This window comes from Labeo rohita, chromosome 23 (genome assembly GCF_022985175.1).
Source record: "Labeo rohita strain BAU-BD-2019 chromosome 23, IGBB_LRoh.1.0, whole genome shotgun sequence".
In the NCBI taxonomy this organism is placed as follows: Eukaryota; Metazoa; Chordata; class Actinopteri; order Cypriniformes; family Cyprinidae; genus Labeo; species Labeo rohita.
In genome coordinates this window covers 27,135,688-27,236,731 of record NC_066891.1, presented here as the reverse complement: position 1 = coordinate 27,236,731, position 101,044 = coordinate 27,135,688, and the positions used below count along the sequence as shown (strand labels likewise).

At 35.6% G+C, this 101,044-nt stretch overlaps 5 protein-coding genes across 6 annotated transcripts; 4 read left to right on the top strand and 1 right to left on the bottom strand.

The window, feature by feature from the left end:
• Positions 1-2,671: 2,671 nt before the first annotated feature.
• Positions 2,672-52,904, bottom strand: bltp3a (bridge-like lipid transfer protein family member 3A). Its single transcript, XM_051096471.1, has 21 exons — positions 52,739-52,904; positions 38,205-38,367; positions 36,289-36,327; positions 34,452-34,543; positions 33,065-33,254; positions 30,457-30,597; positions 29,055-29,225; positions 28,279-28,459; positions 25,665-25,751; positions 24,767-24,937; positions 24,286-24,431; positions 20,426-20,567; positions 20,103-20,296; positions 17,314-18,596; positions 11,810-11,994; positions 11,587-11,729; positions 11,248-11,404; positions 8,389-8,663; positions 8,185-8,293; positions 7,991-8,076; positions 2,672-4,512 (listed from the first exon to the last, which is right to left on the bottom strand). Exons 1-21 carry the CDS (start codon positions 52,780-52,782, stop codon positions 4,402-4,404), a joined length of 4,110 nt encoding a protein of 1,369 aa, XP_050952428.1. The 5' UTR covers positions 52,783-52,904; the 3' UTR covers positions 2,672-4,401.
• Positions 52,905-54,023: 1,119 nt separating this feature from the next.
• On the top strand, positions 54,024-73,768 carry ap4b1 (adaptor related protein complex 4 subunit beta 1). The gene is made up of 11 exons (XM_051096472.1): positions 54,024-54,143; positions 54,610-54,740; positions 55,185-55,409; positions 58,296-58,426; positions 59,662-59,809; positions 62,104-62,600; positions 65,480-65,563; positions 65,796-65,899; positions 70,486-70,693; positions 70,904-71,176; positions 72,648-73,768. Exons 2-11 carry the CDS (start codon positions 54,628-54,630, stop codon positions 73,076-73,078), a joined length of 2,214 nt encoding a protein of 737 aa, XP_050952429.1. The 5' UTR covers positions 54,024-54,143; positions 54,610-54,627; the 3' UTR covers positions 73,079-73,768.
• Positions 73,769-75,494: 1,726 nt separating this feature from the next.
• Positions 75,495-85,244, top strand: zgc:101663 (alpha-1,3-mannosyl-glycoprotein 4-beta-N-acetylglucosaminyltransferase C). The gene is made up of 4 exons (XM_051096481.1): positions 75,495-75,737; positions 77,515-77,629; positions 78,429-78,543; positions 81,545-85,244. Exons 2-4 carry the CDS (start codon positions 77,528-77,530, stop codon positions 82,690-82,692), a joined length of 1,365 nt encoding a protein of 454 aa, XP_050952438.1. The 5' UTR covers positions 75,495-75,737; positions 77,515-77,527; the 3' UTR covers positions 82,693-85,244.
• Positions 85,245-89,677: 4,433 nt separating this feature from the next.
• LOC127154740 (thyrotropin subunit beta) lies at positions 89,678-92,194 on the top strand. 2 transcript variants are annotated; one of them, XM_051096491.1, is made up of 3 exons: positions 89,678-89,764; positions 89,849-90,097; positions 91,636-92,194. In XM_051096491.1, exons 2-3 carry the CDS (start codon positions 89,936-89,938, stop codon positions 91,873-91,875), a joined length of 402 nt encoding a protein of 133 aa, XP_050952448.1. In that variant the 5' UTR covers positions 89,678-89,764; positions 89,849-89,935; the 3' UTR covers positions 91,876-92,194. The 2 variants fall into 2 exon arrangements, with proteins under 2 accessions (XP_050952448.1, XP_050952447.1); XM_051096490.1 differs by lacking the exon at positions 89,678-89,764 and having other exon boundaries at positions 89,810-90,097.
• Positions 92,195-94,929: 2,735 nt separating this feature from the next.
• slc25a55b (solute carrier family 25 member 55b) lies at positions 94,930-99,904 on the top strand. Its single transcript, XM_051096485.1, has 9 exons — positions 94,930-95,063; positions 95,368-95,493; positions 95,812-95,867; positions 96,246-96,336; positions 96,425-96,543; positions 96,849-97,041; positions 98,243-98,397; positions 98,485-98,560; positions 98,668-99,904. The coding sequence occupies exons 1-9, from the start codon at positions 95,044-95,046 to the stop codon at positions 98,825-98,827; spliced, it is 996 nt and encodes a 331-aa protein (XP_050952442.1). The 5' UTR covers positions 94,930-95,043; the 3' UTR covers positions 98,828-99,904.
• Positions 99,905-101,044: the final 1,140 nt, after the last annotated feature.

Here is a 101,044-nt window from a genome sequence, read left to right as displayed (position 1 = left end):
TCGCATAAAGACCTAGAGGAGCCACATTCATTTAGCGGTTTCCTATAAACCCACAAACCATCTTAGAGGCAGGATTTATCTGCCACATAATACTGATTTATCACAAAAATGAGTCTTGTGATAGTCCTAAACGTTACAGTACACACCAGAAATGTGGATAAAAGGCTCCAGCACCTGTATTTCAATTAATTTTTTGTACAGGACATCATACAGAAACACTTTTCATGTTATCCTTTCATCACAACTCCTGGTTAAACATTTTAAAAAGGAATTAGACACGACAATTTGCAAATAACAACAATACTAATATTATATTATTATTATTATTATTATTATTATAACTGAAATTTATCATCCTCAAAAAACAAAACAAAACAAAACAAACAAAAAACTAAGCAAAAAATTACTAAAATCAAAATTGTCCATTTCACTGATGAAACAATGAAATTAATTTCAACAAGAATTCTTGAATTTCACAAGTATAATGGCGTTTTAGTGCCACGTAAAACAAACAAAAAAAAAAATCTAAGATTACGAGATTAAAGTCATAATATTTCAAGAACAAAGTCAAAATCATGAGAATAAAGTCGAAATTATGAGAATAAAATCTAAATATTTTGAGAAAAAAGTCATAATATTTCAATAATGAAGTCGAAATTACGAAAAGAAAATCTAAATATTTCAAGAATTATGCCGAAATTATGAGAATAAAGTCAAATGTTTCTGATTACAACTAAATTGTTTAAGTAAATCAGGCTATACTGTCTTTTTTCATTCTTTCTGATGTTTCTTCACTTTTACATTTTGCCTTATTTATTTATATTTTTGCCTAACTTAGGCCGCTTGGACGCAACAATATTCAAATAAATTTTGGTGGCCTGGCAACTTCTCCCAGAGCTCTCAATCTGGGCTATTTGCATGCGCAGTGTAGGCTATACTCTCAAAATATTGTAAGTAATTTCTACGATTTAAAATTCTTAAAACATTTCGACTTTTTTCTCAAAATATTATGACTTTAATCTAGTAATCTTATTTTTTTTTAAACATGGCACTAAAACTCTGTCATACACAACAAACCATCCCCTCATACAAATAAAGTTCAAATAAATATGCATAAACATTAATATTTTTTCTCTGAACTCTACAGAGTAGTGAAATGTCTCAAAATGACTTAGTGTAACAGACTATGATCAAAAGCAAATGTTTTTCATTAAATAAACCAGTTTACAATGTAACAAATCTAGACAAAATGTATGCAACATTGACACAAGCGAGCATTGTAATACTGAACAAAAGTGACTTCACATCTGAAGTACCTGTGCACTTGACCACCAGCATTGGCACTAATGTTTCTCTATGATCATGAGACCCATGATCCTACACTAGAGGAAATGGACGGCATCTCTGATTCAGTGACTCTGAGGATGTGTTGGTTAATAGAAGTACCATCTTCTGTACACTGAACCTTAGATAAAAAGGTGATATATACAGTGCATTTACGTCAAAGTGCTTATGTTTCAGCTCCTTTCGTGAATAACACACATCAGCTGTAGTTTACACACTGAATAGCAGCCGATAAGAAACTTACAACACAGTACTCTAGTCAGATCCACAGCTCTGTTCCTAAACCTAGAAAATCTAGCCTTGCTGTCTACACTTACTAGTTACCTTCAAAGGCAAAACCCTAACCCAAACCCTAACAGTCAGGAAACCTCACAAGAGACTGATTTGAAATGGTAAGTGAACAACTCGAATCCTTTAATTCATGAGTTGGCCTGACCATCCAGTCCTGATGGTTTATGGTAAACAAACTTAGCTTGGTTTCCCCAATGGAGGCTCAAACCCAAGGGTCAGCTTGAGCTCTGAGTTCAACCCCTTCATTGTGGTACTACCTAGAGAAAGAGTAACAAAAATAGAGGAGATGGGGAGGTGGAGGGATGCTGGAACGGCCCAGTGAGTGCTGCTTATATGTGACCCTGGACCACAAAACCAGACACAAGGGTACATTTGTAGCAATAACCAACAATACAGTGTATGGGTCAAAATGATCGATTTTTCTTTTATGACAAAAATCCTTCGGATATTAGGTAAAGATCATGTTCCATGAAGATATTTTGTAAATTTTCTATTGTAAATATATCAAATCTTAAATTTTGACTAGTAATATGCATTGCTAAAAACTTCATTTTGACAACTTTAAAGGCGATTTTCTCAATATTTAGATTTTTTTGCACCCTCAGATTCCAGATTTTTAAATGGAACAAATATTGTCCTGTCCTAACAAACCATACATCAATGAAAAGCTTATTTCCTCATCATCTCTTTTCAGATGATGTATAAATTAACCCTTATGAACCAGGGTCACATATAGGCCCAAAATGATGATTGACAGGACTGAATGATTAGGCTCCTCCCGAACCTATGCTTGAAACTTCATTAAGCACAAAAATTCTAATTGTGCATAAAATGAGTGAAACAGTCCATTTAATGATCTAAAAGTCTCTCATCTCCATCTGCCATCTTACTAAACTTATTCCTGCTAAATGCATTCTGGGATTGCTTATGAGCAAATAAAACCTGCTTCTGACCAAAACAAAGTATCTTCGAGAGCAACATTATTCGTAGAGTACCTGTTGTAGGGCCCTATGAAATCTATTTTATTTTTCCCAAATTTCTTTAAATTCATTTTTTTTTTCTGAAAAATTAGTTTTAAGGCCCTGATATCCTTTTTTAATTTTACTAAACAATTAGTTTTAAAGGAGAAGTCCACTTCCTGGACAACAATTCACAAATAATTTACTCACCCCCTTGTCATCCAAGATGTTCATGTCTTTCTGTCTTTAGTTTTTTGAAATTATGGTTTTTGAGGAAAACATTTTAGGATTTTTCTCCATATAATTCATTGGTGCCCCGATTTTGAACTTCCAAAAAGTAGTTTAAATGCAGCTTCAAAGGGCTCTAAAAATAATAATTTGTATACTTTAAGCACAAAAGCTCATGTAGCACAGGCTCTGGGATGCGCGTCCATGATGCTATGAATCACATCTAAGTTCATCGTCTATGTACTCAAAAAGGTTGAGTATGGTGAAAAACTCCATCTCATTTTCTCCTACAACTTCAGAATCGTTGTACCTTTTTGTTTGTAAACAGCATTTGACTTATTTGTGCTTCCTTAGTCTTTGCGCGTTTGCTTTGTAAACACTGGGTCTGTAGTTCCGCCCTTGAGCGTGACCTTTCGACATGATTCAATAGTACGTAGTGTTACGGACGTGCATCCCAGAGCCTGTGCTACACGAGCTTTTGTGGTTAGAAAGTATACACATTTTTATTTTCAAAAAAAAAAACAAAAAAAAAAACAGATCGTTTCGCTAGATATGACTCTTCTACCTCGGCTGCGATCGTTTAGAGCCCTTTGAAGCTGCATTTAAACTGCATTTTTGAAAGTTCAAAATCGGGGCACCAATGAAGTCTATTATGTGGAGAAAAATCCGGAAATGCATTCTGCGTTATGCAGTAAATTCCGTTTTTATGACTGGATTCTGTGATTCTGTCCATGTTTTCCACATGTAAATAATAGGGCCCTACTGTTGTACTGCTTCTTTCAACCTTCTGATGTTCGTTCATCTTCATTTCATGCTATAACTAGTAGTAAAGAGAAAGAGATGATCGGTTCATGTGCTGCTTGAACTGAGATATCAATAAAATTAAAGTGCGTCAAACACCATTGAATTTTGTGTTAAAATTGATCGAATTTGTAAGTTGAGACTTCTCCATAATAAAAGCAACAGCACAAAGCGATTATTGGAGGCGCACAACAAGTAATATGTAGTAAAGTTGTGTTAATGCATTAACAGAAATTAGTTTAGATTTAAAGATAAATTCCTGGTAAAAAAAATTGATTGATAATATCAACCCAGGCTTGTTGTCTAGAGATCTCTCTAGGTTGTGGAACAGAGCTTGTGTCTACCAGCGCTACACAGCTGAGGTACCAAACTACACTCAGACATGTCTATAAAATCTAAAAGCTTTATACACTCCTGTCGTGAAACTAAAAATGACTAATGTGCAAGAACCATGCTGACCAGAAGTGAAGAGATGATCCAATGTGCCTTAAAAAGGGTCTGTAGAAGTGAAAGTGTGTGTTTTATCTATTTCACCGCTGTCGTGGTGAACCGGTTTAGTGCAGTCACGTACAGAGAAACATCACTATACAGGAAGACTCATGGAGGATGCTCAAAGCGACTGAAGAGAACTGGATGACAGGATTTCACATTCAGACATTAGATTAAAGGTACAGAAAGGGATGGATGAGAACTTTAGGTCAGCAGAGGCAAACCTCTTGTTCTTCTGGTTTATCTACAAGATGTTTTCTCTTGTGCCTGGTGTCTTTCCCTTTGTACATCATAAGGTGAAGGAGGGGTTGTGTTTCCTGACTTCCTGTAGCAGGCGCTCTCGTTCAGACAGAGCTTTCTCTAGAGCTGACTGGACATCAGCAAGTTTGGACTCCAGAGACTGAACCAACAGAGAAACGGACACAGATGAGATTCTTCGATCTGAACTAAACTAAACATCAGTCATGATCAGCTGAAGCACAAAACACTTATCTGAAACATGCTAACAGAAATAAGAGACTAATTTAGAGAGCAGCTGTAGCAATACACCTTCATTCATAAATAATAACTGACATTTAGACTTCAGACATGTAATTAAGATATCAAATGCCACTGTTGACATCTGAGAGACTTCTCTTGTCCTCGAAAGGAATCGTAGCCAAGCACTGGAAAATTGCAATTACTAGTATCCTGTAGGCTTGAAACTGTATTAACCAAATCATTTTTTATTTCTCCAAAAAGGATACACATACACACAAATTGCTCTTAAAATTTATGGAAGCCCATTTTGACCACAAAAAAAAATTCACAATTATGACATAAAAGCACAATTATGACATACAATTTAAAATTATGAGATACTATGTCAATTATGAGATAAAAACTGAAAACTGAGATACAAAGTCTTAATTATGAGATAATGCTAAAAAGAGAACTGGCAAGTCAAAGTCAAAAGTCAAAATTGCAAGAGAAGTCAATTATGTACTGTACGACATTGAAAATGATACAGAAAATGAAAAAAAAAAAACAAAACAATGAAAAGTCAAAATGGATATAAAAAGGTAAAAAATGACAAAGTTGATATAAAAAAAGCTGAATTTATGAAATACAAAAGTTAATCATTACAAAAGCTCGTAATGATAAAAATATCAATTTTATTTGTCATAATTACCTTTTATTTATTATTTTTTTTATCTTAGTTTCAACTATTTCATAATTATGGCTTGGTATCTCATAATTTATATTTGTATCTATATTTAAATTTTTTTATTTCTGAATTTTGACTTTATTATATCATATCATAATTATGATTTACCAAAGCAAAATTTGTTATGTGGTGGACATGGGCTACCATACAGAGTGAATTTTGTGCTTGTGTATAAATAAAATATTGTGTGTCAAGATGCATCACACTAGGTTTCATGTCAACAACATCAAAAGCCAATCATTTCTTAATTGTTTTATATCCAAACTGACATCATACATCTTAAAATGCCATGTTTAAATTGAATGTGAGTGAAAATGGGATTTGAAAACTACAATAGGGGCAGATTGTCTGTTCAACATTTCAAAACAAACTCAAACAAGCCAAACACATTAAATAATGCAACATTACATTGTGTACAGTTGTCAGCGAAATTATTCAACCCCCCCTAAAGACTGTAGCACTTTACAAATACAGGTTTTTCTGAAAATCCAGGACTTTATTATTTAAAATTGCATCTATAACAAATTACCGGCATATTAAAAGTGATAATGTCAATATATAATGTAATATTTTTGAGTTCTAGGATTTTTTTAATAACAGCTATGTCATAATTATTCAACCCCCATTTTTTTTTTCACTTATTTTTATGGTGGGAAAAAAACTGTCTTAAAACAAAATTAAAACTTTAGAAAGTCCATTAGAAAACAGAATTAGCTTGAGCTGTTACACATGCAGTACATACAGTTAGATTCTGCATGTGGTAAAGCTGAGTAGCTAATACGACAAGGTCAACAGAGATCTCACAAAAGCTATAGAGAAGAAATAATTTTATTACTTTAGAAATTCTTTAGAAGTTTACATTAAAAGTTCCTAGAGACACAGCTGGCAGCCTTATTCCTTAGCTTAAAATGTGTTGCACCAGAAAACACATTTGATCAGAACAACTGAGTAAAAACCTGAAATACAGGTACAGCCAAAGACTTTCAAGACGACGTGATGAAAGATGGAAAAACATTTCAATGCAGACTTTAAGAAGAAAACAAGACAAGTATGGATTTCATGTTGGGCCATCTTGCCAAATGTCACTCTTGACCAAGAAGAACATAAAACGCTGGCTTCAATTAGGGCTGTCAAATGGTACCGGGATCGGTACTTTCGGTTCTGAAATTTTAAAAACGTCCATTCCCGCTCACATTTGAGAGCTGTCGAGCCGATTTTTAAACATCGCTGATTGGCCATAGTGTTCACGCGCTCAACAGACATGACTGTGATTGGCTACAATGATTGGCACAAATAAGCACAACGGGAGCGTTTGAAAGCCACGCGTGTCATTGGATCCCTAATACATCTGCACATAGACGGATCCGCTGATAGACGCGGCTTTCAAACGCTCCCGTTGTGCTTATTTGTGAGCTGAAGCGCTTATCATTGTAGCCAATCACAGTCATGTCTGTTGAGCGCGTGAACACTATGGCCAATCAGCGATGTTTAAAAATCGGCTCGACAGCGCTCAAATGTGAGCGGGAAATGGACGTTTTTAAAATTTCAGAACCGAAAGTACCGAACCGGTACCATTTGACAGCCCTAACTTGAATATTATAAAAATAATTTATATAGACCTGTGGAGTTCTGGAAGAATGTTTTATGGAGTGATGTGACCAAACTGGAACTTCTTGGACTTGTGGATCAGCAGTATGTCTGGTGCAAAAAAGGCAAAATTTACGAGCAGAACACCATCGCCATGGCCAAACACTGAGGTGGACTAGACCTGTTATGGGGTTGTTTTACTGTAGCTGGAAGTGGAAATCATGACTGTATGAAGGACATCATGGATTCTTTGAAGTATCAGGCCATTTTGGCAAGAATTGTGATGCCTTTGGTGCAAAGACTAAAGCTGATGATCAATGGAGATTCCTGCAGGACAATCATCCCAAAGTCTACATCCAAATCTACTCATGCTTGGTTCAGGGATCAGTCATACAACGTTCTTGAGTGGCCTGTTCAGCCTCCAGATTTAATTTTCATTAAAAATATTTGGTTGAATGTGAAAAAAACAGTGGCAAAGTGAAAACCAAAAATTATCACTGATCTAAAAGCTTTTTCAGGCAAGGAATGGGCCGTGTTTCACGAGTTTGCCTTACAGACAATAGTGAGGAATAAATGTATGCCTACGTGGCGTGCTGTCCGGGGAGAGGGCTCTGAGCTCAGCTCCTTAGCCCGGACCCCACGCTTACACCCCTGGAAGGGTTAATGGTGAGGAGTCGGGGTGGAGGAGGGATGCTGACGACTAGAGATGAGGAAGGTAAGGCTGCTTAGTTTATTTATGGGCGTCCTCCTGGGCCGAGTTAAATTATCTGTGCGTGCTTCTCCCGAAATTTGTTACTAAAACATCACTTATTGGTGGCTTTAAAGAATAAAAGATTCTGCACCAAATTTTACTTTTGGGGGTTGAATAATTGTGAACAAGAACGTTTAGAGCCAATTAGATTTTTTTTTATTATTATTATTCATCAACTTTATTCTCAGAATTACTCAAATGTGTATTAATAAACTTTCTCTAATAGTGTACTGATGCCCTTGTTAAATTGTTTTCACAAAATTTTGTTCTCTGCAGCAAAATGTCTTGCACATTTCGACTGCAACTGTTTATTGATTTGCTAATATAACATACCTCGTTCTTCTCCTCAGCTCTAAAGCAAGATTGGCCAGCTCGGTCTTTGTCCCCTTCTGTCTCAGTCCCTGATTGGCTCTTTGCAGCTGCATGCGTAAAAGTGAAACAGAGGAAGCAAACATTAGTTTAACAGGTGACAGCACAGATATCATGTAATCTGAGCAGCTGCTGTAACACAAACCCAAAGGACTCACGTCTCAAGCTGAGGATTCCATCATCTAAACGTTCCAACACAATGCCGTCCAGAGAGAAGAGCACAGGGACTGGTTGAGGAGCAGTCGGGTAAACACGAGGACCATCATCCTGTCAGAAAGAGATAAAGCAGAACAGAAAACTTTGTATTGCTCCTAAAGCATTTCACAACTGATAATCTATCTTCCATTGACCCTGATTCTCACTTTTAGTGTAATAGCAGTGTCCCGGAACCACAGTCTCATTGGCTGGGGGTCTGCGCTGAGCTCATCCTCCAGGAACGGTCCTAGCGTGTTTAAGGTAGAAGCCAGGAGCTCTGCTTTGCATCCTGTCAAGCACATTTCCATGAAGCCCACGCTCTCAGACAGAGGTGAGTGTCTGCCCGCTCGCGGCCCCATCTCTAACCTGAGGGCCGCAGCTGGTGGACAGGAGAGGGACCGGGGGCCGGGAGACAGAGGAGCACTTGGAGAAGAAGCAGCAGCTGTGGAGAGAAAAAAAATAAAGATGTTTTGAGAGAACATTACGGTAAATCATAAATAAGTGCCATTCTGCATGTATACACAACAGACTGATAAAACAGTTACCATAGAAATGAGGAGCGTGAGAGAGGTAATTATATGGGGTGGTTGCTAAGACAGATTAACACATGGTTAGAGGAGCAGATTGCATGCTTTGAGTCGTAAATAATTAGTGCTTGGTGATGCACAAGTTCCTGACTTCATAACAAAGGAGTGAAAAGAGACATACCATGAGTACTATGGGTGTATCACCTGATCTGCACCTAAACACAAATATCCAATTTCCCCAGCATTCAGTAGCATGGACAATGTGCATAGGGATTGTTTTTCTTAAAGGAATAGTTCACTCAAAAATGAAAAAATACTGTAAATGTACTTACTCTCAGGCCATCCAAGATGTAGAGGAGTTTCTTCATGGGATTTAGAGAAATTTAGCACTGAATCACTTGCTCAACAACGAATCCTCTGCAGTGAATGGGTGCCGTCAGAATGAGAGTCCAAACAGCTGATAAAAAAATATCACAACAATCCACAAGTAATCCACACCACTCCAGTCCATCAGTAAACATCCTGTGAAGTAAAAATCTGTATGTTTGTACTAAATAAATCCACCATTAAGGTGTTTTATCTTTAAACTGTAATTAAAATAGTTAAAAAGTCCATCCTCTGTTGTCCTCTCACATCAAAATCCACTTACGTATTTGTTTTTGGACTCATTTTGGACTCTGTTTTCACTTGTAAACAATGCTTGAACCCGCATATTTCTCACCTAATTCATACTATATGAATTTTTCACTGGAGGAAGCAATATTATGAACAGATGACTCATTTTAATTGAGGTTAATTGACAGACTGGAGTGGTGTGGATTACTTATGGATTACTGTGATGTTTTGATCAGCTGTTTGATCAGACTCTCATTCTGACGGCACCCATTCACTGCATCCATTGGTAAGCAAGTAATGTAATGCGATTTCTCCAAATCTGATGAAGAAACAAACTCATCTACATCTTTGATGTTGTGAGGGTGATCACCAGTGTAATCTTTGGAACATTTGAATGGGAGATGAATGTAAACACAAAGTTGTGTTCTAAATTATTGTAAACAGACAGGACAAAAAAAAAAGGTTAAATAATCAAAAGACAGCTTAAATCAGTGGTTCTCAAAGCGTAGTACAAGTACCACTAGTGCAGTGGTTCCTAACCACGCTCCAGGAGGCCCCTCCAACACTGCACATTTTGCATCTCTCCTTTGTCTGACACACCCATTTCAAGTCTTGAAGCAAAGCCAATAGATGGCAAGCCTACAACTATTAGTCAAAAAGCGTAATGGCTAAAGCTAATGCTTCTGGTCTGGCAGTATATGGGAAAGGAGACCAGAGGCCATTTTATTTGAATGGATGTCAATGGAAAGAGGCTTCACTATGCTGAATAAACAGCTTTTTAGAGGAAACAGCTTATCATTTAATGAATCAACAGCCTATCTGCTAATCTTCAGCATGTTTTACACTAAACAATACTTCTGGATTGAACTATATTCAACTATATTCGAGAAAAATGCAGTTTTACAAGAAAAGTCACTGACTTTTTGTGACAAATAGGATTTAGCTTAGGGCATTTCTCATTCATTCCTGGTATCCGTAAACGGCGATTGAGTGTCGCACAACTCTGAATGAAATTCAGTGACGTCAAGGCTGTAATGTGATTGGTTATTAAGGGACATGTGATCCAAGTTAGCCGTTACGCTTTCTACAATAGTAAGTAATACCCACTCATCTCCCTGTAGTAAGAAAATCTCTGCCTTGGAGTCTCTACTAATAAGCTGATGATCTGAATCAGGTGTGTTTGATTAAGGAGACATTTTCTCAATATGCTTTTTATGCGATCTTGCGTCCTCGTGTTCTCGCTCTACGTCATCACTAACCATCGAAGTTCAATTCCAATACTCAAGAATGCAAGTACAGAGGACACATGAAAGTGCCCAGATGTGTTCTTGAAATCGAGGATGCATCGAATGCAGACTTGAGAGAATCGAACCGTTAGAAATCCCAGAAGACGCTGTGGGCGGACGACGTACGGAAGCCTGTAAGCTTTAAACTTCATGTTCTCGCTTAAGACATTCCCGCTGCAAGCGCGCAAATACGTGAAATAAACATTTGTCATTTTGTTTTGCTTTATTTTAATGAAGTGAGAAAGTTTGTGGTACTTTTTATTGGCATATTAAAAAGAATGTGTAACACTATACTTAACCTAATCATTTTCACAAAAACATGCGGTAAAAAGCTATAAAATAATAGGAAAACAACCATTGAGAATTTTTGACTAAAGTATATTATAGACTTTTCATTAAGACCCTAAAGAATCATATCAACTTGTGGAAAATGGGCATCCGATGACCCCTTTAAAGTGCACTGCATTTTAATGTTGGTCATTATGGTGGTACTTGGAGAGCCAAATATTTTCTGAGGTGGCACTTGGTATAAAAAGTTTGAGAACCACTGGCCTAACTGTTCTGCATTCACAATTATGGACAGATTCAGCATCCTAACCCTGTGTCAGTGCCAGTCCCGCCAGCAGATCTGTGATTTTATGGTTGCCATGTTGTTTAGGCACAAGCTCCTTGGCTTCCAGCGCCACCACGATATCTTCACCACGCATCTCCGTCAGGCACCCCATTCGACTCAGACACAGAACTAACACAGACACCTGAAATAAAATCAGAGCATTCATTAAAAATCACATTATTTTTAAGATAAATTGTTCTCAACCAGGAGGTCCCTCAGAAAACATCCAGTTATATAAATTAATAAATTATATTGTTATTCAAAATATTATACAAGTGGCAAGAGTTCAGCCATCTAGATATGCTACAGATAGACAAAACTCACCATATCTTGGGTAATGTCTTCAGTGCTCTGGGACAGAGAGCTGCTGAGGTCTGCTGATGACCCGCCTTCTGTTCCAGGAGCTGGACTAGCACAGCTGCCGGAGACACCTGTACCATTAGGACGCAAAGACTCCACACCAGACTCTGAATCACAACACAAATACACATACCTCAGACACAGAGTTCTAGTTTTTAAAATAAAAGTGCAATGAGTGCTGCTGTACCAGAGTCCATGAGGATGACAAAGTTTTCACTGATGTCACTATCAATGGACAAACCATCGTCCGCCAGACTACTCTCTAAAATGGCACTGTCACAGGAATTTTGGGAAGGCGACTGTTTCATGGTCTGAAGCCGCAGGTTACCCATGAAGGAGGGACTGGACTCTTCTGGCCGTGCACTTTGCTCCCTACAGAAGTCACAACATGATACTTGAGTTGAATTAAGTGTCATTAACCACACTGGCAGGAAGAGTTGAGCATAACTGATTAAACATATTAAAGGATTAGTTCACATCCAAGATGTTCATGTCTGTCCTTCTTCAGTCAAAAAGAAATTAAGGTTTTTAATGAAAACATTCAAGTATTTTTTTCTCCATATTAGTGGTCCAAATTACAGTTTCAGCGCAGCTTCAAGGAGCTCTACACGATCCCAGACAAGGAATAAGGGTATTATCTAGCGAAACAATCAGTCATTTTCTTAAAAAAAAAAAATAAATAAAAATAAATAATAAAAATGTATATACTTTTTAACCACAAATGCTTGTCTTGCACTAGATCGACCTCATGCATTACGCAGTTTTGTTGGAAAGGTCACGCGGAAACACAGACCTAGTGCTTACAAAGTGAACATGCAAAGAAAGTCAACCACCCTTTACCAAAAAAGGTAAAAACGATTTTGGACGATTTTGAAGTTGGAGGAGAAAAGTTTTTCACCCTACCCTACCTTTTTGAACCAAAGTACACAGATGAAGAACGAACCACATGTGACCTTTCCAATGTGATTATGTAATACGTGAAGATGCAGACACGCATCATAGAGCTAGTGCAAGATGAGCATTTCATTTTTTTTTTTAGAAAATGATTGATCGTTTCGCTAGATAAGACCTTATTCCTCGGCTGGGATTGTGAAAAATCCCTTGAAGCTGCATTGAAACTGCAATTTGGACCTTCAACCCATTGCCTCCCACTGAAGTCCACTATATGGAGAAAAATCCTGTAATGTTTTCCTCAGAAACCTTAATTTCTTTGCAACTGTAGAAAGACAGACATGAACATCTTGGATGACATGGGGGTGAGTAAATTTTCAGGAAATTTTAATCCAGGAGTGAACTAATTATTTAAAGGGACAGTTAATTAAAGCTATAACCAATTAATTAATTAATTAATTAATTAATTATCTTCAAGTCATTCCAAACCCATTAAACCTTAATTTATTTTCTAAACACAAATGAAGATATTTTTAATGAAACCTGAGAGAGTTCTGTTCCTCCATTGAAAGTCAAATAATTTAATTTAGGTTATTTATATTTATACAACAGTTCTTTCTGGTCCTCGAATCTGACTGGCTAATAAGAGTGTGATATTAGAGTCCAACAGAACTCCAACAACCGTTTCACAGTTTGTAATCGTATCACTCCACTTGCGGTAATTCTCACAGTAAGTGTCATGGCATATGCCCAAATCCACTATAATTTTAAAATTATTACTGTTTTTGAGGTTTTCAGGTCAGAATATGCTTGTTTACAGTTCAAATATGCAGTTCGTTAGTGAAAATTACGTCTATTTGAAAATTTGTGTTGACGTTTTTGGACATGTAAGCTCCAATGCGCCAATGGCCATTCAGCGCTCATGAACCTGCCCGAGAGCGTCTCACCTCAGCCAGATCTTCTGGAATTTGCTGCTGGCTCTGATGTCTGTAGTGGTTAAACATGGGTTAAAATTCATTTTGGGTAAATCTAATGGGTAGCCTTTGGTCCCATTAATCTATTATTTATTCCAGAGCAACTAGTTTTGGCAAAATCTTATCATGTTTATGTAAATTCAGTGCTGTATATCAGAGCACTGTCTGTGTACATTTCACTGAATTGCCTAGCAACTTTTATTAGAGATGCACGATATTGGATTTTTGCCGATATCCGATATGCCGATATTTTTTCATCTCATTTTGGCCGATACCGATACCGATACCGATATATATCATTTTATTTGGAAAGTTAGTTTTTAACAATAACTTATTCGTTAGGATTAAATAAATAGTAATGAGTGGTTTACATTCAATCCCTTCTTTTTCATCAGTAGACTAGCATTATTTATGATCTGAATTTTGTAAATTAAGTTCACTTTTGCTATGTTATAAGCCGAACTTCGGATGCTTTCACTTTCGAATTCGCAATCTGAATACAACATTTCAAAACGAAAACAGAAAAGTAGAACTAAACTGGGTGACAGTGAGGGTGCTTTGCGGGACATGAACAGGACATAATTCATTGCTACAATTTCTTAATTCGTTCCTATGATTTATTAATTTATTAATTTGTAAAATGAGGGAACGAATTAATATGTAGTATTAATGAATTGTTAATTTATTCCCACGAAATATTTTATTTCCCACCCGCAATTTATCACAGTAAGAGATACGAAAACATGGATTAAAAGTGAATGACAAGAAAATAAACCTAAGAAATTAAAGGGTGAGACGGTGAGGATTTGGGAAAATAAAAATATTAAGTTATGTGGCAATTCGTGACCAACTGGCAAAACAGTACACTTTTTTTGCACAAGAATACCAACATGTTTACCTTCTCTGGTTTAACAAGCGGTCTTTTACCCTACTCGAAAACCAAATCCTCCGTCCGCCATCGTTTCCAGAATAGTCGCGTCCTTTTTGCCGTCACCACCTGGCTCGTGCTGACACTACAAATACAAACCAGGCTCTACACCCGAAGCGCTCACAACGAAAACTACTCTTTGCGTGATCAGTGAAATCCTGAATATGCCACGGCTTTGTAACTCTGTAACCCGCGCTGTATGGAGCAGTGCGACCACGTCAAATTTTAACTTGCACATTTAAAAAAAAAAAAAAAAAAAGTGACAGTTTTGATCATTCTAGAGCCCTGCAATACAAAGGCATTCAACATGGAAAGAAAGTAATAGAAATGTAGTCACTAAGTCATGTTTAATTATAATTTCTAATTATTTTATACGGTGCACTGCGCTCTGACAGGGCTGCGGGACACGAACATAATTATTTCCTACAACTTGTTAATTCGTTCCTACGTTTTATTAATTTATTAATTTGTAAAATAAGGGAACGAATTAAAAAGTCGTATTAACGAATTCTTAATTTATTGCCACGAAATCTTTTATTTCCCACACGCAGTTTACCCGCATAAATGATCCGACAACATGGATTAAAAGTAAATGACAAGAAAACAAACCTGCGAAATTAAAGGGTGAGACGGTGATGATTTGTGAAAAGAAACTATAAATATTATTAAGTTTGTGGCAATTCGTGACCAACCGGGAAAACAGGACACACAGCCGCTTATGGCTTTAAATGTATTGGCTCGAACGGCATGAATCCAAAAGTATGGTCGCTACTAACATTTGCCTGCTAACCAATTATTTAACTTATAAAGAATGCTTTGTACCTCACTTGTGTCATATTCACAAAAAATGTTTCATATGAGCAACAGTGTGTTTTGCCGTTGCGCCGCCGAAGAAAGAGAATTCACTGACCGCGCGCCGTAATTACTTTTTATTTTAAATGCAGATCATGTCATGTGCAAACACAGCCATTGGGTTTCAAAATACAACAAAGAGCACCATAAAACCATTTAAAATGTGCATTTAGCGATCTAGTGACTGGATATGAAACAGGCAACAGTAAATTATCCCAAATGGAACAACGGCGCGCTTTCTCCTATAGCCGCTGCTGCCACTGCACGTGCTATTGCTATGCATCATTCTGTATGTGTATTCTCAGTTTAAATGCAGCGATACAAAACAGTGAATCTACTCCTCATTCAGTCAAAACTTTGCTTCAAGAATGAGCCACACTGCTGACGTGATCTAATCCCTAGCACACCCTTAGCACATGTGAGTTAACATATTCATCTTATCGGCAAAACATATCGGCATAATTTTTCATATCGGGCCGATGCCGATATTTACATTTGAAGTCATTATCGGCCGATTCCGATATCAGTCCGATAATATCGTGCATCCCTAACTTTTGTGATGGATGTTGTTGCTGTCTATTAAATATTATTAATCAATAAATAATATTTTATATAAATAATAGTAGTATTTAATAATAGTGTTCAGTATTGAGAAATTGTGCATGCGTTCGTGATGATGATTTTACTTACATTGTTCTGCCATTAGATGGTGAAAAGAGAGTCAGCAGTAAAGACTTTTAAATTGAAAAATAAATGCTGTTTAAACGGAAGTTATTTTCACTTTCAATAACAGCTTGGCACTGCTAATAAATGCACTGAGCAGTGCTGTCATCAGAAATTACCCTTAACAGATGAAAGGATATTAACGTCACAACAAAGATACTAAGCGGACATTCAAACTAATATTTTATTGTGAATATAAAATTGAGATGAAGAATGTATTCTGTATCAGATGCAAGTAATCACACTCTCTCTTTCATAATACTCTACATAATGCAGTGAGCTTTTAATGCAGTAATACAATAAGCTTTCAAAGAAGCAACTCAGTGTTCCTTTGTTATCAGTTCTAAACTGATGTTTTTGAATTAGTAACAGAGGCTTGGGCTTCAGCCATATCTCACGTCTACGAATGGGTTATTGCTCATATAACACTGCACATATCAATGCACATACACAGAGCACATCAAATATGATAAAGGGAAACTCAATGAAAGTTGCCTCATACGCAAGAACAAACCTCATGGGTTATTATATGTCAAGCAAGTACGGTGAAGTTTACAATATTTTGCGTGTTCTAAATATTTGTTTTGATCAATGTTTATTTGTTTAAAAAATAATTACATCTGTTTATCACATAAAATGATCAGGTCTCTTCAGAAGATTAACCTGCTTGATTCATATGGATTACTTTTATGCTGTCTTTGTGAACTTTTTGAAGCATCAAAATTGTGGTCAATAGAGGGACAGAATTCTTTCATTTTAAAGGTTTCATTAAAAATATATTCATTCATGTTTTGAAGATGAATTAAAGTTGTATAGATTCATAACAACATATGAGTGAGTAAACAATAAAAGCATTTTCAATTTTGGGTGAACTATGCTTTTAAGACTACAGGCTGATGTACCAACAATGAGCAAATTTACTGTAATTAAATGCCTAATGTAACGCTTAAACTGGTTCAAATACAGCCCAATGTGTCTTCCTCACACAGAATACAGACATTCACTAAAACAGCCACAAGCAGTATCAGCTCTTTTCAATTATGTACTGTGTGCACTGCATGTGAGCTCATCTAAAAGATGGCCAGATATTCAGAAACAAAAAATACATTGTTTCAAGCTGAACCACAAATTAAACGGCTCTGTTCAGGCAATAATTTCAAGGATGGAGTCAACAATGGCCAAGTGATAGAACAGCAGTTCAAGGAGATAAAATGCGAACAGTAAAATGATCAGTTTAAGTCACCGTAAGATATCTCAGATTTTCCATGTCAATACAATCCTAAAATCTAGACCAAAACAATGTAGATGGCTCAAAGGTCTTACTTGTTTTGAGGAGCGAAGAGTTTAGTCATGCCAGATCCTCGGCTCAGGATGCTGAAGGCATCTTTCGTGATGGACAGGGCACCCTTGGTGAGATCCAACGAGGCGCTGAGTGCGTCTTTGGTGACACCTTTGGTGGCATTCAGGGCACTGGACAACTCCCCTTCTAAGCTGAAAGTGGAGCTATGACGGGACAGCAATGCAGTGTTCCCTGGAGAAAGCGGAGGAGATGTGGACGCAACGGCGGCCTGAGCTTCAACATCTTGCCCGGTTGATCCATCAATTCCTTCTTCAACAGCTTCGCAAGCCTCCTCTACCGATCCCTCCTGTTCTGCATCATCCTCTTGATCCTCATTTCCTCCCGTCCCACTGTCCTCCAGCAGGCCAGGCTCGCGGGCATGGTGGGATGGCGAGATATCAGAGTCGGTCAAGCTAGGACTGTCCGTTTCCTCAGGAGAACGGGCTTCTTCTTCTGGCTCGCATGTTGCAGGAGGAAGCAGCAGAGCAAGTTCTATCGCCTCCATTAGGATTGAGACACAAACCGAAGGGGGATCTGAGGGTTTATGTTCAGGTTGTCCTAAACCTTGGACGTCCTTGGTCAAATCTCCAGCTAGTCGGGCAAGGTAGTCCTTCATGCGCAAAAGAGCTACGAACTGGTAATGGTTAAGCCACATTTTGACAGGAGTGATAGACTGGGCTAAGATATGGATTGAGGCCAAGGGAGAGTTTACTAGACCTTCGGTTTGGTCAACTTTATTTACATCATTTACACTCTGCGATGAGTCTAGGAGGGGTTGTTTGCTAAAACTGTTAGGGGATTTTGATTCGCCATCTATACTCGAACAACGACAGCCTTTCTTGAAGGCAGAAGGGTGACACATCCACAAAGACATGGCAAAGGGCTCAACAAATGGAAGGGCTTTGCCTCTTAGCCCTCGACGAGCCCCCTCAAAGCAAAGAGTCACTCGGGACAGACTGACAGACCAGACGTCTTGAGAACGAGAGGGACGTTTGTGCATTAAAGACAAGGACTCATTTTCTAGACAGTGCTGAAGGAATGCAGACGGCAGGGGATGCAAGACGCTCTGATCTCGAGGGAAAGATTGGCACACCGTGGGATGGAAGAAAGGACGGACGGAGAAGCTGTTGTAGGTGCTGTTGAGGTCCGAATGGGAACCGTGAGGAGCGTGGCGTGTGTTGCTAAAGACTATCTGAGGAAGACTGATGCTCAATGACTGAGGGCGGTCTGGGTGATCCAAAATGGAGGATTCCAGAGGAATGATCAGCTGAAGAGAAAGAAGTTTAAGCTAAAACATTTGCAAAATGTTATCGAAAGCAAAAAGATATCTTTTAGAGTGGAAGTAGGGCCCTATGATTTGCAGGATACGAAAAACACAGACAGAATTGCGGAATCCAGTCATAAAAATGGAATTGACTGTATAACACGGAATGTCACCAATTTTTGGAATTTTCCAAATTTTAGATGAATAAATTAAAATTTGGTCAGTACATTTAAATCAAAATGCAATATGGACTAGTGTCGATGAATTCTGTATGCGTCTATGTGAATGAATGGCGCAGACGCGCATTTTTGTTTACTACACACATACTGAAGTGTGCATGATGCTTGTGGTGTTTTTATCCTCTGCCGCATCAATATATGAATAAATAAACACTTAAACAATCTCTAGAACTGCTCTGAGAGTCACTTCATGAACATTTTATCGTTTCTTTTGAGAAAAATCATATACAACAGAAACTTAAAGGTCTTTACAGCAACCTGTCAAAATAAAAGTTTGGTTTAACTTGAAGAAACTGTGACAGATATATATTACTTAATGTAATGACAGTACTACTACTACTAATAATAAAAAAATGATTGTTACAACATTATTTTTAAGAAATATTCACCAGAAAAATTATTTACCAGAATTTATTTACCAGAAAAATGTATATACAACACAGTATATCTGAAAAAGAAAGAAAATATTTTATTTAAAATAAAATCAGCTAATTATCAACTAATTAGAGATGCTTTTGATTATTAAAATAAACCATTAAAATGGAATCCAGAAAATTAATGGAAAACACAGAATTTGTTAAAAATAAACATAAAAATAAAACAGATTTCATAGGGCCTTATTAATGTAATTTTTGTAAAACTTGTAAAGCTTTCGTGTGTTTTAAGTATAAATCATGTTACTGAACCATATTTTAAAGGCACAACATGTATGTTTTCGCCACTAGAGGGCACATATTTAAAACAAACAAAGAACCAAAGGCATAGTTTGATGATGCTGTGATTGTGTGTGGAATCATGGGAGTTGCAGTCTTCATCCCCACAGGGGATGCAATCTGTTGGGACTCGGGCAGAAATCCAGAAATCACCTGAGAAATGTCCATGGATGAGCTAACGTACTAAAGACTTATTAAAGTCACTGTAGTATGAAACAGGGTGGGGGTTAAAGTTGTGAAAGCAAACCGAGGACGCTGGAGCGATTGGAACGGTCTGTTACACTAGTTAAAATTGTTTATTTTTCTGGATTTAAACATTCTTGGAAATATTTGGGATAATGCAAATACACAAGTCAGTAAAATATATAACACTGTTCTAGTGGTTTTTGGATATTTTAATAAAAAAAATCTTACATATTGTGCCTTTAAAGGGTCAATGAAAAATAGGAATGTCTATGATAAAGATTAAAACTGCAGCAGTGCTTCTTAAACATTGGAAATCCATACTGTTTTTGACATGACATTCCTTTCAAAGGACATCAGATCTGTCGGTTTACCTTCAGTTGTGTTGCATCCAGGCGGACATCGATGTGTTCATCCGTCTTGCTGCTGTCTTGAAGGTGGTAGAAGGCTTTGACCTGATCTAGTGTCCTGTGTAGACCCCGTGTGAACAGAGTCATCCACAAGACACTTGGAGCATCCAGACATAGCTGTAGACCATTCAGCTGGGCATAAAGATTAGAGCAGGGTACTAAAGAGAGGGAGCAAAATAATAATTATAAGATCACACTGGGGTCCAACAAGAATGTGAGTTTGTTAACATGAATGGTATGCATTAACCATAGTAATCAATGAATGTGAAAAATCATAGCAAACACACCAGGAAGTCCAGGGTTATCAGGGAAGTAGTATTCAGTGAACTGAAGGTGAATTGCAGGAGTGTTGTCTGGGAGATGTAAGGATTTGCGGTTGCAGGAGAGGAGAGACTGCGTTCTCTTGCTGTGACGGCCTCCAGTGGACACCTAAAGCAACAGATGGGGTTTTAATAATAGATTTTTTTTTTTTTTTGACTTTAGCTTCACAACTTGATCTGTACAAGACTGTCATTGATGGCCAAATGCAAAAGTTGGCTAAGAACTGGGACTTCCGAGATGAGATGGGGACCAGTTGTTGTCTTACAGAGTGTCTTGGGCTTTAATTACATTTAAATTATTTTGAAAAGCAGAACTCCTAGCTAGATACACTATCATGAAAAAGACTGGGGTTGGAAAGATCTTAAAAAATGTATATATATTTTTGTCTCTTACGCTCACCAAGGTTGCATTTATTTGATCAAAAATGCAGTAAAAACAGTTAAATTGTGAAATATTATGACAATTTAAAATAAATGTTTTCTATTTGAATATATTTGAATTTTCAATATCATTACTCCAGTCTTCAGAGTCACATGACCCTTCAGAAATCATTATAATATGCTGACTCGATTATTATGAAATGCACATTTGCTGCTCAAGAAACATTATCAGCATTTAAAACAGTTGTGCTGCTTCACATTTGTGGAAACAGTGATACATTGTTCAGGACTGTATATGAATAAAAAGCTTGTAAGAACTGCATTTATTAAAAATATCAATTTGTAGCAATGTATTGGTTCTTTTGATCAACTTACACCGCGTTCCAAATTATTATGCAAAAGATATGTTTCTCTGATTTTCCTAAATTGACGATGCAAATGACAGTCAGCATAATTTTCAAGTCATCAGTCATTAGAGTATAATTTGAATGTTACTGAACAAACCTCCTAATGATAACAGTATTTTTTCCAAAAATAAAAAACTTAAAATGCACTGTTCCAAATTATTACGCAAAACAGAGTTTCAAAACATTTTATAGGTTGTAAAGAACTGAAAATGGTCATTTGTTGAATTTGCAGCATTAGGAGGTCATATTTACTGAAATCAAAAGCTATTTCAATCAAAAACATCTTAACAGGCCAAGTTACATTTTAACATAGGACCCCTTATTTGATAGCAGCTTCACAATTCTTGCATCCATTGAACTTGTGAGTTTCTGGACAGTTTCTGCTTGAATTTCTTTGCAAGTTGTCAGAATAGCCTCCCAGAGTTGCTGTTTGGATGTGAACTGCCTCCCACCCTCATAGATCTTTTGCTTGAGGATACTCCAAAGGTTCTCAATAGGATTGAGGTCAGGGGAGGATGGGGGCCACACCATGAGTTTCCCTCCTTTTATGCCCATAGCAGCCAATGATGCAGAGGTATTCCTTGCAGCATGAGATGGTGCATTGTCATGCATGAAGATGATTTTGTTACGGAAAGCACGGTTCTTCTTTTTGTACCATGGAAGAAAGTGGTCAGTCAGAAACTCCACATACTTTTTAGAGGTCATTTTCACACCTTCAGGAACCCTAAAGGGGCCGACCAGCTCTCTCCCCATGATTCCGGCCCAAAACATGACTCCGCCACCTCCTTGCTGACGTCGCAGCCTTGTGGGGACATGGTGGCCGTCCACCAACCATCCACCACTCCATCCATCTGGACCATCCAGGGTTGCACGGCACTCATCGGTGAACAAGACTGTTTGAAAATTAGTCTTCATGTATTTCTGGGCCCACTGCAGCCGTTTCTGCTTGTGAGCATTGGTTAGGGGTGGCCGAATAGAAGGTTTATGCATAACTGCAAGCCTCTGGAGGATCCTACACCTTGACGTTCTCAGGACTCCAGAGGCACCAGCAGCTTCAAATACCTGTTTGCTGCTTTGTAATGGTTTTTTAGCAGCTGCTCTCTTAATCCGATGTATTTGTCTGGCAGAAACCTTCCTCATTTTGCCTTTATCTGCACGAACCCGTGTGTGCTCTGAATCAGCCACAAATCTCTAACAGTACGATGATCACGCTTAAGTTTTCGTGATATATCTAAGGTTTTCATACCTTGTCCAAGGCATTCAACTATTTCACGCTTTTCGGCAGCAGAGAGATCCTTTTTCTTTCCCATATTGCTTGAAAATGGTGGTCTGCTTAATAATGTGGAACATCCTTCTTCAGTAGTTTTTACTTTATTGGGCTCACCTGGCAAACTAATTATCACAGGTGTCTGAGATTGATTTCAGTGATCCAAAGAGCCCTGAGACACAATATCATCCATGATTTTATTTGAAAAACAAAAAAAATGTATCTTTATGACACTTAAATACAATTTGCATAATAATTTGGAACACGGTGTAATGTGTCCTTGCTGAATAAAAGTATTATTATTATTATTTTATTTATTTTTTTTTTTTTTAAGTACTGACCCCAAACAATTAAACTCAGAACATTTAGCAATGGGACTTTCAGTTCTAAAAGTAAGCGGTTAAACAATTTCTTATACTTTAGGGTAACATTTATATAGTGACATTTTATTTAAACATTTTATGTGTTTATTCATCCTTGATAACTTTGAGAACTGTAGCTTTAAGAGTACACACTTATGTCTCTTCTGAGCCAACTGTAAACATGAAAAAAAAAGCATTATATCACAAGTGACAGTGCTAATGACATGTTCAAGCCCTAAAGATGCATCACATTAAAAATTAAAGTCTCACATTTTCATTAGTGATGGGAAGTTCAGATCAATTTACCGACTCGGACCTTTGAGTCTCGTTCAGCAAAATGAACAAATCTTTTTGAGTCATTTTGTTCATTTTAGCAAAATATAACAAAAAAATAAGTGTTATATCCCTAACACATCTACTGCTTACACAAACGTTGATCACACTACAAACAAGACAAAACTATAATAGTATAAGAAACAGAAAAGATTAATTCATTGTTTACCTGGGTCTTTAGTCTATGATTAGCTCACCTCACCTCTTATCTGACAAGATTTCGGGTTTGAGTCATTCGTTGATCACGTGACAGCCCAATAAGCTTAACCAATGCAGTCTGAGCTGGATAGAGAATTGATTAGTTCATCTCTAAGATGAACGAACAACTCCAAAAACCCAAAGACTCAAAACAGGTGAATTAATTCCAGAACAGAACCTAATAGGTTGTTGCGCATGCGACACTGAAAGAATCACTCCTCGAGACGACTCGTTCAAGAACGACCCATCACTAGTTTTCATTATTCTCATTGAAAAAACACTTGCTGATCAACGTTACACATAAATGCATCAAAGATTTTTTTTAAAAAATCTGAATTAGTGTGTCATGTTCATTTTATCTCAATGAAACTCATCAAAATTGACATCTTGCCCTTCAACTTCTCATTTCTGTTCTTAATTTGTGAACTACCTCATAACCAAAGCATAACATCAGCACCATATCACATGCTGCTTTATCCTTGTGATGAAAAAGGATGACATACGCAGATTTCTTTTACCAGGCAAGTGTAACTTTAGACAGAACTGACTTGTGTCACATAAAAAGTATAAATGTACAAACTTGTGGTAAAAGAGTAAAAACAAATACAAAACAAGTACTTCCTCTTTAGCACTTTCTGTGTGTCATTGCACAACAGAAGTAAATGATTACAGAATCTGTAATCAAAATTCTATGAATTTTGCTGTAATATGCTTCTACATCTAAAGTGTTGTTCACATTACCACATATGGGATTCAAAAACAAACAAACAAAAATTTTAACTAGATAGACTTTTAATCTGCATAGTAGCCTATATGAAGAATATAAAGGTTGTTGTTTTCAAGTGCATTTCAATGACCTCAAGTAGATATGTCTCAGACCTGATGAATGTCCAGGTCGTCCACACGGATCACCATACAGCTGGAGCAAAGTCTCTTCAGCGATGTTCCTGAGGACGGGGCGGCTGCTGAAGTCCGCCGTGAGGTCTGAGACCTCTCAGGACTGAAATTAGACTGCGATTCTCCATCTGCATAACATGAAATAAGACCAATTCATTTTTTTAAATACAAAAAGCTTAACACAAAGCAATCTATCAACAGGAAACAGAACCAGACACGTTCATGTCAAATACAACCATTTTTTGAGGAACTGATACTTTAATATTACATATATTTTAGTGTTTAGGCTAAGAAATTGTAACTGTGCAGAACTTAGTAACTTTGGCATAAGGATAAAGTTCTTAGACAATGAAGAATGATTAAAATAAAACTCTTTTCAAATATGTTCACTAATGAATCAACCACAACAACGCCAACAGTTCCTGTAGGATCTGAAATGGGTAGACATTCAAAAACCATTTACCCTTGATTTTTTTGGCTGGAGAGTCTTTAGCAGATACATTTGGCTCTGAAAGAGGTCCAGGGATGCCCACATCATCCATCCTCCTCTGAAACTCCTGCAGCAGTTTGGCCGCCCACTGAGCTCGAGACTCCATCGCCCCGCAGTGACGCTCCCAGTGTCGACAGCCGTCACCTGTACAGCACAGGATATGTCACTAATCAACACATCACTCAACGACACATCTGGCTGCTATCCTACAGTCAACCATTCATACAGTACACTGACTTCACACAGTAATAACCTAAACATGAAAGCTCGACTTAAAAGTTTAGCTCCAAACATTTGGAAAAAATGAATACTTCTATTCAACAAGGATGCATTATAGCGTTATACTGATCTGAAGTGACAGTAAAGTCATTTATAATGTTACAAAAGATTTCCATTTTAAATATATGCAGTTCTTTTTAACTTTCTATCCATCAAAGAATCTTGAAATAAAAAAGGAAAGAGTTTCCACAAAAATATGAAGCAGCTTTACTGTTGTCAACGTTTATAATAATAAACTAATCCGCATATTAGAATGATTTCTGAAGGATCATGTGACACTAAAGACTGGAGTAACGATGCTGAAAATTCAGCTTTGCATCACAGGAATAAATTAGATTTTAAAATATATAAGAATAGAAAACAGTCATTTTAAACTGTAATAATATTTCACAATTTTACCGTAGTTTTGACCAAATAAATCCAGCCCTGATCAGCATAAGAGACTTATGAGCCTTATGAAACTAACGAATGGTCGTGTGTGTTTTGAAAGGTAATGAATTTTGTCTGAGACAAAACTACAATGAAAACCTCTGAAGCACAAAGCAGTAGCCTGTGTTTAATTTTAATCTCATATGAATGGCAGTAGAGTCACCTGGCCTGTGAAACGGGTAATAGTCACAGCCCAGCTTCCGGAAGGTCAGCTGCATTGCACCCTGTGAGCCTGGAGGTGGAGCTTCATCTATGTGTACAGGACAGCATAGGTTAGCCATTGTTAGGATGAAATATCTAGCTGGTGACTAGATAAGTTAGTTTAGTTCATTCAAAAATTCATGCAGTTCCAAACTTGTATGAGTTTCTTTCTTCCAAGGAACACTAAAGACTATATTTAACTGAATGCCCAAACTGCTCTTTTCCATAATAGAACAAAAATGCAAGTAAGTCGAAAGAGGTTCAAATTCATCCTGTTTTTCACATTAAAGGAGTTTACTTCCAAAACAAAAATTTACAGAATTTACTCACTCCCTTGTCATCCAAGATGTTCATGTGTTTCTTTCTTCACTCATTTCAAAACATTTCAGGATTTCTGTCCATATAGTGGACTTCTATGGTGCCCGCGAGTTTTGTACTTCCAAATGCAGTTTAAATGCTTCAAAGGGCTCTAAACGATCCTAGCTGAGAAAGAAGGGTCTTATCTAGCGAAACGACTGATTATTTCTTTAAAAAAAGAATTACAATTTATATACTTTTTAACCTCAAATGCTTGTCTTGTCTAGCTCTGCGTGTGCTCTGTGCGTTTTGGTTCAAGACAGTTAGGGTAGGTCGAAAAACTCCCATCTCATTTTCTCCTCCAACTGCAAAATCGTCCTACATCTAGGGCTGTGACGGTGGCAGATACGCAATGGTAATGGACCAACTACCTTCAGTGGCGCAGTGTTGATATATCCACAAGTTTCCTACGCCCCATGAGACCTTGCGTCAAAAGTGGGAGCGTCTTCCGGTTTGGAGTAAACAAGCGGGACGTGACTCTCATTCATTCAACAGTGCATACAAGGCAAATGAAGCCTTGTATGCACTGACATTTCATCTGACTGTTTTGGGAAAAGATTTAAAGCTTCTAGTGTGTCGAAAACAGCGCGATCAGGTGGTTAGTAAAAATAAAGCAGACAGAAGCATGTGAAAGAAACACCGTCGGACGAAACACTCACCACACATTCCACAGATCGACTCATGTTACATGCACAATATAAGTCTAACAGTGTGTGTTTGTTTGTTGAACTTCTGTCTCAGATAAATTAAATTTACCCATTAAAGTGTGGCATTAAATGCTAGATAGAAGAATATTTTACACATGAAGTGCATATGGCAAATTTAATTTTCCTGAAATAATTTGTATTTTTCATATTACGTATATGACTGGGTATTTAAAAATATAAATGAATAAACAAGATCTGGGGGTTCGATCCAATACAAAGTGAATCTCACACGGGACTGGAGAGAAAGCGAGGCTTTGTTTGTCACTAGTTTCTTGACTTCTACATTAACAACACAAGCCTCGAATAGAGGCTTCATCTGGCACACCCCTTAACACAAGCTCTGATGCCTCTGTTCAAATGTCACATCATTTTGAAACATAACATTTTGAAACACAACAAACATGCATGTTAATTTCAGCTCACAAAACACTAAAGTAAATATCAAAGAAATTATAGATAAATAAGAAAGTAGCCAAAATAAGAACGGTAAATGTTAAACAAACATTTGTTGCATAAATTCATAACAACCTCGCCCAACCCTAGTTCGACTGGAGCTCGAGTCTTTTCTCTCTCTTTCCCATTTCTCTCTAAAGGCGCGTCCAATGAGCAGATGGTGAGTCAGGATTGTCATCTTTCTGACACTGGCTCAGAAAACACTAGTTTCATTCATTCAAGTATGTCCTTAGTTTCATTCATTCAAGTATGTCCTTAGTTTCATTCATTCAAGAATGTCCTTATTTCCCTCCTACACACTCATGGTAATTACTTTTACAAACCTATTGTGTGCATATGAACGTGGATCTCTTCCAGCAGCTGCGAAGGCACTTGTGCTTTTTTACCTTTTTTTGTAAAGGGCGTTTGATGATCTTTGCACTTTGATTTTGTAAACACTGGGTCGGTACTTCTGTAGCGATGTAGGATGATTTTGAAGTTGGATGAGAAAATTAGATGGGAGTTTTACGACATACCCTAACTGTGTCGACCCAGATTACACAAGACTGCACATGCACATTGCAGAGCTAGACAAAATGAGCATTTGAGGTTAAAAAGCATTTAATTGTAGATTTTTTTTTTTAGAAAATAACCAATCATTTTGCTAGATAAGACCCTTCTTCCTTGGCTGGGATCGTTTAGAGCCCTTTGAAGCTGCATTTAAACTACATTTTGGAAGTTCAAAATCGGGGCACCATATCAGTCCATTATATGGAGAAAAATCCATATTTCCCTCAAAAAACAATTTCTTTACAACTGAAGAAAGAAAGACATGAACATCTTGGATGACAAGGGGGCGAGTACATTATCTGTCAATTCTCCTTTAACAGCCCCACTGACTTTCATGATTTGGAATGGAGCAGCACGAACATTTTGTTTAATATCCCCTTTTGTTTTCCACAAGAAGAAGAAAAAACTTGGGCATGGAACGACATAAGCCTGAGTAAATGAGTCAATTTTAACTTTCAACGACTATTCTTTTAATGTCTCTCAGTGGTAACAATGATCGCAGTTCATTACCGGAATCTGAAGAGCTGTCGTTGCAGATATGCAGGTCAAGTCGGGAGATGAAAGTGTGGTAGGATGATTCTTTGACATCGTGGAGGTCAAAATACTCGGCAAGTGTGCCAGGGGTCCCGACCGCTTCGGTTGGAGGAGGCTCAGTCCACAGAGAGTGGATCCCAGGAGAGGGAGGCGCAGTCTGATGCACAAATACAATAAGACATAAATAAACACTAAAGCACTGAGTCATTCACAGGAAGCGGCTGACGCAGAATAGCCTGTCCCTGGGTAGACTTGGGATTTAATATTATAGAGGGCTGAGCTGTTTTGTAAAGACAACTGTTGAAGTCTGAGCCAGCTACAGCATAAAGTAATAAGGTTTTGTTTTCGTTTTTGATCTCAAAACACAAAGTGCCGATAAGAAGATCTAATGAATCACTAATGTGTTTATCAAGCTTATTTTTTCTCCAAGAGCAGGCACGGCCATTTGTAAATGTTATGGGTTTGGCTTCCGGTCTCATCTGCGTCTAGTTATTTTTAGCTGTACAAAACAGCTTGTTTTGCTGTTTTATATTGCAAATTGGTGTGTTATGTTATTTTAATGTGTTATCTTAATTATGAGCACACTGGTTCGTAGTGCAAACCATTTCACCGTTCACTGCACGTCGTTATTCTTCTCGTTATTTTCTTGAATTGACTAATGAACTAGAAGTCTCACCCATAAGCTTACCTCTGCGATGAAGAATAAGGTGGATAACATTATTGCGAGTGATTTAAAGGACACATTGTGGCACCTGTAGTGTTTCAGCAGCCATGCTCTTCCTCTGCTGGGCAGACTTCTCCATGGCTTCACTCAGAGACTTTGCGTAGTGGATGATGGCCTTGAGCTGAGAGTCTGTCAGCACCCATAGCAGATCATCCAGTATGAACAGCAGCTTAGAGGCCAAGACATTACAGTCCTTCACCTGAGATGAGGAAGGGGAAGAAACATCAGCACAGAATACACATGATTTCATTCTGATCAGGGCCGCATGATGTGTTGAAATAAAACTGGAACTGCTATATAAATAGTGCAATTATTGTGAATGCTGTGATTTCATTAAATATATGCACTGCATGTTTCAAAGCAAAGCGGTACTGTGATCATTTACATGCATATACCTTTTTTTTTTTTTTTTTTTTTAAAGCCAAACGTTTGAAGGTGAAGAAAAAAAAACAAAAAAAACATAAATATTAGTTATTAACATGTGACCCTGGACCACAAAACAAGGGTCAATTTTTCGAAACTGACATTTATACATCTTCTGAAAGCTGAATAAATAAGTTTTCCATTGATGTTAGGATAGGACAATATTTGGCTGAGATACACCTATTTGAATGTATGGAATCTGAGGGTGCAAAAAAAACAAAAAAAACAAAACAAAAAAAAAATATTGAGAAAAATCGCCTTTAAAGACATGCATTAAGTTTTGATATATTTACAGTAGGAATACTACAAAATATCTTCATAAAAACATGATCTTTACTTAATTTCCTAATGATTTTTGGCATAAAAGAAAAATTAATAATTTTAACCCATACAGTGTATTTTTGGCTATTGCTTCAAATATACCCACGCTACTTAAGACTTAAGTTTTGTGGTCCAGGGTCACATATTAGTATATTACACTATATTTTGTATTTTACAGTACAATTATTACAATATATGTGAATTTATTTAATAGTTTTATTAAATAATATATCAAGTTGAAAATCATAATAATATTTATTATTTTTACAGTAATAATGAATGGGTCAAAATCATTGGGAATGTGGCCCATGATAAAGCATGCAGATTTATTCCCCTAAATCATCCTATATTTATAAATTCTTTGTAAATGGAGCTATTCAAGTAATCTGCTAAAGATTCCTGGATTTTTTTATACCACAGTAAATGTCAGTTTTCCCCCCAATATCATGAAGCCCTAATTCTGATGAAAACACTGATGTGACCTTAGTTCAATAAAATCAGCGACAACACATGATGTCCTATCACACAACCACATATGTCACTACATTAAATTTTTGATGTGAAATGATTTTAACAGCACTACAAACTTGTCTGTAGTAAGGTGGAACAAGATGGAACAAGATGGAAAACCATGCAAAATATAAGGACTACTTTGGAAACTTTCAAAACAAATATCAAAACTGTACCCTGCGTTTGAGAGCGATGCGTATACGTCCTTGATTGGTAATGAGGCGCAGTGGCGTGCTGCCCAGATCCTGCTCGTCACTCTCAATGGCATCCGCCTCTATGCGCAGACTCTGCCAGTTGATCTCTTTGAACGTTAGGACCTGCAGGACATCAGAGACGGTATGAGCATGAGACATTCCACTCAAAGAAAAACATCTTAAGTTTAAATCTTAAAGGGATAGTTCAGCCAAAAATGAAAAATCTGTCTTTAATTACTCTCATGTTGTTCCAAACCTGTAAAACCTTCATTCATCTTTGGAACATAAATTAAGATATTTTTAATAAAATCCGAGAGCTTTCTGACCCTCCATAGACAGCAATCCTATCATGTTCAAGGCCAGAAAGGCACCAAGAACAGACAAAATAGTCCATGTGACATTAGTGGTTAAACTGTAATTCTGTGAAGCAAAAAACTCTAAAATAACAACTATTCAACAATTCTTTGTCACCCTAGCGCCATTTTGAAGAGTACCATGACGCATGCGCGTGCTTTGATCTGCACATAAACGACGCATGCGCATGGCGCTATTGATGTAGAACATGCAAGCACTGTGCCTTGTTTACATTCAGAAGAAAGACTGCACGTTTTGTTGAAATAAATTTGTTTAAAATTTATTGAGTACTGCCCTTCAGAAGCAACAGAAGATACTTGCATGTTTCCTGGAAGACAAATTAAAGACAATTTACCTTTAAAAGTTTTCACCCCGGCTCTTAATGCATCGCGTTTCCTTCTGGAGCATCAGTGAACGTTTGAACCTTTTTTAATAGTTGTGTTTGAGTCCCTCAATTGTCCTCAATGTGAAAAGATGGATCGCAAAATCATACAGTCACTGCTGAAAGGGTTCAAATATGCAAAAGATGCTGGAAAACCGAAAAATCTGCAGGATCTGGAGGATTTTTCTGAAGAACAGTGCACAGTTTAATTGTTAAGAGCAAAAAAGGGACTCACAACCAACAAACTAAACAAAATAACAATCGTAGATCATCCAGGTAACTACACACAGTATTAAGAACCTTTTGAAGGGGGTTATTTTAATAATTTCAGCTATTTTTTGTCTTGTGGACAAAATATGTAAACATCTTTTATGTAAAATATTTTACTCAGGACAGTACTAAATAAAAAATAACATGCATTTTGAATGATCTCTCTTATTTTGTTAAAATTATTAACATTTTCACAGATTCTTGCAAGTCATCCTCTCTGTCGAAATCTTCAGACATGTTAACGAAGTTTTATGTACAGTGTGTCTCTTCTGATTGTAAACAAGGCGCAGCATATTCGGGTTCTACATCAGAAGGGTGGCTCCTGCATTAGCAGCACCACTCGTATGCGTGTGAATGTGCATAGAAGACTGACATGGGAGAGAAGAAATTGCTGAATAAAGTAATTATTTTTGTTTTCTTTGCACACAAAAAGCATTCTCACAGCTTCATAAAATTACAGCTGAACTGATGTCAAACACTGATGTCACATGGACTATTTTATCGATGTCCTTACTACCTTTCTAGGCCTTGAAAGTGTCAGTTGTGTTGCTCTCTATGCAGGGTCAAAAGCACTAGGATTTTAAGCTTTTATTCTGGTGGAAAACCACAGGGACTCCTTAAAGCTACTCCTCTGATGGTAACAGGTTTATAAATGCCTCTCGTTTCAAACCAGGTGAAATTAGAGATGCACATCACATCGGATAAATGCAGTCCAATCACAGTTTTGATTTTTAAAAATGTATTTATAAATACCTATTTTATCATGCAGCACTAAACAGTATGTGAGAAAAATGCCAGAAGAAAATAGTGTCAGTATGATTTAATGTTAACTGCAGAAAGACACACATTACAATATGAGCGTTCTGCTTTGAACTCCTCTGACTTCATCTCGCCTACCAACATCAGTGGGCGGCGTAACCCTGATGGCCACGGGCGAGCAGAAGCAGAGCTCTATACTGAGAGCGCATGAGAGGTCATCCTCGAGAATAACATCCATCTTACATGTAACTGCATTACTGCTTAGGACGGGCTCGTCTAGAGGATCTGGCAATCTGGCCCGAACACTCTCTTCATATATCAAAACGACTGGCCTGATTTCATTACCTAATGGCGGTCTGGAAGAGTAATTAAGAGGGGACTTTTCATGAGCATGTGCTTCTGTGAGAGAAGAAAAGCAAGCGAAAGAGGAACAAGAGGAGGAGAAGTGAAGTGTAGAAACACTTTGATCTGACAGCTGTTGATTTCTGCACTATGACGGCGCTGCTCTTTGTCCCCTTTTGGATTATGTAACCACTGCTATTTTTCTCCATAATGATTCATTTGCTTTTTAAAATGAAGAAATGGAGAGTTAATACTGAAAGCTGTTTCACCCTGGGTTTCACCTCTGGGTAATCCCTTGTAATGCCACGAAGCCACATTTTTGCACTTCTTCAAGCTAAATGTGGCTTCTGCCAGCAGGTGTCAGATGCTTCAAATTGAGCAGTCGGTGATCCAGGACGGCCCACACCATGTACACTGAAGCATAAACATGCTTCTACTGTTGTATAGCACTTTCAAAACAGCTACTTGTATCATGTGCCATACCTCTCCTCTCTTAGGATGTGTAATGCGGGTGTAGCGCAAGTCGCTCTTCTGCCATTTGGGATTGAGGCTGCAGCCCTGGAGCTGCCAGAGCTCAAAGGAGGCGTGAAACGCCCGGGCCTGAACTTTAATTGTGATGGAGTTGATGATCACAGACATTCCCTCCACGACCTTCTCAGCAAAGCCATATTCACTGGAGAGACAAGAATCAAACCGCAAACATCCATTACAAAGACTAATGAATAACTGGATCTGACGTTCAACCCAGTGTTGTTGCTAAATTAAAATCAGAAAATTTGCTTTGAAATGATTTTTAAGCTGAAATAAAAACTGCTAAAACTAAACCTGAAATAAAAATAAAAATAAAAATATTAAAACAAACACATATAAAAAATAAAAAATAAAAATAAAAATATTAAAACAAACACATATAAAATGATATAAAATGGGGGGAAAAGCTAACATTAAAACAAAACTGGAAAATATAAAAATGACCCTTGCCCTAATAATAAATACTATAAGAGTATAGAAATAATGAAGTTTTTGACAAAAACAAATGTTTTATGAAATGATAAACCTCAAAATTTAGCCTTTAAACCAGTAAAAAGGATAAATTAAATATATTCTTTTAAAATTAAGTTCAAAAATAGTAGTTCATGAGCAATTGCTTGGCATTACACTATCAGTCACTGTCAGATTTTTAATGTTGAAAAAAGCTGAGTAGAGTTTTTTCAGGTTTCTTTGATGAATAGAAAATTCAGAAGAACAACATTTATCCAAAATAGAAAGGTGAAAAAAAAAGATCTTTGAATTTATCAAAGAATCCTGAAAAATGTATTCTTTTTAATATTAATAACTATAATAATAATAATAATAATTTCTTGAACAGTAAATCAGCATATTAGAATGATTTCTGAAAGATCATGTGACACTGAAGACTGGAGTAATTAAGACCTAAAGTAGAAATGAACTATTTCTAACACCATTTATGATGTTTAAGAATTTTCATGACCTTAATTGTAATAAAACTAAATGTAAGACTTTTTAAGGACCCACAGGGACATTCAATATTCAAATAATATCCTGTTCTCTAGCTATGGCTTATATTTCCCTTTCACAGCCTACAGATTTAATTTATGGTCACCATTTGACCACCATAATTTGTTTGTAGTACGAATGTCACAATATGTTGTGCTCTGCCGATACTTGGCATTAAGTGTTTGAACAAATAACAGTATTGATGCTTGACTTACAAGTACCACTAATGAATCTAAATGTCAGTGTTCATAATGGAGAGGACATCATAGAGAGGTTTTACCACTTTCTGTATGCATTTGTACAAACACTGTGGATCTGGTTTGCTGCAAGGAAAACAGCAGGTCATTCTGACCTTTGGCCTGCAGTAATGGCAATTGGAGAGGGGCCATTTGGGGGCCGGGGTTCTTCACAGGTCCTCATTTCGACTTCTACTTTATCCAGGAACTGCAAAAGGAGAGGAAACGGAGTTCAGGCAGAATTCAGTAGGCCAGAGTCTCTAATTTATGCTCAAGCGGAATATGGAAATATGAATCTCCAGAGTGGCAAGTTTAGGGAAACTAGTTAACTAATCTAATGTTACTTAATATGGGATTTTGTAATCATAGAGCATTAATCCTCAAAATGCATTATAAATCTCTAGGGCTGCCCTCAACTAAAGATTTTTCTGATTGACTAGTAGTTGTTCATTTTAAGCATTAGTTTATTAATAAACCATTCAAATCATAAAAATGAGCCTTTAATTGCCTACATAGCCTAATAAGTGCTCAAGCACACACACAAAGCTTACCACAGCACATCCGCAGGAATAATGATTATGAACGTGTCAAGGACAAACAGTAAGGAGGCTGCATTACATTTGAATAATTTATTGATAAACTAGTGCTTTCTTTGTTTTCAGTTTAAGAGATGAAGCTGGCAACACTGACTCCGCAGTAGTATGACTGTCTCATACGGATTACATAATCTGTTTTCCATTTGAATTGGTTCATTTGAACACTCTCTATACATAGGCTATATTTTTATGTTTGTAAGGAAAGTATACACAGAGTTTCGGAGTTTCGCACATAAGTTCACAGAGACAGAGACGGCAGAAAGTGCATCCTGTTTGCTTTCATTATTTTACAAAAGCGCAACGTTTCGTTGTTATTCTGAGTGCACACAAATAAACCTAGAGTCTTTCAAAGATGTATTACTTTTACCTGTATGACCAAAAATGACGGAGTATTTTAAGAGCAGGTGTAAGCGCATCTGTGTAAGCGCAGTGAGTGCGTTACTGTTCAGCTTCCACACTTCAATAGTGCACATTTTCTAGGTTAACATTAGATTTAGCAGCCATGTAAATTTGATGCCAACATATTTCAGATAAGCCATATTTAAGGTTGATGAACGATAGGTGAGCGTTTGGGTGTCCTGCCCACAGTGTGACCTCACCACTTTCTGTGGATTTTTTTCTGAGACTAAGCGACTAAAAAAAATTTTGGTCGACCAAGCCTCTTATAATTGACTAACGGTTAGTCGACTATTAGGGGGCAGCACAATAAATTGCCATTCTATCTGGCATATATATATATAAAACATACTGTATCTGATTAATAAATTCTCATCTCAAATGTTGTTATTACTACATTTTCACACTTTTTATTAGTTACAAATTAAGAAATTTTACATGGACTACAGAAACATCACTGAGATTATATATATTTTTTTAATATTCCTGAGATTATTAACTGAATCTTATTTATTAAATATTTGTGTACTTCAAGATGTAAAATGTATCAATTTTCCATAATGCACTAGCATTTGCATAACGTGGTTCCCCTACTAAAACTTTGTATTTTTAGAGTATTTTTATGTATCTCATACAGTTCAAAATAGACCTATAGACATATTTTTGCTTTAGATCAATTGATATGATTTTGTGTTTCAGTTCTAAAACTCCTGAAATGTCTACGAAGAAATGAGCTGTAGACCAGGTCACTGAAAAAGCCTGCAGTCTCAGTTGAACTCTATTGAACCCTCCTTATCAGACGCTGTAGTATTTGAGTGAAAAGCACAAAATGAAAACAGGGGTATTTTTGCAGAAGTGAAAAAGGACAGAAGATCATGTGATAAACAGGGAAATGACAAAATATGACAGACAGAAGAAACATGATGCAAGAAGGGAAACACACTGATGGGGAGATTCTTACCAAACATATAGGACTGGTCTTCAGCTTTGTCCATTGTATCTGGGAAAAAAAAAAAAAAAACACACACACGTACGTTTGTTTTTGTGAATTGTGGGGACTTTCCATAGACTTCTATAGTTTTTATACTGACTAAACGATATTGTCTATCCCCTAACCCAACCCTAACCCTAAACCTAGCCCTCACAGAAAACATGTTTGCATCGTTACACTTTCAGATAAACATCATTTACTATTTTGAATCATTTTTTAACATTGTTAAAACCATGTCAAAACTTTCAGGTTTTACTATCCTTGTGGGGACATTTGGTCCCCACAATGAAGCAAAAACAAGTACACACACACACACACACACACACACACACACACACACATCTAAATAACAATGAATTTGTTTAAATATATTTGTGATAATTTCGATTATCGGGGTTCAAGCGCTTTAGGGCATTTAAGCACATATGAAAAAAGACATTATTTAGAAAGCTTGTAACCACCTAAAGTAATGATTTAAAAAAGCATTTTAGGGAAATCCAGGTAATTTTCCAGAAATATTATGTATTTTTAATGGTAATGACTGTTACATCGGCAGCTGTGATCCGATCTCTTTAAAACTTTGCATGCTTGTTTAGAATCACCTGTCACATGTGCTCACCAGGTTTCCTTCAGGCTTTATAGGATTTTGGGTTAATTTGGACAGGCTCCTTTTCTAAACGACCCTGTTATAGCCTCCCAAAAGGGTAAATTTCAACACTGTTTTGATCATTTTTGACCTAGAGAGTCCAGAGAAGTGTATTGCAGTGCTTTTTTCCTACAGTAGGACTAGTTCGCAAAAGTAGGTTTTTGACATCTTCTCAATCATTTAACAAACGACTGAATTGGCAGCAGTGGTTCTAGAGGCAAAGTTGTCCAGAATGAGGAGTTCTATCGTATGATATGAATATCGTGTGCATGTGTGAAAAACCACGCTGTGTACGATCATTTACAATTGAAAAATGCAATAACTCCCCCAGTGGCCGATTCCTTTCCAATTTCTCTCAGGGCTTTCTTTGGGACCATGAATCGAACAGGCCCACCGAGTTTGGTTCTGATCGCCCTCCGTTATCCTTGTCTAACAGGTGCTTAAAATTTGTCAGCCAATGGTGGCCATGTTTTTTGAGATACGCAAATGTCCTTGTAGACAGTTGTGGCACACTGGACCAAGACCGTGCACACCAAGTTTCATGTTGAAAGGAATGTCGGTCGTGAAGTTATAGCCATTTGCATGCCTCTAACATTATCACCAAGTGGCAAAGCTCCACATTTTTTTTTTCTTGTGATCTCAGATTGAGCTCTTACACAAGTGTTCTGAGTTTAGAAGTTTAGAAGTCTGAGTTTAGAAGACATTTTATTAAAAGTGGCCCTGCCCCTTTCTAACATTTTTGTGTCCTTTTGCGAAGGTGAGTCGAAACTTTTTTTTTTGATAATTATCGATATTTACTCTCCAGAGAATCTTTTTGAACTGGTTTGGTTCCGATCGGGCCAAAAACCTAGGACTAGTTCGCAAAAGTAGGTTTTTCAAAAAATGTAAAATACTCTAAATTTTCGCTAGGGTCACAAGTCTGAGGCTGAGTTTTGTCCGCCATGAGCCACGGATTTCAACAACATAGGACACCTGAGCCTGCGACTGATGGTTTAGGAGTTATGAGTGATTTCGTACTTTTGATCAATCAAGCCATCAAGCCGACTGGGGTAACCCTTGGTCTCATTGTAGGCGGTGTGTACTACCATCCCTCCAAGTTTCAAGTCTCAGTGACTTACCGTTTGGTCTGCACGATTAGTTTTACGTGGAGCTCGCTGATCCGTGACCATTCTAACAATTACAATAGGGTTTCAACGCTACATGCTTGAACCCCCAATTCCTCCAGGTTCTCTCATCTCACCCGTATAGCAGCTTTGTTGCAGTAGACGCGGGTGACGGCCAGCCAGGTGGGCAGATCCAGCATATTCTGCAGGACCTCCTCATCCAGCTCCAGGTTGGACAGCTGCCCCTCTCCCTTCAGTGTGCTCAGGTTGATCTTATCCGGGGAGAGGTTCTTAGTGAACCTACACAAGACAAACAAACATTGCTTGGTTAGAAAGTTTGAGTTGTGAGTAGGCCAATGAGTGTCCATGACAAAGAAAACCGGGGAAAAAAAAAAAAAAAAAAAAAAAAAAAAAAAAAAACCAGTTAAAAACGTGCCAAATTCTTAGAAATGTACTTGTCGTATTTTTGCCAGTTTTATTTTGAATACATTTTTGAACTATTTTCAAAAAGAGATTACATTTAAATACATGTAAAACACATCTTAACAGTTAAAAATAAAAAAAATATAGGATATTACAGAGGTTGCACTAGACTTCAACATTGTCCGTCATTTTGAAGGACAAGGTCGTAAAATTTCCGTCATAATCTATTATTACCTGTCATTTTAATTTTCATATTTTAATTAGAATAACACATTTAATTGCTTTTATTTTTCTTCACATTTTCGTTTTTAATCATGTACATACATTACGCTAGTTGTTGTTGTTTAAAAACAACAAAACACGGTAGGGCTGGGTAAAAAAAAATAAATAAAAAATAAATAAATAAATAAATAAATAAATAATAAAAAAAAACAAAAACAAACGATTTCTCGATTTTAATGAACCAATATCGATTCGTAGTGCGTACATAGTGTGTCTTAATTCCAATAAATAGCAATAGGCTAAGCTTTTCGTTACTTTTGATATGAAACAAAGTCTCCAATTTCAAATTCTGTCAATTTCCTTAAGAAATTCAAGCAATAAATTCCGTTTTGGCGCACTTCAATGTAGCGTAATAGATCGCTGTAGCTTCTGTGTACTCGTCTGTGCGCAATCAAATGCACAGGAAAACATTCGTGACAGTTTCGTTTTTGTTCTGGATCCCCTGCTCTGTTTCTACATTGGAGCGCACTCGCCACCAACTGGACAGGGGTGCGAATTACAGATACAGTTTTACAATAGATCATCTCAGCGTAATCTGTCAAAATGACGGAGAATTTTCGGTTAACACGACCTCCGTATTAAATCAAATAAGTATTAAATTAAGTACTAAAGTTTTGAAGTAAGTATTAAATAGAATTAAAGCTTTAAAGTATTTATGTATTTGAATTTTTTTTTAAACAACATAATTTATAAAATATCATTAGTTGCACCACATGACATTTTACATAACTCACACTTTTAGGTTAATGAAACACATAAATGTCACATTCCTTTAATCTTGGTCTCTGTGTCATTTCTTTCTTGGTCATTTTTGATATGGTTATATTTTTAGGCAATAAGGTCTGAGCTAAAACCCCCATCACAAAGACAGTCATTGACTAGCAGCGGGTAATAAGATTACACCAGGCCTGCAGTAAGACTGCTTTAAGCCCACGGGAGTGTTTCTAACCCCTGCCCTCAAAACCTGCTGGGATCACAGACACAAGCACACACAGCACATCTAATATTCACTGTACAGCGCTGCAGTCTGCCTGCCTTTACACTTCATAAGAGAAAACCAGCACATTCACTGTAAATGCAGAGCTCAGAGTGGCCGCTTCAAACGACTGGAGTGTTTCATGCATTGGAATGGGAAATCTCCATCTGTTCAAAGACTTCAAAGATTAACCCAGCCTTCAGAAGACCAGTGAGAGGGAAACCACTGCCATACAGTATTACCACATCGCTTCAGTCACGTTTCAGTATGCTGCACTAGATGACTGTGACACGTTTTCCAGATTTGACTGAAAAAAAAAGTGCTAATGAGAATTTTTGGCACTGGCACTGTAGAATAAAAAGCAGTGTGAACATTCTTCAAAGCTTCTCTTTTTTTCTTTGAAAAAGAAAATTACACAGAATTATGTTATTGCTATTCATTGAACAGGTTATTATAGTTAACTAGTGGCAAATTTACACTGCAAACGTGGCATGGAAGCACTTCTGAAGTGGCATTTAGATGTCTTTACACAGACTAATGCTTCTCAGAGGTGGCATGAATGCATTTACACATACAAAACAACTGTATGCTTTGACACCAGGGGCTGAGGTGGGTCAGAGCAGCCTTGGCTTGTTTGGCTTTTAAGCAGGATCACTGTATGTCTTTACACAGAATTTTAAGAGGTACAAAGCAGCCTTCCGTCTTGCGCCCGGATCTGTTTCCGTGTACAACAGTGAGCGCAAGCTAGATTTAAGTGATTATTATGCTTCAAATATCAGTGTTTCCCCTAGGTTCACAGCTATTTATTTTTAATCAAATGAAAATTAAACCCTATTATTTTTTGGCAAACAGAGGTTTACTGTTAAAATTAACAAAATTTGTGTGAAAATTACATGCCGTCGTGTAAATAAAATAAATAATATAGGACTATTTAGTTTGTTTAATAAAAGAACAAGGTATAGACCTGTTCTACATGAAATGTAATCTTAAATGGCTTTTGTTGTGATCTGGCACTATACAGAAAATAAAATTAACTTGACCTTCAAGGGGGACAGGCCACACTAAATATGGATATTTTTCTTACAAAAATGCATTGATTCACTACAGGACATCTTTATTGATTTGACCTTTATCAATTTTTAATATTACTCCGATTGGACTGGTCTGAAAGAAGGAAGTCATATACACCTATGATGCATGGAGGGTGAGTAAATAATAGGCTAATTTTCATTTTTGAGTGAACTAACCCTTTAACACAGCTAAAATACCTTAAAACTAAAATTTAAAAAAAATTTTTAAAGGGGACCTATTATGCAATATATATAAACCTATTTCATATTTCAGTTAGTTCAGCGTTTCTCATCTTAATGTACTAAAATAAAATGATAATAACAATAAAAAAATAATAATAAGAAAATTAAACTAAGCAGACATTTAAAAAAAAAAAAAAAACATAAAAAACACACATCGAAAAACAATCTTATAATTGTACACTAATGAAAACAGAACCAATAAAAATAATTACATTCAAAACATTAATATTTCATAAAATATAATTCAAAATATTAATAAAAATGTCAATGAAACTAAAATTACATGCTATTAAAAGAAATAAGATGACTGGGGAAGACAGTATATAAATGCAGTGGAAGAGGTTGTAGAATATGAAGAAAGGCTTCTCAGAGTGACTCAGTTGACAGAGCTGTGAGAACAAAGAGGACTGTGGGACAAACAACAGACTGGCGTGTCTGGAAACTCAGCATCTCCTTCTGTCTCCTGAGAGTGATACAGCCAGGTGTGCTGGGGAGTGTGTGTGTGTCTCTTTCTCTGTTCTTCTGAGAGGGTTAGACACTTCAAAGTACAGCTGGGTGATATATACACACACACACACACACACACATACATATACATACATACATACACACACACACACACGTATACACATATACAGTGACCCAAAAATAAAACATGTTTCACAGAAGAAAGTCGTACAGGTTTGGAATGTCATCAGGGTGAGTAAATGATTAAATAATTTTTACTTGAAATATCCCTATAAATGATTCCATCTTTCAGTCTCAGGAAACATTTTGTATATTCAAAAAAATGCAACTACAGTAAAACGTAAAACAAAAAGGAATGTTCTACATACTAAATGAACACAAGGAAGAATGAAATTTCCATTTCTTCACTTACATGCACAAAAAAAAGAGAGAAAAAAAGCCCATTAACATCTACATTACATTTACCCACATTTTTGTGTATTTGAACCCTTTCCAACAACAATTGTATGCTTTTGAGATCCATCTTTTCACACTTAGGACAACTGATGGACTCATATGCAACTATTGCAGAAGGTTCAAATGCTCACTGATGCTCCAGAAGGAAAAAAAAAAAACAATGCATTAAGAGTCTTGAACAGAATGAAGATGTGAATTTTTTTCTTATTTTGGCTAAATATTATATTATTTTCATTTAGTACTGCCCTTCAGAAGCTACAGAAGATACTCAAATGTTTGCCAGAAGACAAAATAAGTTATTTACCCTGATTTTCAAATTCACCCCCGGCTCTTAATTGCATTGTTTTTCCTTCTGGAGCATCAGTGATCATACATACAGTCATAAATGGAAAGGGTTCAAATACACAAAAATGCCAAAACACCAAAGAATTTGTGGGACCTGAAGGATTTTTCTAAAGAACAACTATTCAGGACAAACAAGGGACTCATGAACAACTATCACCAAACAAAAAAACAAACAAAAACACAGCTGTGGTTCATTCAGGTAACAACACAGTATTAAGAATCAAGTGTATGTAAATTTTTGAACAGGGTTATTTTTATAAATTCAACTATTATTTTCTCTTGTGGACTATCTGTAAATGTTTTTATGTGAAATATCTGATTCAGGTCAATACTAAATCTAATACTAAAAAAAAAACAAAACAAAACAAAAAAAAAACATGCATTTTGTATGATCCCGCTTATTTTGGTTAAAAAAAACAACAACATTTTGCCGATTCTGCAAGATGTAAATTTTTGACTTCAACTGCATTTTAAAAATGTATTCCTGAGATGCAAAACTGAATTTTCAAGAAACATTTCTTATTTTCAGTGTTAAAAACATTATTGTGCTGCTTCATATTTTTAATAGAAAGTTAAAGAAAACATTGTATATATATATATATATATATATATATATATATACACACACACACACACAGTTACATTAAAAACATACATTTTAATCAATTTAATGCATCCTTGCTGAATAAAAGATTTGATGCTTGCCATTTAAAAATAAATACTGAAGTATAGCATAAGTTTTTACCATGAAAATACTGCACAAATGCCTCTGTAAACATTTAGAGATGACGCAAACTATAAATCAATCAATAAATCAATAAAAGTAATTAAAAGATTAAATGAAACAAATAGTTTCAAATAAAATGCTTCAAAGAAACTGCCATTTTTGCTAAAGTTTAAATCAGAGATGCTATTAAAACATCTGTTTCTTAACATTTTTATATGATTTTTTTAAACATTGCTCATGAGTTGATAATCACAAAACTAATCTAATCTCTACTACTCACTTGATTTCTAAACCCTGTTCCTGGAAGTACACAAACACTACAAATTTTTAAACTCTTCCTAATCAAACACAACTGATTCATCTCATCAGCTCATTAGTAGAGACTGCAAGACTGCAAACAGATAAGGGAGCCATCCAAAATGTGAATTGCTTGTGTGCCTCCAGGAACAGGGAGGGAAACACTGTATAATGACATTTAACGGCCAATAAAAGTGCTTGAAAAACATCACGCCATTCATAATGTTTAATTTTACATGGCCAGAAAAATCATCTTGAATATTTTATATATCACCCAGTCCTACTTCAGAGTATAATAATACACCCACTGAAAGCACACTTGAATGGTTAAGAGTGCTGGATCATGTCTATCTGGTCACACCATCATTACACATTCCTCTTTTCTTACGCTCCTGTAGTTCCTCTGCCCCGCAGACCTTAACAAACAGTGTGAAAACAAAACATGTCAGCTTAATGACGTTGTTACGTCTTTGATGGTAGTTCTAGGGTGTAGGAAGTAACATTTAGGTAGTGATAATTAGGTGAAGTGAAGGTGGCAAGAAACCAAACCTAAATCGAAAAATAATGCCAAATAAGGAAATTTATTTATACAAAAGTGAAAAGGATTTAAACAAAGGATGGAATATAAAATATATACAGTGGAAAAATATACACAAATCAAAATAAACCCAAATAAATAAATAAATAAACAAACCCAAGGGAAAAGGGAACGTAAGTGGCGCCAAAGAAAAGAAAATAATATAACAAAACCCAAACTAACTTAGCATTAACCTCTACCCTAACTGTAAATAAAAGAAAAGGAAAAGAACGGTCTTCAGCGTAAAAACGCCCTAAATAAACTATACTAACTAGGCAAACAAAACATACAAGTGTGGCGCTCACTCCTAATCTGGTGTGTCTAAACAGTTGGTTTGCTACGTGTGGTACCGTGTAAGTCACGTGACATCTTCCTATCCTCTTTTCCCAGGGGAAAAAACTAGCGATCACCAGATCGTAGCACGAGTTACAAAATGCATATTTGCATCAAAAGGCTAATAACTGTAGACACACTAAGTAGGACCAAAAAAAACAACAACAATCAGGCTAGAAGAAAACAGAATCTAACAGAACAAAACGCAACAAAGTAGGAGCGCAAGCAAAAGCAGCCGAACGCTCGTTCTGGCGTCTCTTTAAACTGGAGCCGCAGTCCGTGATTGGCAGCGCGGGCTGAGATGAGACTCTCTCAAAAACATGAGTTTAGCGTTGTGTGAAGAGTCCACAGCCAGACATCACGCAAACCCAGTTTAGAAAAGCTTCCTTCCCAGAAAATGCTAACTTGATGACAAAAAAAGCACGTTCTTATAAAAGGACAGTCCTTGCAAGACTGGAACATCAAAGCCTTAGGGTGTAATGGTTAAAAACCTCTGGAAATGGCTTGAGGAGTGCCATTTTCCCTCTTTCATTTCCTACTAGGCCGGACACATTAAAGGGCTTGTCTTTTTTTTAAACAGCCAATAGCCTTTAGTTTATGATGCAATCATGAATCACGTTTTTCTGGTAAGTTGCAGGTGGTACCATGGGAAGGATGTTCTCATTCTACAGAGATATGATTGGACAATAATTTACAAATGCCTCGAGTGCAAGATGAGTCATTCATACTTTCATTCTGTTTTCTGGGAGGTCTAAGTAAGTGCTTTAATTTGTCTAACGGCAATTCAAGGCCTCAAAGCTGACCGACATGGATTAAAAGCCACAAAACTTTACTTTTGAGTGTTCAGTGTCTCTACAGTCTGATGGCAGAACATTGCTTGTTCAATCCCCAGATTCAGTGAACCACAAGATATCATATGACCAAGGCGCTTATAACCCCAAGTTACTCCAGCAGGATTGTCCTGGATATCTGTATCACTTATTAGATGAAGAAGCAGCTTAATCTACTTCAGTAGTCTTGGCAGTTCAGTGTCACTCACAAACTGACTAAACTGTAAAAGTAAAAAAATACATATATAACTGGTGCTTGCCTGGTAAAAACTCACCAACACAATGCATCTGTGATCATTATAGTCAGGGTCAAATTGACCCTAATTAGGCAAGATGAAGGAGGAGAAAGAAAAAAAAAAAAAAAAAAAAATTCAGCGCTGTCACTAACAATTATTTTGGTAATTGAGTAATCTGTTGATTATTCGGATGATTAATCGAGTAATCGGATAATTATAATTTTTGTTGTTGTTGTAATAAAAATAGACCTAAGCAAACACTGGTCTTTAGAATGACTTGAAAAGACACATAATAGCAATGAGGCAATAAGAATTAGTTCAATTAAAGTATCATATGGTTTTATTGAACAAAACTGTTAAAATACATAATGTATCATAAACAATAGACCTAATGTACTGTACATTACACGTTATAACAAATGCCGGCGGAGGACGCTAACAGCCTTACAATTGTTTTGACACTTTACTGCATGAACTAATCTGTTTAATATTGACTCACAAACATTTAATTCAAAATTCCACCTAATCATTAAAATTTGGCCATTTCTTTATGATTAAAAAAAAGCTAAAGACAGTGTAATTTCTTGAATGAAATTAAACCGCAATGAACAGTTAGCATATTGAGAAAGATACTAATGTATTCTCCTGTGTTTGCGTTTGATTTATAAATTATTTATCTTACAAATCTGATGAAATGTGCATGTTACATTCACAGATGATAATAATATAATAAACCCATATAATAAATAATAATATAATAAACCCAAACTCACAACAATGTGCAGAGATGGAGTTTGTGACGCTCCACATATGTAACTGATAAGAGTTTGTGCGTAGCAGCATTTACTGTGAATGGAGCCGCTCTGACACGCACATTCGTATCCTACAGGCGTGTAAATAATTAAAGCACATACAGTCATGTGAAAAAGTTACGACACCCTATTGAATTTAATGGTTTTCTGTATCAGGATATAATAAAAAATTATCTGGTCCTTGACAGGTCTTAAAATTTGGAAATAAATCCTCACATAAACATCATCACATGACACCGTGTCATTTATTTAAGAAAAATACAGCCAAGAGAGCAAGGCTATGTGTGACAAAGTTAGGACACCCTATGAGTCAACTGCCTGTAGATCCACTTAGCAGCAATAACTTGAAGCATTCATTTTCTGTGTGACTTTATCAGTCTCTCACATTGTTCTGAAGGAATTTGGACCACAGGAATTTTAGACCACAATTTTTCACCACAGCATTTGAGTCAGGATGAGCTCTGGACTTGGACTGGGCTGTTGCAACACCTTAATTATTTTCTTTTCAGCCATTCTGTTGCAGATTTGCTGGTTTGCTTGGGATCATTGTCCTGTTGCATGACCCAATTTTGGCCCAACTTTACATGTCGGACAGATGCCCTCGCATTTGACTCTAGAATACTTTGACATACAGAGGAGTTCATGGATAACTCAATGACTGTGAGGTGCCCAGGTCCTGTAGCTACAAAACAAACCCAAAATAATCAGCCCTCCTCCAGCATGCTTGTCTTTTGGTATGAGGTGTTTGTGCTGATATGCTCTTTAGGTTTTCACCAAACTTGGCGCTGTGCATTATGGGCAAACATCTCCACTTCAGTCTCGTCTGTTCAAAGGACATTATTCTAGAAGACTTGTGTTTTGTTCAGATGCAACTTTGCAAACCTAAACTGTGCTGCAATGTTTTTTTTTTTTAGACAGAAGAGGCTTTCTTCCGCCAAGCCTTCCAAACATGCCATTTTTGTCCCATATTTTTATAATTGTCATGAACTTTATCATTTAACACGTTAACTGAGGCCTGTAGAGTCTGAGGTGTAGTTGTTGGGTTGTCTGCCATTTCTCTGAGCTTTACACGGTCTGATCTTGGGGTGAATTTTCTGGGACGTCCACTCCTGGAAGGAGAGGTGTCTGTTTTAAACGTCTTCCACTTGTGAATAAACTTCAAATTGTTTGGAAATGGCCGTATTACTCTTTTCAGATTGATGGCAGCAACACTTGCTTCTTTAAGATGATTGTTGATGTCTTGGCATTGTGTTAACACACACCTGAAGGCTCCAGACCAGCAAACTGCCAAAGCTTATGCTTTTATAGAGGCACTCAGACTTGCTGATGATCAGTTAATCAAAGGAATTGCTTGACTGTTATTTACCCTCTTAATTCCAGTGTTAACAGTAAGGGTGTCCTAACTTTGTCACACATGGTTTTCCATTTTTGCTTTATTTTTGTTCAGTGAATAATGACACGGTGCAATCTTCATTTGGACAATTTTAAATGCGATTTTCCTCAATATTTCGATTTTTTTTGCACCCTCAGATTCCAGATTTTCAATAGTTGTATCTCGGCCAAATATTGTCCTATCATAACAAGATATATATTAATTTATTTTTTCAGCTTTCAGTTGATGTACACATCTCAATTTTAAAAAACTGACCCTTATGACTGGATTTGTGGTCCAGGGTCACATATAATAAACCTGCATCGCATATATTTATTGAATTTATTGAACTGAATTGTAGCATTTGTAAATTTTTAACAGCATTATGCTTTATTATGATTTTTAAATGGGTTTATTATGTGAAATGCGCCAAAAACCGACATGGGCAAAATGCAATCGAGGAATTTTTTTTAATCGAATACTCAAATAGAATCGAGGAATCGTTGCAGCCCTAAAAAAAAATAAATAAATAAATAAATACATTTTACACTATGAAGAGCAAAAACAAAATTATGTTAAACAGTAAAGTTTATTATTATTACTTCTAACACAACACCAAAAATGAAGGATTATTTAAAATTTGTATAAAGAACTGTTTTTTTTAAACATACTTTTTTTTTTTTTTACAAACTGTGAATATTACAAATAGTACTGCAACTATTATTTATTTACTTCCTTTTTTAAAGGTCTGTGCAGCTGCCTTTAACCATGAAATATGCAAGTCAAATTCTCTCGTTACACATTTTGTATTCATACTCCACAAGATTTCAGAGTGTTGACAAGCATGTTTATGAACTTAAATAAGAAAGTCACAAAAATGAAAAAAACATAGATTAAACAGTATTTCTGAGCATTCAAAAATCAAATGCATCAGATTAACCTGCAACCCAATACAAGGCATACATATGGCTCCTTAAATGCAAATTTATCCACATTATTATTCAGCTGCTATAGGGAAATGACAAGAAGAATGACAACGTGCAGTAAACTGTAAAACTCTTTGCACTACTACTGATAATACACTAAAATAACATGGTAAGAAAAATCTATTCGCAATATCAAGCAGCAAAACAAGCTGTTTTGTACAGCTAAAAATAGCTAGATGCAGATAAGACCGGAAACCAGACCCATAAAATTTACAAATGGCCGTGAGCTCTCTTACAGGAAAAATAAAGTGGATTATTTACAGCTGTTTCACTGTCTTCCAGACAAAAATTATAAGTTTAATGACTTTAAAAGTCAGCATGCAAAACAGCACACCTCTCCCTTATTTAAAGAGTCATTTATGCTTGTAGCACAAGTTGTGTGATGAATTACACATCGAAGCTACATAGAGATGGAGGTCTGTTAAAACCACTAAACCTTAGTATGACCACTAGTAATAGTGAGGCTTGCCTTAGTAAACACTACTAAGGAGAAGGTCCGGGAGTCTGTGTGTTTGTGTGTGTCAACAAGCATGACAACATGACGGCTATCTGACACAGTGAGCGAAGGAGAGGCTGCTCTGAATGAGAGAGAGCTGGCAGAGCTTCAGCGTGACAAAGAACAGCAGGAACTAGCATGTGCTTTAACACCCACAGAGAGCCTGCTGGGTAATCAGAGCCAAAACACTGGAGTACAAGGACTTTAGGCTTCTGAAGAATGAGAAATGATGTAAGACGGTCTTTCCTACTGTGGATTTAAATCAGAGTGATTTTTATGCCAGTATATCACCATTATAAACAGATCTGTATTCAAAGTGACTAAAAAATCATTTATTAGAAGGACAAAACCACTGTAGTAACCTGAGATGTGACTTAAAGTGACTTAAAGGGGTCATCGAATGCCCATTTTCCACAAGTTGATATGATTCTTTAGGGTCTTAATGAAAAGTCTATAATATACTTTGGTTAAAAATTCTCAATGGTAGTGTAAAACAACACCCTTTTTACCTTTTTACCTTGTCAAAATCAGCTCTGCAAAAATCATCCCATTCTGAGGGATTGTTCCTTTAAATGTTAATGAGCTCTGCTCGCCCCGCCCCTCTCTTCTTTCTGTGGAGTGACGAGCCTGTTTACTTTAGCCGCATTTAGCGCATTTAGTCGCTACCTAGCACAGTATTAGGAAAGGTGATTGCAGAGATTCATAAAAAATCCTTATGCTCACTTCTGCTGTAGGTGAAGCTGGATCAAAAATGATTTGCGTGAACATAGACGGATATATGTAGATCAGGAGGCACATTCCCTTCACAAACAAACGTAATCCACTGCATCTTCAGCAGCTCAGATGTTGGGAGTAAATGACGACCACTATTTTCATTATTACATCCAGCAACACAACACCTCAATCGCTCAATCAGAGATATTCTTGTGTAACTTACATCCCTGCTCCGGCATCGAAACAATGGAGGTTACTGGACTGTTACAGCTGATTTAAGGCGGGTCTGAGGTAAGAGCTCATGTCAATCAACTATCGTGGGAGTGGCCTCTGTCGGTGTGACGCCACACCTCAATTTAAAAAAAGGGAATATTATTTTTACAGATTAATTAAAAACCACTGCATGGATTTTTATCATTATAGGGTAGATTTGTACATACACTGCCAACACACATTAATGTTCAAACAACATGTAAAGGATAACAACGTCTTGTGAAAACACACCATCACACTTTTGTGTCCACACTTTCAGACAATCAGATCGAGTTCAGTGCATCATGGGCGTTGAAGTGTTACTGTTTTTTTTGGCAAAAGCAAAAAAATGCCACAGCCCTTTTTCTCTAATCATGTACCAACAATTTAAACAAACAATAAACAGCCAGTTACCATAATACAGAGTCAACAAGAATCCGATTTCATTGGACCAAATCTGTTTCAGGATAACTTTTCCTCTAAAGCTAAATCAGGGGAAAGGGCTTTCAGTTCAGCCAAAACTCAGAGACTGTAACTGTTTCTTAGCGAATGCTTTTGTCTTTACTGCATAACATCTTACAACACACAAATTAGGGCTGTTCTTTTTATTAAACAAAATTAATCCAATTAAAAAAAAAAAAAATGTTACTTAAAACAAATTAAATATAACTTAATCAGTAACACTTTCCAATAAGGTGAACATGAAAGAACAATGAATAATAATAATTTATGACTTTTTTTAATGTTTTTTTAATGTTAGTGAATAAAAATACAGTAATCTGCACAGTGCATTAACTAATGTTAACAAACACAATTTATAATTTTAATAATGCATTAGTAGATGTTGAAATTAACATTAAAATTGATAAATGTATATATAGAAGTATTGTTCATTCTAGTTCATGTTAACTAGTGTTAACTAACTAGCCTTATTGTAAAGTGTCACCACTTAAACATAACTACCACTTAAAAATAAAAATTGACTTAAAACCTTTTAAAAAAATAAACTTAATATATTTTTTTAAATTATACCTTAAATAACTAAAACATTGACTTAAAATTTTCATTTAGTTTAACTTGCAGTACTAAAAGAACTAAAACTGAAATAAAAACACATACGTGTTTAAAATAATAATAATAATAATAATAATAAAAACTACAAAAATTTATTCAAACTTTAGCATTAAAAAGAGAAAGGAAAATATAAAAATAACTTTAAAATAATAATAAAAAACACTTTACAATAAGGTGTCATTGAATAAAATTAGTTAATGTATTAACTAATGTTAATAAACTTAAAATCTTAAAAATAAAACTTAAACTTACTATAATGTTTTAAATTACACCTTAAATAACTTTTAAAAAATTCCAACTTTTTTCCCTCATTTAGTTTAACTTGCAGTACTACAACAACTAAAACTGAAATAAAACAGACATTAAAAAAAATATATATATATTACAAAAAGTTAACTTAAACTTTAGAATTAAAATGAGAAATGAAAATATAAAAATAACTATTCAAAATATTAATAAAAATATTAATAAAAAATTGCAACACTTTACAATAAGGTGTCATTTGTTAACATTAGTTAATGTATTAACAAATGCTAATGAACTTAAAAACCTAAAAAAAACCCTTAATATATTTTTTTTTAATTATGCCTTAAATAACTTTACAAATTTGACAACCTTTTTTCCCCATTTTCATTAGTTAAACTTGCAGTACTAAAATAACTAAAACTGAAATAAAAATACAAATTTAAAATAAAAAAAATAAAAATAAAAAAAATACAAAAAAAACTTGAATTAAAATGAGAAAGTAAAAAATAAAATTAACTATTCAAAATATTAATAAAAAAAGGTGTAATTTGTTAACATTATTTAATGTATTAACTAACATGAATGAACTATGAACAATACATTTATTACGGCATTTTTTAATCTTCGTTAATGTTAATAAAACATTAAAAATACAACTGTTCATTATTAGTTCATGTTAGTTCACAGTGCATTAACTAATGTGAACAAACACAACTTGTGATTTTAATAAAGCGTTAGTAAATGCTAAAATTAACATTAACTAAGATTAATAAATGCTGTATTGTTCATTCTTTGTTCATATTAACTAATATGGTTAACTAATGTTAACTAATGAACCATATTGTAAAGTGTTACCAATATATATATATATATATATATATATATATATCTTAACAAAATCACCAGATGTGTTTAAATCAAGGGCAGACTGGTGATTTCATCGATCAGCCTTGCGGGATTCAAACCTACAACCTTTCATTTACCAGCCCATAACTATCTAATGAGTAAATAAGCACAAACCAAAAACATAAACAGCTAATATCTCTGTTGAATACCTTTTAATTTCTGGTTAAACTACTTGTATATTAACTATAACGGTGATTATGAGTTTCCCAAGTTTACCAGAAGAGAAAAGGCAGGTTTAACACGACACTGTTGTGTCACGGGCCCACTGTTTGTGTGTGTGCAGGTGACTGTGTTGTTCCAGCAGTGATGCTGCAGTCTATTAGCCTGTCAGCTAACTGACCTTAAATGTACATTCATATTTATGTCAGACAGATCGAGCACAGGTCCTGCTACACACTGAGCGAGTGTGTGTGTGACGGGCTGTGTGTTTGTTTATTAGCGGTCTGACCGTGTGAGTCCCGTGATAACAGTCAGTCAGTCAGTCAGTCAGTCATCTGAGGCGAACACCGACACTGATGAATCAAAACATGACACTCCAGCTGCATCTTACCTGGACAGGTGCTTCAGGATCTGCTTTTTAATAATTCCGGCCATCCCGTCAGACTAGCTACCTCTCCAGCATCTTCAGAAATCTTTCGCTGACACACACACACTCTCACACACACAAACACACACTCACACGCCGCTCACGACTCGCTGCTGCTGCTGCTGTTGCCCGTAACAAGACCAGCGCCGCCTAACGACTGCCAATCAGAACGACCGCCCCGACGGCATGTCAAATTAAAAGACCTCATTAGAAAAGGGAAAGAGGACTCAGAGTCAGAAAGGATTTTTTTCTTATTTATTTATTTATTTATTTCAGCTTTATTTGACAGGGACAGTGCACATCAATAATACATAAATGTACAATGTGCCGAAATTAACCAGATGGCTATTTTGCGTCTGCAGTTCCTGGACTAATGGTAACATTGTCACCCTAAAAATATAATTCTTATTGAAGAATACATAATACATAAATAATGCTGTCTAATAATAATGTAAAATTGACAAAAAATAAATAAATAAATAAATAAAATTAAATAAAATTAATTAATTAAATAAATAAATAAATAAAAATATAAAAAATATATAGACTGGTTCAGTCTTTATATTTTTTATAAGTCCGAATAGACTATTTAAAATATATAAAGATTATGTACATATTTACAGTGCTATGGATAACAATAATAATATGAATAAATAAATGAATTTACAGAATATAGACCACTAGAGGGCCTCAGCAAACTTTTAATTTCAAACGTCTAAGCATTAAATAAGCTAAAACAACTAGTAAAAACCAATATATTTCTTATTTCTTGTACTTTTTCCTTTGAAGAATTTTAAAAGTGTGATTTATAGACCTGGAAAATGTACATACATTAATAAAATATTATAACTATAATTAAAGATTTACTAATAACCTCCAGATAGTGTTATGTATAGTGTTCATTTCAATGCACCGTAGTTCAAAGTACACAACATACTACAACACATCCCGCTGTTAGACCAAATAGATAACAAAAGAAAACCAGATAAATTCAGCCATTGTTTAAACAACATTTTAAAATAATATATATATATATATATATATATATATATATATATATATATATATATATAGGTTATGTAGTTTATACTTATTGAAATATTTATGGTAAATATATTTAAGCTAATATTTATTTTATTATTCGGATTAGTTTGTTTATTTGTTCGAATTTTTCCTAAAAAAGTTGAAAGGCTTTTATTTTGACATTTTAGAACATAAAAAGGAAGTAAATAGTTGATTTTGATTCGGGCTTCGCGCTTCCTGAAAGACGTAAATACGCTCTGATGGATCATAATAATACTCAGTTGTCACTGTTGTTTTCTTTTAGATGTTTGTATGTTGATTTACTGTTTATAAACTGACACAGGAGGTATGTTACATACGTATGCCTTACTTGCCCGTTGTATGTGCAAAAAGCACATTTGTAACGTTACTTTTAATAAATCTATTGCTTTCTATGTAAACTGTGCGATGCGAGCTTCATAAAAAGCTAAACAGCAAGTACAATGTCAACATATTCCGCTGTTTAGATTTACATTGGTTTGTTACTGCACTGTCAGGCTGACTTTAATGATGGTTTATTATGTTTGTTAATTGTTTTAGTGGAGATGATTAAATTTGCGTGTGACTGTGCTGTCAGACTGACACATCATATGTTATATGTATGATAATATATGATATTTGTTATGATTAAACACAAACTAGCAGATATCATTACAGAACAATTACATTACAGCACAATACAAACATGTTCATTAATGAGAATCTGAAATAGAATGAGAAAATGTAGTTTGATTTGAGTTTATTCAGACTGTATCTCTTTGCTTTTATGACAGGCACCTGAAGAACCCACAATGCCTTATTTTGGCTCAGAGGAGACAGTAAAAGAGCTCAAGCGAGCTCTGTCCAATCCCAATGTCCAAGCAGACCGTCTCCGGTACAAAAACTACATTACCAAAGTCATCAGGTCTGTGAAGTGATTTGTGAAGCGCCTTTTTTTTTTAATGAATCATATTTTTTTTAAAAGGAGAAGCAATAGTTTTCCCCAAAATGAAAATTATCATCCGCTCACCCTCATATTATACTGTGAAGCAAAAACAGAGATATTTAGCAGAATGTTCAAACTGCTCTATTTCATACAATGAAAGTGAATGGGAAACAATAAAGCACCATCATGGAAAACCTGGAAATATTCTATCCACTTTTAATATCCACTATTAAAATAGTGTTTCCATAACTAAAATCATTAGTAAAATGTTAAAAAATAAATATTGCTTGAGCAGAATGTAGAATATAATTTGTTTGCAATACATAGTAATGTGAGTAAATTGTTCTTTTGAGTCAACTGAATTATTAAATCAGTTGAAATGATAAATACGTTTGAATGATGTACGATGTTATTTGTTGGTAGGTACATGACACAAGGTCTGGACGTCTCGGCTTTATTTATGGACATGGTGAAAGCCAGTGCTACAGTTGATATTGTTCAGAAGAAGCTAGTTTATCTTTACATGTGCACCTATGCCAGCGACAAGCCTGACCTGGCACTGCTGGCCATCAACACGCTCCGTAAGGACTGCGCTGATCCCAATCCCATGGTGCGAGGGTTGGCCCTGAGGAACATGTGCAATTTCAGGTTTGTGTGTGCTTTTTGCTGTAGCAACTACCCAGGGTACTTTAACGATCACCCAGCAACCTCCTAGAGCACTGTTAGAACATCTTAGCAACCGTACAAGACCACCCAGCATTCACCCAAGGCACCTTAGCAATCACTTTGCAACCCTGTAGCAAGCATTCATGACACAAAACAACAGCGTAGCAACACCTTAGCAACCATCACCCTAAAAACCATCCAAGATACCCTGGCAATCCCTTAACAACCATCCAGAGCACCACAACAACAGCTAAGGTATGTCCCATCAACGTTCCGGAACACTGCAACAATTGGCTTCTAACATCCTAACAAACAACACCCTAGCAACACCCTAGCAACCCTAGCAATTAACCAAGACTTAGCAACAACCCATCAACCATTCAGAACACTGCGATAAACAAGCAACCAAGGACCTCGTAAAAGTCGCTTAGAAACAACATAGACAGGGTTTAAATTGGGCCGGGGCTCGACATAACACTTCATTAACACTACACAAGTAACCCGAATAAACATCAATAACCAAAAATACCTACACTGTAAAAAAACAATTTGTTGAGTCAACTTAAAATAATTTGTAACCTGGCTGCCTTAAAAATTTAAGTTCAGTCAACTCAAAAAGTTTATTCAACTTGAAATGTTAAATATACTAAGTGACAACTTATATATTTGAGTTGAATCAACTTAAAATTTTAAGGCAGCTGGGTTACTTACCCATCTGTTAAGTTTAGCAAACACAAATATCTAAGTTGTTACTTAGTACAACTTGACATTTCAAGTTGACTTATTTTGAACTTAAAATTTTAAGGCAGCAGGGTAACAAATTATTTTAAGCTGACTCAACAAATTGTGTTTTTTATTTTTTGCAGTGTAGGCAGTCACCAAAACGTAAGTATTATTAATTTTTTTTTTTTAGAGCAGTAGTGTAGTACAGGGTATACGCCGGTATAAGGCGTATACACACTTCTTTATCAGTGGGCTTTGCGTATACCCACTTCTAAATCCCCTCAGATGCACATTATTCAGTAGTGTCCTGCATTAGCCAAAATCACGACAGTCCACCACAGGAATAGCTAATTCAATCGCATGTGAAAAAATGCAAATATTCCCTAAGAACACCCAGTAAAGACAGAGTAATGCGGTCTGGACTCTGCTTCCTTTGAAATATGCTTAATGATTGCACCCGCGCCTGCTCCGTCCCCCCCAAATGCTGCCTGTTCATAAGTGTGCAAATGTCAGGAGAGGTGCGCAGACTGGTAAAATAATAATTCATTATTGATTACCAATTTGAATCAGTACATTATAAAGAAAACAATGCCTTAAAATGGTATCTTTAAACCGATGAACCCCTGTAAACTTTTCGGTCCAAGGATTCAGTAAACGAATGCGTTCATAGTAAGTTCAAAACGGCTCTACAGAGAAAACCCGACTGATTTCATTAGAGATTGCGGAGAATCGTGCAGATGTAAGTAAGTTGTTCTTTTCAGCTTGTATTTGGGGCGTATACTCACTTCTCCAGGCACCACTACACCACTGATTTAGAGCAAATGGCGAATGGTTATAGCTACTGTATATAATGCATGCATTGACGGTTTAAGGTTTGGCTACTGAGGCGAGGCTCACGCAGCTTCTCCAGGAGAAATGAAAATGCGCAACACAAAGAAACTCAGCATGATAAGGTAAAAATTCAGAAAATTAAAAGTTTTTATATTTAAATTACAGTTAGTTAAGCAACATCACACAATTTCAGCCATCACGACTGTTCAGTAGTTTGAGTTCAGTAATATTAGGTCACTTACATTTTAGGCGCAGTATTTGCAGACTGCTTTTGTTCTATTTCAGCAGTAAAAATAATTTCAAAGAAAGACAGCAAAGCCACAACACATCTCCATCCACTGCTGAATAATTCATTGTTTTGAACAAACCGGTTGAGTCAAAGTTTCGTTACCCCATGAACAAACGTGATGAAGCAGTAGTTTGAACATTTGTTGAAAGACTCACTCATTAGACACTTTCCATCACCTACTGCCGTTTAAATTTTGTTTGAAAGTACCATTTCCCCCCATAATTTATTGTGTATATTCAAAATAAATACTTAAAACAATATCATAATATTATTTAATTAATTTTTTTGTTTTCAGTCTAAATTATTTTATTAGCTAACGTATAGATAACAACATTTATATTATTGCAATAGAATTTATAGATCAAATGTAAGAATTTGAAATAAAAGATGATATATTAATAAAGTTAGGGGGGAAATGCCCTCTATGCAGGTAAAAATGCCCTTGAATTAAATATTAAAAGAAACATACAGATTTATGTCACAGCTGATAGAAAACTGATGAGAATATTGCTTCAGAAAAAAAAGAAAAAGAAAAATCATTATATATATATATATATATATATATATATATATATATATATATATAGGAGGCTTGACACAACAGCCAGGTCTGTGGTTTTTCCCGCAAAATTAGGCTACTTTAACACTGTTGCCGTGGGTTGTTTTTCATGTCTGTGGGTTAAAGCAAACCCAATAATGTAATATTTTGCCCCTGGAATGCTTATTTTACTAGGGGATTCCCGGGAACTCCCCTTGAAATGTGGTTAGGCTAGTTTTGAGTAGTAATTGGGCGGGTTTGGTTGTGAAAACCTGGCAACTCTGCTGTGGAATTATGGCTGTGAGTTCTGCATGAGCAGCTCACCTTATGTTTACTTCAGAAAATGTACATTTTTCATAGTCATACATTCAACCGTGTTAAAATTATGGTAAAACAGCCTAAAGTAGAATATTTCTTTAATAAATATGAACCTACTGTATCTACATGCCCCAAATGACACGCTACCTTTTATTTGCTTGTTTTTCAGAATGCCGGGAATGACGGAATACATAGAACAGCCCATTGTTGCTGGTCTGCGGGACAAGGCCAGTTACGTAAGGAGAGTCGCTGTGCTTGGTTGTGCCAAAATGCACAGTCTGCAGCCCAACACTGAGATAGGTAGATCCAAGTATTCTGTTTATCTAAAGTGTTATACTTGCTAAGGATAATGTGATAAATTTCGCTTGCTTGTTTTAATACATGTGCATAAATAGGCATAACCAGAGGGGTTTATAATTTTGAGTCACACTGTTCCCTGTAAAGGAATGTTTCTGGTTCAGGGTCTGTGATGACTAACAACATGTCAAGAATTCTTAATAAAAAGAGCATACTTTTAACAGCACGTATCATAGATTTTTAGACAACCCGTTGGATTGCATTTTTGTCATAGGAGGACAAATTTTTCATCAAAAGCAGGGCAAAACCAGGAAATGTTTATAACAATGCTTCTAAACCACTGGACAATACAGTGATATTTCCTGTTTTTCTTAAATGTGCAGTGTATTTTTATCCTTAGGGGATTTGAATAGCCTTTCTGTAAGGATGTGGTTAATGTTTTTATGTAATGAATGTACAGTAGAGTGTCTGAATTACAGCTCTGTTCACCCAACAGTGAAAATTTGCTGAAAATGTACTCAGCCTAGATGCTTCTTTATGGGAACAGATTTTGAGAACTGTAGCATTACATCACTTGTTCACCAATGGATCCTCTGCAGTGAATGGGTGCCGTCAGAATGAGAGTCTAAACAGCTGATAAAAACATCACAGTACATCCAGTCCATCAATTAACAAATTGTAAAAAGCTGTGTTTGAAGGAAACAAATTCATCATTAAGAAGTTTTTAACATTCAAGCTGTCCACAATCCACAATAATGCTTCTTAATGTAAAGTCCATCCGCTGTCATCCTCTCACATCAAAATCCACTGAAATGCTTGTTTAGGACTGTTTTCACTTGTAAACAGTGTGTGATTCAGACAAGGCAAAAGCAGTATTATGGATTGAGGATTCATATTTTAGCCAGACTCAATGGTTTGAATGGTTTGAAGCATCCTAATGATGGAGCTTAAACATGTAGCTTTTTGCTATACAAGACATGAACTGATGGACTGGGGTGGTGTGGATTACTTGTGGATTATTGTGATGTTTTTATCAGCTGTTTGGACTCTCATTCTGACGGCACCCATTCACTGCAGTGGATCCATTGGTGAGCAAGTGATGTAATGCTACAGTACATTTTCAGCAAATTTTAGTTTTTTGGTGAACTGTTTCTTTAAGTCTGTTTAAATATGTGTGTAAGTGTCTTCCAAATGAATACATGTACAGTAAATAAATGCTCTGAATGTGTGTGTTTTAGATGGCAGTATAGTGAATGAGCTGTATGCTCTTCTGAGGGACCCAGACCCTGTGGTTGTGGTGAACTGTCTTCGTGCCTTGGAGGAAATTCTCAAAGATGAGGGTGGTGTGGTTATTAACAAACCCATTGCTCATCACCTTCTCAACAGGTTTGCCGCTTTTGCCTTTACGTAATAGCTCATCCAAACATGTAATGTTTGTTATGAAAACTCATCCTAATGTTGTTTTAAAGGAGTCATCGGATGCCCATTTTCCACAAGTTGATATGATTCTTTAGGGTCTTAATGAAAAGTCTATAATATACTTTGGTTACATGGTAGTGTAAAACAACACCCTTTTTACCTTTTTCTCAAAATCAGCTCTGCAAAAATCATCTCATTCTGAGGGATTGTTCCTTTAAATGTTAATGAGCTCTGCTTGCCCCGCCCCTCTCTTGGAGCTGTGCTCTGAGAGATTGTTTACTTTAGCCGCATATAGCGCGTTTAGCTGCTGAACTTGCTAACTAGCAGGTTATTAGGAAAGGTGATTGCAGAGATTCATTAAAAAGCTCTTATATTCACTTCTGCTGTAAGTGAAGCTGGATCACGAATGATTCACGCGAACATAGACGGATATATGTAGATCGGGAGGCACATTCCCTTCACAAACAAACATAATCCACTGCATCTTCAGCGGCTCAGATGTCGGGAGTAAATGACGACCACTATGTTCATTATTACATCCAGCAACACAACACCTCAATCGCTCAATCGGAGATATTCTTGTCTAACTTACATCCCTGCTCCGGCATCGAAACAAAGAGGTCGGACTGTTACAGCTGATTTAGGGCGGGGTCTGAGGTAAGACGCTCATGTCAATCAACTATCGTGGGAGCGGCCTCTGTTGGTGTGACGCCACACCGACAGGCATCTGAGAACGGCTCGATTTGAAAAATGAGATATTATTTTTACAGATTAATTAAAAACCACTACATGGATTTTCATCATTATAGGGTAGATTTGTACATACACTGCCAACACACATTAATGTTCAAATAACATATTAAAGTGAACTTTATGTGCATCCGATGACCCCTTTAAGAATGTCAAAAATGTTGTTTAAAGCATGCGTTAAGTTCTAGATGAGTTCTTATCTGCTCTTGGTATTTATCTTGGTTTTGTACAGTTTTGAAAAAACTACAAAAAAACACCATTTTCAAGAAGATTTTTAGTTTAATGACTGTCAGTGAAAAATAACATTTTACTTACAACTTGAATATACTCAAGTGTACACTTCTTAACAGTAGTTTCAAAAGGTAAACAGTATATATTACAAAAATCATAAATTACTAATTCATAAATATCATTATATTTTTGGGAAGATGTTTCCAGTGTTATTTTAGTATATTTCAGGGATTTATTGTTAATTTAAACTAAAACTCAAACTAAAATTAAAACCATTTAATAATAATAATAATAATAATAATAAACATTAACAGAACTAAAATAAAATATAAGATTGTATTATTATTATTATTTCAGCAACATTTCTCATTTTAATTCAAAGAAAAAACGTTTAAAAGTTAAAAGTGATGAAAAAACAAACTGAAATAAAAAAGAAAATTTATATATATATATATATATATATATATATATATATATATATATATATATATATATATTTAAAACTATTACAAATGACAAAAGTAGTCAACTAAATTACTAAAACTTTAACTAAAATTAAAATGAAAACAGAAATGCAAATATAAAAACTGATGTAATATATAAATAAAAATGTAAATCTAAATAAAAACATTCATCTGATACTAATGATACTAAAATAACACTGGTATATTTATATACTATTACAGTATTTATTAATATTTTCATTAAGTTGTTCTTAAATGTTTAATTTTATTCTGTTTAGATTTTGTAATTTTGATATGTGTATTTCTGTTTAGCTTTATTTTTTAGTCTTAGTAATTTTGGTACTTCCTAAAAGTACAAATATTAAACAGTTTCCAACATTGATAATAAATCAGCATATTACAATAGTTTATGAAGGATCATGTGACACTGAAGACTGGAGTAATGATGCTGAAAATACAGCTTTGCATCAAGGAAATAAATTACGTTTTAAAGTATATTAAAGTACAAAACCATTATTTTAAATTGTAATAATATTTCTGTATTTTTTGTCAAATAAATGCAGCCTTGATGAGCAGAAGAGATTCCTTTAAAAAGCATTAAATATCAAACCAGTCCCAAACTTTTCAACAGCGGTTTCTGAATGGTTTAATTTAATGGTTTTAATTTAATAGTTTTAGTATTAGTTAACAGTAACAACACTGACCTATAGAAAGTTTCAAAAGGTTGAGGCTTTCAAAAGCATCATGCATGTCTTTAACATGTTTAGCAGAATGTCTAATGACTGACTTTGTGTCTTAATGTGTTTTCTCCTTCAGAATGAAGGACCTGGACAGTTGGGCTCAGAGTGAAGTCCTCACCTTCCTGCTCCGCTACCGTCCTCGTAGCGATGACGAGTTGTTCGACATCCTCAGTCTGCTAGACGCCTTCCTCCAAAGCGCTCACGCACACGTCGCAGTTGCCACGCTCCGCCTCTTCCTTCATTTAGCCTCCGCCCACCCTGCCGTGCAGGCCGACGCCCTCCTGCGCACAAGCGCGCCTCTGCTGGCCACGTGCGGTGCTGGGTCACGCGAGCTTCGTTTCGCCGGGCTCTGTCACGTACAGCAGGTCATGAGGAGTCAGCCGGGCCTTTTCGGCACACATTACAAACGCTTCTTTTGTGGATACTCCGAACCGAGTTACATTAAATTTCGCAAGATGGAGATCCTGGTGGAGCTGGTGAATGATGAAAATGTGGCTTTGGTTTTGGAGGAGCTTAGAAGTTACTGCACCGATGTGTCTCCCGAACTGGCTCAGGCAGCCATTGCCGCTATAGGTACCACATCTCACAAGATGCTGTTTGTTTCTTTCAGATGTTTGATTAAGTGATCGTTAAACTACAGAATCATTATTTTGAGGAGCAAATGTCAGATTGGCTGCTGTAGGCATTTGGCACAATTAGGGTACAAAATTGGCCTTTAAACGTTTTTATTCTTATTTTAGAAAATGTTATTGTTATGCCCATTTCATCAGGTCAAAACTGTTATTTATTTAGCGATTTTTGTAAGCCTGTAATAAAAATTTGGGGCAGGTCTGAATATAGTTTACAACCCTTATTTGTTTGGTTTAATTTAGTAATACACTGTAAATTGACACAGAAGCTATTTTTATATTACTGGAAAAAGAAATAACAAATATGATAATGGATAAAATTAAATTTAGCCTTTTTACATTTCATTAAAAAAGAAAAAAACATATAGTAACTGGGTTGCATGCAACATAATGAGACACTACGGGCTGCAACTTAAGAAAACATGTGCAAACAGAAAAAAGCGACAACAAATTAAGAAAACATCTTCATCAGTTTGACAACACAGGCGCTGCAAATCCTCGCGACGCAAACACAAATACGGAAACGCGCTGCAAATTCTCACAACACAACCAAACACACAAACGCGCTGCAAATAGCACGGACCACAACGGAAATGTTTCATGGGGACCTCAAAAAGTGACGGACCCGGCTGAGACGTGATTATTATTATTTTATTTTATTTATTATTATTATTCCGTTTCATCATCGAACAAAAAAACAAGGCAACATTTCAAATTGCAAATTCAACTGCAAATAAATAAATAAATAAATAAATAAATAAATAAATAACAGCATGGAGAAAACACCTAAAATGAACACAAACATACCAAAAGAAAGAAAGAAAGAAAGAACGAAAGAAAGAAAAAGTAAATTCCAGGGCAGTTACATACATTTGAAAAGCTTTAAAATTTGTTTTGTTTTTATGAGCTTCTTATTTTTGAGATCTCATAATTCAGAGGGTAATGAGATAATGGTTTCTTCTGACTTACTTTTAACTTGTGAATATAAAACTTTGCTAAGATAATTAAGAGATTTATAATATAAACCTGTTTATCAGAAAAAGAGGGGTTTTGAAAACAAAGTAAAATATCATGAAAATCTAAGTTAAGGGGTTTGCTTAATTTCTTTGTTATGTCTATTTTAAAGCCAGTCCAAAATGAAATAGCATAAGGGCAATAGAAAAATAAATGTTCAATATCTGGACCTGATTATTTTGTTTAACATCCTGATCATAGATTAATTGGTCTTTTGGATATTATTGGACTAATCTGACGAATTACACACTTAACTGTGAAACGTTATTAACTTAATTGCAAATAAATAAATAAATACATGCAAATAAATATAACGTTCAAAGTTCACGAAAAAAAATGCAACGCTTTATTAATGGTTAAAATCAGGTCAAAATTCAGGTCCCAGCCGGGTCCGTCACTTTTTGAGGTCCCCCTGAAACATTTACGTTGTGGTCCGTGCTATTTGCAGCGCGTTTGTGTGTTTGGTTGTGTTGTGAGAATTTGCAGCACGTTTCCGTATTTGTGTTTGCATCGCGAGGATTTGCAGCGCCTGTGTTGTCAAACTGATGAAGATGTTTTCTTAAATTGTTGTTTTTTTCTGTGTGCATGTGTTTTCTTAAGTTGCAGCATGTTGAGCTCTCTCGGCCACCGTAGACACACCTAAATGTTGAAAAAAAAAAAAAGGTATAAAGATTTTAATTTTTTTTAGATGAGTTTTTCTACATTGAATTAAATATAAATAATTAAAAGCACTATATAGCTGCAGCACTATAAATAATATTATGTATTATTTAATATTATTTATTTAATGTATATTATTAGTAATCATATTTTCGCACAGTTTTGCTGAGAACGTATTGCAGAATTGTTGCACATCTCCGAGCAAAATGTTTTAAATGAATCATGTGAATCAATGATTCAAAGGCCTATTCATAGAGAGAGCCATTTATTTCTTTCCTGAATGAACCAGCCGAATGAATCGAATGAATGAATGACTCACAAAGACATTTACTGCCACCTGCTGTCAGATTTAGATTCTTAGAGTATTGTTTCATTAAAATAATAATACTACTAATAATAAAAACAATAAAGGGATACACTGTAAAAAAACAACAAACACAATTTGTTGAGTCAGCTTAAAATAATTTGTTACCCGGCTGCCTTAAAATGTTAAGTTCAGTCAACTCAAATAAGTTTAGTCAACTTGAAATGTTAAGTTCTACTAAGTAACAACTTAGATATTTGTGTTTGTTGGGTAAGTAACACAGCTGCCTTAAAATTTCAAGTTGAATCAACTCAAATATCTAAGTTGTCACTTAGCGTAACTTAATATTTCAAGTTAAATAAAAAAATTTTGTTGACTGAACTTTTTTAAATTTTAAGGCAGCCAGGTAACAAATTATTTTAAGTTGACTCAACAAATTGTTTTTTACAGTGTAGTTCACCCCCAAAAATGATTCTGTCATCATTTACACACCCTCATGTTAAATATTTCTTTCTAAAGCTACAATTTGTAATATCTGCTTGATACTTTCTCATTTAACACAGAAATAGCTTTTTAATAATCTTTTATGGGTATTTTCACAGTCAAATGTATTTTGTGATTAATTAGATTAATTAAAACATCATGTCATTAATTAGATTAAAAATTTTAATCGACACAGCCCTACTATTAATATTTCCAAAGGAGGCAGTATTGCACTCCATATTGCTTGTCCTGTAATATAAATTAAAGTCTAAAATTGAATTTATCATTGCAACTTTCTGCTAAAATGACTGTTACTGTTTCTTCTAAATGTATTATGTTAAGTAAATGTTTTTCTTTTTAAGGTCGTATTGCACGAACATACAGTGAGAAGTGTCTGGATATCCTGACCGGCCTGCTGGCATTGAAACAAGATCACATTACATCAGGTATTAGAGAAAGCTGAGCCACACCTGTGCATGCTTATGATTTTTATGTCTTTTAGTTAATGAGTAAAGGAGAGTAAAGGTTTTGTTGCTTTTTTTTGAAAGAGGTAATGTTTGCTTTTCACAAACCTTTTTAACAGGCACTTTCTCCACCCTGAATAATAGCTTTGTTTGCCAACCGACATTATCAGTTCAGAGAATCAGCTTATCCTTATGTGTGTGTGTGTGTGTTTAGCTGTGATCCAGACGTTCAGGGATTTGGTGTGGTTCTGTCCTCAGAGTACAGCAGCTGTGTGTCAGACAGTCGAGGCCTGTGTTGACAGTCCTCAAGATAGTGAGGTGAGATGATTCACCTGCTTTTTATTTTGACCATCTACAAGCAGGCTATGTTTGCTGTTTCTTCACAATCCCATAAACCTGTCCTTTACAAACTGTAAAAATGTTAGTTTTGTAAAGAAATGCCTATATAAATGCCATTTCAAGCATGTCTTGCAATTGAAAAGGAAATGAGAAACATAAATTCAGTCAGTTGGGTCCATGATATATAAGGGACACTAAAAACCTATTCTAGGGGGAAAGGGCCTGTTGTTTCATACACTAGTTAACATTGGCGGTCAGTGATGTACACTACTGTTCAAACGTTTTAGATTGACAAGTCTCATCTGCTCACCAAGGATGAATTTATTTGATCCAAACAACAAAAACAGTAATATTGTGAAATATCTTTACAATTCAGTATCACATGATTCTTCAGAAATCATTCTAATGTGCTGATTTGGTGCTCCAGAAACATTTAAATTATATTTTCAGGGTGAATAGAAAGTTGGAAATGCATTTGAATGCATATACGAAATGGAAAGCTTTTGTTACATTATACGCTACTGTTCCAAATTTTGGGGTCATTGGTAATAATAATATTTCTTGATTATCAGAACATCATATGTGACCATGGATCACAAAACCAGTCATAACGGTATTTTTTTGAAATTGAGATTTATACATCACCTGAAAGCTGAGTAAAAAGATCTTTTAATTGATGTATGGTTTGTCATATTTGGCAGAGATACAACTATTTGAAAATCTTGAACCTGAGGGTGCAAAAAAAATCCAAATATTGAGAAAATCGCCTTTAAAGTTCAAATGAAGTTCTTAGCAATGCATATTACTAATCAAAAATTAAGTTTTAATATATTTACGGTAGGAAATGTACAAAATATCTTTATAGAACATGATCTTTACTTATTATCCCAATAATAATTTTGGGCATAAAAGAAAAATCTATCATTTTGACCCATACAGTGTATTGTTGGCTACTGCTACAAATATACCCGTGCTACTTATGACTGGTTTTGTGGTCCAGAGTCACATATGAAAATGATTTCTGAAATATCATGTGACACTAAAGACTAAAGTAATGATGTTGAAAATTTAGCTTTGATCACAGGAATAAATTACATTTTGCAATATATTCAAATAGAAAACAGGTATTTTAAACTAATAATATTTCACAATATTACTAGTTTTACTGTATTATTTTTATCAAATGCAACCTCGTGAACATAAACTTCTATAAAAAACAAAATTCCAATACGGTACACATGCGGTGTGTACATGTATTGTTGCTTTTGCATGTATTGATGCAAATATGATAAACATCTCCACAGTTTTTGCATCTTTTGTGTTATTTATACTTATGCTAACATAGTTTCTCTATGTTCAAATCCTTTGTTTTTTATCCCTCATAAAGATTGTAAAATGTAGATAGTTTAGAGCCATGGATGTGCTAAAGGATTAGTTCACTTCCAGAATAAACAATTCCTGATAATTTACTCACCCCCATGTCATCCAAGATGTTCATGTCTTTCAGTCGATAAGAAAATAAGGGTTTTGAGGAAATTTTTCTCCATATAGTGGTAGGGTGACCATATTTTAGTTTGCCAAAAAGAGGACACTGAGGGCTGGATGCGTGGGGGGTTGAGGGGGGTTATAAAAGCCCCCAAAGTAATTAATTTCCTTACCTAAAATTTATATTTTACAGTCACCCTTGTCCAGATTGATTATAAACACAGCTAAAAGGCTTTCTACCAGTGGTCATCACAAAACTTAACATCTTGCACAGTTTTATCACAGGTAGAATGCAAAATGTTTCAATACAAGCATTTCAGTCAAATGTAATTTATGCAGTATTTCAAACTTTTAACGCACAAGAGAAAATCAGCCCTTCGCAACAGTTTAAAATCATCCCAATTCCATGCAAATAATGTGCATTTGGCAACCCTGCATCCGATACAAGCTGCAGGAATCAGATTTAACTGATCGTGGGTCAAGACAAGAGTAAGGAGAAATCACTGACATATCATGCTGGAGGATTTGCTGCTCATATCTGATCTTGTAAGATGTGCTCCCTTTATACGAGTGCATGTGATCGCGAAATTGAAAGTGAAAGTGAATAGCCGCCATTCAAAAGAGAATTAAATACTCCGCATACGATAACGGCTCCCTGATGGGCAAAAATATATATTCAATATTAGAATGATTGCATGAGCAGGCGGTCATGGCCCGAAATTTAGCAGGAGCGGGAATAAGAAAATAGCCCTGCGTAGGGCTTTAATACAAAAATGCACACAATAAATAGCGACCGTAGAAAGCGAAAGCCGAATCCCGGACATTTTAGGCGATGTAGAAATCCTGGCGGGACACGTTTTAGGTCCAAAAAAGACGGACATGTCCGAGGAAAAGAGGACGTATGGTCACCCTATATAGTGGACTGCAATGGGGATCAACGGGTTGAAGGTCCAAATTGTTCTAGTATAATATCACCAACTATATCTTATTTTTTTATTTTAGTTTTTTAACTAAATATAATTAACCTGCAGTATGTTCATTTTAATTTATAATTGTATTAGTTTTCAGGCAATATTTATTTCTTTCTGAAATAATAAAAATATTTGTATGGTTCTAGTTTAATATCCCCCAATATTTTTATGGTTCTAGTACAATACCCCCAACTGTATCTTATTTATCTTTTTATATATATATATATATATATATATATATAAAGATAAATAAGATATATATCTATATATATAACATCTATATATATATTTATATTTTAGTTAAGTGTTATTTAAATAAATATAATTAAACTACAATATTCATTTAATTTAGAATTGGTTAAATATTTTTTTTTTTTTTTTTTTTTTTATTTTATTTTTCAGTCAATATTTATTTTTTCTCAAGGAATAAAAATATTTGTATGGTTCTAGTATAATATCCTCAGATATTTTAATGGTTCTAGTATAATATCACCAACTATATCCTATTTATCTTATTTTTTATTTTATTTTAGTTAATTGTAATTTAATTTAAATGTAATTAAACTACAATATTCTCAATTTAATTTATAATTGTCAAAATGTAATTTTATTTATTTTTTTTTCAAATTCCAGTTTCAATACATCTTCAAAAGGCTCTACACGATCCCAGCCAAGGATTAATGGTCTTATCTAGTGAAACGACTAATCATTGTCTTAAAAAATAAATATATTTATACTTTTTAACCACAAATGCTGATCTTGCACTAGCTGGACTTCACGCATGACATAGGTGGAAGTACCGACCCAGTATTTACAAAGTGAAAGTGCAAAGAAAGTCAAATGGCCTTTACAAAAAAGGTAAAACAATGGTGGGTGATTTTGAAATTGGAGGAGAAAATGAGATGGAGTTTTTCGCCCTACCCTACCCTTACATAATGCGTGAAGTCCAGCTTGTGCAAGACAAGAATTTGTGGTTAAAAAGTAGAGGTCGACCGATATTGGATTTTACCGATACCGATAACTAGGTTGGACCACACTGGCCGATACTGATTAATCGACCGATAGTTTTTAAAATGGATACTGAACGGAAAATAAATAGTGCTCTACTATTTAAAAAAAATAAAAAAAAGTAACCTACTGAACCATACTTAAATGAATACAAATATTAATATTAATTATATATTGATCATTACAGTTAGTTCATTGTTTTTTAATGTTAACAAAAGCAACTAAACTTTTTGAAATATATCAGTAAATGCTGAAATTAACACACTCTAACAAGGAACAATATTTCACGTGCTATCAGTGATTTCCGCCACTAGAGGCTACTCTCGTGCTGTAAAACAAGGACTATAGGGACTTTGCTGTGTAATGACGACCCACTCCAGCGACGGACCCAACCCGGGAAAAAACTGTCGGCATGGGTTTTTGCCGATAACCGATAGTTCCGCCAATCAAATATCGGTGCCGATTAATCGGCAAAACCGATACATCGGTCGACCTCTATTAAAAAGTATACAAGTTTCTCATTTTTTTATTAAATGACCAATTGTTTTGCTAGATAAGAACCTTATTCCTTAGCTGGGATTGTGTAGAGTCTTTTGAAGCTGCACTGAAACTGCAATTTAGACCTTCAGCCTGTTGATCCCCATTGAAGTCCACTATATGGAGAAAAATCCTGGAAAGTTTTCCTCAAAAATCTTAATTTCTTTTCGACTGAAGAAAGAAAGACATCTTGGGGGAGAGTAAATGATCTGGAAGTGAACTAAACCTGAATTACGGAAACATTATAGCTTACAGCTTAGCCAGAAAATCATATCCGGCTTTTAGTCGCTGTACATCATCAAGAAACATGTCTGGCACTGCAGGCCTTCAGATCATCACCAATTCAAAATCTGTATGCTGTGGTTAATGGACTTCCTCTGGAGAACAGATGCCTCAAATTAGCTTACAGAACACAGCAAAGCTAAAGCCAAACAAGCACAATGTAGCATATCTCACGTTCTCGTTTAAAGATAACAGCTGATCGTCCTCATATAAAATTGTTTCCATTACCAATTTATGTCTGACCTATGAGAGAAGGTTAAATCGTTTCACTGTTCTTCGCAGGGAAAGCAAGCTCTGTTATGGCTTCTGGGAGAACACGGTGACCAGATCAGTAGCGCCCCCTATGTGATGGAGGGCTACATAGACGGGCTGAAGACTGAGCTATCCTCGGCCGTGAAGATGGAGCTGCTGACCGCCGCAGTGAAGATGTTCCTGTGCCGTCCTGCTGAGACTCAAGACATGCTGGGCCGTCTCCTACATTACTGTATTGGTAAACTTTTATTTCTATTATACTAGTGATTTAAGTATTTTAGAAACAGCGCCACGGTTTCCTTTTTGTGTTCTCGTTTTAGTTTGTGTTCAGTTTATTTTCAGTCTGCTTGATTTATTCTGGGAAACGGTCACACAGAGGTACCTTCTTGGTATTTCTGGCATGTTTTCCTGCTTCTGTTTATTTGCTATATTTTATGTTCTACCACAGAGGAAGAGAGCGACATGTGTGTACGTGACCGGGCTTTGCTGTACTATAGACTTCTTCAGCGAGGAGTTGAAGAGACGAGGAAGGTTGTAACCGGACCCAAATCCGATCCGTCCATGAGTGTTCTCACCGGACGCCAAGAAGAGCCCATTAGTCAGTGGGCCTCTACCTTCAACACCCTCGGGCCGCTGTCTGGACGAGACTTATGCCTTCAGGCTGCTGTTATATCGGCCACTGACCAGCCATCAGACAGTGCAGAAAAAGAGCTGTTGCCAGGTAAAGCAGATTTTTTTTTTTTTTTTTAAGTGACATAATTTTTTTATTATTTATCTATATTATATTTAACTATAAACAGTATTATTTTAGCATAATTAATATACTATTATAGTTTTTGTTATTATTTTAAATTAGATTTTATTTTCAGATTCCTCTTTTCATTTTCATTATTTTAATTTTGTTGTTTGTTTTATATATATATATATATATATATATATATATATAGATCTACTTTTTTTAATTAAGTTTTAATGTGTTTAGTTGAAATAATTTTATATATATATATATATATATATATATATATATATATATATATATATATATATATTTTTTTTTTTAATTTATTTAGTTTTTAAATATAATATATTATATATAATATCTCCAACTATGTCTTACCTATCTTATTTTTTATTTTATTTTACTTAATTGTTATGTAAGTATTATTAAATATAATTAAACTACAATATTTTTTTATTTAATTTCTAATTGATTTTAATTTTAATTTTAAATTTCTATTGGTATAAATTCAATTTTATTTTTTCATTTCATTTCATTCAATGTTTATTTTTTCTCAAGTAATAAAAATATTTGTATGGTTCTAGTATAATATCCTAGTATAATATAATATAAAGTACAATATTTTTCATTTAACTTATAATTAAATTAATTTTTACAAAAAATCACAATTTTATTTATTTTCTTTCATTTTATTCTATTTCAGTCAGTATTTATTTATTATTTATTATTAGTATTTATTATAAAATATTTTTATGGTTCTAGTAGAGTATCCCCAACTTATCTTATTTTTGTATTATTTTAAATAACAATTTAATTAAACATAATTAAACTATAATATTTTCAATTTAATTTATAATTGTATAAATTCAGTGCTAATATAACATCGTAGAACTGTCATCCTTTTTTTTTTATGTCTATAAATATTTTTATTACGTTTTAGTTCTTAGTTTATTTACTTATTTTAGTACTTCAACTTTTAAATGAAAATGAAAGTTACCTTGTTTCTTATATTTCATTTCGATTAATGTTTACTTATATATAATAAACATTAAAATAATAATGTAAAAAGAAAAAAATGTTTTATTTTATAATTTATATTTATATTTATTTTCATTTCAGTTATTAGTTTACTTCGTTGTAATTATTTTAGCTTTAAGCTGCTTTAAACAAAAAATTAGAAATGTTACCGTTTTATATTTTATTTTATTGTGGTTATTTTTATTTTATTTTAAAAGATGATTTTTTAAAATCAGTTTTAGTTAATGATAATAATACTGACAATGACTAATTTTTTAATGATTTACGTAATTTTAATTAAATGTGACATAAATATATATTTGTAATATAAATAAATTATAATATTATACATTTAATTTCTAATTTAATAATAAATGCAATACTCATATAGCATCATATAACTGTCTCACCCAACCTGTATTTCTCCTCCTAACAGGAAGTAAAGAAGTCCTCATCTCCGGCCCAGATGACACAGAAGAGGAGATCAGTCTATCTCTGGGTCCTCCTCTATCCCATGAGACTTTTGAGAAAATGTGGCTGGACTTGGAGATTCTCCACAGGCAAACTCTGGGTTTCCCTCGACCCAGAACGGCTCCGGATACGTTACAGGCTGCCCTACAGCTGGTGAAGATCCAGACTCTGGCCTTCACCCCGGGCGACACGGTGCCGTGGAAGGCCTACATTTACACAAGGAGCACTGGGACCCTGATCCTCGCCGAACTGTTGCAGGGGGACCCGCAGCCCCCTGGCAGTGATGAAAGCCTGGTGGTATCTGTCAAACAGCAGCCCGTAAACCAGCATGCCATCAAGGGATTTGTTTCGATACTCAAGAGTGTGCTGCAGACTCTTAATGTTGATAGTTTATGAAATTCAGAAGTGTGATCTATGTGTGAACTACTTTAAGGACAATATACAGTCCATTACAGTACCTAAGATGGAAGATTTTTTTTTCTAAGTATAAAACCCCTCCAGTTTAAATCTGAAAGACTGGCTCACACACATGCAAATTTAGCATGTGTGGTGAAATAAACGAAAGCATGTCTCTTTGGAGGTATGAGGCTATTTCATTTAGTTTCCCAGCAGAACTGTACTGTACTGTGTGCTTTTGACAAGTCAAATTATAAATTTGAGGTATTCTTCTTTCTAGCACCCAACTGCATAATTATATCTTTATCGCAGGTTATATTTTGCTTTTTCAACATCTTGCAGACAAAAGCAATGTTTACTGAACTGTAACATTTGTTTTTAATTTATTTATTAACACCATTATTTATAGTAAATATGTGGGCCATTATACAAAACGGGTGCCTTTTGTGTTCCCCAATATGAATATACTTGTAATATTACAGCCATTTTTTGAAGAATTAAATTCATTTTAAGTGTTTGTTCTCTATTCATCTAGTCATCGGGTTTTTTGAGTCGTTCGTTCATCTTATAGGGCTGTCACGTGATGAACGCACGACTCGAACCCGAAGACTTGTCAGATAAGAGGTGAGGTGAGTCATAGACTAAAGACCCAGATAAACAATAAATTAATCTTTTCTGTTTCTTATAGCATTATAATTTTGTCTTGTTTGTAGTGTGATCAACGTTTGTGTAAGCAGTAGATGTGTTAGGGAAGTAACACGTAACATTTTAATTATATTTTGCTAAAATGAACGAAATGACTCGAAAAAAGATTTGTTCATTTTGCTGAACGAGACTCAAAGGTCCGAGTCGGTAAAATGATCCGAACTTCCCATCGCTACTACGAATCACGTCTAAGTTCATCGTCTGTGTACTGAATATGGCGAAAAACTCCATCTTATTTTCTCCCACAACTTGAGAGGAGGATATCGTTGTACCTTTTTGTTTGTAAACAGCGTTTGACTTACTTGCACTTTCTTAGTATTTGCATGTTCGCTTTGTAAACACTGGGTCTGTAGTTCCGCGTGACCTTTCGACGTGATTCAATAGTGCGTAGCGTTGTGAACGCGCATCCCAGAGCCTGTGCTACACAAGCTTTTGTGCTTAAAAAGTATACAATTTTTATGTTCTGAAAAAAATGAGCGATCGTTTCGCTAGATAAGACCCTTCTTCCTCTGCTCGGATCGTTTAAAGCCCTTTGAGGCTGCATTTAAACTACATTTTGAAAGTTCAAAATCGAGGCACCAATGAAGTCCATTATATGGAGAAAAATCCTGAAATGTTTTCCTCAAAAACCATAATTTCTTTACGACTGAAGACAGAAAGACATGAACATCTTGGATGACAAGGGGGTGAGTAAATTACTTGTGAATTGTTGTTCTGAAAGTAGAGTTCCGCCGATGTCAGCAGTGTTGCCAAGCCTGTGGTTTTCCTGTAGAACTGGGCTGCTTTAACACTGTTGCTGCAGGTTTAAGCGAACCCAATAACGTGATATTTTAACCCTGGAAGACGATTTTTACCAGGTCACCCCCACCGAAATGAGTTTTAGTAGCATTTGGGTGGTTTTGTTGTGAAAACCTGGCAACCCTGGATGTCAGTTGCCAGCATTAGTTGTTTAGTTTATCTGATCTACAATTGCTCTTCTGTGTAATCAGACCAGATGGACCAGTCTTCATTCCCCATGTGCATCAATGAGCCTTGGGCATCCACGACACTGTCGCCAGCTCACCGTTTGTCCTTCCTTGCACCACTTTTGATAGTTTGCTAACACTTGCATGTTGGAAACACTCTGCAAGACTTGACATTTTGGAGATGCTCTGAATTCTCATCTAGCCATCACTATTTGGCACTTGTCAGTCACTCAGATCTTTTTACTAGCCCATGTTTTATACTTCCAACACGTTAAGTTCAAGAACTGACTGTTCACTGAGTATGTAATTTGTAATACATTTAACATTAATATATTACAACGTAAACAAAAAGCGCAGTTTAACCATTACCTGGCATGTAGAATCCCGCATATGCGTGTGTGCATGCTACAGCAGAAGTAAAAATACAAAAGATTATCTGTATTTTCTCCCACTCGCTCTCTCTCTCTCCCTCAGTCTGGTTTCGGTGACGTGCCCTCGTAAATAACTTCAACACAGATTTAGTTAGCCTCCAGTAACACAATGTGATACGTATTAAAGAAAAATGATTACTAATTTATTTACCTATGTCTTGCCATGATGTAATTACATTACTAAGGCTACAATGAAGCCAAGAGAAGTCCGTTTAAAACGCTTTTGATCAACTCATTTTTCCAAGTGTAATCCCTAACACTGACTGACAAGGAAATGACACAATCTCAACTACCTATCTGACCAGTTTCATCCAACCTTTGCACGGTTGACAGTCAAGCGATCACCACTCCTCACGACAGCAGCGCTCTGGGATCATCATCATCTGGATAAACGCACAGCACAGCTCACTGAAGGGAATAAAAACCGTATCAAAGACCAAAAGCGACTAAAGGACACTAGGAAGTGAATTAACTCGTGTGAACTCCTCCAGAGACGCGCGATTTTTTCACTTCACATACAGTATCAATTTGAATGTTGACTTTTAGCCTGATATAAAGGTAAGTGGATTTGATCAATGTGTACGAACTGTGTGTTAAAACCTACATTGCTTATTTTGGCAGCATGTCCGTTTTCCATATACTTTCGATTTGATTTCGATTTTCTTTTTCTTTTCTTTTTTTGGCATAATAGATGCGTTTCGAATGTTCGAATGGCGAATGTGGGTGTTTTGAATTTCGAATATTCTTTTTTAACATCGTATTTGAATTCAGAATTCAAATTTTATTTGAAGATTCAAATAGGACATAACCTCATATAAAATGAGAGATTGTTTCTATATAATAATACTGATACTAATAACAACATGTAACTAATATATCTGTTTCTTTTGGTTAGCTTATAAAAGGTTAAGGACTGTTCCTTTTACCTATGCCCTGCAAAACCTGATAGAGTCATATAAGCAAAACCAACTGCCCAAACTTGTTTTAATTGCAAATGAACCAGGTTTGAGGAACTCACATACATTCAGTAACAAACTAAAACCAGTTTGCCTGGTTTACTCTCTTCATTTTCTACTATTTGCTTACTCACAGAAATTACAACAGGTGATGTGTCTCTGTAACCAGGTCTGCTTTCATCCAATAAAAATAGAGGGCACAATGCGAAACCCTGACAGCACACGTACATCATGGAGCTGTCTATTTGACATCTGCATTTACATCTGGAAGACATATTTATTGGAGTGTTTGTTCATCTGCAAACTATCAGATGTCAAAAAGACATCTATTAGACGTCTTTAAGATGTTTATGATTTAGAATGTATGTAAAACTTTCATCTTACAGATGCCTGTCAGATGTTTTGTACACAGCAGATACTTTGCAGATCACATGATCTTTAACAGACATCTTGCAGATGGGAAAAAGTGTGGAGGCAAAGTTCATGTAGAAAAGGTCTTTCATGGTTTAAAGAAAGGCCTGTTTTAAAATGCATGCTTTATCTGTAAACATGGCAGTTATAATACTTAATGACAAATCCTTTTCTAAACATTCAGTGATTCCTTATTTAGAGAACCAGTGCTCTATCACTTTTATCTTTTTATCTACCACACATAAGTAAATCGGGGATTACAAAACAAAGACTATGGATAAAGTACATTCATTTATTAAAATGTAGTATAGCAAATGTAGTGAACAAGAATGAATCAGTGAAAACAAAAAAGTGATTATTACAATCTCCCTGATAGCACAAATACATCATATCTATTTGATGTCTGCATTTACATCTGGAAGATTTTTTTAGAGTGTTTATGATTTAGAATGTATGTAAAACTGACATCTGTCAGATGCTTGTACACAGCAAATGCTTTCCAGATCAAATGATCTTTAACAGATGTCAGTAATTATTGCAGAGGGGATATTTTATGATAAAGAACCAACAACCACATAATTCTTGCATTCTTAGAATCATTTCAAAATCGGATATCATTGACTTTTTTGTGATATGCAATATGCATTGATAATAAATATATTCATGGTCACAATCATCTACATTCACACTCCCTTCACAAATTTTCTCTGCCCTTGTGGATGGTGACTTAGTAGTTTGAGAAGCACTATTCTGCTCTAAATGACAGTGTTGTATGTGTGAGCTGAATGGTTCATAATCAGCCATTAATTATTCAAACTGGGTCATGTGAATAATTGAACAATGCAGCTACTTATTAAAGACAATCAAACATATTGGAAAAACACCATTTGGAGTTACAAGTGAAGCTTATTATGGTAGTTTAATGTTGTTGGTACAGTATTAAAATGCGTGTCTGTGTGTCTGAACAGAAGAAGGTGTGGGATGAGATGCCATCTGAAAAACATCATCCTCCTAGCAGCTGGTCTTCTCATTTTGACCAGGGTCTACATCTACATGCGGAGAGCAGAATCAGGAAACCTCAAGGTATTAGCTTGCTTTTTTCTTTATGAATTGCATTGTGTGGGATAAAAATATCTTTTATGTTCCACAAAAGAAAGAAAGAATGTTGAACAGGTTTGCACTGAGATTAGGTTGAGTGAATAATGAGAGGGTTTTCATTTTTGGGGTGGAGTATTCTTTTAAAACTTTAAAAAATGTATGTTACATGTTGTATGTTGCATGTGTGTCCTCTGACTATGTTAGTTGAGACTGTGGTAAACCACAGGTTGTCTTCCGTTCACAGCATGTCTAGTTTCCTGTGCATTTGGGTTATTTTGTTAATGATTTTTCTACATCAGTTTGGATTAAAGCATCACTCACAACAGAATATAATTAAAACTGAAAATGTTAATATGCCGAACATTAAAAGACTATGGAGACTTGCCACTTAGCCACAAATCAAATAATACGATAACAAAACCAAACCTCACTTAAAGAAGATAAAAAAAACACATTTTACAAAAACACTTTGTTTGCTTTGAAATTATATGGAATAGATCAAACATATTACATACACAGCTATTTTGGAATCGTCGTCAGTGAAGAAAATAGGTCATTTAGGCACATGATGTTGTGGTTATCACAGCAAGGGCTAACTGCTGAAACTAACCAGACAAATGTTGAACTTGCTGTCATGTCTGTAGTTCTCTATGCTCTCAGTGTCACTGCACTTAAATGGTACATTTTAATACCTTGTGAAGGGGAACGCCCCAGTGACTTTTTTTCCTTTATTTACATTTAGGTTTTAGCAGAGGAATTATTATTATTTATTTTTTTGCTACAGGGTTCAATAACCTGGATCTGGGATAGAGAGACTTGGATGGAAGACCTTAAGGGCCATTACCTGAATTTTAATGTTTCCATTAAAGTTCTGGCAGGAGTCTTTCAGCCATCCAAGAGTGAGTTTTCTCTTAACATCCACATGCATGTAGGTCTGTGGTGTCAAACTCAGATTCTGGAAGGCCTTGATTAGTTGGATCAGTGGCAGTAACTTAAAGTTGAAGCTAAACTTTGCAAGGCTTTGGCCTTCCCAGAACTGAGTTTGACGCCTCTGATGTAGATGTTTTGTTTATGTGCAACAGATAATGCCATATGCTCAATAAAGGATTGCAATTAAATCTGATGTCCAGCAAAATAGTTGTCTTCGGTCAATGCATCAAGTTTTGCATTCTTTATATTTATGTTACATGTTCTCTGTGTTGCCTTGTGTTGGACTTTTTGTTGTGTTGGACTGTGTCAGCTTTTGTAGTCACCTTGTAGTTGTAGCAATTTGGCTAAAAAGCTAATTATAATGGGGCATAATAAACTGAAATATTTAGATCTTGTTTAGATCTAGTTTAGTCTAGATCTATTTGTCCACACAGCAAATCATTTTAATAGTAAAATCATCTATTAACTCTAGGTACCTAAACTTTTTGGCCACAACAGAATACGTTTTCCCACTGTATACAGCACTAATCTTACAAGAGCATGTGGCAAGATCGACTGGTTAAAGGGACTTTGTTTTGCAAGCAGTGACGAAAGAATTAGTGAAGTAAAATGAGTATGATTCAAGTTATGGTAATATACACCATGTGCATAGACTGTTATATGAGCTTATCACGTTCATTTCCTGGACAACAATCTGATTATTTTTTATTGCTCTGAGCTTGCACTTTGCACTTTGCACACAACTTTTATGTGATGGTTCTCAAGGGACATTTAACGAGATTGTGAAGTGAGCACTTGTGCTGAGCGGTGTGGGAGGAGCCCATTGTAACTGCTCAAGTTTCCCCCAGGGTTGGGAGCTATACATCTACAGCTCCACTGGTCACGGAACCTGTCTCAGCCACTGAACCTGTTTTGGGGCAGACAAGACTAGCATCCAGTGTGGCAGATCCACTGCTGATGTTGGTGTGGGCAGCCTCAGCACTCTCAAGCCCATTGGTCTTAATGGTGCTTCCCAGCCCTTGCTCCACCCTGGTCTCCAGTTGCTCCAGCTCCGTCCTGATAAGGAACAGAGTGCCAAGTCCATGGAAAGAGGGCTTGGGAACTAAGGTGGAGCTGGAGGCCAGATTAGGCAAAATGTGGAGTCAGGGCAGAGCTGGAGACCAGGGTTGACCAAGGAACCAGGGTGGAGCCAATGGAACTGAAGACCAGGGCTGAGCTGAAGACCAGGACAAAGCCATTGGAGCTGGACACCAGGATGGACCTGGTGGAGCTGGAGACTAGGGGAGAGCAGGGAATCAGGGTGGAGATGGAGACCAGGGCTAAGCTGAAGATCATGGCGGAGCCGGTAGAGCTGAAGAGCAGGGCACATCTGGAAACAAGGATAGATCAGCTCCACCCTGGTTCCCTGCTCTGGCCTGGTCTCCAGCTCCACTGGCTCCCCACCCGCCTACTCTGTTCTGGCCTCCTGCTCTACCTTGGCTCCCTAGCCCTATTCCTATGGGTTCAACACTCTGTCCCTTCCCCAGGCCACCTTATGCTCCTTTGTTTTGGATTTTTTGGTTTGGTGTGGAGCATCCGAAATCCGCTCCCTGGAAAAGGAGTGATATTTTAAAAACTGGCACACAATTTCAATATAAAAGAAGACAAGACAAGACAGGGAACATGTGTCAGATTTTGCAGTCACTTGTAATCTTTTTGTTTATTGGTTCCTACTTGATTATCTCCCCCGGTGTCTCGTTATCTTGTTAAGCTTTTTAGCCTCCTGTGTGTGTACAGTCCTTTTGTTTTCCTTGTTGCCTGGTCAGTTGTTAAATGTATTGGTTAATGTTGTTCCTGTTTGCTTTTGTTTCTAGCGATAGAGTATCTATCTATCTTTCCAAAACTATTTGCCAAGAATAAACTTTTAGATTTGAGTATGTTATATAAATAAATACAGCAAAATCCTTAAAGGAGAAGTCCACTTCCAGAACAAACATTTACAGATAATGTACTCACCAACTTGTCATCCAAGATGTTCATGTCTTTCTTTCTTCAGTTGTAAAGACATTATGTTTTTTGAGGAAAACATTTCAGCATTTTTCTCCATATAGCGGACTTCTATGGGGCCCCAAGTATGAACTTCCAAAATGCAGGTTAAATGCGGCTTCGAACGATCCCAAATGTGGTTGTAAATGATCCCAGCAGAGGAAGAAGGGTCTTATCTAGCAAAACGATCGGTTATTTAAAAAAAAAATATTAAAAAATATAAAATTTATATACTTTTTTAATGTCAAATGCTCATCTTGTCTTACTCTGCCTGGACTCTTTTTCCGGTTCATGACAGTTAGGGTATGTCAAAAAACTCCCATCTCATGTTCTTCCTATATCGTCCTATATCGCTGTTTTACCTTTTTTGTTAAGGGTGTTTGATCATCTTTGATTGTTCACTTTGTAAAGACTTGGTCAGTACCTCTACAGCGATGACTTTTAAATGATTTTTAAAGTTAAGGGAGAAAATATGATTGGAGTTTTTCAACATACTCTAACTGTCTTGAACCAGAATACACAGAGTTCAGGCAGAGCAAGACAAGACGAGCGTTTGAGATTAAGAAGTATTTAAATTGTATTTTTTAAAATGAAAATAACCAATCATTTCGCTGGATAAGGCCCTTCTTCCTCAGCTGGGATCATTTACAACCGCATTTGAGATCGTTTGAAGCCGCATTTAAACTGCATTTTGGAAGTTCAAAATCGAGCACCATATCAGTCCATTTTATGGAGAAAAAACTTGAAATGTTTCCTTCAAAAAACATAATTTCTTTCTGGCTGAAGAAGGAAAGACATGAACATCTTGGATGACAAGCGGGTGACGGGTGAGTACATTATCTGTAAATGTTTGTTCTGGAAGTGGACTTCTCCTTTAATACGAATTTGTGAACTCAGTGAAAACAAATTTTAAAATGACATCCTTGTGGTTTCATTATTTTTCAGAGTACCTGACGGTGGGCCTTTCGTCTGTGAAGAGGGCAAAGGGCACTTACCTTCAGGACACCCTTCAGTCAATCTTCTCTGCCTCCTCAGAGGAAGAACTGGATCAAATGGTCATCGTTGTCCTTCTCGCTGACTTTGACATAAGCTGGATCCAGCAGACAGTAGAGAAGATCACAGATGAATTCCACAGGCGGCTTTCCAAGGGTCAACTTCTGATTATCCACGCCAGTGAAAACAACTATCCTCCCCTCGCAGGGCTGAAGAGGAACTTCAACGACGCTCCTGATCGCGTGTCCTTCCGTTCAAAGCAAAATGTGGACTACTCCTATTTGCTCCATTTTAGCAGTAATCTCTCCCAATACTATATCATGTTGGAGGATGACGTAAGCTGTTCGAAGAACTTTCTCACCAGTATTCGTGGGCACATTCGTTCAATGAGCAATTCGAAGTGGGTCACATTGGAATTCTCCAAACTGGGCTACATCGGAAAACTCTATCAGTCCAGAGATCTACCCATTCTAGCCAGATTCCTTTATAATTTCTACCAGGAGATGCCCTGTGACTTCCTGCTGTCGCATTTTCACAGATTGCTGATGCAGGACAAAGTCATTCGATTCCGCCCATCTCTGTTTCAGCACATGGGTACTTACTCGTCGTTTCACGGGACGTTCAATCGGCTAAAGGATGACGACTTTGTTGAAGAAATTGCAGATAACCCTCCAGCAGACGTTAGCACGAATATTGAAGTTTATCAGACCAATACAGTCGACAAAGCTTACAATCAAGGCTCAGAGTATTTCTGGGGTGTATCCCCTATTGGCCCAGAAAACTATATTTTAGTGGTCTTTCGTACACCTGTTCTCATCTCCCGCGTCCAAATACAAACAGGATTGGATGGGAAGGATGAGCTGGTCTATGCGGATGTAGAGCTTGGAAAAACGCTGGTGAAAAAGGAGTCGGAAGTGGAGTGCTCCGGATTTGACAAGCTGGGTTCTATTCAGCAGGGCCAATTTAACGAACCAGCAGTCCAGAAACTTGTGCCGGCAACTGTGGCATGTTTACGAATTCAAGTCACTGCAGCCCATCCCACCTGGCTCGTCGTACGCAAGATCCAGGTCTGGACTGTTAAAACTGAACAAACCACATGAAATATTTATGGTGGGAATTCCTTATCATGACTTACAAAGGCTTGAATCTTTAAAAAAAAAAAACACGTTTGGTAATCTGTATGTGAGGGTACAAACGTGAGGGAATGTTGTTGTTACACTGCATAAAATTATTTTATAAATATTCTTAAAACAAGATACATACTTAGGGATAATATATTTTCTTAAGGAAACTAGATTTATTTTTTTGTTCCCATTATAAAAAAACATGTTAATAATACAAATAAAATATGTTTTAACAAAAGTTTAACTTAAAATAAACTTTTAACTTAGGTTGCATTTACTTAAAACAAGTAAAAAAGTTGGTGACTTTTTGTAAGGTTTCTCAAGATGATACATATCAAATTTCATATAAACATGGTTAGTGTAGTAAGGGTTAAAAAATCAGGTACACTGAAGGATTCAGGTTAAGTTTTTGTTAATATTTTGAATTTATTGTATTTATTTTTATTTTCTGTTTTCATTTTTATTTTAGGTAAGGGTTTGGTAATTTTTTGGGGTGTTTTTGTCAATTGTATTATTTTATTAATCAGGTCTGTATAATTTTATTACGATTTAGTTTTAGCTTATTTAGTTTTTATTTTAGTACTTTTAATTTGACCTCCTAAAAATTATGAGGTTATAATTTTGTTAAAAAATCCTTTGCCCAGGGAGATAAATCAATGAGCTAAACATGCAGTTTCATCTCAAAGACATGACCTGGAGGTTGCGCAGTCAAGTGGTAAAAGAGGATGCCAAGAGTTAAAGAGCATTTTACAGTCAAAATATTTAGATTTACAAGCCTTTTAAAAACAGGGGATGGTTTGTAAAGATCATTTCGCCCCCTAGGGGTGATGACTTTAAAATACAATTCCCTAGTTCTATCACTCCAAGCACCAATGAGGAGAAAAGTGCTGATACTAGTTTACATTCAACACACACACATAATAGTTTTTTTTTTTTTTTGCTGTACAAACTGTATTTACTGTCCCCTTACACTAACCATAGACCTCACACAAAACTTTCTGCCGTTTTAGATTTTCAAAGCAAATCCACTATGATTTATATACTAGTTTTCTCATTTAAATTAACTTAAGTTTGTTCAGTATTTGGAGAAAATGATATTTTATACCATTTTATACCAAAGAGTCATGTTGTATTGTATTACTATGTTTCTGACAATCAACTTGTTGACCGTTGTGTTCTCTCTCTCAGGGATGGACAGTAAATATCTGTACATGCTATAGTTCAGCTCAGCATCACAAACTGATCTTTTCACTCTATGATTATGGCTTTGTGTTCTCTGTCAGTTAGATTTGTCATGTTTTGTTTTGCATTTTAATGTCTTTTCCCATCATTTTGCCAAACTGTATACTCAACTATTGTCTGTGACAGCCAACTGAATTAGTTTCATGTTTCGTATGCACTCTATTATCTTTTTTTCCTCACATATTCAGATACTTTCAACTCAAATCAATATTTTATGTCCATTTCTGTGCTTATTGTTTAGTGGCAGTGTAATAAGCAGGATCATTTGCAGTCTGATCGTCATTACTGCAAAATAAATCACTTTAGGATGGTACTCCACATTGCGTTATGGGTGTAATTTGAGATAATGACATGCTGCTAACTGTATTGGTTTGGCTTTATAAAATATTTATCACTGTATGTACTATATATATCTGAAACCACTAGTAAAAATGCTTCTGTTTTGTATTTGCAGAACTTAAAGGGGTGTACTCGAACATGCTTTCATGCTTGGTGGTTTGAAAAACACATTATTTTTTAACATTATTTACATTATTACAATACATTTTTCCCAGCCTGGCACAAATGGCTCGATTAGTTCTGGGTTTAATGAAGGCCCGCCTTCCGAAAAATGAAATGCGTTGTGATTGGTTAGCTGTCCCGCTGCGTTGCGATTGGCAAACAGCTTAGACAGTGTTTCAGTACTGCCACGCCCATTGTCAAAGTAGCAAGTTTTGTGTACAACTGTTAGCACAAGCTAGTTTAAAGTGATTTTTACGTTTTAAATATGGATATTTTTCTTACAAAAATGCCATTCTAAAGCTTGGGAGTGCAAGGATAAATTTTAATATAACTCCGATTGCATTCGTCTGAAAGAAGGAAGTCATGTACACCTCGGATGCATGGAGGGCGACTAAATAATACACTACAGTAGTGATGGGTCGTGTCGTCAGCCTGTGAGATCGCCAATACATGATCTTATCGTGCTAATGTGTTTAATTATTTAAATACTTAGTTCAATGCCCGAAACCAGCTCCAGCATAAGGCTAAAAGCAGCCTAACATTATCAGAAAACATAATCACTGATCAGCCTAGCCTATTCTAGTGCAAGTTTATGCAATTTAAAAACAGCTGTGTTATAAGTGAAGCTATCTACACTATATGATGAATAAATCTCTTACCACACACTGCAAACGTCTGCGGCGCGTTATGGCCCCGACGCAGCAACCGGAGTAGATTGCGGCTTCGCATGTGTTTTGACCCCCTGTACTGCACACGTCTGTGGTGCGTTACTGCTCTAAATTGGCCACTCTAGTCAATGCTTGTGTTTATACCTGCCGCGCTGCGGCTCGTTAAAGCGGTTCTCCGCGCTGCATCGCTAAAGTAAGGCTAATCCCCCACCTCGTCCCTACACTCCCCCCAACAATTTGAATTTCCGTGGGCAGGATTTAATTTAATGATATTCTAACGGACCGCGTTGAGACATCATTGCATGCGTAAAACAAACGTTGTAGTCCAAAGGAGCCGTTCGTTGTAGTTCTTGATTTTTTAAAAATCTCTTTTTGGAGTGAACTTTGAGTTTGTAACTTTGCAGATCTTTTTTATTCCCAAAGATACACACCACACACTGACTAAAGTTCAAAAAGTGAAAAAGCATAATAGATCCCCTTTAAGTTGTATAAACGGTTTGCTTTAGAAAATATAAAACCAAAATAAAAATTCGAATGAAAAGTAATTTTTTACATCATGTTACATCATTAATGTTTTAAAGTTTCTTATGCTCATCAAAGCTGTGTTTATTTGATCAAAAATAGAATAAAAATATAATATTGTGAAATATTATTATGATGTAAAATAACATTTTTCTATTTCAGTATACATTAAAATCTAATTTATTCATGTGATCAAAGCTGAATTTTTAGCATCATTACTCCTTTATTTAGTGTCACATGATTCTTCAGAAATCATTCTTTATTATCAGTGCTGGAAACAGTTGTGCTGATTAACATTTTTTGAAACCTTTGATGAATATAAAGTTAAAAAGAACAGCATTTATTTAAAATAGAAATCTTTTCTACGCAACTGTTCAAAAGTTTGGGGTCAGGAAATTTTGAGAAATTAATACTTTTATTCAGCATGGATGTGTTAAACTGATAAAAAAAATGTAGCGAAGAGTTATATTGTTAGAAAAGATTTATATTTTTTATTCATCAAGGAATCCTGAAAAAGGTATCACAGGTTCCAAAAAAATATGTAGCAGCACAACTGTTTCCAACATAGATAATGCTAATAATAAATCAGCATATTAGAATGATTTCTGAAGGATCATGTGACACTAAAGACTGGAGTCATGATCTTAAAAAATTCAGCTTTACATAAAAGAAATAAATTACATTTAAAAATAAATTAAAATAGAAAATAGTTCAGTTAAATGGTAAAAATATATATATTTTTTACTGTATTTTTTGATCAAATAAATGCAGCCTTTCTTCCTTATTAATCTTCTGTATTCCAAACCTTTGGCCTCCTATTTGTGTGTGTCTGTGTGTATCATATATAGTCAGATATAAATGTGAAATAAATCTGCACATTCTCCTTTGACCTCTGACCTCGGCTGAAATGCGCTCTGCTGGCTGACCGCTCTCCGCTGACCCTCGGAAGATATCGCTGAAGAGGAGACACCATAAAAAATAGGGATGGGTCATGTATCCTTACGACCTAGTTTTTCCCGGAGCGACCAGCGTGTATCACGTTGCCCTCTAGCGTTAACTTCCATGTCTCTAGTTCAACGTGACCAGGTCGACTTGTTGGCAGGATACTGTGAATGTAACTGATTGCACAACCATATATTGTCCTCCTGGCATCCTCTGAGAATCTTTCAGTTATAAAGGGCTCAAATAACATCCTAATTATATAAACTCTGCTAACCCTGACACTGTGATTATTGAGGCTGACGGTGCACTAAACATAGACTGATTCAGTTACAGTCACCTGGAGTCAATGCCGTGCTCAAACACATGCCTGACCCCACGCTGAGACTCTTCTGTCATATTTTATTGCTCGGTTGACCCGAACAATTGAACTGAAGACCTGCTGTATGGCTTTGTCTTATTTAATATATAGGTTTGAAGGTTTCTTTGCAGTGAGGTTTGAATATGTTTATTAAAACTAATTCATAGAGAGCTGTAATGGTAAATGGTTAAAATAGTAGTATTAGGCCTTTCATATTTATATTCTGATTTTAATGCCTGGTTGTTTTTAGTCGCTATGTGTAAATTGTACAATTTTTCTCTGATTTAATTAAAACCAGAAATTTAAACCCTTTATATTTCCATAAAGAACAAATACATTTTTATTTCACCTTCTTTTGCAGTTTATTTAACCTTTCTTTTGATTTATTTTGCTGGTTTAAAATATATATATATATATTTTTTAAACCAAATAGAATCACTTTTAAAAGCAGACAGTTATTCTAGTAAAATATTAAATCTAAGCTACAAAAAATAATGTCACAACATATTAACCTCTGCATTTATTTTTGTAGATTTCTTAAGCTATTAACATATATTTGATAGTATAAAAAGAACAATGTTCACAACCTGTACCTGACCCATAGTTGTTAGATGTATATCACAAGCATAAAATGATTAATTCCAGTTTTATCAGTCTGATCGGCTGACCGATTAAGTTTTCGTTCAGGTGTCATGATGAATTATGCAATGAAAACATATACAGATCTAATAACAGGAGAACCAGAGTTCAATAGGTCAGTAAGGATTTTCTTTATGGACATTTAGCTATATTTTCAATCATCTTTAACGCATATTTAAGACTTTATAATAGAATAATATATAAAAACGTCAATTATTAACATTAACAAACATTATAATTATTTTTTAATAGTTAACAGATCTTTAGATCGTTAATGTACATTGAAAAATACTGCAAAAAGTGATAATGTACAGTTATTGCATTAAGTAACTATTTTACTGTTTAAAAGTTCACTTCCAGAATAAAAATATCTTGATAATTTACTCACCCCCATGTCATCCAAGATGTTAGTGTCTATCTTTCTTCAACCGAAAAGAAACTCCATCTCATTTTCTCCTGCAACTTCAAAAATATCTGTAGTATATAATTATTTATTTATTTCGGGAAAAGACCAGCAATGACCGATCGTGACTCTAGATAAGATCCTCGGCTGGGATCGTTGAAGTCTACTATCCACCTTATTTTTCGAAGCGGAAGTAAGCCTATGGGTGAAACTTCCGGTTCGTTAGCCGCTATAGAGACATAGAGAAGAATAGCAACGTGCAGTAAACGGTAAAACGGCTTGCACTACAAACCAGTGTGTTCCAAACCAGTAAAATAATACAGTAAGTCACACCAAGTTGCAATATGAAGCAGCAAAATGGGCTGTTAACGCGTCCACTCTTACGGTAAAGATAAGGTGGATATGAAGAAAAAAAATCATTTTTTACTGAAGAAAGAAAGACATGAACATCTTGGATGGCATGTGGGTGAGTAAATTATCATAAAGTTTTTATTCTGGAAGTGAGCTAATCCTTGAACTATTTTCTTGTATGTAAGCTAACGTAGTCATGTTTATTCTATCATGTAAATAACTAAACAAATGACATTTTTTGTTCTAAATAAAAACAGTTTGTTAAAGTACATTTTTAGGTTTTGTTCTGTTAAGAATATATTTACATAAACACTTTTTAATACATCATTTTAAGATGTTGTATTTCTCTCTGTATGTTGTAGTGTGTGTGAGGTTCGCTGCGGTTGCTACAGCTGAGGTTTGGAAACATGCTGTGGCAGCACATGTCCCAGCGGCCGAGAGGGAAGCATTAGCGGGGATTAGACACGCAAAACATTGTCCAGGTGAACAACGAAACACGTGAAACACATACAGCCCCTTTTACCCGACAGAACTGGGACATGGCAAGAAACGCAACAAGAACACGACTGTCATAATAAATCAAAAAGCCGAAAAAGGATCAGTTTGACAGAGAAAGAAAACAGTCAGCAAACACATGGAAGCTAGCAAACACATGTCAAACATGCAGATGTTTGCAAAAAAAGCTATTACAACCAGATTTGAATGTTAAAAATATTTGTCAGTGTATAATAAAGTAGTCAGGCTGATACAGTCATATTTTGACTTAAAGTAATAGAATGAAATTAGTTTGTGTAGCTCAGTTACAACATGACACACGTTTGTACACACTTCCCCATAATATAAATACATTAATTTTATATATTTTTTTGTTATATAAAAACTACGACTTTATTATTCTACATTATATATTTCTCAATAATTGCTTCATGACGATAATTATAGCCATAGACATGCAGAAAAACAATATATGAAATAACAAATGGAATATATTGATGTTTAAGTGATTTTATATAGAAAATGCAAATTGTATATATTTTTATAGTATGTTTTCAGTCATTCATAACTCACGTAGAAAGACTGCAATGAAGTTTGTATGTTCATGTTAGGAATTATATATAAAGAGAGTTTATGATGTGAAATTTGCTATAATTATTATTCTCAATATGTAATCAAATAGTTAAAATATAATTATTCTTAAATGCTAAATCACTTTGGTAATAAAATAATTTTTTTCCATGTTTTTTAATGTCAGGCTTTTGTTTAAAAATATAAATAGCGATGCATAATTAACAATTCCAGTGAACATTAGATTTAAAAGCTGTAGTAACGGGGCTGTGCGTGGTCACTGGTCCGGTGTCACGTTGATTTCCAGCGTGGAGGATCAGCCTGAAGACCCTCCCTCCCTGCACCGCAAGATAAGAGGTACGCAGATCATTTGGGATTAGTGTGAGTCTAAAAGCACACAAGGAACTCTGACCTAATCAAAATCGGACTTCTTATATGAAGGTTTCTCAACAGCATTGATCAGAATATCAGCCTGATCCACAGCGGAGGACGATTTTGAGCTGGTTTTGGAGCTTGGAGAGGTGCTGGATGAAGATGAGGATGTTGTTTTACATCCTGCTGTTTGTGATGGGAGGAGATGTTCTCCTGGCCTGCTCTCTGAAGAACTACACGCTGTATGTGGAGAGACACGAGTGCGGGCACTGCATGGCCATCAACACCACCATGTGCAGCGGAATGTGCTTCACACAGGTAAGAGCCCGACAGGTTTCTTAGATGTAATAATGTGTAAAATAATTTAGACAGCTGACAAGTTCAATGGCAGAGATAAGCATAGATAACTGTGTTTTATTTTGTGTGAAGCATTATTGACAGTGGATCTAGTTTTGAAATACTCAGAAATCATTCAAATATTTAGAGCATATTTAGTAACACTTTACAATAAGGTTTATTAGTTAACAAAAAACGAACAATACTTCTACAGCATTTATTAATTTTAGTTAATGTTAATTTCAGCATTTACTAATGCGTTATTAAAATTTGTGTTTGTTAACATTAGTTAATGCACTTTGAACTAACATGAACTAACAATGAACGACTGTATTTTTTATTGACTAACATTAACAAAGATCAATAAATACTGTAATAAATGTATTAGTAATTGTTTATTCATGTTAGTTAACACATTAACTAACATTTACTAATGGAACATTATTATTAAGTGTTACGCATTGGTATATTTAATCATAAAAATAACCAATATCTTATTTATATTATATTGTGTGTGTGTGTGTGTGTGGGTGTGGGTGAAAGAAAAAGAAAAAGATATATGAGAGAGAATGTGAATCAGTGAATCATAAAAATAAAAAAAATGAGAGCATAGTATTCATAACAGACTTATTTTGGCATCATAACATACAGCATATATATGAAAGTGTGATAATAAGAGCAACTATCTCTCAAAATATCAGAAGATGACGTGAAATTAAATAATAATGTCACATTAGATCTGACATTTTCATGTAAAATGAGCATTTTTACCAGGTCCTATATTTATGTTCACTTTAATTGCATAGAAAATGACCTATACATTGACCTTAGAGTGATATTACTGAACCTAAATATAGGAGCCTGAAAAAAATTCATTTTAGATGAGAATTTATATTATAATATATTTATTGATTTATGTATTTTTACATACACATGCAAACAAACAAACAAACAAAAAAAAAACATTTCATGTTAAACGTGGTCAAGTCGAGGCTAAAGAAGCTGTATGGAAATATGAAATATAGCGTTTGATTGACTGTTTTTATTGTCTTTGATTTTGAAAACACTTTAGTTTAGGAACCATTTCTCACTGTTAACTAGTTGCTTATTATCCTTCATATTTCTGATACAATAGCTGTTTATTAGTACTTATGAAAAACATATTAATGCCTCATTCTGCATGATCATATTTTAGATTCCTTAATCCAACCCTTAACTTAACTTTACTAACTATTGTCAGAAAATTAGGAGATTATTAAAGTGAAAGTCATAGTTAATTGTTAGTTAATAGTGAGAATTGGTCTCCAAACCAAGTGTGACCTGGATTTTTTTCTTAGCACAATTTGTGATTTATTTCAGAGAGGAAAGCATACTGTATAATTAGTAAAAGGAATAAACACGTAATAAGCAGTAATTAGTACTAAACTAAGGCTTTGTTGCATATTGTATTAAATATATTGCATATATAAATAAATTAGTATAGCATATTAAATTCAGTATTTATATATATTACTTGACAGGATACGAACGTGAGAGGATTTGTGGGCAAGCGTTTCCTGATTCAGAAAGGATGCATGCATCGTTCTCTGGTCTATCATTCTGCGAAGATGCCGGGCTGTCCCGTCCACATTGACCCGCTGTTTTTTTATCCGGTGGCACGACGCTGCCGCTGCACAAAATGCAACACTACCAAGAACGAGTGCATCTACAAGCCAAATCATGCTCCCAGCAAATGCTCCGAGCACCTGCGTGCCGTCTGAAATCAGTCGCCGAGGGCCTGCCCTGCTCATATAAGATTTCCTTCTGTTTACCTGTTTTTTCATCCTAATGTTTTGGTAACATTTGGTAACAATAAAACATGTTTTTTTAGAAAGTGTATAGAAATAGTATAGAAAGATATGGTTGGTTTTGTAACAATGTTGTATATATAATATATACACACATATACAAAATTCAGCTATAATGTCTTGATGAACGAGACCGTCTTTGTTCTGGTTCTGCTGTCTGTATCTTTTTCACTATAAATATCTGCATTCATCACTCAAGACTCATTTACTGTAACTCACAATATCATTCACTACTTTTTTTTTTAAACAAGCAAAGGCAAACACCAATACCAAAGCACCATATATATATATATATATATATATATATATATATATATATATATATATATATATATATATATATACACGCACACACTAAAAATAACAAATACAAATCTATACAAAAACAATAAAACATTCATACCTTGACCTTGATCTTTACTGTATGAGAGAGAGAACAGGTTGCACCAGAGAGGCCTGCAGAATATATTTACAGTACATATATTTACATACTTATTGTAAAACTTTACAATAGGGTGTCACATTTGTTAACATTAGTTAATGTATTTACTATCTCACATGTTTACTAACTTCTTAGTTCATGTTAACTAAAGTAGTTAACTAATGTTAACTAATGAACCTTATTGTAAAGTGTTTGGAAACCACTATGTTTGCATGTGTGTCAGAAGAAAAAAAAAATTAAGGACAATTTGGCAAAAGTGTATTTTTAAACTGTTATTGATTGATGATGATCAATTACACATTTTAATATGAAATCAACAAAGAATATAATTAATATTGTGAAAACTAAAAAAATAAACATTAATGATCAAATTTGGTGTGATTTTGCCATATTATAAAAATTGCATGCAAATTTGTGATTTGTGTTTTTGCTTTCTGAAACGAAATCAGTTTTAATTCATAGCTATCACAATCTGTTTTTACAGTGTATTTTGGATTCATTAGGCTACAACTAAAAAGCAGAATAGATAATAAATTCTCCAATTTGTTTACAGTCATAACATAGTATTGCCATTTCCGAGTGAAAACAAAAAGGGTATAAACACAACTGTCCCTATTTTTGTTTATGTGGACTTCTGCAGTTTGTGACGGGGAAAAAGATTTCTTATTCGGGTCATATCAGTGTTATCTAAATTCACAGCTATTGTTGTGCCACATTAGAGTTCTTTGATGAATTAATAGAAAGTGTGGAGCGAACATGGTGTATAGTAAAAAAAACAACAGCCATTTTGTGCAAAACCACATTTAGCATTTAACAAAAATCAAGAATTCAAAACGAAAACTGATTAAAAATGTTAGGAAGTTGCATACAGTTTAACGTGTCATTTATTGTACTTTATTTGTCCAGCTTGCCATATGATTTTTAATTTTACTTAATCAGAAAAGTGTATAATAACATTTAACTAATAGCATAATTTGGTTAGAGTAAAATAAATGTTATTTCAGTTAACATTTAGAAACATTGAAACAACTTTAAATAATGACAGCTGGGTATATTTTACAAATAAAAATTGTATACATTTAATTTGTATATTAAAATGCAGTTTACCATGGAAAGTCAAAATCTATGGTTTATGTTTTTATTGTTTTCATCTCTAGTGACAACAGTGAATATTTATTACAGGTGTAATTATAATTAAGTTAAGTGAGATACTGAGAAACTGGTTGAAGTGTTTCAATCAAGGGTACAATGATATCTGATTCTTGGACAGAATCAATACACAATATTTCAATGCTAGCCAATATTAGTAACCTTCTATTTAGATCAGTACTAATTATATTTTATTGCAACACTTTACGATAAGGTTCATTAGTTAACTACATTAGCTGATAACTAAGAATGAACAATACTTCTCCAGCATTTATTAATCTTAGTTAATATTCATTTTAGTATTTATGAATGCATTATTAAAATCACAAGTTGTTTGTTAATATTAATGCACTAACAATGAAAGACAGTATTTTTATTAACTAACATTAACAAAAATAAATAATCTGTAATAATTGTATTGTTCTTTCATGTTCATTAATACATTAACTAATGTTAGCAAATGACAAAAAACATTGTAAAATGTTACCTATTTTATTACCATTAATAAAGATGTGCTTGTTTATGGGTCAAATATTTATGTTCACTGTTCCTTTTTACAGTTTTACTTTTTTCCTTTTTTTTTTTTTTTTGGTCAAACTTTATTTTAAGGTCCAGTTCTCACTATTAACTAGCTATTAACTGTGTTTCAATAAACCCTTAATTTGCTTATTAATAGTAAGTAAGGTAGTTGTTAAGTTTAGGTATGGGGTGGATTAAGGGATCTAGAATATGGTCATACAAAATAAGGCATTATTACGTGCTTAAAGTTGGTAGTGACTTTTGGTCTTTAAAATAAAGTGTGCGTATATATGTATGTATGTTTGTATATATATATTTATATATTGTGTAAATATTTTTTTTGTAAATCACATAAATGGAAGTTGAAGATTTAGAAGAAATACTACCACAATAAATATCATGTGTTAAAAATAAAAGCTGAGATATATAAAATACTGTAGTTGATAAAAGCAACATAAAGATGAATTTTACACTTCTCAAATACTGTTTAGTAAAGATTACGAGAGTGTACTATGAAAGTTTTTGTGACAGTAAGGTAGATATTACAAAAAAAAAAAAAAAAAAAAAAAAAATCTAAAAATTCTTTTCTAAGAAAATTCTTTTCTAAAAAAAATTAGAATCATTCAGGTAAGAATTTTTTTTTAAAAACTAGATTATAACACATTAAAAATGTCTTCTTTTTTCCCCAAAGACGTACCAGTGCACTTAAATGTACTCCTCTAAAATCCCTAAACACGCAAATGTGTGTGCGGTAGTGTAAGTGTCTCTTTGCATGCTTACTGTAAGAAGATCCTGCTCCTCTGATTGGCCATGCAGTCAGTCACAGTGGCGACACACAGTGAGGGAGTGAACAGCGTTGCTGCCTGAGGCTCTTGGGAGGGGTTACAGTATATAACCCCTCTCTGCTGCTTTGCACAGTGACTGCTCCTCTGTCTAACTCAGTCCTCAGACCAAACCACCAACCTCTCACCATGGCTCAGCAACCAATCAGGTATGGAAACAGACCCACTGTTTGTTGTGTGTTGTAATCAATAACAACACTTTTGATGCTGTAGTATTATTGTACTTAGTTAGTTTAACTCTTACACACTGGGAGTGTAGTATTAACAGGGAAGTGTTGCATTTACATGAATGTCAACCTGATATTGCCTTGATTCTTTTGACATATTGTTGCTCTGTACTTTCAAAGCAGTGCCTTGAGGTTGTATAAAGGAGTAATGGGTTAGGAATGAATGAATGTGTTAGGAATACAATGACTATGATTCATTCATTTGCTCTCTTATGTTTCTCGCAAGCCTCCCTGCTAAACTTATCAATGGCGGAGTTGCTGGACTGGTGGGTGTTACCTGTGTGTTTCCTATAGATCTTGCCAAGACAAGACTCCAAAACCAAAGAGGAAGCCAAAAGGTCTACAAAAATATGTATGTTTGCATTTCACATTTGTAACATTTACTTTATTTTAATTTCACTCCTTTTCAATGCAGAAAAAAAAACTCACTTTAAACCCTACACTAAACACTTGCAAGTTCACTTGAACCATAAACAAGACAGTATTTACTTAGAAAGATAGATCCTGGGAGTGAGATAATTACCTGTCATGGAGGCCTGAAAACTCGTTTTTCTTTCTTAGAACTCTATGGATTAGTGAGAAGGGTGCGGCTTATTCTGTATTTATTTTACAGTCGTACAATGGTGATTTGGCTCAGTAGCCAACAATAACATATTATTTTTTTGATTAGGATGGACTGTCTGATTAAGACTGTTCGATCTGAGGGATACTTTGGAATGTACAGAGGTAAGTAGTTTTAGAAATTGTATGGAACTGACTTTGACCTTCATCATTTTCTAAAATCTAAAGCACCTGAGGACATCTTCATGATGTAACATTTAACTTGCATGTCAGCACTGTACACTATTTACATACTTGCGGGAGGCACTGATCCAAAGCATCTTAACTGAAATGGGTGTTGGTTCCTGTGACCTACTTTTAGATATTTGATATGGTGTGCCAATTTTTACATTTGTAAACAAATCTTAAAAATTGTATTGATTCAGTGTCAGGAATAATAAGAGGATCCAAAGCAGGAATTTCCCCCCAAAACTTTGAACTTAACAAAATTAAAATAACTTTGGAGTTTTCAGAGATCAACTGTTAAGTTTTTTTTCCCTACAGGTGCAGCAGTCAACCTGACACTGGTAACTCCTGAGAAGGCCATCAAACTGGCTGCCAATGATTTCTTCCGTCAGCGGCTCAGTAGGGGAGAGTATGTTCCCTCCACTTCTTACAGGAAATTGTACAATACTAAATAATAATTAAACAAAAGGGTTGAATGATACTCACTTGTGTTTCAGACTCAAGCTGAGCGTTTTTCAGGAAATGCTGGCTGGCTGCGGTGCAGGAATGTGTCAGGTTATTGTCACAACACCAATGGAAATGCTTAAGATCCAGCTTCAGGATGCAGGACGACTTGGTGAGGCACAAACACTAACCTAGGTTCACCTTCTTTCATGATTAATCTACAACAGTGTTGGACAACTTTGGTCCTTGAGAGCCACTGTCCTGCAGAGTTTAGCTCCAACCCTAATCAAACACACCTGAACAAGCTAATCAATGTCTTCATGATCACTATAAAGCTACAGTCAGGTGTGTTTGATTAGGGTTGGAAATAAACTTTGCAGGACAGTGGACCTCCAGAACCGAGTTTGGACACCCCTGTTGTAAGGTTGTCTATGTGCAGGAAGTTACTTAATAGGCTGTGCCATCTTTTACATTCAGTGGCCCAGCAGAGGAAGTTACCCATGCTCCAGACTGTGAAACTTGGGACAGCCAGTCCAGTCCTGAACTGTTCGTACAGTGTGGGTCCAATGTCTTCAACCCGGAAAGTGTCAGCCATTCAGATTACCCAGGAACTGCTTCGCACAAAGGGCATCCAAGGACTTTACAAAGGACTAGGAGCAACCCTCATGAGGTATGACACTATCCTTTAATGCAGTGGTGCCCAAACTCGGTCCTGGAGGGCTGGTATCCTGCAGAGTTTAGCTCCAACCCCAATTAGACACACCTGAGCCAGCTATTTAAGCTCTTACTAGGCATACTAGAAACTTCCTGGCAGGTGTGTTGGGCCAAGTTGGAGCAAAACTCTGCAGGACTCCAGCCCTCCAGGACCAAGTTTGGGCACCCCTGCTTTAATTTACAAGTTACGGCAGAGATTCTCAACTCTGGCCCTTAAGGTCTACTTTCCTGCAGAGTTTAGCTCCAACCATAATCAATCACACCTGAACAAGCTAATCAAGGTCTTCAGGATCACCTGAAAGTTACTAGCAGACCAGTTTGATCAAGGTTAGAGCTAAAAGTGGATCTTGAGGGCCAGAGTTGAGAACCCCTGTGATAGGACAATCAATTCCAAATTCAATCCTCCTGCTTGAACTGTGGTTCAAGTACCACAGGCCTAAATAAACCATACCACAGTACCACTAAACTAAATGCCACAAGAAAATATTGGTGTAAAGCATGTGTGCAGAAGTGTCCAATCCTGCTCCTGGAGGGCCACTTTCTTACAGAGTTTAGCTCTAAAACATCAGTCTGGAAGATCCTGAAGACCTGGTTCAAGTGTGTTATGGCCAGAACTAAACTCGGACGGTGGCCCTCTAGGAGCAGGATTGGATTGTCCTATCACAGGGGTTCTCAACTCTGGCCCTCAAGATCCACTTTCCTGCAGAGTTTTCCTCTGACCTTGAAAAAACTAGTCTGCTAGTAACTTTCTAGTGATCCTGAAGACATTGATTAGCTTGTTCAGGTCTAACTGATTAGGGCTGGAGCTAAACTCTGCAGGAAAGTGGATCTTTTACATTAAAGCAGGGGTGACCAAACTCAGTCCTAGAGGGCTGGTGTCCTGCAGTGTTTTGCTTTAACTTGCCTCAACACACCTGCCAGAAAGTTGTACCTTCTTGGTCCTGGAAAAATACTGCCATTGAAAAATCAAATTTTAGAGTGAGGTTATGGCAGAGTTAGAGCCTTGAATGACTTTCTTAGCAGCCTACCATTCCTCTCAGATTTTAGGGCTAGGTGAGAGTTAGGGATGTATTTGTCTGCCAGGAACATTTGACAAAGGACTTGGGCAAGTTATCTCTCAAGACGAGTAAAACAAACCTTGGGTCTTCTTCTTACAGGGACATCCCATTCTCTGTGGTTTACTTTCCACTGTTTGCCCACATCAACAAGCTGGGCAAGACATCTGAGGACGACAATGTGCCGTTTTACTGGTCTTTTATTTCAGGCTGTGTAGCTGGATGTACAGCGGCTGTGGCAGTCAGTCCTTGTGACGGTGAGTCTTCAAGTTTGTCTAAGAACACCTTTTTGAATAGATGTTAGTGTATGTGCAAAGACTAAGGTTGATCCAATCTCTATCCAGTGGTGAAAACTCGGCTGCAGTCACTGAATAAAAGTGCAAACGAAGACACCTATAATGGCGTGGCAGACTGTGTCAGGTAAAGCAACCAGTAACCTGGCTAATGAACATTCTGGGAAAGAAAATAAGTAATGCACTTTTCCTCTCCTGTTGTATTAACGATGATCCCGCTCTTTGTTCCTACAGAAAGATAATGCGCAAAGAAGGGCCAGCTGCTTTTCTGAAGGGTGCCGGATGCAGGGCCCTGGTCATTGCTCCGCTCTTTGGAATTGCTCAAGTGGTTTACTTCATCGGTGTTGGGGAGTTTCTCTTAGGACAAACCCCATTCAACCTTTACTCTGTCTAAACTATGAAACCACCAGAATTAAACTTAAAAGACCAAGGCAGCTATGATGCAACTAAATATCTGAGAACAAACCAACCTGGTCTCTTGACAGTTTGTACAAATGTGCATGCGATGGCAAAATCGTCCAAATCTGGGCCATACAAAAAAATACAAACCAAACTTAACCTACCAAACCTAAATGGTAGAAAAGTTGTGACTGAGGTGGTACTCTTTCAAATGGTACTCTTATGCACCATGTAAGTACAAATATGTACTAACACAGACTCCTTAGGGGTTAAGTGTATAGTGTACTGCCCCAGTGACAGATTTTGTACCTTCTTTTCTGAGCGTGTACGATTCCGCCATCTCACACAAATTACTATGTGTTGTATAGTTATTAGAGTGTGTTAAAACAAATTGTTTTTGGAGAAGACCGGAGAAGTTCATGTCTTTACATGCTACCTATAGCATATTCAACTGGCTTATTCAGGAAGCTATATCATAGCACATGATTGTTTCTTTTTCTTTTGGAAATGTATGGTCAGAGAGGTCAGATTTATCCTCAGTGAGGGTTGATTTGAAAACATACGGCCATGACTCATGCACTCAAAGGGCCAGAAAATCATGTGATATCTTTTTTTTATACATATGTCCTTCATTAACAGTTCTATCCTACCTTCTTCCTGTGATGTTTTGTATATGCACAGTATTACGGAGGCACTGCTGATTAATGTGGACATTAGCATGGAGACATACCTATGAGGACATTGTTATACAATATACATGAGAGACACACAGAAAGACAGGATGTTTGATTCCTGCTGAAGTGAGATTTTACATTTACAGAATAGACAGAAAAGACATTCTGTTCAACCTCATTTTGTTAAATTGTCACCTTAGAGACTGGGCAGACATCTTGAACCATTCCAGAAACTGGGACTTGAGTGTGGTTCACACTTTGAAATGTACTAATCAAAAGAAATACTGAACAAAACTATGCAAACAGTGGTTTGACAGAATGACCGTGACTAAAATCTATGTGTGTTTTGTTCTTGTTAATTCCACAATGTTCCTAACTTTGTTGTTAGTACATGCAAATACATTTCAAAACAAAAAGTTCTGAGTGGTTTTTCTTTATGTGAAATTTGGCTATGATTTAAAATAGGAACACAATGAACACAATACATTAACAAACCATTTTTAAGATGAGCAGGCGTATGAAGTATGTAAACACGACTGATCTGCTTTGTAAGTAAGGTGGTGTAAAAAGATGTGAAAGACATACACACACAAACACACAAAACCTAAATCTCCAACAAAACTAACTCTACGCTAAATTTAAAAAATACACACAAAAATCATTAATTGTGAAGTTCAAACTGTAGTTTTACTCAAGCCTGTAAACGAACCATAATTTTAGAGTGTATCTGTATCTAAGCTTAACATTTGATTATTTTAGCCCAAAATTGCCCATAAAAAAGTAGAAAAGTATATTGTGTGTCCTTTAATGCTAAGTTACCAGTTCAAATATACAGTACATATTCAAATAACACATGAGATGCAGTAAAGAAAGCTCAACTAAAATACAGCCATCTAAACTGCTTGGTGACTGTTAACTAAGAACACATCTGTGTTGGTAAAAAAAAGTGCACACTGTGCACTGCAGGTGAAACTTTAGCCTGATTCTGCCCTAGTGCTTCTTGCACAGCATAGCACTTGCAGCTGACGTGCATTTCATGCCAGAAACACAAACGAAGTCCTGCTGTAAAGCAGAGATGTGGCCAGCGTGACTGTAATGTACATGTTAAATTAAATAAAAATGAGATTCAGTGAGTTACAATGCAATTTGTAATAAAAATGGGTTTATTTTCTAACGTCTGTATTTAAAGGTATACAGTAATTCCTGCTCGATATTAATAGTTGCAAATGTAAGTGGGATTACTGTTTGACTCTGGTGCTCATGTAGCAAGGAATACAAGTGGTAACAAAATTTTCAGAAATAAATGCATTTCTGAGCTTTTCTAGAAGGTTTAGGGGAAAACATTTTTAAAATTATTTTAAAATGTGAAATTTTCCAATCAATTTAATAATAAAAAAAACAGTTTTGTATTAAAATAACTACAGTTTTTAATTCTTATCTAATTAAAAGCTTTACTTAGGTGCTGGCAAACTCTAGATGGTGGGCCTAAATAACGTGACAAAACTGCATGATCTATATTTAGAATGAATTGGGTAGCA

Excerpts from the sequence above, each read along its gene's own strand:
- bltp3a (XM_051096471.1), bottom strand. The coding sequence starts at position 52,782 with ATGGCCGGAATTATTAAAAAGCAGATCCTGAAGCACCTGTCCAG. Across the intron at positions 38,368-52,738 it reads ATCCTGAAGCACCTGTCCAG|GTTCACTAAGAACCTCTCCC; the intron begins GTAAGATGCAGC and ends TGTCTTGTGTAG. Across the intron at positions 29,226-30,456 it reads GCATCGCTCTCAAACGCAGG|GTGAAGGACTGTAATGTCTT; the intron begins GTACAGTTTTGA and ends TCCTCATCTCAG.
- ap4b1 (XM_051096472.1), top strand. The coding sequence starts at position 54,628 with ATGCCTTATTTTGGCTCAGAGGAGACAGTAAAAGAGCTCAAGCGAGCT. Across the intron at positions 65,564-65,795 it reads ACAAGATCACATTACATCAG|CTGTGATCCAGACGTTCAGG; the intron begins GTATTAGAGAAA and ends GTGTGTGTTTAG. Across the intron at positions 65,900-70,485 it reads ACAGTCCTCAAGATAGTGAG|GGAAAGCAAGCTCTGTTATG; the intron begins GTGAGATGATTC and ends TGTTCTTCGCAG.
- zgc:101663 (XM_051096481.1), top strand. The coding sequence starts at position 77,528 with ATGAGATGCCATCTGAAAAACATCATCCTCCTAGCAGCTGGTCTTCTC. Across the intron at positions 77,630-78,428 it reads CAGAATCAGGAAACCTCAAG|GGTTCAATAACCTGGATCTG; the intron begins GTATTAGCTTGC and ends TTTTTGCTACAG. Across the intron at positions 78,544-81,544 it reads AGTCTTTCAGCCATCCAAGA|AGTACCTGACGGTGGGCCTT; the intron begins GTGAGTTTTCTC and ends ATTATTTTTCAG.
- LOC127154740 (XM_051096491.1), top strand. The coding sequence starts at position 89,936 with ATGAAGATGAGGATGTTGTTTTACATCCTGCTGTTTGTGATGGGAGGA. Across the intron at positions 90,098-91,635 it reads GCGGAATGTGCTTCACACAG|GATACGAACGTGAGAGGATT; the intron begins GTAAGAGCCCGA and ends ATTACTTGACAG.
- slc25a55b (XM_051096485.1), top strand. The coding sequence starts at position 95,044 with ATGGCTCAGCAACCAATCAG. Across the intron at positions 96,337-96,424 it reads CAGCGGCTCAGTAGGGGAGA|ACTCAAGCTGAGCGTTTTTC; the intron begins GTATGTTCCCTC and ends CTTGTGTTTCAG. Across the intron at positions 98,561-98,667 it reads GGCGTGGCAGACTGTGTCAG|AAAGATAATGCGCAAAGAAG; the intron begins GTAAAGCAACCA and ends TTGTTCCTACAG.